General features: G+C 40.3%; 1 protein-coding gene across 2 annotated transcripts; it reads right to left on the bottom strand.

The window, feature by feature from the left end:
* Positions 1–11,419: 11,419 nt before the first annotated feature.
* Positions 11,420–57,317, bottom strand: ACMSD (aminocarboxymuconate semialdehyde decarboxylase; the record flags this gene model as incomplete). Of its 2 annotated transcripts, XM_081262202.1 has the most annotated exons (10): positions 11,420–11,482; positions 15,822–15,920; positions 22,725–22,897; positions 24,598–24,693; positions 27,354–27,447; positions 33,027–33,263; positions 34,541–34,590; positions 37,371–37,467; positions 48,006–48,050; positions 57,261–57,317. In XM_081262202.1, the coding sequence occupies 10 exons, from the start codon at positions 57,315–57,317 to the stop codon at positions 11,420–11,422; spliced, it is 1,011 nt and encodes a 336-aa protein (XP_081118328.1). The 2 variants fall into 2 exon arrangements, with proteins under 2 accessions (XP_081118328.1, XP_081118329.1); XM_081262203.1 differs by lacking the exons at positions 34,541–34,590; positions 48,006–48,050; positions 57,261–57,317 and having other exon boundaries at positions 37,371–37,445.
* Between the last annotated feature and the right edge of the window lie 64,579 nt (positions 57,318–121,896).

Below are 121,896 nucleotides of genomic sequence, written 5' to 3'. Positions count from 1 at the left end.
TTTCTGAGGACCCCACCCGGCTTATAGGTTTAGTTGAGTCGCTGATGTTCTTACACCAGCCCACTTGGGATGACTGCCAACAGCTTCTGGGGACTCTCTTCACAACAGAGGAACGGGAGAGAATCCTCTTGGAAGCCAGAAAGAATATTCTTGGACCAGATGGGAGACCAACCCAACTTCCTAACATCATCGAAGCTGGCTTCCCTTTAAACCGACCCAACTGGGACCCTAACACCTTTGAAGGTAGGGAGCATCTGTCCACCTATCGCCGGGCTCTTGTAGTGGGTTTCTGAGCGGCTGCTAGGCGGCCAACTAATTTGGCCAAGGTAAGAGAGATTATTCAGGGACCCAATGAATCTCCCTCCATGTTTCTGGAGAGAATTATGGAAGCATATAGGAGATACACTCCCTTTGATCCTCAGGCAGAGGACCAAAAGGCATCTGTTGCAATGGCTTTTATTGGGCAGGCTGCCCTAGATATTAAGAGAAAGTTACAACGTTTAGATGGACTACAAGATATGACTCTACCACGTGGCCTGCGCAGTGGTCTCATTAATGAGGTTCTAGGCATAAAGTTAGTTAGAAGAGATCGAAATAAAACACACAAACCAGTTACCTTATTTATATTGCTAGGTCCGAGATGGCTCACCTCCCTGGTTCCCACCTCCAGCCGCCCAGCAGGGCAGTGAGGATTACTCTGGGCTAGCAGGAGAGAGAGTGAACACGACTGGGAGTAGCCTTTTATTTGGGGAACAAGAGATTCAGGGGAGAATTCCATCCAATGAAGGTTGAGGGGGGGCTGCAGTCCAAGGTCAGGGTCAGTGATTGGGTCTCCAGGGTCAGTGGTCACGCACACCCCCACACAGATGGGCTCTCTCATCAGGAAAGGGTCGGGAAAGCTCTGACACAGCCAGAGCGCCTCAGGCCCTTAACGGGAGTCACCCAATCACGTGTCAGAATGGCTCCCCACATATGACCTTAAGAGATTTAGTCAGAGAGGCTGAGAACGCATATTATAAGAGAGAAACTGAGGAAGAGGAGGAACAGAGGAGGGAGAAGGAAAGGGAACACAGGGAAGATGATAGAAACATAAGGCAGACTAAAGCATTGGCTAAGGTCCTGGTCACAGCCACAGATAGGCCAGAAGTTAGAAAGCAGGGAGACAGGAAGGGATACCTGGGCCTACGCCAAAGGCTGTCCCTGGCCTCAGATCAATGTGCCTACTGTAAAGAAAAAGGACACTGGGCCAAAGAGTGCCCCAAAAAGAAGCAGTCACGCCAGCCGGCCATGCTGACTCTAGAAGATGAATAGGAAAGTCGGGGCTCGGATCCCCTCCCTGAGCTCAGGGTAACTTTTGAAGTGGAGGGAACCCCAGTGAACTTTGAAGTAGATACAGGAGCAGTATATTCAGCCCTCAAGGCCCCACTGGGCCCTCTATCTAATAAAAGATCCTTAGTTCAAGGGGCAAATGGCAGTAAATATCAGGCTTGGACAACAAAGAGGACAATGGACCTAGGAAGGGGAAAAGTCCACCACTCTTTCCTAGAAATCCCAGAATGCCCGGCCCCATTAATGGGTAGGGACCTACTCACCAAGCTCCGGGCTAAAATAACCTTTAACCCTGATGGTCCCCAAGTGGAGTTTCTAAACCCTTCAGTAAAGACCCCCATAGTCACGGCTCTGACTATGTCAGTAGAAGATGAACATCAACTCTTCATGGCCCCTGGGTCCGATCAAACAGGTAGACTACCCCAGAGATGGATAAAAAATTATCCTGATGCCTGGGCAGAAACTGCTGGGTTAGGTCTGGCCATAAAACAACCTCCAATAGTAGTAGAATTAAAAGCCTCTGCCTCTCCAATCAGTGTTAAACAATATCCTCTAAGTAAAGAAGCTAGGGATGGGATAAGACCCCATATTCAGAAATACCTGGCTCTTGGGGTCCTAAAGCCCTGTCAATTGGCCTGGAATATCCCCCTGTTACCAGTAAGAAAGCCAGGAACTGGGGACTACCGTCCTGTTCAAGACCTGAGAGAGATCAACGACAGAGTGCAGGACATTCACCCCACGGTGCCTAATCCATATAATTTGCTTAGCACTCTGAATCTGGAGCAGATATGGTACACTGTGCTGGACTTAAATGATGCTTTCTTCTGCTTGCCCCTGCATAAGGACAGTCAGTTGTTTTTTGCTTTCGAGTGGATAGACCCAGAAATAGGAACATCTGGCCAACTAACCTGGACTAGACTCCCACAGGGGTTCAAAAACTCCCCCACTCTCTTTGATGAAGGTCTCCACAGGGACCTCAACGACTTCAGAACTACACACCCCGAAGTCACCCTACTCCAATATGTGGATGATCTGCTGCTGGCAGCCAACACCAAGGAGAACTGTGAGTCTGGGACCCAAGCACTATTATCCGAGCTTGCTCAGCTCAGATATAGGGCTTCTGCCAAAAAGGCCCAAATTTGTCAACAAGAAGTAATCTTCCTGGGTTATTCTCTTAGGGGCAGCAAACGATGGCTTACTGAGCCTAGAAAACGAACTGTTGTGCAGATACCGCCCCCATCTGATAAGAGACAGCTCAGAGAGTTTCTTGGGACTGTCGGCTTTTGTAGGTTATGGATTCCTGGGTTTGCGTCTTTGGCTGCCCCTTTATACCCATTGATAAAGGGGGATGTCCAATTCCAATGGACCCCTGAACACCAACAGGCTTTTGATAATATCAAAAAGGTGCTGCTATCTGCCCCGGCCTTGGCACTCCCAGATGTAGAAAAACCCTTCACTCTCTACATTGAAGAAAAGAAAGGAATAGCACGGGGAGTGCTCACTCAGACTTTGGGACCTTGGAAAAGGCCGGTAGCATACTTATCAAAGAAACTGGACCCAGTGGCTAGCGGGTGGCCCCATTGCCTAAGGGCTATAGCCGTGGCAGCCCTTCTAATAAAGGATGCTGATAAATTAACATTGGGGCAGAAGCTGACTATCATAGCCCCCCATGCCCTGGAGAGCATCATCCGTCAGCCTCCAGACAGGTGGCTATCAAACTCCAGAATAACCCATTACCAGAGCCTCTTACTTGACAAGCACAGAATAACGCTGGGACCCCCTGCCCCACTCAACCCGGCTACACTACTGCCAGAAGAATCATCAGGACCTGTCGCTCATGACTGTCAACACATACTGGCAGAGGAGACCAGTGTACAACGAGACTTAAAGGATCAGCCACTGCCCCGCCCTGAGGTCGTATGGTTTACGGATGGGAGCAGCTTCCTCCAAAACGGTAAGCGTCGGGCTGGAGCAGCAGTAGTTAGCAAAACTAATGTTATCTGGTCCTCTGGCCTTCCAGAAGGAACATCAGCTCAAAAAGCAGAGCTAATTGCCCTTACAAAAGCACTGGAGCTAGCATCAGGCAAAAGAGCCACCATATACACTGATAGCTGCTATGCATTCGCCACTGCTCATGTGCACGGGGCCATTTACCAGCAAAGGGGGCTATTAACCTCCGCCGGGAAGGATATAAAGAACAAAGATGAGATCCTCCACCTTCTCTCGGCAGTAAAAGGCCCTAAAGAACTAGCTATAGTGCACTGCCAGGGGCACCAGAAGGGGAATGACCCCGTGGCAGTTGGAAACAGACGGGCAGATGAGGAAGCTAAGTTGGCAGCCCTAAACGGAGTGACCCTGTTAACTGTTTCCACACCGGGGGAACAACAACCGGGAAACTTGGCTGCACAGGAACATTCAGGCAACTTATGGCCTGGGGACACAGACACCGAACTCCGGGATCCCACAGAGCCAAGTTTACAATTCCAAAAAGCCCAACTCTACGTCAAAGATGTACACCAGCTCACCCATTTAGGCTCAAAGAAGTTACAGGCACTCTTGAAGGACAAAAGAAAGGACTTATTGTTGACTGACTCTCAGAGGAAAGAAATAGCTGAGCAGGTGACTAGAGCTTGTCAAGTCTGCCAGTTAGTTAACGCATACCCATCCAAGCTTCCTGCAGGAAAGCGTTTGCGAGGGACCAGACCCGGACAGTTCTGGGAAGTGGGCTTTACTGAAATCAAGCCAGCAATGTATGGACTTAAGTATATCCTAGTCTTTGTAGATACTTTTTCAGGATGGGTCGAAACCTTCCCCACGAAGAAAGAAACGGCTCAGATGGTAGTCAAAAAGATTCTGGAAGACATCTTTCCAAGATTTGGACTGCCTAAGGTAATGGGGTCCAATAACGGACCGGCGTTTGTGGCCCAGGTAAGTCAGGGATTGGCCAGGACCCTGGGGATTAATTGGAAGTTACATTGTGCCTATAGACCCCAGAGTTCAGGACAGGTAGAAAGGATGAATAGAACAATCAAAGAGACCTTAACGAAATTAAGCTTGGAGACCGGCATAAAAGATTGGACTATGCTCCTACCTTATGCACTGTTTTGTGCAAGAAATACCCCCTCCGTCTCTTTGTGCAACCTCACCCCCTATGAAATTCTCTATGGTGCCCCTCCTCCAATCAGGGACCTGACCTCAACCCTGAGACTTAACGATTCCTTTCACACCCCCTTGCTTAACAGACTTAAAGCCCTTGAACACACCCAGTGATACCTGTGGAAACAGTTGGCCACTGCCTATCAGCCTGGAGACAGGGGAACCCCACATCGATATCAAGTGGGAGACTTCGTCTACGTGAGACGACATCAGGTGTCATCCCTGGAACCCCGCTGGAAAGGACCATACCAGGTGCTGCTTATAATGCCTACAGCGGTAAAAGTGGATGGGATCGGGCTGGGGATGTGGCTCAAGCGGTAGCGTGCTCGTCTGGCATGCGTGCGGCCTGGGTTCAATCCTCAGCACCACATACAAAGAAAGATGTTGTGTCTGCCGAGAACTAAAAAATAAATATTAAAAAAAAATTCTCTCTCTCTCTCTCTCTCTCTCTCTCTCTCTCTCTCTCTCTCTCTCCTCTCTCCTCTCTCTCTTTAAAAAAAAAAAGTGGATGGGATCGCTCCCTGGATCCATGCCTCCCATCTCAAGCCTGCGCCCTGTCCAGACTCCGGCTGGAAACTGGAACAGACCGGTAACCCTCTCAAGTTGCGTCTGTTGTGTGGGTAGGGCTATGGATTCTTCCCCTGACCACCAGCAGTCCTAATCCCCATCAGCCTGTCCAGCAACACTGGCAAGTTATAAATCCCACTGGACAAGTAGTATGGTCTATTTCACATACAGCCCCCTTATGGACTTGGTGGCCATCTCTCCATCCGGACATTTGTCAACTGGCCATAAGCCTCTCTGACTGCGACCCCCCTGACATAGAGGACCCCACACAGATCCAGTTCAACCCCAAACCAGGGCAACATTATAGGAGAAATCAATGTCATGCAGGGCTTTCTAGTCCCTGAGAAAGGAACATGGTGGGCGTGTGACTCAGGATTAACTCCTTGCATTTCAGTTCAGGTGTTTGACAGCTCTGCAAACTATTGTGTAATGGTACAAATACTCCCCAGGGTGCTTTTTCATGATGCAGAATCATTTGAAGGTTTAGTAGGGGGACAAATAACCCCTTTCTGCCGGGAACCAGTGTCCCTCACTCTAGCCATACTATTGGGGATAGGAGCTGCTGCAGGAGTGGGTACAGGAGCAGCTGCTATGATCTGGGGGACGCAACAAATGGCCCAATTAGAAACAGCAATAGATCAGGACTTGAAGACATTAGAGACCTCCTCTTCATGAGGAAGGGGGGCCTCTGTGCTGCACTGAGAGAAGCTGCACTGAGAGAAGAATGTTGTTTTTATGCTGACCATACTGGAGTTGTAAAAGAATTCATGAGTAAACTAAGAAAACGCCTTGAAGAGCGCCAGAGAGAAAGGGAAACTCAACAAGGGTGGTTTGAGTCTTGGTTCGCCCAGTCCCCCTGGTTAACTATCCTACTATCAGCCCTAGCTGGACCCTTGATCATTCTTTTTTTTTTTTTTTTTTAATATCTATCTATTTATTTATTTATTTAGTTAGTTAGTTTTCGGCGGACACAACATCTTTGTTGGTATGTGGTGCTGAGGATCGAACCCGGGCCGCACGCATGCCAGGCGAGCGCGCTACCGCTTGAGCCATATCCCCAGCCCCTTGATCATTCTTATGCTATTACTAACTGTGGGACCCTGTATACTTAACCGTATAGTTTCTTTCCTCCAGGCTCAGATTGGACAGGTGAAACTCATGGTTATCAGACAGCAGTATGCTTCACTGGCAGAAACGGAAAGTGAGACCCCTCAATAATTATGATCTATTACTTTTAAGATTAAAAGTAGTCAGAAAAAGGAGTGGGGAATGAAAGGGTAAAGTTTCTAAGCTGCAAAGCCTGAATTAAAATGTAAAAGACTGGGCATCCTAAAGTTCCTCTGCTACACCCAGAACCTGAAATTCCTGAGGTAGTTAAGACAACGCCCTACTGGCCATTTAGCCCAGGGCCCTGTGCAGTTTGTCACGTAAGCATACAGGGCCCGAACCAATCAGTTTGAATGTGTACCCCGGTTAGGAGTGACCAATCACCCCCGCCTGACCTGTTCCCACCAATGAATGTGCTAATCATGTTTGAGAGTTGTTATTCAATTTTCCTGCGCCTCATGCTGATTTGTTCTGATGTATTCAAAGCCCCCGCCCTCCCCAAAAAGTGTACTTAAGCACTGCTTAGCCTCTGCTCTGGGCTCTGGGCTGCTCTCACTTCTTGAGTGAGCCTAGAGCCTCAGCGCGCTGAATTGGATCTTCAAGAATCCCCTTCTGCATTTGCATAAGTCAGTCTCTTGGTGGTCTCTTTCTCTGACTTTTCGCCGGACCCTTACAGTGCCTCTCTACATCGTGTACAGCTAGAGACTTGAAATATTGGGCTCCACTTATGTACAATGAATTGAAATGCATTCTGCTGTCATGTACAACTAAGACAAGAAAAAAAAAAAAGACTGGGGGAAGTCCAGAGTATTAGTGCACACCTGTAATCCCAGAAACTCTGGAGGAGGATAGAGAATTCAAAGCCAGCCTCAGCAATTTAGCCAGTCCCTGTCTCTGAATAAAATATAAAAAGGGCTGAGGATGTGGCTCAGTGGTTAAGTGCCCCTGGGTTCAATCCTTAGTAAGTTAAAAAAAAAAAGTCTGGGGGAGGTTTTGACATACCAAGCCCCCATCTTCCAGGTGCTTATTTGTTAGGTTGTTTTTGGTTTTCAGTTGTCCCCCCCACCATTGTCTTTCCCCTGCTCACTCATTTCATTATATACTTATCACCTCTTCTTCACACTCAGTCCACCACTAAGTGCTGTTTGTTCTACCTCCAAACACAGCTCACCATCCCTATTCTATTATTCTTGCCTGAGTCACCATCAATTCTTGCCTAGTTTCCCTACCTTAATTCTTGACCTCCTTTAAATAATTTTCTATGTAGTTAATACATTTTTATTAAACATAAGTCAGAACATGTCACAGACCTATTAAAAAATTTCCAACAGCTTTCTGTGAAACAATGTAAACATGTAAACTCTTGACATCATCTGCTAAACTGGCCAAATTTTTGGCTTCATCTCCTACCTCTCTCTCCCTTGCTCACAAACTCCAACCAGAAGTTCTTCCCTGCCTCAGTGCCTTGGTACTTTTTGCCTAGAAGGAAGGCTTCTCCCCTTCTAGCACTGGAGTCTCAGTTCAAAGTCCTCTTTATTATTATTATATTTAAATTTTTATTTTAATCAAACCCTTGTGTGGAAGGCTCACTTCAATAGATTGCAGCCAGGGAGCTGCTCTGCTACATACAATCCCCCTTAAACCCAGAAGCATGTTCCCTTTAGGGCCACCACAAACATGGGTTGCATGATGGCAAGAGGGCAACCCCCCTTTCCAGCTACACCCTAATCAAAGTCCTCTATAAAGAGGTTTTCCCTGGCCCTCCAATTTATTATTTTATCTCTGATTTATTTCCCAGTCCCTATCACATTTCCCTGTTTTAATTTTTTTAGTGTTTACCAATAAGTGAAAATTTCCTTCTTCCTTCATTCTGTTCATTCACTGTTTTTCCTCCCTCCTACATTTATTTATGTTTCTCACCCTCAAGACTGTAACCTTCGTTAGAGAAAGAATTTTATCCTTTCTGTTTGAATTTTATCCTTTCTGTTTAATTCCATATCCCCAGTGAAGGATATAAAAAATAACCCCCCCCAAAAAGGGGAATAACCTCCAAGGAGAAAAAAGGACAATGTGTGTGTAGAGGGGAGGCAAACAATGGACTTTGGGCTCTGGACTTTCAAACTTTCCCAGGAAAAATGGGTTTAGAACTTTTGCAACTGTTTCCCCTGATTTGAGCTTTGAACTTGCACAACTGTTTTCCACTGACTACCCAACAGATACATTTTGCCATTATTTAAGTCTCACTTGTTATGATTCCAATCTCACTTAAACCCTATAAAAATCAGACCCTAGTTGTAATCAATCGTCATTTTCTCCCCTGAAAATGTGCCATTCTGCTACTTAATATAAGAAGCTTGCTGATCTATAGAGGTCTGTTCCCGGTTTTGGTTATTTCTTCTACCCAGTGCCTGTAGCATTCCTACAGTCCTGACACATTAGAAAATACTCTTGTGAATATGAATGGACCCATTCACTATATCATATGTGATACCGAATAAAGTTACTGAGTCCCTTTTTTTAAAAATTTATTTTATTTTATTTTTTTATTAGCTACACATGACATTACAATGATCTTGGCAATTCATACATTTGAATCATTGGGGTATAATTTCTCATTTTTCGGTTTGTACAGATTGCAGAATCACACTGGCCATAGAGTCATCTTACTGAGTCCCTTTTTATAAAACAGTCACTAAGTACTATATTCAAGTGGTTGAAATATGAAATCTTTGAAAAGGAATAGACATTTCTCTCAAAGATTTGGGGATGAAAAAAACAATAACATGCTTCATGCTGTTACTATTACACAGCATGGGCCTTCTGGGAAATTGAGGCAGCACGAACCTCCCCCCCACCCATACTTTTGGGGAGGCCAGAAAGATTTCAGATATGTTGCTCAGGAAAGGGGAAAGGGACACTCTGAAGGTAGGAAAAGGGTTCTCTCAGAGAAGAAAGGGATATCAAGCCTCTTCAGCCCTCCTGTTTTACTGGAAGTCCTAGGGGCAGTTTCCAGAGTTCTGTCTAAGTCCACCTTCTGACTTTTGACTGACAGCACAGGAACTTCATGGACCACCTTCAAGAAAGGTATGGTATTCAGAGTTGAAGTGTTTTAGGAAATTCCCCTAGGAATTGTTTTTGTCCCAATTACTTGTCCCCTTCGTGGGTTTGTTATTGATCCAGTTTTTGCCTCAATTTCCTGCCTTCTTAATCAGTTTATTAGCACTTGAATAGCCCCCGTCAAGCTTTCTTTTTTTTTTTTTTTTTTTTTTTTTGAGGGTCTTCTTAAATGTTTTAGTTGTGGTAGAAGGCAATGGGGTTGTGATAGGGTCCAGATACCTGGGAGGGAGTGACTTGGACATGAAACAAGTTTTACTTAAAGGAATGTAACTTTGGCAGGGGGAGTTTTAACACACCAAGTCCATCTTCCAGGTGCTTATCTGTCAGATAAAGGTCCCTGTGGCTTTTAGTCATCCTTCATTGTCTTTTCCCCTGCTTATCCATATGACTGACTAGCTGTCTAACATTACCTTGTTTAACCTTATTTTTCTTTTTAGGCAGATTGAAGTAATAAGCAGAGTGGTTGCTGGGCAAAATCCTAGAAAGCTACAGGAGGTTGGAGGAGAGAGAGGGAGAGGGAGATGGATGAACTATATAAAGTAAAAATAATGGAATGGGAAGTTTAGTAAGAATTAGATCTCTTCTTCACCCTTAAGATTGGTCAACACAAATTATATGGCAATACTTTTGATTTTCTGTACTAAGGAAAGGGAAAGGAAGTATGAATGAACCCAAAGCAAAAAGATCATTTGGAAAAATTTCATTGATTTGATTTTGAAATTCAGCCAGATTTATATGAACCACAGTTGTTCATCACCCTTACCAGGATCTTTGCAACAGCCCAGGTGGGACAATAAATAGAATGAGTAGAACAAGGATACCCTGGTATTGGCCAGCTCACTCTTCATGGCTATCTTTATACATTTTGATCAGTATTTTAAGTTAAAAATTAGCCAAGTATGGTGGATTCCAGCTACATGGGAGGCTGGGGCAGGAGAATTTCAACTTCAAGGTGAACCTGGCAATTTAGCAAGACCCTGTATCAAAATGAAATAAAAATGTAGAAGTGTAGCTCCATGATAGAGTGAGTGCTTGCCTAGCATGTGTGGGGTCCTGACTTCAATTCCCAGTCCTTGGGACAGGGGTATTAAAAGAACTTCTGGTAAATTTATAGACTGGAACTTTTCTCCAGAACAGATAAGTTTCATCTGGTCTGGAACCACATCTATGTTCCTGCAGTTTGCTTTTCTACCTGTTTCCTATCCTGTAACCCTAAAATAAGCCTTATCCATCCTGCTACATTCAATCTAAATTCCAACTTCTATGAAGATTTACCTAACCATTTAAGACCAAAATGAATTATTTTTACTGACATCTTTTTGACCTTCATGTTTCATTGCTCAATAATTATTCCATGAACATATACTTTGCTTCTTTAATTGGGCTGTAAACTCTTTGATGGCTTGAATATCCTGTATGAACATCAGTTATTTTGTGGGGGCTAAAGCATTCCCAGCCAAATTATGGGCTAGTGAAAAGTGTTAAAAAGTGAATAAAACAGGTTATTTGGGCCCAATTTACATATCCTTGATCAAAATGAAGACCCCACCTGAGCCCTCTAAAATAAATCTGGTGTTAGTCTTTCTCTGTATAAATAATTAATGACGTTTATTTTTGATCTCTTCCAAATTAATTAAAAAGGCATTGGAGGGCTGGGGATATAACTTAGTTGGCAGAGTGCTTGCCTTGCTTGCACAAGGCCCCGAGTTCAATCCCCAGCATCACAAAAAAGAAAAAAAAAGGCATTGGAAAAATAACTTCTGATTTTCATGTGAGATAATGTACTGCTTTTCAGAATGAAAGCACTTGTGAATCATTTTTGTTATGAATAATTTAGAGTATTTGGGATATTCTATTTCTAGGTTAAATAATTCAAAATAGGATTTTAGTAATGCATATGTGATACATATTTGTGGGGCTGGGGATGTGGCTCAAGCGGTAGCGCGCTCGCCTGGTATGCGTGCAGCCCGGGTTCAATCCTCAGCACCACATACAGACAAAGATGCTGTGTCTGCCAAATACTGAAAAATAAATATTAAAGTTCTCTCTCTCTCTCCCTCTTTCTCACTCTCACTCTTTCTTTAAAAAAAAAAAAACAAATGTGAAATATCTTCTTGAAAGTTTGTTTTTGTAGTGAATTCAGTCATTCAAATTGTTTTCTCTCAAGATCCAAAAATGCCAGGGCATTACCAGCTTTGAGTTTATCCTAAAAAAAGAAGAGAATATATTAAAGCATTATTGGTTGTTTTAAAAGTATTTTATTAAATGTCCTCATTGGGTTTTTAAATTATCAGCTCTCTCATGAGAAGAAGATCACCATTAAACAGGGACGAGAGTAGGGAGGGAAAGGGAGAGAGAAGGGAAACTGCAAGGTAAAGGAAGGAGACCTTCATTGTTATACAAAATTACATATAAGAGGAAGTGAGGGGAAAAGGGGAAAAAAAACAAGAGAGAGAAATGAATTACAGTAGATGGGGTAGAAAGAGAAGATGGGAGGGGAGGGGAGGGGAGGGGGGGATAGTAGAGGATAGGAAAGGCAGCAGAATACAACATACACTAGTATGGCAGTATGTAAAAAAGTGGATGTGTAATCCATGTGAATCTGCAATATGTATACGGGGTAAAAATGGGAGTTCATAATCCGCGTGAATCAAATGTATGAAATATGATATGTCAAGAGCTTTGTAATGTTTTGAACAACTAATAATAAAAAAAAATTTAAAAAATTATCAGCTCTCCAGTAGGATAGAAAATTATTTGCAGGTTATATAGTGAGTCTCTTACCAAAATCCTTTGACCCATGTTTTGCCCCACTATGTGAAATCTGAATCTGAAACTTAATGGATAAAGAAAATGTGAAATACACACACACATACACAAATGGAATATTACTCAGCCAAAAAGAAGAATGAAATTATTGCATTTGGAGGGAGGATGCGAATAGGAAAGGCAGTAGAATGAATTGGATATACCTTTCCTATGTTTATATATAAATACACGACCAATGTAACTCCACATCATGTACAACCTCAAGAATGAGAAGTTATACTTCATGTATGTATAATATGTCAAAATACACTCTACTGTCATGTATATCTAAAAAGAACAAATTAAAATTAAAAATAAATCTGAAACTTGACTGTAGGAGTAGAGGAAAAGAATTATAAGGGGGAAAGCCTTTTTAGGGGAGTGCCCCTCTTTGGAAATCCTTATTGGATCTCCAATAGGTTTGAAGGATTATTTTGAGGCAAATGCAGAGAAAATGTACAATTTAGGTCTATGGGACAAGAGGGCTCGAAAAATAGTGTTGAGAAGTAAACTAGCCATTCCCTGGCTTCTATATATTGTCCTTTTATATTGCCCTAAATAAAAGGTAGGGTCTAGCCAGGTGAGGTGGTGCAGTCCTGTAATCCCAGTGGCTCAGGAGGCTAAGGCAGGAGGGTCACGAGTTCAAAGCCAGCCTCAGCAAAAGTGAGGTGCTAAGCAACTCAGTGAGGTCCTGTCTCTAAATAAAATACAAAATAGGGCTGGAGATGTGGCTTAGTGGTCAAGTGCCCCTGAGTTCAATCCCCAGTAACCCCCCCCTTCCCCCCCCCGCCCCCGAAAAAAGTGAGGTCTTTCAGAACAAGAGAAGTTATTTTTTTTTTCAAAATTTTTTTTTTTTTTTTTAGTTTTAGGTGGACACAATATCTTTTTTATGTGATGCTGAGGATCGAGCTCAGTGCCTCATATGTGCTAGGTGAGCCTTCTACCACTTGAGCCACAACCCCAGCCTGCAACAAGGTAAGTTATATAGATGAAGGATCTCAGATTGAAGTACAAATCTGTACATTTTATAAATTTCCTATGAAGAAAAGATTCTATCATTTTTTCCTCCACCTCCTTCCTGGCCACAGACTATCAACTCTGTAGAAAGAAATGATTGAAGGACAGCTTACTTTGTGATACCCTAATTGATTTGTATCTAGTTTGCAAAGAACAGGCATGTAGCTGAGGGTAGAGAGGGTAGAAGGAAACATGTATGACAGTTGTGTAACATCCATACCACTAATATATGGATGTCACACAGCTTTCCATATCATGATTACCTTGGGGCTCTTGAATAGCATTAATTAGTGGGTGATTTAGTATAAGGACCTCTTACTCAGAGTTCTTCATTGATGCACACTTGGACTATCTTCCTTAAAGCTACATTTTAGAAGTGACTTGCTACTTAGAGAAACCATCTCTTTATCTTTTAAAATATGCTAGTTCAAAGTATGCTTCAAAAGTGTTACCCTTTTGTGTATTCTTTTTTTTTAAATTTTTAAATATTTATTCTTTTTAGTTTTTTCGGCAGACACAACATCTTTGTTTGTATGTGGTGCTGAGGATCGAACCCGGGCCGCACACATGCCAGGCGAGCTCGCTACCGCTTGAGCCACATCCCCAGCCCCCTTTTGTGTATTCTTGAGTCAAAGGATTTGGGGTTACCTCTATATGCTATATTCCAAGTTATATCACTTTTGGCAAATCACTGAACAACTAAATTTTGTTTTCCTCTTCCATATCTTCTTGGTGGTACACATCTGCCTGTATACCTCTTAGTGTTGTTGAACTCATCAAATGAATTTATTTATTACACTTTAAATTTGCCTTAAACTTAAGAGTATTTACCTGCTTGTGGTTAAAAAAATCAAAAGATATAAAGTGAAAACATTTTTCCACTACTGTCACTTTACTACCACTTTTTCTTCCAAGAATTATCAGTTTCTTATTTATTCTATCAGAATATTTTATGCATATTCAAGCAAATACTTTTACTTAGGTATATAGGTATTCTTTTTCATTAAATGGACAGTATAGTATCTACAAGTGGAAATATATAAATCATTTTGCATCTTGCTTTTTAAAATAATATGTTCAATATTGATTTCTAATATTTTTATGGCTGTATAGATTTTATTGTATATATTACTTATTTAACCATTCCCCTAAAGTTTATTTTCAGTATTTTTATTACAGTGTTGCAATGAGTACCCTTAAAAAAATGTCATTGTGAATTTGTGATAGTATAAAATTTTTATGGAAGTTATTTTAAAACTTCAAAGCAATAAACACCAAATAATAAACTAAAAGAGGCATAAAATAATAATTATAATTCCATTAAAGTCTTAATCAGGATACTTGTAGTAATATGATTTCTGTATAATTTTGGTTAACATTATAAAAAGTTTTTCATTTTTAAACTGTTGTTAAAAAACCCAAAAGCTAAAAGAAAGAAAGAAAAAAAAATCTTAGCTTTCTACTAATTAGTAGTTTTGTTTTTTTTTTTTTTTTTGGTGCTGGGGATTGAACCCAGGGCCCTGTGCATGTGAGGCAAGCACTCTACCAACTGAGCTATATCCCCAACCCCTCAAGAATTTAAAAAAAATATTTTGGTTGTAGATGGACACAGTACTTTTATTTTGTTTATTTTTATGTGATGCTGAGGATCAAACCCAGTACCTCACACATGCTAAGCAAGTGCTCCACCACTGAGCCACAATTGCAGCCCCAACAATTCAAGGTTTTACTACCTCAAGGTAAATGCCAAAGGGGATAATACATCTTTGTTAAACAGTCTAAGGTTTCCCAGTTAATAACTGGCAACTAGCATACATCAGAATGAATTATCCACATCTGTTAATGTGCTTCAAGTCCATTCAGAAGATTTGATAAGTTATGTAAGGTAGAGAAACCTTGAGGAAACTTTTGGATTTTACATTAGAAGTCAATAAATATGCAAAAGGATTATGATTGAGACCTTTGTAAGTTTTTTAAGAGTTTATTCATCCCCTAATTTCAAATTTTGGCCATCCCTGACCCCTGGTAGTGACAGGTGGTGAAGCCCTTGGGAAGAACTTTAATTTTTAGAAGATGGAGTGGCAAGGAGATAGCAAAGAAGAGGAAATATGAGGACACTGTGTCTCATTTTAAACTCATCTTGATTCAGGAGTCTAAGGGATAGATTAGGTAGATATATTTTAGTATTATATACCCACCTTTAAACACTGAGGAGAAAAAAATCCAGTTACTTTAGGACTCTTCTTTCTCCTTGAAACCTTGACTTTAGCTGAATAACTAGAATCATTACAACTTTTGAGATTGGTAGATTTGTAACAGAAATATTAAAGAAAAATATTATTTCCCTTCTAATCCACTTAACATGCAAGTTTTATTATTATTATATGCTTATTTACAGTTTTCTTTCATGGCTTTATGAATTCAGTTGTAGTAGGCTGACTTTCAGCTTTTTTAATGTTCTTTTGCCCTTTAATATTTTAGCTAGGAGGGTGTCTCAGTGGTACAGCTCTTGCCTTACATGCATGAAGCCCTGGGTTTGACTCCCAGAACCACCAAAAGAAAAAAAATAGTTTAGCTATTTCTGAAAATAAGTAGTAGTTCTAGGAACATTAAGTTCAGTGGTTCCTCTGTTCTTTGTTATCGTGTGCCAAAGTGCTCTGAAATCAAACCCAATTGAACAGGAAAGCTCAGGACAAGGCTATGAAATGAAAGATATATACCTTTGTTTCTTCATCAAATTCTTCAATGGACTCTATTAATTTCCCAGGTTCTAGTTCACCTAGTGGAAAGGGGTAGTCAGTTCCCAAAATAACTTTATCCTGAAAAGAGAAGATGTATTTTCATTTGTAAATTTGTAAAACTTGATCAAAGATCCTCCTATAAAATATTTTGCATTTGCTTATTATAAACTCTCTTATGGTAAATTAATAAGTATCTTTCTGATCAATAGAACATGAAACTGATCTAAAATTTTAGATTTTTGTTGTTCAAATTTTCTTTTAACATTTTTCCAGCAGGTGTCGCTGTTAGATCTCTTAAAGTTGCAAATCAACCTCATCCTCCTTTTTTTAAATTAATTGAAATGCAGAGCACTGAAATTTAAGACATTTATATAATAAAATTTATATAATAAAATAGACACATATTTGGATAAAATTAAGGATTATATCTTTCTTTGAATGATACATTGCAATCTATCCCACAATTACTGAAAGCATACTAGAGTTGAAAAGCAAAAATGAAAAATAACTATATAAAAAGATTCTAAAAGTATGTGATCCCACTTGTCTAATAGCACTTGTTAGACAAGTGGGATCACATACAACTTAAAAAATTCTGCTCATCAAGGAAAAAATAATCAACAGAATGAAGAGGGAACCTATAGAACCGGAGAAAATACTTGCAAATTATACATCTGACAAAAAGTTAATATCCAGAATATACATAAAACTCTATAACTCAGTTGCAAAAAAGTATAATTGTACATTTTTATATTTTTATGTATCAATTAAAAATGAATTTAAATTTTAAATATTTTAATGTGTCTACCATAGTAATGTCTATTTCCAATTCTAGATGTTAAGTAGCAACTCTGATTGGATTTGAATAACATTTTGCCACTGTTAATTGGAAATTGTATCTTGAATTAAATAGGTAGTTCCACAAATTCTAATTTCTGAGGCACAGAAGTTCTGGTATTCTATTGCATAGTAGGATGACTGAAGAACATGGTAAAGGACTATATATTTCAATAAGCTTAGGGAAAGAATTTTGAATGTTTTCACCACAAAGAAATGTTAAATGTTTGAGAAGATACATTAACCTAAACCTGTTTTTTCTTTTGCTCCAGCACAACCCTGGAATTATGTTGGACTCATCCTGCTTCTTCGCTCCTGGCGTCTGATGAGTTACTAAGCTCTTGGGATCCTACTATGATATCATTTCTTGCTTCCATCACCTTCTCTCCACTTCCCCAATTCCTCTATTAACTCAGAGTCAGACCCTTACCATCTCTTAGCTTAGCCAAGTGTGACCTCTGTAGTATTGAAACACCCTACATACATTGTATTCAGAGCACTTATTATATTGCTATGAGACAATGTCTAAAAATAATAACAATATCTATCATTTATTTTATTTTTTTAAAGAGAGAGTGAGAGAATTTTAATATTTATTTTTTAGTATTTGGCGGACACAACATCTTTGTTTGAATGTGGTGCTGAGGATTGAACCCAGGCCACACACATGCCAGGTGAGCACGCTACCGCTTGAGCCACATCCCCAGCCCTATCTATCATTTATTGATTGCTTGGTATATACAAGGTGCTATTCTAAGCCCTTAGCATTTATTAACTCAATGAATCTTCACAACCTTCTTATGAGATGATTTTCATTATTTTCCTCATTCAATAGCTAGGGTAACAAAGATGATAATGAACTTTTCTAGAGTTGTGCAGTTAGGATGCAGTGCAGCCAGGTTTGTGCCTTCATCTCCACACTCAGCTAAGAACTGGGACAGAAACCATGTCCCTGGTTGTAAGCATGAAGCCTGGCATAGATTAGGTGTTTATTGAATTAAACTGGGATGCTACTATCATTTTCTAATTGATCTTATGATTTCAAACTCATTTACTTTAAGAAATATTAATCACTGGAGAGAATTGTGTTTTTGTTTGTTTGCAGTACTAGAGATTGAACGAAGGGTGCTTTACTACTGAGTGAAGAATGTAACTCTGACTCATGATTGTGATCAATTTGAGAGTTGCTTTAACGTGTGTGTACTGAAGGAATAAATGCTTGAATGTACAAAGAAGGGAAGTATAATTGTAAATAGGCCTGGAATATTAACAATATTTAAAATAATCTAAATATGAGCTTTTGTGAGGGCAAATAACACTTTGATTTCTACAAAAAAAGATTTTCCTAGGTTTTATGAATACATTCATGTGAAATAATATGGAACAACATATAATAAAGTTCAAAAGAAAGACATTATGGACTAACAAATCTATATTTAGATTTCTGTAATTATTACTATGTGAAACCAAGCAAATACACCTGCTGACAGAAGCCCTAAAAACCCTAAGTTATGCCTACTTGCATCTGTGCCAAGAGCTGATCTCGTTCTGAATTGTCTACTTGGCATTCATTGGAAGTTCATTTGTCCTCATTTCTACCTCCTCTCACTAAAGCTGTTTACAATTCCAAAACACAACATAATTTTTGAAGGTTCCATGCTTATAGTACCTTTGTCAGGTACATTGACAGGAAAGTGAAATCTACAAATTAATTTTGCTTTCCGTTCAGGAATTCCTTCCCTCCCAATATTATGGCCTTCTCAGTAATAAATACATTCTAAAAGGGGGTCTGATCTGTTTTAATGTGAAGAGAGCAAATGATTCTAAAACAGGAATGAAAATCACTCCTTTGCAATTCATCCTCCTGATTAAGATATGTCTCTGCCCCCCCTCCCCAACTTGATTTTGGATGCTTACTGCAGAACATCAAATTCATAGTTTGGAAACACTTAATTATTATTTAGCAGTTATTACAATTCCTCTAAATAGGAGTTTAATTATCCACTTGTGATTATCTGATCAATGAATTTTTTAAATTGATGATTTCTGGCAAACATTTGACCATTTCAAGCTTGCTAGTAATTTCATTTTCTAGTTTGTTAGTAACTTCATAGGGGAGAGGGAAGAAGGTATAAAAGGACTGGAAATGAAATTCTTGTTAATAGTGTTTCTTGTTCTGTGGGAGAAGATAGCAGCAAAGAGGAGATTGCTCAAGAGTTGTATGGTCCTGTAGAATGAAGGTCACACACTTCTGTGCTTAATATCAGTTTCTACTTAATATATTCTTAATAAATAATTGAGTTAAAAATACTCTTTCTAGTGCTGTATCTATCATCTATTATCTCATGCAAATTGATTTTGTTTTAGATGAATTACTTGAAGGAATCTGGGTTAAGAAAACATACAATATGGCCTTAGATGACTGTTGCTCCAGTTTTCATGGGCCTGGGCTCCCTGGGATACTCAAGATTCTCATGAAATCTCAGGTTCTCGAGTCACAGACCTGATCCTAGTCTCTCCAAAGCTGAACTTTCTTATCTTCTTGACTGTGATCCAATATTCTATTCCTTTGGGATCCTCCATGACATGAACCAATTTTTAAAATGTACTTGTTCTAATGTGCTAATCTATCACTTCACAATATCTACATTTTGGTAGGCCCTTTGAAAGATTCTACTAAAAACAAAGGAATAATTCTAATGGTGGGCATTTTAGGTACCAAGCTGCCTCTTCTGGGATCCTCAAATTATACTTCTAGACAGGTGCTGGGTCTAGCCAAAATTATGACATAATCATCATGAGTACATGAGTGACCTCTAAAAATCTGTCATTCATACACACACACACACACAATCATAAAAAAATATACTTTAGGGGCTGGGGTTGTGGCTCAGTGATAGAGTGCTTGCCTAGCATTTGTGAGGCACTGGGTTCGCTCCTTAGCAGTACATATAAGTAAATAAATAAAATAAAGATAAGAAAATATACTTTGGGGATGAGATTGTAGCTCAGTGGAAGAGCACTTGCCTAGCATGTGCGAGGTCCTGGGTTTGATCCTCAGCACCACATAAAAAATAAATAGATAAATAAAATAAAGTTATTGTATCCAACTACAACTAAAAAATAAATATTAAAAAAGAAAATATACTTTATATATATGTCCGTTTATAGATATTAAAATGATTGTTTTTACAATATATAATATATATTTAGTTTTATAATATAGTTTAACATTGTGATTTATCAAAATAACACCTGTACATAGTTAAGCAAATATTACTAAAATATATTATCAAAAACAGTCCAGTGCCACTTTCTTAACTCTTATCCTTTAAAGTAGCCACTTTCACCTTTTTAATTTACATCTTCCAATAACTACATTCATATTCCCTGATAATATGCTTATCATTTCTTGATTCATTAGCTTTGAAGAATATTTACTGATTTCCCATTATGGTCATTGGGAATCTCTTCCTTATACTCAACTTCTCTATTTTCTTGATTGAATTACAATTTTAAATAAAGCCAATATTTAGTACTTATACATGTATGATGATAAGTACAGTGCTGATTGTTTAATGCTGAGTTGAATAATGTACAATGATTATCTGCCCCCATACAGATTTTTGTTTACTTGGAGTAACTTCCTTTTCTTTCATTGGTTTAATTTTCTATGTATATACTGTTTTTTTTGTTCCTAACACACCAACAGATCTATTTAATATTTGGAAATAATCATTTCTACCTCTCAAATGCATTAAATAATCCATCAGTTTCATTTTTTTTTCCTTCCCGGGGACCTCATTCCTCAGGAACCTGTTTTCTTGTTGCAATCTGGATAGGTTACTCTCTTGCCCATATATACTGCTAGGAATTTTCTTAGGTATTCTTGATTTGGAGTTTGTTTTTGGAGCTTACACACACACACACACACACACACACACACAAACACACACACATACACACACACGTGGGTGTATATATATATATATATATATATATATATATATATATATATATATATATATATCGTCTATGTCCTGAATTGACCAGCCTGTGATGTCACATAAAATGAGGCTACATTTACTTTTTAAAAAAATATTTTTTTTGTTGTAGATGGATACAATATTTCTTGATTTTTTATGTGGTGCTGAGGATTGAACCCACTGCTTCGCATGTGCTAGGCAAGCACTTTAACACTGAGCGACGTCAGTCCCAAGGATATGTTTACTTTTGTCCAAATTTTAGTAGTTCAAGCATTCAAAATTTGAATGCCAAAATCTCAGTATAATTATATTTGCAAAATGCCTTATGAGTTTTACTAGGAGTACTACTAGAGATGTACTCCCATATGGCTCCCTGGCTAACGTGTATTGCACTCAGTACTGTTTGAGATGCTAGTGGTATTCCTCACTTCTGATGGTATTTCTCAGAAGACGGGCTTTGTATGTGCTAAGGGTGTTTTCTTCTAATGTTTTCATTTCCAAGAATGCTAGGCTTGAAGGGATATCATGAGAATGGAACTTTCCCCAATTTCCCACCACTTTCCCTATTCCCCTCCTTCATTGCTGAAAGTCTAGGGCCCAGAAAGTCTCTTTCAGCTTCTCTTCCGTGTGGTTTCCTGTTTACATACTTCCCTGTCAACCTCCATCCAAACCAAAAAAGAATCAATAATCACCATCAACTGCTGGGTCCAGGGACAACACAGAAGCTAGATAACTCAGAGGCACAGTTCAACTATGTACAGTAGTAACCCTTACCTGGTATTTTGCTTTCCATGGTTCAGTTACCCTGGTTATTTACACTAAAGTAATATTAAATGGAAAATTCCAGAAATAAACAGTTCATACGTTTGAAATTATATGTCATTATGAGTTGGATTATAAAATCTTGCACTGTCCCACTTTGTTCAGTCCAAATGAATTATCCCTTTGTCCAGAGTATCCAGGCTGTTTAGACTACTCGTAATAGTCACTTGGTAACCATCCTGTTATCAGACTGACTGCTGTAATATCTCAGTACTTATATATAGGATTTGGTACTATCTTGGTTTCAGACATTCATTGTAGGTATTGGAATGTATCCCCCTTGGATAAGGAGGGATTAATATAATTTATTCCCAAACTAGAATTTTTAACATTCATATTTTAGTGATTTTCTTAAACCAAAGAAAGAGCATTAAAGTAGATGAAGTATCTATTCCAGAGATAGAACACTACTTGCAACTTTCTCTTTTTTCTAGAGAGCAAGATTTTTTTAAAAATAATTTTTTAGTTATATGTGGACACAATACCTTAGTTTTATTTACTTATTTTTATGTGGTGCTAAGGATTAAACCCAGGGCCTCACATGTGCTAGGCAAGTGTTCTACCACTGATCTACAACCCTAACCCCAAGAGCAAGATTTTTAAAGATTTAGATTTCAATTCAAGTATCATATTACAAATCTTTCAGTATGTCCATGTACTTTTAAGAAAGTCCCCCAATTTTTTTCCATGGAAATATTTGAAAACCTTCTATAGATAGCTGTAAGTAATAAAATGGAACTGAAATAATGGCTAGTTGGTCCTATGTATCCTTGGGTCCTATATTCTTGGATTCAACCAAGCATAGATTGAAAGTACTTTGGAAAAAAAATTGCTTCTGCCCTGAACATGTACAGACTTTCCCCATTGTCACTATTCCTTCAACAGTACAGTGTAACAACTATTTACTATACTAGTAAAGTATAACTATGCTGTTTACTTAGTATTTTCATTGTATTAGATATTATAAGTCCGCTAGAGATGAGTTAAAAATATATAGGAAGATGTGTGTAGTAAATATGCAAACACTAAGCCATTTTACATAAGAGACTTGAACATCTGAGAATTTTGGTAACTCTGGTGATCCTGGAACCAATTCCTTTTGGATATCAAGGGACAACTATACTAAATAGTTAATTTTTTAAAAAATGAATTCACATTGGCCTTTACTTAACTTGCCAAGTAACTGGTTACAGATTTGTGCTCTGCATATACCATCCAAATAGCAAACCTAGCTTACCTTTCCCATGACATCTACTAACAGCTTGAGGGACCGAGGATCATGAACCAAGGAATCTGTGTAAAAGGAGCCTAGGTATTTCCTCGGGTCAGTTGGATTGTCCAGGGCACACAGATCTGGACGCATGTTGAATCCGTGGGAAATTCTTCCCACTGTGAAAGGGAAAGCACCACCTGCAAGTAAAATTCATTACTGAGCAGCTAGCGTTGATTAAAAAGGATTCCTTTTGCTGGGTGCAGTGGCGCACACCCGTAAATCCCAGTGACTTCAGAGGCTAAAGCAGGAGGATCGCAAATTCAACGCCAGCCTCAGGAACTTGGTGAGGCCTTAAGCAACTTAGTAAGACTCTGTCTCAAAATAAATAAATAAACAAACAAACAAAGGAATGGGCATGTAGTGCAGTGGTAAAGCACCTTTGGGTTCAATCCCCAGTATTTTTTTTTTTTAAGAGAGAGGAGAGAGAGAGAGAGAGAGAGAGAACTTTTAATATTTATTTTTTAGTTCTCGGTGGACACAACATCTTTGTTGGTATGTGGTGCTGAGGATCGAACCCGGGCCGCACGCATGCCAGGCGAGCGCGCTACCGCTTGAGCCACATCCCCAGCCCAATCCCCAGTATTTTTGAAAAGAATTCCTTTAAATCCTGATGTTCTAAGGAGAAGTTTCCATAGCCCAGCTGATCAGGTATTTATAAAGGACCTGCTGGGTTCCAAATGCTGGAAGATGACTTGGGAAAAATGGCATGAATATATCCAGAAATCCAAATTTCTGAGGAATTTGTGCCAAAGAGAGTAGACAAGTATGTAAAGATATAAGCTTTTCAAATTTAATGTGGTTATCATAGCAAAATATTGAGATGACCTAGCAGTTGAGTGATATCAAAATCATGGTGGCATATTAGGGACTGGAGAGCTCATAGTCTGAGTAGAGGGATTTATTTACTTTTAAGAATATTTTATTAGTGCATTATATTTATACATAATAGTGGGGTTCATTTTGACATAATCATACATGCATGGAATATAATTTGCTCCATTTCAGTCTCCAGTGCTTCTTCTTTCCCTCGGCTCCTCCTTCTCCATTCCCCTTCCTCCACTCTATTGGTTTCCCTTCTATTTATTATTTTTTAAATTGGTGCTTTATAGATATACATAAAGGTGGAACTCACTGTGGCATATTCATATATGTACACAATATACTTTTGTCAAATTCATTCCACTTTTCCTATTCCTCCTCTCTCCTACTCAATCTCCTTCCTCTACTCCACTGATCTTCCCTCTGTTTTCATGGGCTCTGCCCCTGCTTTTCCCCTTACTTTGCTTGACTAGAGGGATTTAAATAAAAAACAAAATAAAATGAAAACCGTGCCAACCAAACTAAATTTGCTTACAGAAATGGAATTTGGTCCCCATACATCATATGACTAGAAAAGTGACTGAAAGGATGTTATGAATGGAAGTGTAACCCTCCAGGATTCCTGTGTTGAGGTTCTAACCTCCAATGTGAGTATATTTGGAGGAGACAGGACTTTAAGGAGGTAATTAAGGTTACATGAGATCAGAGGGTGGGGCCCTTAATCCAGTAGGACTGATGTCCTTGTAGGAAAAGGAAGAAATATTAGAACTCTCCAATCACCCCACTCTAATCCCTGACCCATGCATGCACAGGAAAAGGGTCATGTGAGAACACTATGGAAAGGTAGCTATCTGTAACCAGGAAAAAAACTCTCACTAGACACCAACCCTGTTGACTCCTTGATCTTGGACTTTCAGTTTTTAGAACTGTGAGAAAATAAATGTCTGTTGATTAAGCCACCCCATATATGGCATTTCATTATGACAACCTGAGCTGAGTAATGCAAACATGGTCTTACCTCCATGTGCAAAGCACACTTTCAGTTTCGGAAACTTCTCAAACACCCCACCCATGATCATGGAGCAAACAGCCATGGTGGTCTCTGTTGGCATTCCTGAAAGAGGAAATAGTCACAAAGTTTATGCTTGTCACCTTGAGCAGGAAGAAGCTTGGTAATATTAATGGCTGAGGAATAGTAGCTAATAGCCAGGGAATTGTCAGTCCCAAGAAAGTTAGGGTCCTTGAGCTCCAGCATGATTTAGCTGCATACATGCCATTGCTTTGGCAAGAAGAATCATCTGAAGCTTCCTATTTACCCATTACAGAGAGAGTTGTCTAGTGGCTAGCGCTGTTGAGGACCTAGGTCTTGTCCTGATTCTCCTGACTTCACTTTTGGATGGAGTAGGGCAAGCAGAGTGAGTGTAAGGAGTCTGGGCTGAATGCTAGCTCCTGCAATTTTCTGCCTCCTGGTCTGTGATAAGCTATTTAATATTACTGGATCTGTGCTTCTTACCTGTAAAAATGAAGACCTTGCTGCCTATCTTGCAAGGCTTTTATGGAATTTTGCAAGTATGATGTCAGCAAAGTTCCTGGATAGAATGTCACATTCTATCATTGTGCTCAGCAAAAATTAGTTACCTCTCTGTGTCTTAATTTCCTCATCTGTAAAATGAGGATCATAATGGCTAGTTCCTGCCATAGGCTGTTTTGAGGATTCAGCAGATAGCTCCTGGCATTCAGTTATTGCTCAATATTAACTATTATTGCTATTTCTGCCAAATCTTTGCTGCCTTTTGGAGCTAAGGTTGAAAATCACAGGATTAACATAAGTTGTTTCAAGTGCTTTGTGCTCCTAGAAGAAACAGCTGATCCATGTCTTATGCCTTCATCCCCAAGGAGCCAGTTTAGGCTACATTGCCAGATGACTGCTTTTCCAACTGTGATTCAAAGATATCTGAATGCTGTACAGCTGTGCCCTGCACCTTCTGAGGAAGCCTGACTTTGGGCTGCCGACTGAGGCTTCCCTGAATGCTCATTCTGCCCATTGATACACCACAGGCAGAGATACTTCTAGCTCCCTGGCCTCCTGGGAATTTTGGAAAAATGATGGATTCATATCCATCTTGAATTAAGCTAAAGGCAGAGCTTACTGAAAGCTGGGGAATGGACAGCATTATTTCTTTCTGGTCCTGTGATTCTGCTTTCCATTAATTACTTCAACCACAGCCTCATAAGACATCCTTCATTGAGGAGCTAAAGTTACATTTACAATGTGAATTGGATTGTAATCCTTCCCTGCTGGAAATTGTACAATGCACTAACATCATTTTTGTATTCACAATAACTTTCTTGAAATTGACTTGTTTGCATGTTTATGATTGGTGTAGTTGTTTAAAATATTTTTTTCCTCAAGCCAGAATATAAGCTCCATGAGGGCAGAGGTTTTGTTCAGATGTATATCCCAAGTGCCTAATACAAAGCTTGATATTTTTGAGGAGATCTATACACACACACACACACACACACACACACACATATATACACACACATGTGTTACATAAATGAATGATGAAATGACTATATGCAAATAATGTTTTTCATGTGGAAAGTTGCAATATAAGTAAGTTTGTTGGACTTGTCAAAAGTTTGTGAATCAGGATGAGATTATCTTGGAAGCTGGCAGAACTGACTGAGCCTCTTAGGTTATCTCTTCTTCTTGTTATTCAATAACTTGGTAGGGGTGGGTAGGAAGCTATCTTATTTAAATACTTTAGTTTCCACCAGCAATCACAGGAGCATATAAAGTGTAAGAGCAGAAAGATAACTTTAAAGGAATCCAGATCAGTTTTGTTATTTTACAGATGAGGAAATGGGGCCCAAGGTGATGAAGTGATTTGCCTCATATTATACAGTGAAATAGAAATTAAGCTGCAACAGAAATTCTGGTTTTGACTTCCAATATATTGTTTTTCATTGAACTCTTCATGATGGTTGCCATTTGATTACTTCATAATTAATAATTATACTAATTAGACTGGCGAGACTGGAGAGAGAGAATGGATAATCCCCCTCTAATAAAGTCCAACACTTTTCACTGGGTTTTTGATTAGCTGCACTTTTCACTTGTAGCTCCAGAATTTTACATCTATTCTCCATCTTTCCTTCCTATTGGGACCAATACTAAGAGATTGGATAGGACAAAGGGAGGCTTCTTCTTTTTCTGTTTCCCTCACTTTCATGTGGAACCTTGAATAACTGGTACAGGGGGAATAAAAAAGAGCAGAAGAGAGAGCAAATAACAGGGTCATCATCGGGAATACAGGTCTTCTATAATCTAAGGTTTCAGATCCTTGTGTGGAAGAAGTTAACTTTCTACTTATAATTCCAGGCCCTCATTTATAACAGCTGATGCTGTTAATTGTGCAATCAAACAGATATGTGCAAATTCCATTTTCTCTCATTAACTATGTGATGTAGACAAATTACCTAACCACCCCAAGACTTAGTTTCTCCATCTGTAAAGTGGTCATTATAATATCAACCTTGTAGAGTAAATATGTTATTTATTTAGGATGTGACTTATTTATGATCATACTAGATATGATTAAAATCAAACAGTAATATATACAGCACTTATTTGCTCAATAAATGGCAGTTGCTATTATTTTCAATCATGTTAATTATTCATATTTTCTCTCTTGACAAGAGGGTTTCAGAGATGACTGGAAAAACCCAAGGTTTGGTGTCTGTTCCAGACCCCAAGCTGACACAAACCTACGAGCCAAGGAAGCCAATATTTAGCCATCCGCCCATCCATCTGCATGTCCCAAGGGTGCACAAACAGGGAGCAGTTCAGCCGTTCAGCTGCCTTCAAAGAAGCAATGAGAAAGAGAGAGGTTATTTGAAGGAGCCAGCAAATACAAGGTACTGTTTTAGGGAAACTGCTTATCTGAATAAATAAACTAAAATATTGTTGAAATTGTTTCTTGATCTATATAATCGAATCATTGATAAACTCTGCTCCTGTTTGGGAAATAAAAAGGACTTTTAGAATTGAAAAAGGGAATTGGTGGATTTACCATTGAGGTTGATGCATTTAATATGTTGTTTGGCAGAACAAGTCACAGGAAATAGCCATCACTCACAAATGTTCTCTGGGGGCAAAATGTCTAGGAACTAATAATCCCACACCTCCAATGTGGGGGCACATTTCCCTGCTGGCTCCTACATGGTCCTCTCTTTGGGAAAGACAGTAGAGATGTGATATTCTTGAAGTCAGGGCAGGAATGCTCCTTTCTTTTTTTCCACTTGGAAACCTGAGGCTATAGAAAATGAGACAAGGATGGTTGGAGACCAGTGTTTCAGGGCTGGGCTGACCTATGAACTACTGAGCCATTCAGAACCCACAGTGGGTGGTAACTTCTGGGGTCCATAGGCACTCACACAGTCCCCAGAGCCCAGATGAATCCCTGAACAGTCTGCTGTGAATGAGATCACCTCGCCTGAGCTTGGCAGGTTTTAAGATAAATGTCATGGACAAACCTGCTCCAGGGACTTCTGAGAAATGGAAACACAATCTGGATAGAATGACCTTTATTCAACAGAATGTTTAATTAAGATAAGTTCCCTCAACAAGCATTGAATATTAGTGCTTACTAAGGTTCAAAACACATTTTCCTTAGAACATTTTCTTTTAGAATGTATTGGGGTGCTGGAGTGACTCATCCTATCTTCATACATAAATATTTGTGCTAACTGGGCTGATGCAATGTGACTTGTGTACATAAGCATTTTAAAAATGGAAAAACAGTTTTGGACAAAAGGGAATCCTGGAAATGGCTGACAAAGGATAAATTGAAGAAGATTTCTAACTCAACAGATTCTGGGGAGCAGAGAAATCAAACCTTTTGAAGGGAGAGGAGCTAATTGATTTCTGATAATGAATGCAGTTTGGAAAGAGAATAACATCTTCTTGGGGACAGTTTGGGTTTGGCAAAGGCACATCTCAGTAGTATTTGAGTCCTCATTAGATGACACTTTAATCTATGTGCCTATGATGATTTACTTCAATTCAATTTAAATCAATATTTAAAAGATCTCCTTATGTACATAAGGCATTGTATCTCTACATAAAGTCACTTATACTCTCAAAATCACAGCTAACATTCACTGAGAACTTACCATGTGCTGAAGTTGTTATAAGAATTTGACAATTATGGACTAATTTAATCCTTTATGAGATAAACACTCTTATTCCCCCTCATTTTACAAAGAAGAAAATTGAGGTAGATAGAGTCTAAGTAACTTACGCAGTATTCCTGGCAGAAAAATGGTAGAGCCAGGCAATCTAGTACTACCATTTCATCTGCCTTGTAGCAGTAACAATGTCATTTTTGTACCTAAAAACTGACTTGAGCATGTGTAATTTGGTTTACTCACTAGCAACAGAGATCTTGGAGATTAAGGGGATAGTTAGATGCTCTGGAGCACCAGGCTTACTTTAAAATGACCAAGCCAATTTGGCTCTCAGAAATTCCTCATTTGTTTGAGCAGGTTACTGACGCAAACTAGAGAGCAGTGAGGCAGGCAAGCCTTGCTAACCAAACAAATGTGCTGTCAACCCCAGGACATTACAAGTCCACTGGGGTCAGGATGTGCTCCTGAATCCTTCAGAGACTGGCAGCCCCTAATATAGTTAGAATGATTGATGAGATAGTCACACAAATGAAAATATCTATGTGGACTCCAATTGGCTGATGTTACTTTCTAAGCCCCTTATTAATTCATATATTTGATTCTAATGAATAATAAAATGACTTGCAACTGAAGTTTCACTCACACTGTGCTGAAACAACTTGGATGCACAAGTAAATAAATCATTTTTCAAAGCTCATTAAGGTTTCCAGGAAACATCACTGTATCAACTATGCCACTGCAGCCAATAATCTTCCTGGAGTTCAATATTTAGAGGAACCTGAAATGTTTCAGGTAATCAGGAGGCAATTTAACAGGTAATCCCCCAACTGGTGAGCAGTTACCACAGATATTTTTGCATGTAATTAGAGCTCAATAAATATTAAATGAATAAAAAATGAATAAATGATAGTGAGTAGGGTGCCTGGTGAGTCCATAAATGTCTATTTAATACATTATTAAAGATTTTGCACTTACAATGAAAAGATTACAAAGTGAATCAGTCATTGTAATTCTAGGAGGGAAGTAAGGAATCTAGAAATGCAATTGAGTAAGGAATCATGCATCTTGAATTCTGATATTGAGTATAGCAGGTTTAGTTACAGAAGAAACAGAAAGAAGAAGAGGAGGGCTAGTAATAGAATTCTGAAGTGATACATGTTTGAAGTTGGGTTCTTCAAAAATGATGGCACTGAATATTTGAAAATTATTTTATTTTGAAGTATTTTAAATGTAGAAAGCGGGGCTGGGGATGTGGCTCAAGCGATAGCACGCTCGCCTGGCATGCGTGCGCGGCCTGGGTTCGATCCTCAGCACCACATACAAACAAAGATGTTGTGTCCGCCGAGAACTAAAAAATAAATATTAAAAAAATTCTCTCTCTCTCCCTCTCTCCCTCTCTCACTCTCTCTTAAAAAAATATAGAAAGCGTAAACAATAGTTCAACAAACATTGATATTCTCACCATCTAATTTCATCAAATGTTAACAATTTCATGGCATAATTTTTCACTATAGATTTTTACTATACATTTTCAAAATATGTGATTTTATAAGTTTCTTAATAGATTAGACACAGAAAAAGCATTTGACAAAATATAGCACCCCTTCATGTTCAAAACACTAGAAAAATTAGGGATTACAGGAACATATTTCAACATCATAAAAGATATCTATGCTAAGCCCCATGATGGCCAACATCATTCTAAATGGAGAAAAATTGAAAGCATTCCCTCTAAAAACTGGAACAAGACAAAGGATGCCCTCTTTCATCACTTCTATTTAATATAGTTCTTGAAACACTGGCCAGAGCAATTAGACAGATGAAAGAAATGAAAGGGATACACATAGGAAAAGAAGAACTCAAATTGGCACTATTTGGTGATGATATGATTCTATAACTAGAAGACCCTAAAAGTTCCACCAGAAAAATTCTAGAACTATTAAATTAATTCAGCAAAGTAGCAGGATATAAAATCAACACCTATAAATCAAAGGCATTTCTGTATATCAGTGACAAATCCTGTGAAAGGGAAATGAGGAAAACTACCCCATTTACAATAGACTCCCCCCCCCCCGCAAATACTTGGGATTTAACTTAGTGAAAGAGGTGAAAAAGATCTATATAATGAAAATTACAGAACCTTAAAGAAAGAAGTCAAAATATTATCAAAATGACCATACTACCAAAATCACTGTACAGATTTAATGCAATTCCGATCAAAATCCCTATGCTATTCCTCATAGAAATAGAAAAAGCAGTCATGAAATTCATCTGGAAAAATAAGAGACCCAGAATAGCTAAAGCAATCTTTAGCAGGAAGAGTGAAGCGGGTGGCATCACTATACTAGACCTTAAATATACTATACAGCAATTGTAACAAAAACAGCATGGGATTGGTACCAAAACAGACTGGTAGACCAATGGTACCAAATAGAGGACGCAGAGTCTAACCTACAAAATTTCAATTATCTAATATTAGACAAAGTTGTCAAAAACATGCATTGGAGAAAAGGTAGCCTCTTCAACAAATGGTGGTGGGAAAACTGGAAATCCATATGCAACAAAATGAAATTTAACTCCTATCTCTTACCATGCACAAAACTTAACTCAAAATGGATCAAGGACCTAGGAATAAAACCAGAGACCCTACATCTAATAGAAGAAAAAGTAGGCCCTAATGTCCATCATGTGGGATGGAGATTAACTTCCTTAATAAGACTTCTTTGGCACAAGAATTAAAATCAAGAATCAATAAATAGTATGCAGCCAATATGGAAAGCAGTATGGGGATTTCTTGGAAAACTGGGAATGGAGCCACCATTTGACCAAGGTATCCCTCTCCTCAGTCTATTCCCAAAGGACTTAAAAACAGCATACTGTAGGGACACAGCCACATCAATGTTTATAGCAGCACAATCACAATAGCTAAACTATGGAACCAACCTAGATTCCCTTCAATAGATGAATGGATTTAAAAATGTGGTATATATACACAATGGAATATTACTCAGCAATTAAAGAGAATAAAATCATGGCATTTGCAGGTAAATGGATGGAGTTGGAGAAGATAATGCTAAGTAAAATTAGCCAATCCCAAAAAACCAAATGCTTAATGTTTTCTCTGATATAAGGAGGCTGATTCATAGTGGGTAGGGAGGGGGAGCGTGGGAGGAATAAACGAACTCTAGATAGGGCAGAGGGATGGGAAGAGAAGGGAGGGGCCATTGGGTTAGAAATGATGGTGGAATGTAATGGACATTATTATCCAAAGTACAATGTATGAAAACATGAATTGGTGTGAATATACTTTGTATACAACTAGATATATGAAAAATTGTGCTCTATATGTGTAATAAGAATTGTAATGCATTTTGCTATCATAAATAAATAAAAAATAATTTAAAAAGTTTCTTAATTGAGGTCAGGTTAAATAAATAAAAATAAATCCATATATTAAAATATTCTGCAGTTAAAAATCACACATTAAGATAAATTTCATTTAGTTTGGAAGTTCTCAATTAGCATTTGAAAACACAAGTGTAAAAAAATGTCAGTTTTGTTAAAGTATGGATATATGAAGTTTTTTTCTTTTTGTACCAGGGATTCAACTCAGGGGCACTTAACCACTAAGCCATACCCCAGCCCTTTTTTGCATTTTATTTAAAGAAAGGGTCTCACTTAGTTGCTTAGGGTCTTGCTAAGTTGCTGAGGTTGGCTTAGGATATATGCAGTTTTAAAAAAACAAAATGTACTACAACGGTTGTTACTTTGAGTTGTAGGATTAAGGGTGACTTTTTATTTATTTATATTTTTCTGTATTTTCCATAGTTTCTTCAAATTTATTTCATATTTTTGAAATACATTAAGTATTTTTCCCAAAGAAAACCCAAATTTTTTTGGCATTGACATGGTTCTATACACAATGCTTGTAATGAGGGTGATATTTAGGCTTCCAAATAAAAGATTAAAAAGAGAACAAGAATGATAGGAAGAAGAGATATGTCATCACTGAGTTAACTCAGAACTGGCCTAGGAAGTATTTACACTGCCCTTCTTCTGTAAAATGACCCATTCCTTTTCGGGAGGAGTTTTGGTAGAGGATTTCCACATCTCCTGTCTACATATAAGTTATTTCTGTCTTCCACCCCAGTGGGAGGTGCCTGTATCTTCCTACTAGCACCCAGCAAGGTGCCTGTCCCCAGCTACGTGTTCTGGGGCTACGCCTTGGTTGAGTGACAGCTGTGTACTCACTGCATAGACCGGGAAGAGTTCCTGCTCATTCAGGTTCCACTTATTGATGTGGGAGCCAATTTGGACCCCTGGAAATCCCAGCTCCTGCACACAGCGCTCCATCTCCTTGATGGCCAGCTCTGGAGCCTGCATGGGTAATGTCCCCAGACCCACAAACCTCCTGGGGTGGCTGGCAACAGTGGCAGCTATGTTGTTGTTTAAAAGTTGGCATAGATCCAAAGTGTCTTGAGGTTTGGCCTGGTGGAAACAGGAGAGGGAAAACTATGTTGTTCAAAACCTACTTCTTTAGTCATTTACTCTAAACAATGCCTTCTCTTGGCTAAGCTATTTGTCCTTCTCAATGGCTTTACCCATCATAAAGCTGAGGTACAGAATGAGAAAGGCACTCCCCACAGAAGACCCAATCTTTGTAAATATCAAAGAAAACTGCCAGTGTATACTGGTCACTTAGAAAAATTGAAGCTAGAATAGATTACTGGGACTGGCATCCTAATTACTGGGCCATTTCATACTAGAGACGAAATGAAAATGGGCTACCACCAATTGCAGACAGATTTTGATAGCTTCCTCAGTTAGAAGGCTGTATCTGGCCCAATGCCTGAAGCTACCATCAGTTCACATTTTTATCACTCTTCTTTTAGGGATGCTAGCCTTGCTCACAGACCTCTACCATCCTTGTCTGTCCTCTTATATATCCTTCCTATTGGCTATGACACTTGGAGCTAGACTCAGCAAAAGGCTAAGACAGATAAATTTTGCTTTTGGTTTCTCTCTTCTGCACTGTCTTCTTTCTTTCAACATCACCCTGCTGCCAGAAATTCGGTACTCTACTTGCAATTCCAGTGATGCTTAGTTTGATAAGTTCAGGCATACTGAGGTTTTAAGGCATTTTATTTTAAGTAGTGAATCTAAACACAGGAGCAGAGAAGGACTAACCCTCTAATACTGGATTTATGAACACAGGTTGGGGAAGTATATGGAATGGGTGGTATTTCCATTACTTCTTAAATCACAAGAGGAGTGAATATCTGCTTGGCTGGGCAGGTATTTAGTACAACTTCAACTCTACACAGAAGTTTCCCTCAGCAGGCTCCAAATCATGCCTGAAATTTTCAGTGCTTGAGATTTATTAACTTGAGGAAAGGGATCCAAGTCCAGGACTTTCACTTTGAATTATATATTTCCTTGGGAGAAGCAACACATTAGGCTGTGATCATCTTTTTTCAAAATCATTCTCACCTCAGAATAAACTGGTTTGTCAGTTCCCCAGCAAGGCATTGCAGGAATGAGTCACCAGACAGGTACATTCTGGTGGAGATGAAGGTTGAGTTCTAGTGGAACTTTAATGTGAGTCACATCCTACTGGCTACTATTCTGGAGCAAGGACATGGCTAAGAAGACAGGCCTGGGAGAGGATGCTGCTGTTGTTGGGGGAGGGGGAGCCTTGGTCACTTGTTGGGGAGCTAGACATGAACATTCCCCACTAGGGTGATGGTCTGAAGTTTCATACTCACCCAGTAGCTAAACATGACAGGAACGGTGGAAAGAGCTTGCACTGATACTCCTAGACACAGACACAAAGAAAAGCAAAGCTGGTGAGAAGAATAACCCAGGCACTACTGCCTTTCCCAGAGCGAAGAGGCCAGCAAGCCTCTGCCCCAACCTCCTCCTGTCACCTCTCCCTGGGTGCTCCTCCCTGTGCCCCTTCTCTCAGGCCATTTCCCAGGCCTACCTCATCCATCAGCCTAAGATCTTGGGAGAGAGGTAAAGGCTGGACCAAAATTAGGTCATTCAAGAAAAATAAGTTGACTCATTGACCAGGAGTTTCTCCCACCCTCCTTCCTGTAAAGTGTTATTTAAGCAAGACATTTTCCACTGTTCCCTGCCCCTCCATCCCTGCCAGGATTTTTCAACTTAGGTCACACATGACAATGCATCTCTTAGCACTCTTCCCTACCCTCTTAATTCAGCTCCTAAATCAGCCTAGTTGGAGCCTCATTGTCTGAAATATCCAGAATGGGATCCTGAGTTTGGCTCCAGAATCTAGGATGCCAAGAATCACTTGTCTTCAAGAGAGCCCACCTCCTGGAGCTGTTGTAGGAATTAAATGAATCAATACCTGTTGGGTGTTCAGAACAGTGTATGACACAAAGTAAATGTTCAGTGAGGATTAGTCATGACTATTTTCTCAATGATAGCAATGGACTGAAACAACAACAGCCAAAGAGACGTGTACTTCCATCTATACTATAGCCATAAATGATTTCTGACACTAATCAGCCAAGTCTCATTCCCGCTAGTTTTCTCCTTGAAAGCATGGGCCATTTTTATCCATTCACATCTATAGCAAAGCCTTGCTCTTTGTTGTAGATCTAGGAAGCATGTTCTTCTCCAGCTCTGCTTCTATCCTAATGTACTCTTAGAACAGGGAAGTGCTTCAGATTCTGAAAAGTTCCATTTGAATGCCACCTAGGGATATGTGTGTGTGTGTGTGTGTGTGTGTGTGTGTGTGTGTGTGTAATTTATATATAAAATTTATATAGAGACATATATATACCAGGAATTGGTACCCAAGATTATACCCAGGGGCATTTAACTGCTGAGCCACATCCCCAGCCCATTTTATTTTGAGACTTTTTTTATATTATTTTATATTTAAAATATATTTAAAATATTTATCTTTAAAATATATATGAAGTATTTATATTTAAAATATTTATATAAATATTTTATTTTGTTTTGCATTGCCAGGATTAGAAGTATGTGCTGCTATGCCAGGCCATAAAGGTATATTTTAAATTGTTAAAAAAATATAGAAAGCAGCTGGGCGTGGTGGCACACTCCTGCAATCCCAGCAGCTTAGGAGGCTGAGGCAGAGGATTGCAATTTCAAAACCAGTCTCAGCAATTTAACGAGGCCCTAAGCAACTTACCCATGTCTCAAAATAAAAAATAAAAAGGGCCGGGGATGTGGCTAAGTCAGTCCCCCTGGGTTCAATCCCTGGTGCCAATAAATAAACAAAAAACAAACAATAAATAAAAAATGGAAAGCCACACCTAGACAAAAGTTTCCTATAGATTCTAACACACCAGAGACCACCTAGTCATTTTGGGCTGCCAGGTTGATTCCTTGGAATAAAATCAAAGTCTTCTACTCTCTCTCTCTCTCTCTTTCTGTATAAATACATATAAACTTCTAAATTTTTCTTTCTTTGATTAGGAAAATGGTAGTTCTAAACTGGTGTGTGTGTGTGTGTGTGTGCACGTGTGTGTGTGTGTGTGTGTGTGTGTGTGTGTGTATGAGTGTGTTGTTTGTTTTCTGGTTCAAATTTAGATCATCAATGTCACAATTGAGGACTGGTAGTGCCAGAAGGGGTGAATTCCCCAGAATGGGCTTGGCTCGTGTAAGTCTGAAAGGTTTGATGCATTTTCTTGGAGCATGCTCTCCTCAGGGAGCATAGTCAGCCAGGAAGTAATAAATGAAAGCATTATGTGGCCATCATATATTTTAGTCTTTGAAATTCTTAATCGTGAGGACTTGTTTTCTTTTTAGATATAAGGAATGCAAGCAGTTCCTAGAAATTGTTAGCAATTCAGCTTTGAAACAAAAATTTCCTAATCCTCTTCTTTCAGATTCTCAGATTGCTTTCATCATAGAGTACTCTGAGATTGCACAATTACCTTTTTTTTTAACCTTATACCCCTTTTGTGTCAGTAGATCTGTCTGTGTATCTATCTATCTATCTATCTATCTATCTATCTATCTATCTATCTACCTACCTACCTACCTACCTACCTACCTATCTAGTGCACTGAGACAAAAAGAAATTGGGTCTGAGCTGTGGCTGTGGCTCAGTGGTAGAGTATTTGCCTAGCATGTGTGAGGTATTGGATTTGATCCACAGCACCACATAAAAGTGAATAAATAAAATAAAGGTATAAAAAAATGTTGTATCTGTTAAAAAAAAAAGAAAAAAAAAAGAAATTGGATCCCAAGTTTGACTAAGCAGACAATTGACATCCTTAATCTGTCATTTCTAATTTTAATTGATTCTACAATAATTTGAGCTAAAAGTTATAAATAATAAAATGCTACTATTATCTTTTTGATGATACAGTATTCCACTTTAAACAGAATGCAACTAATTGCAAAGCATTTTAAATCCATACTTTAAAAGCATTATAGTGGAAGCCTCTCTCTTCCCCACAGAAGCTGGAACAGCATGTCCTGGCAAAGAAAAAGATCAGAAGTTGTTCCTGGGTAGGTCATGCCAGTTAACAAAGTTTAAAGGCAGACGTTTTTATATCAGACACATACATTGGTAGCATTTCTTATTTTAAGTACCTTTTTGATCCATTTCTCTAATACGAACTTCTGGATCCCAACAGTTCTCTTGGACCACTCTGAAGACTTTCCCATCTTTCATCATCTTTGCTTCTCCCTGGGGCAGAAAATTCACATCAGTAAATGGGACCTAAGCCCATTTGGATTAATCTTTCCTTTTTAGGTTTTGGAATATGTTTCTCTTCTAACATTTTTAGAGATTTTTTACTTAATTCATTAGAAGTAGAAATTATTTATTTAATAAGATTCAGTTTTTCTTCCTCATGCTTTTCTTTGGCCTGCAGTTGAAGGGGTGTGTTCTGTGGGTATCAGCGATGGGACACAGAGAGAGCAAGGTCATGGTTATGGCCTTTCTGGCCTGCAAGACTGAGTAGAGATGATTACCTTGCTGATCTGAGCTACTGACTACAAGACCCAAGAGGATGGCCCAGTATCTGGAAAATGTTCAATTTAGAACATTTCAGAATTGGAAAGGACTTTTGAGATAGACCATCTAGTTCAACACTTTGGCTTTATTGAGAGCAACGTATGGATAGTGAAAGTAAGTGGTTTATTCAACACAACAGGTCATACTGATGTCAACACCTGTAGAAGTATGAAGCAGTGAAATGAATCCACCTAGAAACAGGTGCAAAATTTCATGTTGAACTGCTCACTTCTACTACACATCATGACTGCTTGTGTATACTACCTTTTAAAATACTATTTTAGCCAGGCATTGTGGCATACACCTGTAATTTCAGCTGCTTGGGAGGCTATGGCAGGAGGATTACGAGTTCAAAGCCAGTCTCAGCAAATTAGTGAGGACCTAAGCAACTTAGTGAGACCCTGTCTCAAAATAAAAAATAAAAAGGGCTGGGAATGTGGCTCAATGGTTAAGCACCCCTCAGTTCAATACTGGTACAAAAAATTGTGTATGTATACACACACACACACACACACATACACATACACTAAAAATCATAAATAATAAAATAATAAAAAGTTATAAATAATAAAATATATGTATATATATTCTATATGTGTGTGTTTATATATGTATATATCCTATGGTTATCCTATGTGTGTGTGTGTGTGTGTGTGTGTGTGTGTATACACACACACACACATTTGTATATATATACACACATTATGTATATATATACATATATACACACACACACATATATATATAAACCTACATACACACATATATATGTATGTATATAATTGGTAGATAAATTTTTTAAAAATATTTTATTTACATTTTAGTTATTGGCAGACACAACATCTTTGTTTGTATGTGGTGCTGAGGATTGAACCCGGGCCGCACCCATGCCAGGGGAGCGCGCTACCGCTTAAGCCACATCCCCAGCCGGGTGTATAAATATTTAATATATTTATGGCATATAATATGATGTTGTAATATAAGTATACATTATAAAATTATTAAATCAAATTAATTAATTTATCAACTTCTTCACATATTTAATTTTTTTTTTTTTTTTTTAGAAAGAGTGAGAGGAGGGAGGGAGAGAGAGAGAGAGAGAGAGAGAGAGAGAGAGAGAGAGAGAATTTTTTAATATTTATTTTTTAGTTCTCGGTGGACACAACATCTTTGTTGGTATGTGGTGCTGAGGATCGAACCCGGGTCGCACGCATGCCAGGCGAGCGCGCTACCGCTTGAGCCATATCCCCAGCCCCCATATTTAATTTTTGTAATGAGAACATTTAAAATCTATTCTCTTTGCAATTTTCAAGTATATAACATTATTATTAACTGAAGATACCATAAACTAAAATGAGTCTTCTGAATTATAACTGAAATTTAGCATCTTTTGATGATTCCTGTTCCTTCCTGTCCCCCACCCCCACCCCCAAGTAACCACCATTTTGCTATCTGTATCTATGAGTTTGACTTTTTTAGATCCATGTGTAAGTGAGATCATGCAATATTAATCTTTTTGTGCCTGGATTATTTCACTTAACATAACAACCTCCATGTTCATTCAGGTTGTTGCCAATGATGGGATTTTCTTTATTTTTTCCTCTTAAAGAATGAATAGCTGGGCATGGTGGCATGGGCCTATAATCCCAGCAACCCAGGAGGCAGGATGACCTCAACTTCAAGGCCAGTCTTAGAAATTTAGTAAGGCCCTAAGCAGCTTAGCAAGACCCTGTCTCAAAATAAAAAAATAAAAAGACTGGGAATGTTTCTCAGTGGCTAAGAACCCCTGAGTTCAATGCCCAATACCAAAAATAAACAAATAAAACAAGAATGAATCGTATGGCAATATCTCTTCAACATACTGGTTTCATTTCATTTGGAGATAATATATATATATATATATATATATATATATATATATATATATATATATATATATATCCAGAAGTGAAATTGCTGGATCATATGGTGGTTCTATTTTTTTTTTTTTAGGAAACCACATGACCATATCAATAGATGCAGAAAAAGCATTTGACAAATGTAAACATTTTACATGATAAAACTCTAAAAAGTTAGGTATAGAAAGTATGTACCTCAATATAATAAAGTTCATGTATGACAATCCCATAGCTATAGTCATATTTACTAATGAAAAGCTGAAAGCTTTTCTTCTAAGATCAGGAATAAAACAAGATGATACTCTTTCTGCTTGTATTCAACATAGCACTAGAGGCTTTAGGCAAAGCAATTTAGAAATAGAAATAAAAGGTATCTATATCATAAAAGAGGAAGCTAAATTGTATTTATTTGTAGATATCATGATATATAATATATATAGATTCCACTAAAAAATTCTAGAATTAAAAATTATTTCAGTAAAATTTCAAGGTACAAAACCAACTCAAAGAAGAGTAGCATTTTTATGCAATAATTATGGACTATATAAAAACTAAATCAAGGAAATAATCCTATTTATAATAGCATTTAAAAGGACAGAATACCTAGCAATAAAATTAACTTAAGGGGTAAAAGAGCTATATACTGAAAACTATTAAGAACTGATGAAAGAAACTAAAGAAGACATAAATGGATAGAATGATATCCTATGGTTATGGCTTAGAAGTTAATATACAGTATGTACCACTCAAGCAACCTACATATTCGATGAAATACCTATCAAAATTATTTTTCACAGAAGTAGAAAATCCTGAAATTCATATGGACCGTGAAGACTCTGAACAGCCAAAGCAATCTTGAGCAAAAAGAAAAAAGCCAGAGGTACTAAAAACTTATGTGTAGAAAAAAAAATCAACAGGAAGTGACAGTCTATGAAATGAGGTAAAATATCTGAACCATACCTCTGCTAAAGATAAAAATCAGGCAAGTGAATTTATTCTGTCTAGTGGTCATGTTCATTGGCAGTAGTGGCAGTGTCCAGTGTCCAGTTGGGGGCAGCAGTTCCTGTGATGTGGCCTTAGCTGTGGCTTCAATTGTGTGACTTTCCTTAGTTTCTGCACATTTTATGAGCTTGGTTATCCAGATATTTTGTAATTTTTGACAGGCTTAAAATACTTTCAACAAACTCCTTTTCTTCTTAAACTTAACCATGTTGATTTCATTTGCTTGCAGCCAAGAGTCCTGACTGATATGGATTACACAAATGCGATGAAGGAACACATGTCTCTGAATTTGGCAAAGAAGGGAGTAGAGATGGGTAATGGTCAAAGAGAAAAAATTGGGAAACAAACTTTCATCTGGAAAATTAGAGATTTTATTGTTCTCTTGATCCTTATGAGGAAAGCTTAATCACCATAAAGTACCCATATAGCAGAGTGTCAAAAAGTGTCTTTGCAATCAAGAAAATCTAGGTATAAATTTTATTAAATTACTTAGGAGCAGTATAACTAGTTAATCTATGGGTACTTTGAGTTTCAGCTGTACTTTTACTATCTCTAAAATATGAACCAAAAATTTGATTTTCTGATTCTTCCTTTCTGAGGTAGAATCCAAAAATTTGTTTCCCAGTTTCCTTTTGTAGCTGCTGATCAGAAGCATCTGTCTTGGACTGGTTTGAAAGTGAGCAGTGTGAGGTGGCAGGGATGTGCAGTCTATCTGTAGGCAATGGTGTTGTTTGAAGTATCACATGTGACTGATCCAGCAAGGGCAAAGCGTCTGGTCTCTAGTCTCAGCAGCAACAATGTGAATGTCCTGTCTGACTAGGACTGGTGACTCTCTGCAGGACCAGCTCATCAGGTGTGATGTGGGCATTGTTCAGGTAAGAACAGTCTCTGAGCTTGATCTCTGGCTTTCCCAAGAAGTCTCTGCACTGTTTTTCTAAACTAGCTCTATTGTCTGCAAGTCAGAACAATGAGTGATACAGAAGATTCATTAATACATGTTTGTAAAGAATTTAGCACTATGCCAGATAGCATGCTCAATAAATGACAGCCAGATTTTACCATTATTTTCAATTTCAAGGGAAGAAATTGGTTTTCTCTGGGAGATGCCAAAGAATTGATATAAGACAAAGTTCAATTTTTGATTTTATTAATGATTCCATACATGTCCGGTGACTTGTTCAAGGCTATATACTTAGTTGGTATAGAGCTGAGACAAGAACCCAAGTATATGAAGCCATTTTCCACCCTGTCAGGCTGATATTTGGCAATTGATATCTATCTAGTAGGCAAAAGTTAATTACCATAATTTTCTGAAGAGTTTGATATTTTTCAGAGAAAGGATGCCCTCTTTACATGATAAAAATTTACACGGTAGAAAGATCTGATTCACTAAATTTCCTTTTCTACATTTCTAAATTTCTCTTTCCATGCTGAATCCATGGTAAGAAATGAAGGGTGTGGTTAAGTCTTTTTTTTTTAACACTGATCTCTATATCAATTAAGATCTTAAATTAAACTAATAAACAAGCCATTCTAATTAATATAACCAGAATCCAATCTCATTTTTTTCTAAACTCTCAAAAGGAAACCAAGTTTATTTAAAGAATTTTCCCAAGCCACCATTACTATCCAGATAAACATTTAAAAATTACTTCTAATATTTTTTTTAAAGCCAGAGTAGCATGGTATAATGCAAAGTGGGATACTATGGTCTTCAGGAGTCCTGTATCCTATGTGTGAGCCACTTATCCTTCTGGGACATCAGGTTCTAACGCTTTAAAATAAGAGCTTAGGGTAAGCAATATTTAAGGTCCTTCTCAAGGCAGATGGTATGTTGTGCCACTCACATACCTCTTCAGAAAAAAGGACTTAATTTTCCCAGATGCTGGGAGTATTGGCAGCAGACAACTCCTGACCCGCATGGGGACTGCCTTGGTTTAAGAGAACTGCTACTCTTACGTTCCTGCTCCATGTCCAGGGCAGCTCAATTCCAATGACTGATTTCTGTGGAGGTATAAAGCACCCCCTCTTTAAAAAAACTATATATTTTTTAGTTGTAGATGGACACAATACCTTTCTTTTATTTATTCGTTTATTTATTTATTTATTTATTTATGTGATGGTGAGGATCAAACCCAGGGCCTCACACATGCCAGACAAGCACTCTACCATTGAGCCATAACCCAGCCTTAAAGGCCCCTCTCTTTTGCTCTCTCCCCCTGCCAACTTGGAACGACTCTGAATGTTAGCTTTAGTGCTCCAAGTAGGTTCAGCTGAGGCCTCTATTGGGATTACATAACAGCTCAATGTTGCCCTCTAGTTGATCCTTTCTCCTTCTCTTCCCTTCTACTGATGTTTATACTTCCTGATATACTTCCTGATATACTTCCTGATATACTTCCTGATATACTTAAGGCATGCTAATTTCAGTCCCAAAGTCTGATTCCTAGAGAGTGTAACCTGTGGAGCTACTGATTCTTAAGTTCAACTCCTATTATTATTCACAAATAAATACAAATAATGCTCTTTCAATATCTGGTACTGCAAATGTTATCAGAATTGCATCCTCAAACTCAGTATTTCACCATCATGTTTCCATTTTCCTCCCCTATCCCCAAAGTCCATTCAGGCTACCCCTCTAGACTATGTGGGGCTTGAGATGTAGAGCTAGCAGGAATGACCCAGACCCCAAACAGTAAGCAATCTCTAATCATTTCACCTCCCAGATACTACCATTCTGTAGGACAGCTTCACAGAAAGGCCCCACTGCAACTACCTCAAACTTGATGTGTTCAACCTGTTCATCTCTCTCTGTGATTTGCTTGTCTTCCTGGTATTGTCACTTCTATCTTTGATGCCTGCATTATTTTTCTCAGCATTGACACAATTTAAATTCTCTTTGCCTGATATGCCACCACCCAGTCCACTTCCCAATATCATTGATTCTGTCTCGAAAATATAGCCTGCAGTGGTCCACATTTCTCTACTTCCACTGCTCAGCCATGGTCTAAGCTCACATTATCTATGCTTGAACAACTGCTCAATTGGATCTTCCTGCTCCCTCTTTTGACCCCTTTAACCAGTGTTCACAAAACAGAGTAAGATTTTAAATCCCCAGCTTGCCACTATCCCATCTTGAATAGATTCCCATTGCCCTGAAGATAAAGTCTAAACTCATTCACCCAGCTGGTAAGACCCTGCATGAACTAACCTCTGCCTACCTCTGTAATTTCCTCACATGCCTACACCTTTACAAATAGTCTCTTAACTACTTTCAAAGTATTCTAATTTAATTGTCCCATCTGTTTTCTGTTTGGAACCTGATTGAGATAGGTTTTAAAAGAATCTAAACATATTAAAAAATACTATGTCATTTCTACAGGTGCACATATATGTAAATAAAATCATAGGAAAAGATCTAGAAAGATAACCACCAAATTGTTAATGAGGATTACTTTTGAGAATGCAGAGTATTGGTCCAAAGGAATTGTAGGTTTACCTCTAAATGCTCAAGTTTAAAAAAGGAGAATTTACACAAATACTCATTATAAAATAAATTAATTTTAACAGTAAATATATGAGATGAGAGCATTGGGCTAGATCAATAGCTTCCAGTCAGTGTTGGCTGTGAGCTCACATTAAGAGATCTTTCATTGCGACCCAGAGTACTCATCCAAATCTATTTATACAGATACAAATTGAGACAAAAATTTCATGAAACAATGTTTACTCTTACCATGAGCAACGCATTTTGCTATTTTGTTTTATGATCTATTTTCCTTTTTTTAATCTTGCCTAACTCACTCCATTGGTATTATGATTTATTGTTGTATTGTAACCCATGTTTTCAAACACTAGACTGGATCATTAGCACTATAGTTATATGATACTTCATCTTCCTGAAAATTGCTCCCTGCCTTGGGCTCTCCACCTTCTCTGAGCTCTCTTACTATTTATTATTTCTTTTTCTCATTTAGCACAAAATTGCTGCTGACTGTATATTCTTTATTCATGTAGGTGAAAAGGAAAATCCTGGGTAGTTACCCTGTGAATGGGTATCTTAGCTTGGGCTGCTATAACAAAATATCTAGACTGAGTGGTTTAAATGACATTTATTTCTCATAGTTCTGGAGGCTGTGGAGTTCAAGATCAAGGTGCTCATTGACTCAGTTCCTGGTGGACCCTCTTCCTGCTTGTAGATGGCTATCTTCATGCTGTGTCCCATATAAGTTCTCTGGTATGTCCTATAAGTCACTAATCTCATCATGAGGGCAGCCCTTAAGACCTTATCTAACCAAATTACTTTTCACCCAAATACCATCTGTTGTGGGTTAGGGCTTCAACATGTGAATTTGGGGGGTGGGACACAAATATTTAGTCCACAACAGTGGGGAATCAGGCAGAAGTATGTGTTTAAAAATGCTAAGTATAATGTATATTTTTATGTGTTGGGGGTGGGGTGTTTGCACATGTATATTTGTGGCCTCAGGTTTCTGAGAAACACTCAGTGGATTTTTAAGATGTTACTGACCTACAGATTTGAAATGGGCCTTATGTTTACCTTTCTGAGTAATAGCCTTCAAAATAATTTCAGGTGTTCTTGCCACAGTTTCACCTTCATCCTGTGTAGCTTCTGGAAGGTTATCATACGAATCACTGACTTGTTACTTGTCTTTTTGTAAATGTTTAACCAAAAGGCAAGTTATATTTTACAATTCTGAGCAAGGCTTTACCCCCCCGACTTTATTCTAGGAGCACTATAAAAACTAAAGGTTAAAAACAGAAATAGGGCAAACCAGAGAAATGTTTTGGAATGATCTTCCAGAGAACAGTAATCTCTAAGGTAAATCAATCATGAGGGCAGAATATATTTGTTCACCAAAGGAATGTAGCAGAATCAAAAGAGTTTTAAAATCCTAAATACTGGATTGTCTCATTGCTCTTGGTTAATTTACATAATGGTATACATTTTCATGTGACTGTCATCCCTCACTTCTGTTATTATAAAAAAATATAGATTTGGCTATGTTTTGCTTTGCTTTTTCCCTGAGAGAAAAGAAAAGAGTTTCCTCTTTGGTTCTGTTGGACAACCATTGTACTCAGTTTTGCCAGAGGTAAGTAGGTCAGTAGATATGACAGGAAGATATTTTCCTTCTTGTTTTCTTTTGGAGATCTGCTGCTAAGTTTATGAAATCTCTTGACATTAAAACAAAATGAAATTAAAGTCATTCATATCTAATATTGAGGACAAACTGCAACCTGGGACATGGAGTAAGGAAAAACATATCTACAGGCTGCCTGTTCCTCCAGTGAGGGTTTCCTTGTACTCAGCTCTACTCATATCATACCTTCCCTTGGAGATACTTAAGACCAGCAGAGAGAACCAGCTCTCCAGCTAGCAACTAGTATTGGGAATGGGAGAGTGTGGCAGTGTTGAAAACTCTTTCATGATTTCCCACTGCCTTCAGGGTCAAGTACAAAGGCTTAAACAATTTTAGGACCTAAACCCTTAAGTCCTTCAAGGCCCCGTCTGATGATGCTTCAACCTGCCCTTCTCCAGCTCCTTCCCACCACTTTGTTCCTCAAACTTTTGCCTGCCTCTGTCTATGCTCCATAGAGCAAAGTTTTAAAGTCATTAAGAATTTAAAGTCATTAAGAAATTTCAAAGAATTTGCATTGTTTTGAGAATGAATTCCAGATTTAAGTCTTAAGTCCTTAAGTCCCTATATAATGGATCCATTTCCTACCATCTCTTCCTCACACAGCATTCCAGCCACATTGCCCTTCTTTTTCGTTCCTTGAACACATTGACTGTTCCCCACTTGAAGACCTTTGGTGTTCCTTCAGCCAGGAACATTTTTCAGGTTTTGCTTTCCTTTCTTCCAAGTCTTTTTTTTATTTATTTATTTATTTTAGTTGTTGATGGACCTTTATGTTTTATTTATATGTGGTGCTGAGAATTGAACCCAGTGCCTCACACATTCAAAGCAAGAGCTCTACCACTGAGCCACAACCCCAACCCTCTTCCAAGTCTTTAACAGGTCACTGACCAGCCAGCCAGCCTGTCACTCTTTATTTAAGCATCATTTTTTATTCCATTATCTAAATTTCTCATGTCCCCTTAGAATTTTCGCACCATGAGGGTAGGAACCATCTCTGTCTTGTTCATCAGCATATTCCTATTTCCTTGGTGAATGGGTCTGGCATAAAACATGCTTCAATAAAAATTATTAAGTGAATATATGAGCCAGGGGTACTCAAACTTGAGTGTGCAGCAGAATCACTAGGAGGCTTGTTAAAATGGACAGCCCCTTTCCCATATCCCCCCACAAAGTTCCTGATTTGGAAGGTTGGTGGTGTGGCCCCCTGATTTGTATTTCTCCTGGCTTCCCAGGTGATGCTGAACCTGCTAGTCCAGGGACTAGCAGGTTGTGCCAGCTATAGCTTAGTGCTTAAGTTCTGGGCTTACAAGTTTAATATTTCCATGACTTTGGTCCCTGACTTCTTTTTTTAATGGAAAATTGTTTCCTTTACTCATTGAGCAACCCTGCCTGTACCCCTGCTTCAAGAGTCAGGATGGGTATCACTTTCTCCAGGAGGCCTTTCCCAGTCTTTGGTGTTCAAATCTGTGCCCTTTAGCAAAGGCAGTCTTATCCTTACCACATTGCTTTGGGTTGACCCTATGCATACTCTTTCCAGACCATGACTGCACCAGGGCATGTTAGTCATGTCCATATTCTAGCTAGAAGCTCAAGAATGTTTCCTTTGAACTCATAGAGGGCATCTGAAAATGAGGTCAGACCTGAACTCTGTGTAGGTCTGGATTCCCAGATCACTCTCAGGCCTCATTATTTGCAGAATGCTTTGCCCTGTATCTTCCCTTTTTTGTATCAATCTCAGCCCTTAATAACAGTGGCTTCTTCCTTTTGTCTCCAATGTTTAATTTCTCAAGCTTGTGCTCAAACTTAATTGTTCCATTTATTTGGTCAGCCTTAATATACTGTGATAACCCTTGAGGCATAGCAATAAATGCCAAAATTGGTTCTAGGCCAAAAGAGAGAGGGGCGGGGAAGTCATTTCTCAATGTGTTCTCGAATTCCAATTTTATCTTCCTAAATACCACTATTTGAAGTCACCCCCATTTCTCCTAATAATTCTGAAAAATAGTGGTACTCTTTCCTTCCCTACTACAAGCTAATGTGAAGGCAGGAGAGCTGAGTTCCCTGAAGCCCCAGCCTGCAATAAAGTATCTTAATGCTCAGGACATCCCTGGGTCCTGCTCATACTCATGCTTTGGGAAAAACTTACCTTGCCATGGTGTTGGAGCTGCACCCAGCCTCCATAGCCGAATCTCTGTAGTGGAGAGAAGTACAATTAGGCTTGAAAAGCAAAGAAGAGAGGATTGCAATAAAGGACACATCCTCAGGGCAAAGGAGCGTAAACTCCATCCTTTTAGACATTATCTTTCCATTTGTCTCTCCATCCCCATGTATCACTATTCAATATTTATATTTCAAGCTGGGTGAGGTAGTACACGTCTATAATCCCAGCGGCTCAAAATCTTGAGTTCAAAGCCAGCCTCAGCAATTTAGCAAGGCCCTAAACAACTAGTGAGACTTTGTCTATAAATAAAATACAAAAAGGACTGGGGATGTGACTCAGTGGTTAAGTGCCCCTGGGTTCAATCCCTGGTACCAAAAAAAGTATATTTCAATATACATTTTCCTTTAAATATATTTATACAGAAAGAAAATTCTACATCTCATTGGTTTTATCTTTTTTTCCTAATATAGCTTGAAGTTTTAAAGCAAAGATTAACACAAAATATTTGGATATGTACTATCAGATCATTTAATCCAGTACTGGGAGTACATGGACCATAAGGACTACTCTTTAGAACATATACTGCTTTTCAGACTGTGAGTTGCAATCCATGAATAGATCATAAAAACAATTCAGTGACTAGGGGCCTAGACATTTTAAAATCATGAGATAGTATGTGTTGCAGATACTAACGGCATCCCACTCATATTCCTTCCCCTTAATACTCTGGGGTACAACAGCCCACCTCCAAATGCTAGTGTCTATACTTCTTTAAGAATCTCTCTTCTTCCCCTGAAAGCTTCTTTGATCCACCCCTTCTAACAGGTAGGAAATACCAGGAAATTAGTCTACCCTTGCCATCTGCCCAGCAGCTCTGAACCAATGACTGAGAAAAGTTGAATGTAAAAATATTGAATATACTAGTACTCCAGTCCTGGGCAGGATAACTCTGAGGCAAGGTACACATTCTATAATGGATAACAAATCTTTTATTGGCTTCATGGCTTTTCCTATCTTACTTCCCCACTTGTATTTTCCTGAGATCATCTCCAAAGTAAAGTACTTGCCTTTGAATCCTTGATTCAAAGTGTGCTTCTTTAAAAACACAAGATAAGATAGTAAAGAAATGGAATAGAATGAAAAAGAATAGAATAATATCTCCCATGTAGTATTAGTTTCATAAAAATTTCCTGTTACATATGTAAATGTTTGCATGATTTATAATATACAAAATATAGCTCTTCCTGGGAGTCATAAATTTAAAAAATTGAAAGCCTAATAATGTATCACTTATTCAATATTTATTGAATTCCTAAGGATGTAGGTATATATGACTCATATAATATTTTATTTGTTCACTCATTCATTGTTCAAGCTCTCATGGAATCTCATGACCAGTCTTACTGGGGCAAAGAAAATAAAAGTGGAGGACAATTTCTGTCTATGTGGAGCAGAGTGTTGAGAGGGTAGGGTCAAGTGGAAAAGTGATGGAAGAGCTGTACAAGTGTATGAGATGCACTGTGATAGTGCTGCCCATGTTCTCTGGGAGGCTGGAGGAGGATGCTGATCCACACCTTGGGTCAGGTGGTATTGGGGGAGCGAGGTTGGAAAGGTAGACTGGTATCAGATTGGAGAGAAACTTCTTATTCAGGATTTCTATGCTCCAAAGAATGACTCATAATGCATGATATAAGTAGGGAATGTGTAGAAGCAGAGACAGCTAGATGAAAGAGCTCATCACCAGCTCCTTAGACTATCAGAAATAATAAGTAGATGAATAAAGCAAGCTGAATTTCATTTCCAGTTTTCTCTTGTAGTTGGGTAAGGTCAGGTAACAGTGGTTAGCTCTCATGTCATGGCACTGGAATGTTACCTGAAGAGAGTGAGGTCTTGATGGATCCCTCTTCCTAGCTTCCTTCTAACCTCCAGTTTGACTGGGAAGGTCTGGGTCTGGACCACAGTATAGCATAGAGGTGTTCATCTATGACAAGGATCTACCTCAACAGGCTTCTGTTCTTGAGGTTAGTTCCAAATAATCATGTTATCTTTGGAGATCTGTATGCCTCCTCCCTAGTGACCTGCTGTTTATCAGGTTGAACATGCAAGGGAAACTGCACCAGTTTGCTCCTCTGCCTATGCCCCCAACCCCTTACTTTCCTCTCTTTGTGCATTCGATACCTTTATACCCTTCTCTTCCCTTGGAAAAAGCTGCCAAGAGACATATGCTGGAGGAGGGAGTAGAATATGACTTCTATCAGTTACACTTTAGAGTAAATTTGAGACTAACAATGTGCTCTTGAACTGAACATTTGTCATTGAAATTTTATCTTCGGTGTAGAAGAAAAGGTTGTATTTCCTTATTTCCTCTCTCTCTCTTTACTTCCTTTATTCTTCCCTCACTGTTACTGATTCTTAATTCTCTAGAGAACCTGAATCCATATGTGACCAGGTTAGAGGTGTATTGCATTTGGAGAAGAACAGGGAGGCAGAGCAGAGGGATGAATCTGGCCACATCCAAAAAATCATGTCCAAGGTACTTGACTTTGTTGAAGTAATATAACATCTCCAAGTTTCTGTTTCCTTGCATGTAAAATGGAGACTAACAAGCATAGCTGAGATATAGGGTGTTATGGGAATTAACTGAGATAATGCATATAAATCTATTGACATCAGGTTTGGCCTTTATCAAAGCTAATTATATGGGTGGTGATCATGGAGGTGGTGGAGGGGAAGTGGTGGTTGCTAATAGTGTTGCTAGAGTTGGCAGTGGTTGCAATGGCAGGGGTAGAGGGAGTGAGATGGTAATGGTAGTGGCTCTGGTCATCAGTATGGTGGCAGTGGTGGTGCCAGTGTGGTGATGGTGGTGGTCATAGCAACAATAATGGCAGCAGGAGTGGTAGTAGAGGAGGAGGTGATGTGTGGCAGTTGGTAATGCTGATGGGGATGGCAGTTATGATGACAGCCTTAGGTAGAATACACTGAGGTCAGACACTAAGGAAGGTTATGAAAGAAGGAGACTTTGTCACTCTGTGTTTCTCCCTCATTTTCCTAAAAAGCTTAAAGTATTGAAGTTATTCTACCAACCAATAACCTATTTAGGGTAACTCTATTCTGCCCAAGATCTGGGCTCCACACAGTCTTCCATCTCTCATTCTGGATTGTGTCAAATTTGGGGTCTCAAGTATGACTCTGGAAGTGGTTTAGTCAGAGCATATACCAGGAGACATTTACAATCTGAAAGGGTTTGATTGACACTGACCAGTGTCCCATAGGTATTTATAGCATGACAAATGAAAAAGCAAGTTTTAAAAAACTAAGGGAATTTAGTTTTATGTGCAGGACACACACACACACACACACACACACACACACACACACATCAGAGTGGATGGACTGAATGACTTTTTTTTTGAGACAGGGTCTCACTGTATTGCTGAGACTCTTGGGCTCAAGCAGTCCTCTTGCCTCAGTCTCCTGAGTAGCTGGGATTATAGTTGTGTACCACTGAGCCTGGCTCCTGAATGACATTTTCAATGTTCTTAAGACCTCACATCTTCACATGGTGAATAATGAACCTCCTGGGTAGTCAGTTACCTATTTCCTGAGAGCAGTTGTTTAAAAGTCAAGTTATGCCTGGGATTTTTGTCTCTGAAAATTTTACCTTGAACAAGTGTAGTTAAATCATTGCCAATGAAAGGAGATACACATATATGCTTTTAAATTAAAGGCCAGATTTTTTTTTACCCCATTTAAAATTAGAAAAATCTTTGCAAGTCCTACTATTGCACATAGAGTAGGGGGTGAACAAATCCCAGCTGAAGAAAAGGCCAAAACCTTACCATAATCATTGTTGGTATGAATAATCTCATTGTAGATCAACCTGAAACATCTTTCACTATGGCTTCTTGGATCAGGATCCTCCTTTTGTGACAGCAGAAAATGTGGGTCCTGATTCATCAGAAACCATTTAATTAAGTTCCCCCTGAATCTGTTGACTTCCCACCTCAAATTTTAAAAAAGGATCCTGACTTGTAACTCTGACTAAAATCATTGTTAGCAAGTGAAAATGAAAGATATCTTAAATCCTGGTTCTTTGTAACCATTAGTTAATCATCAGCATGAGTGTGTTTATTCGCTTTTTAGCTTCTTCATTCCATGAGGTCAAAGTTGTGGAGGTGTGTCTATTAATATTTAAAAAGGGGAGGTAGGTTTGAAAGGAGACATTACTTTTTCTAAAGGGACTTCATCATCTCAAATAAAAATAGTTTTGGCTTTTTCTTTTCATTTTTTTAATTGAAAACTTAGTGAGAAAAGATCAGAGATTGATTTTTAAAATAATATTTTCCCCACTAAAAAACAATTTGAAGATGAAACTCTGCTATAGTTAATATCTCATTACTACACATTCTTCTCTGATCATATAGACTTAAAACGAGGGGTCAGGGAGAAAAATCCTAGTCCCATTTAGATGTGTCTCTCTTTATTTCACTGACCTTGGTTGGTCAATGTGGTTGTTTGGGGCTAGTAGTTTCATCACTAGCTTTAAACCTCTAACACATAACAGATTTAATTGCTTGACCTGGGGATGGAAGCCAGGTTCCAATGACCCTGTGACAAAGCTGCCCTCAGTTGGTTTATGTGAAAGTGACGAGTTGCGGGGGCAGGCTGGTTGTCAAGGGGAGAAGTGGGGGAACATAGGGAAGAGTGGACATCCCTTAAAATAGTAATATGCTCCCTTTTCAGCTTTTTCAAGTTGGATGGAATGGTGATGCTCTGGAAGAACTACTGTGTTCCCATGCAGCTCTGGGTTCATTTCTGAATATCAAGTCCTTCATCTCTATCAAAAAGGGTTAATGACATGGACATCCATATGCAACAAAACAAATCAAACCTCTATCTCTCACCATGCATAAAACTCAACTCAAAGTGGATCAAGGACCTAGGAATTAAACCAGAGACACTGCGTCTATTAGAAGAAAAAGTAGGCCCAAATCTCCATCATGTCGGATTAGGCCCCAACTTCCTTAATAACACGCCTATAACACAAGAATTAATATCAAGAATCAATAAGTGGGATGGATTCAAACTAAAAAGCTGGTTCTCAGCAAAAGAAACAATCAGTGAGGTGAATAGAGAGCCTGCTAATTGGGGACAAATTCTTACCACACACATGTCAGATAGAGCACTAATCTCTAGAATATATAAAGAACACAAAAATCGTAACACCAAAAAAACAAATAATCCAATAAATAAATGGGCTAAGGAACCGAACAGACAATTCTCAGAAGAAGATATACAATCAAATCAATAAATACATGAAAAAATGTTTAACATCCCTAGCAATTAGAGAAATGCAAATCAAAACTACTCTAAGATTTCATCTCACTCCAGTCAGAATGGCAGCTATTAAGAATACAAACAACAATAAGTGTTGACGAGGACGTGGGGCAAAAGGCACACTCATACACTGCTGGTGGTACTTTAGATTGGTGCAGCCAATATAGAAAGCAATATGGAGAATCCTTGGTAAACTGGGAACGGAACTACCTTTTGATCCAGCTATCCCACTCCTTCATCTGTACCCAAAGGACATAAAAACAGACTACTACCGGGACACAGCCACATGAATGTTTATAGCAGCACAACTCAATAGCTGAACTGTGGAACCAACCTAGATGCCCTTCAGTAGATGAATGAACAAAGAAAATGTGGTATATATACACAATGGAATATTATTCAGCATTAAAAGAGAGTAAAATCATGCCATTTGCAGGTAAATGGATGGAGTTGGAGAATATAATGCTAAGATAAATTAGCCAATCCCCCCAAACAAAATGCCAAATGATTTCTCTGATTAAGGGTGCTGATTTATAATATGCTGTGGTGGGGGTGGCGGTGGGAGAATTAAATGAACTCTAGATATGGCAAAGGGGAAAAGGGGAGAGAGGGGAAAGGAGGGGGCATGGGTGAAGGAAAGACGGTGGAATGCGATGGTCAACATTACCCTAAGTATGTGTATGAAGATATGAAAGATGTGATTCTACTTTGTGTACAACCAGAGATATTAAAAATTGTGCTCTATATGTGTAATGTGAATTGTAATGCATTCTATTGTCATATATAATAAATGAAAATTAAGAACAATATAAAAAGGGCATTAACCCTTTTAACATAAATGTTATATACATGTTACAAGGTTTTATATGAATTGAATATTCATCTCTGGTCTCTGTCCCTGGAAACACAAAGTGTTATGACCATTATTATTGTTATTGTTATTTTGATGAAGCATGTCATCTATGTGTTTGAGCATGTGAGACTGATGGATAAGAGGAAGCCTGCATATTGGGCAAAACACCTCTCCCTGTTTCAAGAAAACACTGAGAATAGAAGGGGAGGCAAGTGTCAAGAGTCAGCAGGACAACTGCTTGGGAAATTTTTAGGGCACAATCTATGTACCACGTGGTCTTCATCCCATTGCTTAAAGTACTTTAAACAAGGCTTTTAGGGCATTGCATAAGGCAGGATACCTAGAAATTGTCAGACCTAGGTGCTCAGGTCTTGCTTAAATGGAACAGGTTTGGGAGTAGGAGGCAGATTATGGGAAGTGAGCTTGTGGCCCAGAGTACAGATAGAAAACTTTCTCTACTCTGCAAAGAGGAGGCACCATTCTAGGCCCCTGTGAGTCTTCTAGCTGGGGAAGAAGGCCTTTATACATGTGGCTTATTTAGGAACAGCTTCCAGTGTTCAGAGGGAATGTCTCATTGGGGCCTAGTTTAGTAAGAAGACAACCATTTTTCCCAAGAAGGCTGGAGCTTATGTTCCCCAGAAAAAAATGAGCAATGATTTAAAACAGTTCAGGGGTTTCTGAAGCTTGGTTTTAAGTCCACATTCCACACTAAGAATGTGACAAGTACAGACAGAACAGACTGGTTCCTCTTTTTACGACTACCACACACTTGTCTCTGAAAGAAACTGAAAATTTTTCCTTAGTGATAAAAACATTTTAACTGTGATGAGCTAGCTCCCTATTGTCCATTTGAGCTGCTATAACAAAATGCCATCAAGTGATGGCTTATAAACCACAGATATTTATTTCTCACATTTCAGGAAGCTGAAAGCCCAAGATACATCTCTGGAAGATTTGGTGTCTGGCTGGTGAGGGTTCATTCCTGGTTCCTAGATGGTACCTTCTTGCTGAGTCCTCATGGTAGAAACAATAAACAAGCTTCCTTGGGCCTAGTTTGTAAGAGCACTGTTCCATTCACAAGGGCTCTGCTCACATGATATAATCACTTCCCAAAGGCCTCATTTCCTAGTACTATTGCCTTTGGAGCTAGGATTTCAACATATGAACTTGGAAGAGACACAAATATCCAGCCCATCTCACTTTCTAAGCCTCAAAATCCTTGTCAGGACAAGGAGGTGGATGCCATAGAGCTTGGGATCCCTGTTGCTGTGACTTCTCTAGGTGGATGGGTTATGCTGGTTAGCTCTCTCAGGTACAGGTGGGCAATGTCCTCTGGAGACCGCCAAGGTTAACTCCCAAAGCATTTCATGTAGGTGTTCTTTGATATTAATAAAGAGAATAGCTGGAATGTTGGAGTTAACACTCTTTGGTGGGAATAGATCAAGAGCTATTTATAAAATATCACATGCTAAATACCTAGAAATTTTGAAAACTGTCAGATTAAGAAGTATCATATATTCCTTTCATTATCTGTATCATAAATTAATTTATTGATTGTGCCATTCCTGGTAACTACTCATAAGTGAGGGGTAGAAAATGGCAAACACCATAGGAAATAAGAAACTGCATCACAGCTTCCAAACAAGCCAGTGCTCCTATGAAGTAGCTGAGGGTTTGCTTCATAAAAAGATTAGCATCATGAGGTGGTATTTGTACTTTAATAAGATAGGAAGATGACAATGGCGTGGAGAACAGCATGTTCCCATGAAAGCATTTAGACTCCTTTTGTAGGGGGAAGATTCGTAGGGTTTGCTTTTACCACTAGCTGTAGTAGTTCAGCATCATTTGTATTTTTTGGTCTATGTTTCTGCTACACATTTTACCTAAGATACCAATGAACAAAGAAACACTTAAGATCAACAATCATGTAGTAGACAACTATGGAAAAATTGCTTGTACAACAGACCACATTTTTTTTGGGTGCGGGGATACTAGAGATTGAACCCAGGGGCACTCAACCACTGAGCCACATCCCCAGCCCTATTTTGTATTTTATTTAGAGACAGGGTCTCACTGAGTTGCTTACAGCCTCGCTTTTGCTGAGGCTGGCCTTGAACTTCTGGTCCTCCTGCCTCAGCCTCCTGAGCCACTGGGATTACAGGCATATGCCACCATGCCTGGCCAACAGGCCACATTTTAATTAGAATTTGGGTTAATTCATTTTTCCTCATTTGGGATAAAAAAAGATGAAATGTTATCAGGGATATAAAAGTACTAGCAGAATGCTGAAGATTGGCTAACACCTGATAGAAAGCCTGAGTAAACTTCTAGCCAATTTAAAGTTTTCTTCATGTTCTCTGCTTTTCTCTTTTAGTACTTATTCAAAAGTCCTTAATCAAAAAAAAAATTTCCATGTATGGAGCAACCTAGAGAATACTCTTTAGAGATACTCTCGTGCAAAGATTTCATGTCATTTATTCTAGGGTTTTTGATATACCTACTTCCCAGTTCTTCATAACAAGGATTTACAGCTTAAAAATCAAAAAGGAAAGGTTTCAGACAGTGTCCTAAAATAGACTAAAAATTTTTCACAAAGCTATTTCCTGGTGCTTCTAAAGCTTATTTTAAACATTTTGGAAAAGAGAGAGAGATTTTGGAAGTCCTTGAAACTTATCACATTCCATTTTTAATAGTAATTGTAACATTAGATTCTGTAATCAGCATGTATCTTTCCAGCAGCTGAATATGTGATTTAAAAGGAAGTAAATCTGCCTGGTTTAAATTGTCCAGAATGTTAAAAAATACTTTATTTGAGGGGAAAAAGAGATATTGAGAAGACAATTATTTCATTGATCTGATGCTTTTTCAAAATAGATATGAAAGTCATTTTTTAAAATGAGGAAAATAGAGCTCCCAAGACATTTAAAATCATCCCTAGAGCAAAGAAACACAACATCTAATTTCCCAAATAAGAGAAAGGTCTATAAATAGAGGCATTGAGAAACCTTGGAGAAGTTCCAGAAATAATTCAGCAAATTGGTTACAATTACCTTTTCTAGATCTGGCCATTCTTTTGGTAGAATATGACTATGGATGTCAATTTTCATCTTCACAGTATCAGAGGGGACTGTGTAAAAGAAGAAAATTTGGTATCAAGAGATCTCCACGAAAGCGATGGAGTTGATTGATTTACTCAGTCTCTTTATTGCTACCTTCAGGTACCAGTCAAGAGTCCTGGCCAGCCCTGTCTTAGTCTATTGGAACTGCCCTATTAAAGTTTAAAATTTTGTTTACCAACCTGGCTTTGGATCAACACTCTTTGGTAAGCAGAACTCAGCACAAAATTAAAAGAAAAGAAAAAAGAATCGTACTCAACCTCTGAGTTCAAAAATACTTCAGGCTACTCTGGGCTACAGTAAGTCAATAGCAAGACTAGTTTTATATTTAAATATTATGATTTTATTAAGGTATATGGGTAAAACTCAAATAGTACATGGTTAAAAATAACACAGAAGGCTTCTGATTCACATCTTCTTTAATTTGTTTTTAATCCCTAAAAGCAACCAATTTTACTGCTTTTGCTTTTTTGTTTAGTTACTTCCATGTCTTTAAATAATATTTTAACAAATGGTTTGTTCATGAAAATTTATCATGTTGAAAGGAAGTTTCATCTTTATTTTTAAATTATAGAAAGTATCCACTCTTCCTATAAGCTTTCCCTGTATTGTTTCTTCACTTACTTGTTCATTCATTCATTCTTGTATGCATTTAACAAACATATATTGAAAGCTAACATGCACTGAGGATATAAGGCTGAAAGAGAGATAAGCTAATACATATTCTATAGCAGATAATTGTACACAGCCAAAGCATAGGGGAAAGAAGACAGTAGCTATTTCTATTGGGGGTTATCTTGGCAGCTGGGGAGAGCTTTTCCTCTTCCTGGAAAACTTAACATGTTTAAGGGAACCCAGGGTTCCTGGCAAAGCCTTAAACCTGCTTGGAGATGTTCTCCCCAGCTCAGTCCCTATAGTACAGGACTAAGTAATCAAAAAGCCTTCCTGCTATAATTTAACTAGATTGTGGGTAAATTATAACTTATGTAATTGTAAATGATTCTCAGCTTGAAAGGAAATTCTCAAATTCCATTTTTAAAAAGTTTGGTGATTTAAAACCCAGTGAGTGAGCCCTTAGTTCAGAGGCACATGCCAAAACTCAGAGTAAGTGCCAGCACTTTTAGAGTATTTCCTATGGAACAGGCACTGTTTTAAGCATTTCAATCATATCAGTTCATTTAGTGCCCATAATATTGTTATGAACAATATCCATTTTATAGAAGAGAAAACTGAAGTACAGAGTAGTTGCATAACTCATTCATGGTCCCACAATAGTATATGGTAGAGACTAAATTTGAATCCAGTGTGGTTCCAAAATTTGTATCATTAAGAATTAATAAAGAGAAATTCATATTTAAAAACTTTGTAATGAAACTACAGAACACCAGTAATTAAGATAAGCTCCTAGAGAGAAAGAGCAATGATGGGAACCATAGAACAATAGGATATTTTGTTCAAAAGGCCAAGAGACATTAACTTTCAAGCTACATTGTACACCTTGTACAATTTTATATTAACAATGCGGGAAGAGTAAAGACATTTGTAGATTAGAACTACAAAAGACTCTCACATAAGGAATTTCTAAAACTATGTTCCAGAAATAAGGAAGATGACTCTAGAAAGATAGTCTGAAATGCAGGATTGAAGGGGTAACAAAAAAAAAACCCTGTGTAATCATATAAGACAATTTGGATAAGTTAAATACTAAAAATAATATTAATACTAATGTTTATCCTAGGCACTAGCAAAGTTTTGTGCAGCCATAGCCTTGCCTTTTATTTCCAGTTCATGCTCTATTTACAGTGGGTCTCCTAATATTATCTTTTACCAGTATTACTAATATTATCTTTTACCAACATATCTTTTACCAATCTGAATGATCTGAAAATTTCAATCATTAAGTCCTGGTTCCTTTGGGCAAACCAGTTTTTCAGTCAATCCTTTCCCTTTTGCATTTACAATAAGCAGCAAGAAAAACCAGAATGTACCTTTAATTATTTTGCTTGGAAATATTCTCAGGTAAACATCCAATTTCATCACTTACAAGTTCTGATTTCCACATAATTGTAGGGTACACAATTGAGCTAAGTTTTCTGCCACTGAATAACAAGGAGTCCCTCTCTTCCAGTTTCTTATGCATCTCTATTCCAATCTGAGCCCTTACCACTGTTGAGATACACACACACACACACACACACACACACACACACACATATATATATATATATATATATATTATACAAACATATGTATTTCTTAACCCATGATATGATTTGTGATGTTTGTGATGTAAGTATTCTCTGAGACAGTGCTTTCTCCTGTATCAAACTCCTCACTACCATTTGAGCCCTGACTGGAGGAACCTTTAACATCCACATTTAAATTTCTACTAACAGTCTGTTCAAGGCAATCTAGGATTTTAAATAAACTTATTTGCACTTATTTTATACTAAATCTATTCCCATGCCATAAGTTTTTGTTTCTTCAGTTTCTTCAGGGGATGTCTTCCCATCCCCCACCCCCATGCAATCTCCTCCTCTGGTTTGGGACAGTTTGTCCCTTTTCAGTGAGGATCATCTCAATTTGGCTTGGGAAATTCATGTATGGATTCATCTGACCCTGAACTCTGTAAGTTTGGCAGTCATCTTGGGCACTTTGTTCACCAGGATATGATCGATGACCAGAGAATCTGCGTCTAAACCCTTAAGTTCAACATTTCTCTGCATGTTTAAGAATGTGCAGGACAAATTCAGCACTCTTTTTGGGTCACTGACCCTGAGTTCAGCTACACTGTTTGACCTGGGTGTACTTCTCAACTGCCCTGTGGTAATGCTGAAATCACACACTGCTTCTTTAAGTGACAACTTTCAGACATTTGGTGTTTTTTCAGATATACATACCCTCAATGGTGTGGGCAGTTTCACTGGTGTTCTTAAAGTGAACGTGAAGATTTGAATCTCTCAATCTGCATGATTTTTCAGGGTTTTCTTGGTCAAGAGAGTAGCGAACCACAGATTACCTTAGGCCACTTATAGAAAAAGGTGCAATCTAGGATTTTTATATCAGGCACTCAGTATTCTTCCACTCTCTGCCCAACTCCAAAGCTGCTTGCACATATTTTAAAGATATTTTTAGTTGTAGATTAAATACAATCACTTTATTTATTCATTTTTTTAAATGTGGTGCTGAGTATCAAGCCCGGTTCCCTACACATGCAGGGCAAGCGCTCTACCACTGAGCTCCATCTGCAGCCCTACTTGCGCATTTTTGTGTATTTGTTATAGCAGCACCTCACTTTCAGGTACCAGAACCTGTATCTGTATCTGTGTAACAAGGATCCTCTCTCCTCCAGTTTCTAATTGTCCTTATTCCCTTTTGAGCCTTCACCACTGTTGCCCAGAACCTTTGACATCTACAGTTTTCTACTAGTAATCCATTCAAGGCATTTGTTGCTAGTAAATTGCCACAATTTTAGTGATTTAAAACAGTACATATTTATTCTTACATAGATCAGGAGGTCAGAGGTCTTAAATAAATGAGCAGGGCTGTGTTCCTACCGAAGTCTGTCTGTCTGTCTGTCTGTCTCTCTCTTTCAGTACTAGGAATTTAACTCAGGTGCTTAATCACTGAGCCACATCCCCAGCTCTTTCTATTTTTTATTTTGAGACAGTATCTCACTAAGTTACTTAGGGCCTTGCTAAATTGCTGAGGCTGACTTTGAACTTATAATTCTCCTGTCTCAGCCTCCTGAGTTGCTGGGATTACAAGCATGCTCCACCACACCTAGTACCTGCTGAAGTCTCTAGAAAAGAATTCATTGTCTTTCTAGCTTCTAGAGACTATCTGTATCCCTGGCTTGTATATCTGTGCTCATCATCAAAGCCAGAAATATAGCATCTTCTATTCCTTCTCTGCTTCTGTCAACACATTGCCTTAAAAAAATTATAACCCTCATGCCTCTCTCTTGTAAGGACCCATGTAATTACATTGGGCCCTCCTAGATAATCCATGATAATTTTCTCATCTCAAAATTCTTTCTTAATTACATTTTTAAAAGTCATTTTTACCATGCAAAGTAACATACTCACAAGTTCTGGGGATTATCACATGGACATTTTTGAGCATGGGGTGGGAGAGCATTATTCAGCTTACCACAATTAGGCATGATGAATTTCCAGAGTGGCTACTGAAAGAATTCAAATATGGTACCTAACTTGAAAGCCAGTTAGATAGAAAGTGGAATACGAAAAAAAAAAAATAATAATAATCCAAAAGAAGACAATAAAAGAAGAAAAAAGAAAGCTAATAAAAAGTAAGCCAAATAGAAAGCACAAAATAAAAATGCTGAAATAACAAAATCCAAAAATTCTGTGTGTTTATAAAGAACACATTTAAATTATAAGGATATAAGACCAGGCCTGGTGACATAGGCCTGTAGTCCCAGCTGCCCAGAAAGCTGAGGTAAAAAGACTACTTGAGCCAGGAGTTTGGGACCAGCCTGGGCAATATAAACAACAACAACAACAACAAAAAGGAAGGACACGGAAAGTCAGAAAGTTAAGAGAACTCAGAAGGAGAAAATACTGGGCTGGGGTTGTAGCTCAGTGATAGAGCACTTTTCTTGCAAGCATGAAGTACTGGGTTCAATCCTCAGCACTACATTAAAAAAATAAATAAGAATAAAGATATTGTGTCCATCTACAACTTAAAAAAAATTTTAAAAAGGAGAAAATATTAACCAACAGAAAGCCACGATATGTCATTTTGGGAATTGAATTCTTCAACAAGACTATTAAAGAACAAGATGTAAAATCAAGAATCAATAAATGGAATGGTATCAAACTAAAAACTTCTTCACAGCAAAGGAAACAATCAAGAATGTGAAAAGAGAACCTACATAATGGGAGAAAACCTTTGCCACCTGTACCTCAGAGCATTAATCTCCAGGATATATAAAGAACTCAAAAAACTTAACAACAAAACCAAAAACAAATAACCCAATCAGTAAATTGGCAAAGGAACTGAACAGACACTTCACAGAAGAAGAAATACAATCGGTCAACAAATACATGAAAAAAAATTTCAACATCTGTAGCAATTAGAGAAATACAAATTAAAACTACACTGACAGGGGTGGCCATCCTCATATCGAATAAAATCGACTTCAAGACTAAGTTAATCAAAAGGGATAAAGAAGGTCATTATATACTGTTAAAAGGAACCATTCACCAACAAGACATAACAATTATCAATATTTACACACCAAATAATGGTGCTGTGACATTCATAAAACAAATTCTCCTCAAATTCAAGAATCAAATAGACCACAACACAATAATTATGGGAGACTTCAACACACCTCTCTCACCATTGGATAGATCCTCCAAACAAAAGTTGAATAAAGAAACTATAGAACTCAATATCACAATCAATAACCTAGACTTAACTGACTTATATAGAATACATCAACCATCATCAAATGGATATACTTTTTTCTCAGCAGCACATGGATCCTTCTCAAAAATAGACCATATATTATGCCATAGGGCAACCCTCAGTAAATATAAAGGGGTGGAGATAATACCTTGCATTTTATCTGATCATAATGGAATGAAACTGGAAATCAATGATAAAAGAAGGAAGGAAAAATCCTACATCACATGGAAAATGAACAATATATTACTGAATGATCAATGGGTTACAGAAGACATAAAGAAGGAAATAAAAAAATTCTTAGAGATAAACGAAAATACAGACACAACATATCGGAATCTATGGGACACAATGAAAGCAGTTTTAAGAGGAAAATTCATCGCCTGGTGGTCATTCCTCAAAAAAAGAAGAAACCAACAAATAAATGAGCTCACACTCCAACTCAAAGCCCTAGAAAAGGAAGAGCAAAACAACAGCAAATGTAGCAGAAGGCAAGAAATAATTAAAATCAGAACGGAAATCAATGAAATTGAAACAAAAGAAACTATTGAAAAAATTAACAAAACGAAAAGTTGGTTCTTCAAAAAAATAAATAAGATCAACAGACCTTTAGCCATGCTAACGAAGAGAAGAAGAGAGAGAACTCAAATTACTAACATACGGGATGAAAAAGGCAATATCACAACAGATGCTACAGAAATACAGAAGACAATTAGAAATTATTTTGAAAACTTATATTCCAATAAAATAGAGGATAGTGAAGACATCGATAAATTTCTTAAGTCATATGATTTGCCCAGACTGAGTCAGGAGGATACACACAATCTGAACAGACCAATATCAATGGATGAAATTGAAGAAGCCATCAAAAGACTACCAACCAAGAAAAGCCCAGGACCGGATGGGTATACAGCGGAGTTTTACAAAACCTTTAAAGAAGAATTAATACCAATACTTTTCAAGTTATTTCAGGAAATAGAAAAAGAGGGAGCCCTTCCAAATTCATTCTATGAGGCCAACATCACCCTGATCCCGAAACCAGACAAAGACACCTCAAAGAAAGAAAACTACGGACCAATATTTCTAATGAACCTAGATGCAAAAATCCTCAATAAAATTCTGGCGAATCGAATACAAAAACACATCAAAAAAATAGTGCACCATGATCAAGTAGGATTCATCCCTGGGATGCAAGGATGGTTCAACATACGGAAATCAATAAATGTTATTCACCACATCAATAGACTTAAAGATAAGAACTATATGATCATCTCGATAGATGCAGAGAAAGCATTCGACAAAGTACAGCATGCCTTTATGTTCAAAACATTAGAAAAACTAGGGATAACAGGAACTTACCTTGACATTGTAAAAGCTATCTATGCTAAGCCTCAGGCTAGCATCATTCTGAATGGACAAAAGTTGAAGGCATTCCCTCTAAAATCCGGAACAAGACAGGGATGCCCTCTATCTCCACTTCTATTCAATATAGTTCTCGAAACCCTGGCCAGAGCAATTAGACAGATGAAAGAAATTAAAGGCATAAAAATTGGAAAAGAAGAACTTAAATTATCACTATTTGCAGATGACATGATTCTATACCTAGAAGACCCAAAAGGGTCTACAAAGAAACTACTAGAACTAATAAATGAATTCAGCAAAGTGGCAGGATATAAAATCAACACGCATAAATCAAAGGCATTTCTGTATATCAGAGACAAAACTTCTGAAATGGAAATGAGGAAAAACACTCCATTCACAATATCCTCAAAAAAAATAAAATACTTGGGAATCAACCTAACAAAAGAGGTGAAAGATTTATACAATGAAAACTACAGAACCCTAAAGAGAGAAGTAGAAGAAGATCTTAGAAGATGGAAAAATATACCCTGTTCATGGATAGGCAGAACTAACATCATCAAAATGGCGATATTACCCAAAGTTCTCTATAGGTTTAATGCGATGCCAATCAAAATACCAACAGCATTTCTTGTAGAAATAGATAAAGCAATCATGAAATTCATATGGAAAAATAAAAGACCCAGAATAGCAAAAGCAATTCTAAGCAGAAAGTGTGAATCAGGCGGTATAGCGATACCAGATTTCAAACTGTATTACAGAGCAATAGTGACAAAAACAGCATGGTACTGGTACCAAAACAGGCAGGTGGACCAATGGTATAAAATAGAGGACACAGAGACTAATCCACAAAGTTACAACTATCTTATATTTGATAAGGGGGCTATAAGCATGCAATGGAGGAAGGATAGCATCTTCAACAAATGGTGTTGGGAAAACTGGAAATCCATATGCAACAAAATGAAACTGAATCCCTTTCTCTCGCCATGCACAAAAGTTAACTCAAAATGGATCAAGGAGCTTGATATCAAATCAGAAACTCTGCGTCTGATAGAAGAAAAAGTTGGCTCCGATCTACAGATTGTGGGGTCGGGCTCCAAATTCCTTAATAGGACACCCATAGCACAAGAGTTAACAACTAGAATCAACAAATGGGACTTAATTAAACTTAAAAGTTTTTTCTCAGCAAAAGAAACAATAAGAGAGGTAAATAGGGAGACTACATCCTGGGAACAAATTTTTACGCCTCACACTTCAGATAGAGCCCTAATATCCAGAGTATACAAAGAACTCAAAAAATTAGACAATAAGATAACAAATAACCCAATCAACAAATGGGCCAAGGACCTGAACAGACACTTCTCAGAGGAGGATATACAATCAATCAACAAGTACATGAAAAAATGCTCTCCATCTCTAGCAGTCAGAGAAATGCAAATCAAAACCACCCTAAGATACCATCTCACTCCAGTAAGATTGGCAGCCACTATGAAGTCAAACAACAACAAGTGCTGGTGAGGATGTGGAGAAAAGGGTACACTTGTACATTGCTGGTGGGACTGCAAATTGGTGCGGCCAATTTGGAAAGCAGTTTGGAGATTCCTGGGAAAGCTGGGAATGGAACCACCATTTGACCCTGCTATTGCCCTTCTCGGACTATTCCCTGAAGACCTTAAAAGAGCATGCTACAGGGATACTGCCACATCGATGTTCATAGCAGCACAATTCACAATAGCTAGACTGTGGAACCAACCCAGATGCCCTTCAATAGATGAATGGATAAAAAAAATGTGGCATCTATACACAATGGAGTACTATGCAGCAATAAAAAATGACAAAATCATAGAATTTTCAGGGAAATGGATGGCACTAGAGCAGATTATGCTTAGTGAAGCTAGCCAATCCCTAAAAAACAAATACTAAATGTCTTCTTTGATATAATGAGAGCAACTATGAACAGAGCAGGGAGGAAGAGTAGGAAGAAAAGATTAACATGAAACAGAGACATGAGATGGGAGGGAAAGGGAGAGAAAAGGGAAATTGCATGGAAATGAAGGGAGACCCTCATTGCTAAACAAAATTACATATAAGAGGTTGTGAGGGGAATGGGAAAATAAACAAAGAGAGAAATGAATTACAGTAGATGGGGTAGAGAGAGAAGTTGGGAGGGGAGGGGAGGGGGGATAGTAGGGGTTAGGAAAGGTAGCAGAATAGAACAATTACTAATAGCGCATTATGTAAAATTGTGGATGTGTAACCGACGTGATTCTGCAATCTGCATTTGGGGTAAAATTGGGGGTTCATAACCCACTTCAATCTAATGTATGAAATATGATATGTCAAGAGCTTTGTAATGTTGTGAACAACCAATAAAAAAAAAAAAAAAACAAACTACACTGAGATTTCATCTCACTCCAGTAGGAACGGCAATTATCAAGGATACAAGTACCAATAAATGTTGGTGAGGATGTGGGGAAAAAGGTACACTCATATCGCTTGTATATTGTTGGTGGGACTGAAAATTAGTGCAACCACTTTGGAAATCAGTATGGAGCTTCCTCAGGAAGCTTGGAAAGGAACAATCATTTGACCCAGTTATCCTACTCATTTTATACCCAAAGGAATTAAAATCAGCATACTACAGTGACACAGCCATATCAATGTTTATAGCAGCTCAATTCATTATAGCTAAGCTATGGAACCAACACAGGTGCCCTTCTAAAGATGACTGGATAAAGAAATGTGGTATATATGTACAATGGAATATTACTTAGCCATAAAGAAGAATAAAATTATGACATTTGCTGATAAATAGATGGAACTGGAGACTAACATGCTAAGCGAAATAAGCCAATTCCCCCAAACCAAATGTCAAATGTTCTGTCTCATATGTGGATGCTAACCCACAACAAAGGAAGGTGGAGAGGGGAAGGATCAAAGTCTATTGGACTGGACAAAGGGGAATGAAGGAAAGGAGGGGGATGGGAATAGGAAAGATGTTAGAATAAATCGGACATAACTTTCCTATGTTCATATATGAATAGGTGACCAGTGTAACTCCACATCATGTACAACCACAAGAATGGGAAATTATATTCCATGCATGTATGTGTCAAAATACATCTACTGTCATGTATGTCTAAAAAGAACAAATAAAAAAAGAAATTATAAAAAAGGAAAGCTATGATAGCTGTTTATCATTAACACTTCAGGGAAGTAAGAACATATATTGGATAAATGAAACTAGCAAATGAAAAGCATTTTTAGGGTAAAAGCAGATCACTAAATAAAAAGCTATAGTAATTCTAAATTTGGTAGAACAAATTGCCTCAAAATATATAATGCAGAAATATATGTGTGTGTATAACAAATCTTCCAATACATGTCTCTTAATTACTGATAAATCAATGAAGTAAAAGTTATCTACAGGGAGCTGAAGAGGAGGGTCTCAGTGCGGGGGAACCACCAAAGAACTTCAAAAGTATTCCACAAGCCAAAAGGGAGAGTTTTGTCAGTTCCAACCTGGTCCATGGAGCTCTGAGCCATCTTACCACAGGGTCAGTCAAGTGAAGACTTCCCTATAGTCCTTACAATTCCTCCCTCCCCTTGCTTTGACTTGGAAGGGAAAAAGAGATCAAGATCAGGGAGGGGAAATGCCAGTTGGGGAAGAAGCAGCAAGGATGAAGTGCCCACTTTTAGGAAGAAGAAGAAAAGCTTTACCTTCCAAAGATAATTAACGAGATTATTAACATTGTAGGGGACAGTTTTTACTTTCTGATCTGAGACTGGGTTTGCAGTTTAAAACAACCTTAGGAGTTTTTATTACATGAAAGTGAGTTGAGATGTCTTGGAAGCTGTGCAGGTTTTCATAAAGAGGGAGGAGAAAGAGTACATTTACTATAGAATTAAACTGAAAGTGGGGGTTTTTAAAAGTTGTGTATATGACTATACCCAATGTACCTATAACAGAGCAATGATTTTTAAAATTTTGAATACTTTTTTTTGTGTGTGTATGTGCTGGGGATTGAAACCAGGGGTGCTTTACTGAGCCACATCCAGAGCCTTTTTTATTTTTTATTTTGAGAAGGGGTCTCACTAAAGTTGCTCTGGGCCTCGTTGAGGTACTGAGGTTGGTCTCAAACTTGTATCCTCATGCTCCAGCATTCTGAGTCACTGGGATTACTGGAGTGCTACCATGCTGTATTCTTGCTCATAAAGACAGGCAAACTTTTTAGCTAAATAAACAGGAATTTAATTAAAGTGTAATTTAGAGCAAACAAGGACACTGTTTCAATTCCCACTGGGGGGAAAAAACCTAGAAAGATGAAAACAAAAAGGAAAATTGTATAAGATCTTATCTTCACATTTAAAAAGTGATTCATAAATCATATGGGTTTATACTGAGTATTCCTCTATGGAGAAAAGGCAAGAAGTCCTTAAATTGTTCAGTAGTTGGGTTGTATGAAAATAAAAAAAATGGTCTAAATCAAGCCTGAGTAAATACTTTCTCAAATGTAACCTTATCTAACAGCTACAAATCAGCTCAGATACCACGGTTTGACTTTTGTCCACACTGCTTATTAGTTGGGTGGCTTAGGGCAAGTTACTGTAATAGGCCTGATAGTACAAAAACTGACATCATAGAATTGTACTATTAATTTGAGTCCCATAAAATGATCAGCTGTGAATTGTAACATGACACACAATCCAATTATGGCGTAGTCTGCCATACACCAAGACAGGCATGGAGTCTAGTATCAGTCAATTTAAGGACCCTCCCTTTCTTGGATTATACAAGGACAGAAATTTATGTAATCCGGGAATGTTGAGTGGGGGCTGCCTTCTGTGATGGTCATCATACTGTGTATTCTTCTTGGTCAGTCTGTGTAGTGCAGTTGAAGGTGGGAAGCTCCACTGGTTGAAAGGATCATTTCTGGAAATGCCTATTCCAAATGGAATTCTTTGCTCTGACATCTGCTTCTTTTCTTGTATTTTCCCTCTCAATGGGTGACACCCCACCTAAGGTAAACTCTTCCTCTCTGCTTCTTGCCCCCCTCCATGATTAATAAATCACCCAGTCTTTTTGTTCTAACCCTATTGCATCTCAGAACCTTGCTTCCTCCTCTCTCACTTTCAGGACCTTATTATCTCTCTCCAGGATTCTTTAATTGTCTACTAATGGCCTGTAGCTCCAGGCATGGCTCACTGTACTAAGACTCTTGGCTGTGGCAATCTCTCCAAAACACAAAATGAGGTAATCTTCTTCTAATGCTCTTCCTCCCTACCCCATTTTGAGACACCCCCTTATATCGGAGAAGAAATTATTTAAAAAAATAAAAAATTATAAAAAATTACAACAGGAAAAACAAAACAAAACACAAAATGATCACATCTCCTTCCAGCTTAATACTTGTGTGGTTTTTCACTAAGTCCAACTACCCAAGAGAAACAAGACCCCAGATATGCTTGGCCTCTTGTGTCTATACTTTGTTACTGTGTCCCATGCCCCAGCCATGAGGAGCCCTTCATGTCTCCCCACATGTAATGCATTCCCTTCTGTCTTTATGTATGACTTCTTTGCTCTGTAATATCTGAAATGACCTTTCTCTTCCCTTTCTTTTTTGGCCACCAATATTCATAACAAGGACTCAACATTTAGCTTCATCTCCTCTGTAAAGTCTCTCTTGACGACTCCCATAGTCCAGTGTTAAGGGAACCACATTTTATTGGCGCACTCAGCTTGGGGAGTGAGTAACGACCCTGGAAATGACCCTAGAAAAGCCCTTTAATGGTACCAGAGTCCTTTTCTGCTACCTTTTCCCCACACCCTTGTTTTCAGCATCCAAGAACCCCCTTTTTTTGCCTTTTGTATTGTTTTTTTTTTTCTTTTTCAGGATGAGAATTGAACCTAGAAGTGCTTTACCTCTGGCTATATTTCCAGCCCTTTCAAAAATATATCATATATCATTTTAAGACATGATCTTGTTTTGTTGCTGAGACTGGCCTCAAACTCATTATCCTCCTGCCTCAGTCTCTACAATTGCTGGGACTACAGGCATGGTCCACCACATCCAGGTATCCAGAGACTTCTTGATCTTTCTCTTCCTTATCAAACTTTGTTATTTGAAGAGAAACTGGTTCCAGTGTTTTAGACTTGAATTTATCTACATTCAGGCACCGTTGATTTAATGAAGTTTTGAGTAAGCACCACAGGAACAGGGATTGTGTTTAACTTATTGTCTATTACATCATCAGTGAAAAGCTATTGAGTAGGTAATTGTGGTGGTTAAGTTTATATGTCAACTTGGGTGGGGCATAACAACTCAAATATTTCATCAAAAACTATTATGGATGTTTTTCTGTGAAGGTATTTTAAAAGTGGAATTAACATTTAAATCAGTAGACTTTGAGTAAAGTAGTTTATTGTCCATAATTTGGGCGAGGCTTATACAATCAGTTTAAGACTTCATTAAAATAGACTGACTTTCCTCAATTGGGAGAAATTATGCCAATAGACTACCTTCAGACTCAAATTGCACTGTTAACTCCTCCCTGGGTCTGCCTGCTCTGCAGGCTTTGGACTTTCCAGCTTCTAAAGTCATGAGAGCCAATTCCTTAAAACAAATCTCGCTGAGTGCTTCTGTCTATCAACCTATTTACCCATCTATCATGCTTAATGATAGGGAAATGTTCTGGGACATGTGTTGTTAGGTGATTTTGTCATTGTGTGAACATGATAGAGTATACTTACATAAGCCTGCAAGATATGGGTCAATCGAAACACTTGGTAAACACAAGATGTAAGAGGATGCTGCCTATGTAACATGGCATACTATTTTATGGTAAATGTTTTTTTTTTTTCCATAAGTAGGAGTACACTGTAAAATAATAATGAAAATATATAGTGTAATACATACATAGACCAGTAACACAGTAGTTTATTATATAGTCAAGTACTCTACATCACTGTATTTGCTGTACTTTTATACAATTGGCAGCATACAAGGTTCATTTCCCTCAGCATCACCACAAACATATAAGAAATGTGTTATGCTTTGACCTTAGGACAACTACCACATCAATAGGCAATAGGAATTTCTCATTGTAGTATTATGGGCCACCATTGCATATGTGGTCCCTCATTGAATTGAAGGTCCTTATGAAATGTGTGGTTGTACAGCCTATTGGTTGTGATTCTCTGAAAAATCCTGCCAAATACAGTGTTTATAAATGTTTCACGAATATTGGGTGAACTAGTTAAAAATAAAGTGAACATGAATAAGTGGACACAATAGCTTTTCCAGGAACATTTATCAAAGCCTCCCATGGAACCATTACATGAAAGCCTTTAGCTTTTAGTCAATGCAAAGGAGCAACAGGTACCATTCCTAATATTTATTGAATACTTTGGCCCCTAGAGGGGGGAGTGCCCTCTACTCTGGGTGACAAGGGAGGTCCCTCTCCATGACACCCAGGTTAGAGGGGCCTCTGCATAGAGGAGGGAGTGCCCTCTACCCTGGGTGCCCTGGAAGCTCCCCCCCACACCCAGAATAGGGGGGAGGCCCCTGTAATATGGGTGTCAGGGGGAGCTACCCACCGCACCCAGGGTAGAGGGGCACTCACCCATTCTAGGGGGGAGGCCCCTCCCACCTGTATGTCTGGGGGAGGGAGTTCCACACCACACCCAGGGTAGAGGGGCCCTCGGCCCTCTAGGGAGTGGGCCCATCTACCCTGGGCGTCGGGGTCAGCTCCCCACCGCACCCAGGGTAGAGGGGCCCTTGCCCTTCTAGGAGGGAGGGTCCCTCTAAGCTGGGCGTCCATGTCAGCTCCCCACTGCACCCAGGGTAGAGGGGCCCTCGCCCCTCAAGGGGGCAGGCCCCCCTTCCAACCTGGGTGTCAGGGGGAGCTCGCCACATCACCACCACACCCAGGGTAGAAGGGCCCTCTCCACTTTAGGGAAAAGTGCCCCTCGAACCTGGGCATCGGGGTCAGCTCCCCACCGCACCCAGGGTAGAAGGGCTTTCGCCCCTCAAGGGGGCAGGCCCCCCTCTAACCTGGGTGTCTGGGGGAGCTCCCCACACCCCCCCCAGGGCTGCGGGCCCTCGCCCAATGAGGGAGGAGGCCCCCCTCTAACCTGGGGGTCAGGGGGAGCTCCCCACACAACTACCCCAGGGTCGAGGGGCCCTCACCTCTTGAGGGGGGAAGCCCTCCTCTAACCTGGGTGTCGGGGTGAGCTCCCCACCTCTCTCAAGGTAGATGGGCACTCCCCCATTCTAGGGGGAAGGCCCCTCCCACCTGTGTTTCTGGGGGAGGGAGTTCCACACCGCACCCAGGGTAGAGGGACCCTCGCCCCTCTACTGGAAAGGTCCCCTCTAACCTCGGCGTTGGGGTCAGCTCCCCACCGCACCCAGGGTAGAGGGGCCCTTGCCCCCCTTAGGGGGATGGCCCCTCTAACATGGGTGCAGTGTTGGTGTGGGGAACATCCCACCGCACCCAGGGTAGAGGGGCCCTCGCCATTCTAGTGGGGCAAACCCCAATAACCTGGGCATCGGGGTCAGCTCCCCACTGCACCCAGGGTAGAGGGACCCTCGCCCCTTAGGGGGGAGGGCCCCTCTTAACTGGGTTCGGGGTCAGCTCCCCACAGCACCCAAGGTAGAAGGGCCCTTGCCCCTCTAGTGGGTAGGGCCCCTTTAACCTGGACGTCGGGGTCAGCTCCCCACCGCAAACAGGGTAGAGGGGCCCTCGCCACTCCAGGGAAAAGTGCCCCTCTAACCTGGGCCTCGGGTCAGCTCCCCACTGCACCTAGGGTAGAGGGGTCCCCCCCTCTCAAGGGGGCAGGCCCCCCCTCTAACCTGGGTGTCATGGGGAGCTCTCCACACCACCACCGCACCAGGGTAGAGGGGCCCTCGACCCACTAGGCGGGAGGCCCCCTTCTAACCTGGATGTTGGGGAAGCTCTCCACACCACCACCACACCCAGGGTAGAGGGGCTGTCGCCCTTATAAGGGGGAAAAGACCCTCTAACCTGGACTTCGGGGTCAGCTCCCAATGGCACCCAAGGTAGAGAGGCCCTCACCCTTCTACTGGGGAGGGCCCCTCCAACCTGGGCGTTGGGGTCTACTCCCCACCTCACCCAGGGTAGAGGGGTCCTCTATCCTGAGCTTGGGGATCAGCTCCCCACAAACCCAGGGTAGAGGTGAAGCCAGATTTAAAGTTAGGTAGTCAGTGTAGTTAGGTAAATGGGGTCTAATATCAGTGAAATTTAAAATGGAGGCCATGCTGATAATGATTCCGGGAAACACAGGACAACTCATGGAATGTTAATGAAGTCCCTGAAAAGTCCTAGGCCAAAGTCCACCCCAAAGAAATGTTAATGGAACCCAGGAAACAGCCCCCAACATATTTGGAGATAGCCCATCCCAAAGAAGTGATAATGAAGTCCTTCCTGCCCAGATTACTTGTATGGCCCACCTTTGTCCCAACCCTTCCCCCTACATTCCATCACCAAAACTATAAAAAGGTAAAACAACCACACTTCCATGGATTCCACCTTTTGGATTCCAACTCTTGGGTCCCCTTCTTCCTCCAGGAGAAGTCTTTTCTGCTGTCCTTTAATAAACTTCTAATTTCTACTCTGACCTTGCCTCAGTGTGCTTTTCTGGTGTTATTCTTCAACACTGGGGAAACAAGGACTCGTCACCTGCCAAAAGCGGTAACAGAGGGGCCCTCTCCCTTCTTGGGGGGAAGGCCCCTTTAACCTGGGAGATGGGGTCATCTCCCTACCACACCTGCCGTAGAGGGGCTCTCCATCCTCTAGGGGGGAGGGCCCCTCTAACCTGGGTGTGGGGGGAGCTCCCCACTGCACCCAAGGTAGAGTGGCCCTTGCCCCCCTTAGGGGGATGGCCCCTCTAACCTGGGTGCAGTGGTGGTATAGGGAGCTCCCCACCGCCCCCAGGTGCCACAGTCTGGCTGGGCACAAATCACCCAGTGGCCAGAAAGCACTTGTATGTTCAAACAGGAAACTTTATTGCCTGAACTCCACCAGCACTCCACGCACACTCCCGGGGCTCTGTGCCTACCCCACTCAGACCCTGGGAGAACTCAAGGGGAACTCCAAAGTAGTGGGCACCCAAGGCAGCAGGAACCACCCTATTCCTGGAGCCGCCCTATTGCCGGACAGCAGGGGGCCATATACAACTGAATACACAGCTTAACATAACCATCATCATCTCAATGGCTCTCAACCACTCCCTTCTGGCAGAATGCCATGTGTCATCCCGACTTGGCTGTGGCCCTCAACATCTCCCCCCTTCTGTTTAATTAAACAACAAGCATGTGGCTTAGGGACCATGCCTGTCTTAAGTTGTCCAATACTACATATGGTCCTTACCCGTCATAGGATGAGCTGACCTCAAAGCATCAGCCTCCTGTCTTAGGTTGGTACCATTGCATTTGGATCTTACCCTGTCATTGACTATGGGTCCAGCCTACAGCCCTACTTGTGGATAGGCCTTTGCACCAGTGGGAGGGTGAGGTTCTTTGCCTCACCTCTGTTGGCCCCAAAATTTGGCCTTGGTGCCAGTGTGGGGGGGTAAGGTTCTTTGCCTCACCTCTGTTGGCCCCCAAATTTTAGACCATCAGAAGCAGAAGGGAGGACGATGCAAAATGCCACAACACGAAGCCAAATGACGGTTCCTTTTGGAAAAATTGTACCACCGATGACACCATCAGCAAAGATACCCCAGCACTATCACAATTCGCCGCACCAACAGATAGTTCACAATGCATACAAGTGATACATAGTTCAGGCAAGTTCTGCAAGCAGTTCAAAGCAGAGGAATCCATTAATATGTCCATTTCCTCCCAAAGTAAATCGACTCCTTGATTGAGTATCACTTGTTGAGTTATTATTCATTGATGCATCAGTTTATTCAGTTTACTGTGATAGCTATTGAAGAAGCTGTAGTTTGGTTTTATCTTTGTCTTCACCGGCACTGGGATGAAGATAGGAATTCTGGCAATGATGTCTAAAAAAAAAATAAATTATGTAACATTCCACCAGGCACTAAGAAAACAATTTTCTGAATAATTTACATTATCCTGAACAGAATTATTAAATATAATGAAAATGAAAGGTGAAAGTAAACAAATAGATCTGTTAACCACCTTTAAAAAAATCCTCAACAGCTGTTTACCTAATTTAAATTAAACCATTTAAATCATGTGAATAAAAAAAATTCGGATCCATTTTTTCATGAGCACGCCTCATATATATGGACATACGCACATACAGACATAGAACACAAAACAGAATTGTGCACACATAATATACAACACATAAGACAATAGTAAAGGCCTTGTAGCTTTACATTCCATTGCAATGTTTAAAAACTCCACAGTCAAAAGATAGAACTGATCAGAAAAACATTAATCAAGGTCTGTATGAGCTCAAAAAATAAAATAGAACTTCATGATGTGGGAAAAGGCAATAATAAAATAGATATTGAAAAAGGCATCCTGGTTACCACCTGGGTTTGACTTTTCTTTGGATATCCCATTCTTTTTCCTGTAACTTGCATAATGGATCTGAAGGTATTCCCACAAGCAAGCCCCAAGGTCTTTTACATTTGAAATAGGCTTTAATGGTGTTCATTATTCATTAGCCTCCAGGTATGGGAGAACCACTGTTGCAGATGTAAGGATATCAGCTGTTATGAATTTGAGCCAAGTCATCTTCTTTTTGGTCTGTAGAAATCGCTTTAATTAATCTCTCTGGAATCCAAATTGGCTGCTGTTCTCCCTGTGGAAACACACAAACAGACCCCCGACTCCAGACAATCACTGGGTCAGGACCTTTCCATTGTCCTGTTAGAATACCCTTCCAAAGTACCTTGGGCTTATGTACATTTTTTGGACACATGTGCCTTTCCGCAGCACTAAGCCCTGATGAATCCAAATTTTAAAAGTTTAGAGTAAAAAGGGTTATTTTAAGTTTATCTTTGGGGAATATATACCCCTTCCCAATTCCCTCTTTTTGCTTTAATAAATACATTTTAATAGATTGATGAACTCTTTCAACTATGTCTTGTCTCTGTGGATTGTATGGGATTCCTGTTATATGAGTAATGCCAAATGATGAGCAAAATTGCATAAAAGAGGTAGAAGTATAGCCAGGACCATTATCTGTTTTTAACTGTTTTGAAACGCCCACAGTGGCAAAATTTTGTTAGCAATGAGCTATAATATCTTTAGGTTTTTTCTCCGGCATGAAGGGAGCCCATCAAAAATCCGGAAGAAGTATCAACTGTAACATGCAAATATTTTAATTTTCCAAATTCTGGCAAGTATGTGACGTCCATCTGCCAAATATGGTTAGGTATCAGTCCTTTAGGATTGACTCCAAGATTAACTTGTGGTAAAAATGTTACACAATTTTGACATTGTTTTATTATTTGTCTAGCTTGTTCCTTAGTTATTTTAAAATGCTTTTGTAAAGTATTAGCATTGACATGGAACCTTTTATGAAAATTTGTAGCTTCTTCTAGTGTGGAGAAAATATGTATGTCATGCGTAGTTTTATCTGCTAAATCATTGCCCAAGGGCTCCAGGCAATCCTGTATGTGCCCTGATATGTCCTATAAAGAATGAATATTTTCTGTTCCAGATTAGACTTTGTATAGTGGATAACAAAGAGAAAACAGTAGAGGAAGGGGAAATCCTACCAGCATTTTCAAGGGATACTATAGCATTAACTATATACTGACTATCAGAAAATAAATTAAATACAGAATCTTTGAACATCACAAAAGCTTGTAATACTGCATTAAGCTCTATCTTTTGAGCTGATTGTTTGGATACTAAAAATGTAAAAGTTTGATCAGGGGTAACTATTGCTGCTGTACCACTATTTGACCCATCAGTGAATATATTTGGAGCATTCATGATGGGTGTTTTTCTTGTCATTTTTGGAAAAATTACAGGATGCAATGACCAAAAAACCAATAAAGTATTAGATGGTAAGTGGTTATCAAATGAAACATTAGATTTGCACATGATTATTTCCCAAGTATTTAACTCATTAGCTAACTCATCAATTTGATCCATAGTATATGGAGTAATAATTTTATTGGGAGAAATTCCAAACACTCCCTTTGCTGCTTTTATTTCTTTGAGTATAAATTGTCCTACAGCCTCAGGATACCTAATAAGAATAGTGTTAGGAGAATAAGATAAATGTATCCACAATAATGGACCTTCCTGCCAAAATACTCCTGTAGGAATATTTTTTGTTGGTAGTACAATAAATAATAAATGCAAACTTCTATCAATTCTATCCAAATGCATATTTTCCATATATGTTTCAATGATTTCTACTGCCTTTCTTGCTTCAGGTGTTAACATGCGGGGTGAATTTTGATCTGATGGACCTTTTAGGATATCAAATAAAGGTCCCAACACTCCTGTTGGTATGCCTAGATAAGGCCTTATCCAATTTATGTCTCCTAATAACTTTTGAAAGTTATTAAGTGATTTGAGTTGATCTACTTGTATTTGAATTTTTGGTGGACGGACCATCGTCGAAGGTAATAGAACTCCTAAATAATTAATTGGAAAATTTAATTGTACTTTATCTATTGCTATCCCTAGATTATAATTTTTTTAATAAGTTTGTAAGTGTGGCATAGCATTCTAGCAATGTGTTTTTATCTTTATGTGCTAATAATACATCATCCATATAATATTTGTAGTTCAGGATTTTGATTTCTAAGTGGCTTGATTGCTTTGTTAACATAAATTTGACACATAGTTGGGCTGTTAGCCATCCCTTGAGAGAGTACTTTCCATTCATATCTCTGATCAGGACCTTCATGATTCAGTGCAGGGATAGTAAATGCAAAATGTGGACTATCCTCAGGATGAATTGGAACTGAAAAAAAAAATCTTTAATATCTATAGCTAAAACATACCAGGTTTTTGGCAAAGCAGACAATTGGGGAATTCCCGATTGAGCAGGTCCCATAATAACCATCTCATTATTAATGGCTCTTAAATCTTGCAATAATCTCCATTTACCAGATTTCTTTTTTTTTTTTTTAAAGAGAGAGCGAGGAGACAGAGAGAGAGAGAGAGAGAGAGAGAGAGAGAGAGAGAGAGAATTTTTTTTTTAATATTTATTTTTTAGTTCTCGGCGGATACAACATCTTTGTATGTGGTGCTGAGGATCGAACCCGGGCCGCACACATGCCAGTTGAGCACGCTACCGCTTGAGCCACATCCCCAGCCCCCCAGATTTCTTTTTAATGACAAAAATGGGAGTATTATGGGGAGATACGGAAAGTTGTATATGTCCCTCCGCTAATTGTTGTTTGACCAGGTCATGGGCTGCTTGTATCTTTTCTTTATTAAGGGGCCACTGAGGAACCCATACTGCTCTTTCTGATTTCCAAGTAATTTTTATTTTCTCAGTGACCCCTCCTGAAAACCCAATCCATGTCTGTCTGTTCCTTGATCTATTTGTATTGGTGCCATTATACTTTGTCCTTTTTCTCCTAATCTTCCTTTCCTAAAACCTTGTCTAGCCATAATAGTGGGCGCATTTGAATTGATGTTATTTGTCAATGTCAAACCTAATTGATCTAGGATATCTCGTCCCCATAAATTTATGGGAAGATGATCTAATACATATGGCTGTATAGTTCCTTCACATCCTTCAGGATCCTTCCAATCTAATATCATTGCACTTCTATGGGGATTAGTCGCCACTCCTAGGCCTCGAAGCATTTGAGTGGCTTGTTGTAATGGCCAATGTTTCGGCCATTCTTGACGAGACATGATGCTAAGGTCTGCACCTGTGTCCAGTAGCCCATTAAATTCATGTCCTTGAATATTTAGTTTTAGCATTGGGTGAGAATCTAAATTTAAAGACAGCATAGCCCAATCTACACCTGTGTAGCCTAATTCCCTGGAACATCTTTCTATAGTACTACTGGGGAATTTATCATGTAGGCTGGGTATTATTAATAACTGTGCTATTCTATCTCCTGGTGAAATTACTGATATACCTCTTGGAGAGCTATTTATAATTTTTATTTCACCTTCATAATTGGGATCAATTACCCCAGGACTTATCATAAGTCCTTTTAGAGTAGAAGAACTGCATCCCCTCTAATCTGTGTGTCGGGGGAGGTCCCCACACCACCACCACACCCAGGGTGGAGGGGCACTCCCCCCTCGAGGGGGGAGTGCCCCTCTACCCTAGGCGGGGTGGGAGCTCCCTAAACCTAACCCCAAATCTAAACCTAACACTAGCACCAGCCCTAAACCTAAACCTAAACCTAAGCCTTACACTAGCCCTATCCCTCACCCTAATTCAAAAACTAGCCCTAACCCTAGCCCTAGCACTAAAACAAACCTAGCCCTAGCCTCTACCATGTGGCCTGTGCAGTGGTTTCATTAATGAGGTTCTAGGCATTAAGTTAGTTAGAAGAGATCGAAATAAAACACACAAACCAGTTACCTTATTTATATTGCTAAGTCCGAGACGGCTCGCCTCCCTGGTTCCCACCTCTAGCCGCCCAGCAGGGCAGCGAGGATTACTCTGGGCTAGCAGGAGAGAGAGAGAGCGAACACGCCTGGAAGTAGCCTTTTATTTGGGGAACAAGAGATTCAGGGGAGAATTCCATCCAATGAAGGTTGAGGGGGGGCTGCACTCCAAGGTCAGGGTCAGTGATTGGGTCTCCAGGGTCAGTGGTCACGCACACCCCCACACGGATGGGCTCTTTCATCAGGAAAGGGTCGGGAAAGCTCCGACACAGCCAGAGCGCCTCAGGCCCTTAACGGGAGTCACCCAATCACGTGTCAGAATGGCTCTCCACACTAGCCCTAACTCTAACCCTTAATATAACCCAAACCCTAAGCCTACACCTAGCCCTAAACCTAGTTCAAATTCTCATGCTAACCATAACCCTAACCCTAACCCTGACCCTGACTCTGAACCTAACACTAACCCTAGCTCTAAACCTGATGCTAATCCTAAATATAATCCTAACACTAGACCTAGCCCAAATTCTAATGGTAAAACTAGTCATAACTGTAACCCTAGCCTTTACCTTAGCCCTAGACCTAACCCTAGCCCAAACCCTAACAGTAACCCTAGCCCTAACCCTAACCCTAAACCTAACACAAGCCCTAACCCTAACCCTAGCCTTAACACTAGATCTAATCCTAAATCTAACTCTAACCATAGCCCTAAGCCTAAACCTAACTCTAACACAGCGTAGCCCTAACTCTAGCCGTAACATTAACCCTAATCCTAATGCTGACCCTAACTCTAACACAAGCACTGGGCCTATCCCTAAACCCTAGACCTAAACCTACCCTTTACCTTAACACTAATTGTAGTCCTAACTCTAGCTCTGGACTTAGTCCTTACCCTAACCCAAACCCTCAAACTAATCCAAAATCTAACCCAAGCCCTATTCCTATCCCTAGCCATAAACATAACCCTAGCCATAGCCTTAACCCTAAGCCTCACTCTCACCCTAAACCTAGACCTAACCCTGGCCAAAACTAGAGCCAACCCTAAGCCTAAGCCTCACAAAAAATATAACCCTAGCCCTAGCACTAATCCTAGCCCTACACTTCACCCTAAGCCTAACCCTAATTTTAGCACTAGGCCTAGCCCTAACCCTAACCCTAACCCTAACCCTAGCCCTAGCTCTAGCCCTAGCCCTGAACTTCACCTTGACCCTGACTCTGACCCTAAATCTGAGCCTGAAACTGGCCCTAACCCTAACACTGACCCTAAACCTGATACTAACTCTGACCCTAACACTGAACCTCACCATTACCCTAACCCTGACTATGACCCTAACACTAACACTAACCCTAGCCCTAAACCTGACCCGAAACCTAAACCTAACCTAACACTAGCCCTTTCCCTGATCCTAAATCTAATCCTAACCCTAGCCCTATCCCTAAACCTAGCCCTAAATCTAGACCTAACTCTAGCCCTAACTTTAACCTTACACCTAACCCCACCCTAAACCTAACCATAACACTAGCCATAACCAAGCCCTAGACCTAACTCTAGCTCTAGACCTAGTCCTAGCCCTAACCTGAGCTCTAGTCCTAATTCTAACCCTAAACCTAGCCCAAACCCTATCCCTAACCCTAACCCTAAATTTTACCCTACACTTAACCTAACCTTTACCCTAACCATAATTCTAGCCTCAACTCTTGCCCTGGACTTAGTTGTAGACACAACCCTAACCCTAACCGTAACCCTAACTCTATCTCTAATTCTATCCTTTAGGTTAACCTTAAACCTAGCCCTAACCCTAGCCCTAACCTTAGCCCAAGCCCTAACCCTAGCTCTAACCCTAGCCCTAACCTTAGCCCAAGCCCTAACCCTAGCCCTAACCCTATTTCTACCCCTAACACTACATCTAATCCTAACTCTAATCCTTCCCCTTCCCCTAACCCTAAACCTAACCCTAACCCTAAACCTAACCCAAACTCTGGCCCTGACTCTGACCTTAACACTAACCCTAGCTCTAAACCTAACCTAACCCCAACACTAGACCTAGCCCTAAACCTAACCCTAACCCTAAAACTAGCCCTAACCATAACCCTAGACCTTACATTAGCCTTAGCCCTAACCCTAGCCCTAACCCTAACACTAAACCTAGTCCTAAACCTAGTTCTAACCCTGTCCCTTACCATAATCCTAACCATAGTCCTAATCCAAGCCCTTACCCTAGCCCTAATCCTAGATCTACTCCTAACTCTAAATATAACCCTAACCCTAAGCCTACACCTCACCTTAACCCTAACCATAGTCATAACCCTAGCCTTAACCCTACCCTATCCCTAATGCTGATCCTAAACCTAACCTTAACTCTAAATTTTACCCTGACCCTAAACCTAACCCTTACCCTAACCCTAATCCTAGCCATAACTCTAGCCCGGGACTTAGTTCTAGCCCTAAAACTAACCATAAACCTAACCCTAAACTTAACCCAAGCCTTATCCCTAGTCTTAGCCCTAAACTTAACCCTAGCCTAAGCCTTAACACTAAGCCTCGACCTGACCTTAATCCAAACCCTAAACCTAGCCCTAACACTAGCCCCAACCCTAAACTAAGCTTCACACAAAACCTAACCCTAGACCTAACACTAGCCCTAACAGTAACTTTAGCCCTAGCAGTAGCACTAACCCTAGCCCTAGCACTAACCCAAGTCCTACACTTCACCATAAGACTAACCCTAATTCGAGCATGAGGCCTATCCCTAACCCTAACCCTAACCCTAACCCTAGCCATAGCCATAGCCATAGCCCTGAACTTCACCTTGAACCTGACCCTGACTATATCCCTGAGCCTGAAACTGGCCCTACCCTAACACTAACCCTAACCCTGATGCTAACTCTGAACCTAACACTGAACTTGACTCTTTTTCTGACCCTGACTCTGACCCCAACACTAACCCTAGCCCTAAACCATACCCCAAATCAAAACCTAACCCTAACACTAGCCCTACCCCTAACCCTAACCAGAACACTAAACATAAACCTAACCCTAACCCTAACACTAGACCTGACCCTAACCCTAACCCTAGAACTAACCATAGCCCTAACTTTAACCCTACACCTAGTCCCAACCCTAAACCTAACTTTAACCCTAGCCCTAACTCTAGCCCTAAAACTAACTCTAGCCCTAGACCTAATCCTAGCCCTAACCTAAGCACTAGTTCTAATTCTAACCCTAATACTAGCTCTAACCCTAACAATAACCCTAATCCTAGCCCTAACCTAAGCACTAGTTCTAGTTCTAACCCTAATACTAGCTCTAACCCTAACAATAACCCTAACCCTAGCCCTAACCCTAACCCTAAACCTAAGCTTAAACTTAATCCTAGCCCTAGTCCTAAACTTTACCTTAGCCCTAGCCTTAACCCTAACCTTTGCCCTAATTCTAAATCTAGCAGTAACTGTAGCCCAAACATTAGCCTCAACTCTAAATCTAAGCCTCACACAAAATCTAACCCTAACCCTAATCCTAGCACTCGCATTAACTTTAGCCCTATCCCTAGCCCTAGCACTAACCCTAGCCCTAACACTAACCCTAGCCCTACACTTTACCGTAAGCCTAACCCTAATCCTAGCTCTAGGCCTACCCCTAACCTTAAACCTAACTCTAACTCTAACCCTAACCCTAACCCAGATCCTAAACCTAAACATAGAACTAGTCCTAACCTTGACTGTAAAACTAACACTAATCATAACCTTAGTCATTACATTAACCCTAACTCTAATCCTAGCCCTAACCCTAGCACTAAACCTAGCCCTAATCCTAGCCCTAACCCTAGTTCTAAGCCTAACCCTTAACCTAGCACTAGCCCTAACCCTAACCCTAACCCTAACACATACACTAGACCTGGCCCAAATCCTGGCCGTAAAACTAGCCCTAACCATAACCCTAGAACTTACATTAACCCTAACTCCAACTATAGCCCTAACTGTAAAAATAACTCTAACCCTAAATCTAACCCTAAACCTAGCCCTAACCCTAAACCTAACCCTACATCTAGCTCTAACACTAGCTCTAACCCTATCCCTTACCCTAACACTAACCCTAGCCCTAACCCTAGCCATAGCCCTAACCTTAGATCTAAACCTAACTCTAACTCTAACCCTAACGCTAAGCATAAACCTAACCCTAACCCTAACTATAGCCCTAACCCTAGCCATAACCCTAATCTTAACCCTAAAGCTGACCCTAACACTAATCCTCAATTTTACCCTAACACTAAACATAGCCCTTATCCTAGCCCTGACTCTATCCCTGGACTTAGTCCTAGCCCTAACCCTAACCCTAACCCTAAACCAAACCCTAGGCCTATCCTTAACCCTAGCCCTAAACTTAACCCTAGTCCTAGACTTAACCATAACCCTCACCTTAATTCTAAACCTATTCCTAACCCTAGCCCTAAAATTGGCCTCAACCCTAACCCTAAGCATCACACAAAACCTAACCCAAGACCTAAACCTAGCCCTAGCACTAACTTTAGCCCTATCCCTAGGCCTAGCACTAACCCTAGCCCTAACACTAACCTTAGCCCTACACTTCACCCTAAGCGTAACCCTAATCCTAGCACTAGGTCTAGCCCTAACCCTAACCTTAACCAAAACCCTAACTCTAACACTACACCTAGCCCTAACCCTGACAGTAAAACTAGCCCTAACCATACTCCTAGCCCTTACATTAACCCTAGTTCTAACTCTAGCCCTAACACTATCACTAACCCCTAGCCTAATCCTAGTCCTAACCAGAGCCCTAATCCCAACCCTAGCCCTAGCTGTATCCCTAGCTCAAACCCCATTTCTTACCCTAACCCTAGCCCTAACCATAGCCATACCCATAACCCTAGATCTAAACCTAACTCTAACTCTAATCCTAGTGCTAAGCCTAAACCTAACCCTAACACTAATTCTAACCTTAACCCTAGCCATAACAGTAACCTAAACCCTAATGCTGACCTTAATCCTAACTCTAACCCTAAATTATACCCCAACCCTAAACATAACCCTAAAGCTAACCCTTACCCTAATTCCAATCATAACCCTAACTCTAGGCCTGGACTTATCCTAACCCTAAGCCTAAGCCTAACCATAGCCCTATCCCTAGCCCTAGCCCTAAACTAAACTTTAGCCCTACCCTTAACTCTAACCCTACTCCTAATATTAAACTCAGCCTGAAACCTAGCCCTAACACTGACCCCAACCTTAACCATAAGCCTCACACAAAACATAACCCTAGCCCAAATCCTAACTCTAGCACTAACGTTACCCATATCCTTAGTCCTAGCCTTAACTCTAGCACTAACCCTAGACCTACACTTCACCCTAAGCCTAACCCTAACCCTAAACCTAACCCTAACCCTAACCCTAACATTAAACCCTAAACCTAACCCTAACTCTAACCCTTACATTAGCCATAGCCCTAACCCTAGCCCTAAACCTAACACTAACTCTAACCCTAATCCTAGCCCTAACCCTAGTCCCAGCCCTAACCCTAGCTCTAACCCTATTCCTTACCCTAACAATAAACTAGCCCAAACACTAGCCCTAACCCTAGTCCTAACCATAACCATAGCCCTAACCCTTATTGCAGCCCTAACCCTAGCCATAACCCTTACCTTAACCCTAATGCAACCCTAAACCTAACCTTAAACCTAACCCTAGCCCTGTCCTTAGCCTTAGCCCTAAAGTTAACCCTAGCCCTAGCCTTAACCCTTATCCTTGCCCTACTTCTAAACCTAGCCCTAACCCTAGCCCTACCATTAGCCTCAACCCTAAACCTAAGCCTCACACAAAACCTAACCCTAGCCCTAACTCTAGCCCTAGCACTAACTTTAGCCCTATCCCTATCCCTTACATTAACCCTACCTCTAACCCTAGCCCTAAAGTGAACACTAACTTTAGCCATAATCCTACTCCTAAATAGCCCTAACACTAACCCTAACCCTAGACCTAACCCTAAACCTAACCCTATCCCTAGCCCTAACCCTAGCTCTAACTCTAGTGATAGACCTAGTCCTAGATCTAAACCTAACTCTAACTCTAACCCTTACACTAAGCCTAAACCTAAACCTAACCCTAACTATAGCGCTAACCCTAGCCATAACCCTAAACCTCACTCTAAGGCTGAACCTAACCCCAACTCTAAATTTTACCCTAACCCTAAACATAACCTTAATCCTAGCCCTAACTCTAGCCCTGAACGTATTCCTATCCCTAACCCTAACCCTAAACCTAACCCTAGCCCTAGCCCTAAACTTAACCCTAGCCCTAGACTTAACCCTAACCCTCACCCTGATTGTAAACCTAGCCCTAACCCTACCCCTAACATTAGCCCCAACCCTAACCCTACACCTCACACAAAAACCTACTACCTTAGCCCTAACTTTAGCCCTATCACAAACTTTAGCTCTATCTGTAGCCCTAGCACTAACCCAAGCCCTAACAATAAACCTAGCCTTACACTTCACCATAAGCCTAACCCTAATCCTAGCACTAGGTCTAGACTTAACCATAACCTTAACCCTAACCCTAACCCTAACACATACACTAGACCTGGCCCAAATCCTGACCATAAAACTAGCCCTCACCATAACTCTAGCCCTTACATTAAACCTAACTCCAACCCTAGCCGTAACTCTAACAATAACTCAAGCCCTAAATCTAGCCCTAAACCTAGCCCTAAACCTAACCCTAAACCTAGCCGTAACCCTAAACCTAACCCTAGCACTAGCCTAACACTAGCTCTAATTCCTATCCCTTACCCTAAAACTAAACCTAGCCCTAACCCTAGCCCTAACCTTAGATCTAAACCTATCTCTAACTAACCCTAATGCTAAGCCTAAACCTAACCCTAACCCTAACTGTAGCCCTAACCCTAGGCATAACCCTAACCTTAACCCTAAAGCTGACCCTAACACTAATCCTCAATTTTACCCTAACACTAAACATAACCCTAATCCTAGCCCTGACTCTATCCCTGGACTTAGTCCTAGCCTTACCCCAAACCCCAAACCTAACCCTAGCCCTGTCCCTAGCCCTAGCTCTAAGCTTAACCCTAGCCTTAACCTTACCCCTAACCCTCGCCCTAATTCTAAACTTAACCCTAACCCTAGCCTTGACATTAACCTCAACACTATCCCTAAGCATCACACAAAACCTAACCCAAGCCCTAAACCTAGCCTTAGCACTAACTTTAGCCCTATCCCTAGGCCTAGCGCTAACCCTAGCCCTAACACTAACCCTAGCCCTATACTTCATCCTAAGCCTAACCCTAATCCTAGCACTAGCCCTGCCTTAATTCTAACCCAGACCCTAACCCTAGTCCTAGCCCTAACCCTGACCATAAAACTAGCCCTAATCATGACCCTAGCCTAGTCCTAACCATAATACTAACTCTAGCTCTAATCCTAGCTCTAACTCCAAATCTAACCCTATCCCTAACCTGAAACTTAAACAAACCCTAACTATAACCCTAGCTGGAACCCTAATTCTTATCCTAACAATAACCCTAGTCCTAACCCTAGCCTTAAACCTAGCCCTAGCCCTAACCCTAACTCTAACCCTATCCCTTATCCTAAGCATAACCCTAGCCCTAACCCTAGCCCCAAACCTAGTCCTAGCCCTAACCCTAAATCTAACCCTAATTCTAACTCTAAACCTTACGCTAAGCCTAAAACTAACCCTACCACTAACCCTAGCCCTAACCCTAGCCATAATTGTAACACTAACCCTAATGCTGACCTTAACCCAACCCTAACCCTAAAGTATACCCTAACCCTAAATCTAACCCTTACCCTAACCCTAATACTAGCCCTAACTCTAGTACTGGACTTAGTCCTAGCTCTAACCCTAACCTAAACCTAACCATAGCCTTATCCCTAGCCCTAGCCCTAAACTAAACTTTAGTCCTTGCCTTAACCCTAACCAACCTTTGAACATTAAACTCAGCCTGAAACCTAGCCCTAACATTAGCCCCAAAACTAACCCTAAGACTCACACAAAATCTAACCCTAGATCTAACCCTAGCCCTAGCACTAATATTAGCCCTATATCTAGCCCTAGTGCTAACCCTAGCAATAGCACTAACCCTGACCTACACTTCACCCTAAGCCTAACTTTAATCTTCAAACTAACACTAAACCTGAACACTAACCCTAACCATAACCATAACCCTTACATTATTAGCTATATCCCTAATCCTACCGTAAACCTATCACTAACTCTAACCCTAACCCTAGCCTTAAATCTAACCCTAACCCTAACACTAACACTAACCCTAACAATAACACTAACCTTAACCCTAATCCTAGCCCTAAACCTAGACCTAAACCTTAACCTAACTTTAATGCTAGCTCTAAACTTAACCCTAATCCTAGCCATAGCCCTTACACTAGCTCTAACCCTATCCCTTATCTTAACCCTAATACTAATCCTAGCACAAACCCTAGACCTAACCATAGCCCTAGCCCTAACCCTAGCTCTAACCCTATCTCTTACCCTAACACTAGCCCTAACCCTAGTCATATCCCTAAACACAGATCTAAAACTAACTCTAACATTAATGATAAACCTAAATGTAACCCTAACCCTTACTGTAGCCCTAACCCTAGTCTTAACCCTAACCCTAATGCTAACCCTGACACTAATCCTAAAGTTTACCCTAAGCCTAAACAGAACCCTAATTCTAGCTCTAACTTTAGACATAGACATATTCCTAGCCCTAGCCCTAACCCTAACTCCTAACCTTAACACTAATGCTAACCCTAACCCTAACATTAGACCTAGCCCTAAACCTGACCGTAAAACTAGCCCTAACCATAACCCTAGTCCTTACATTAAGTCTAACCCTATCCCTTATCCTAAAATTAAACCTAGCTCTAACCATAGCCCAAATCCTTGCCCTAACCCTAGCCCTACCCCTAATCCTAGATCTAACCCTAACTCTAACTCAAACCTAAATGCTAAGCCTAAGCATAACCCTATCCCTAACTGTAGCCCTAACCCTACCATAACCCTAACCCTAACTCAAACGCTGACCCTAATGTATCCCTAACCCTAAATTTTACCCTAGCCCTAAACCAAACTTTTACTCTAATCCTAATCCTAGCTCTATCTCTAGGCCTGGAGATAGTCCTAGCCCTAACCCTAACCCTAAACCTAAGCCTAAAACTATCTCTAGCCCTAGCCCTAGCCTTAAACTTAACCCTAGCCCTAGCCTTAACACTAACTCTTGCCCTAATCCTAAACCTAGCCCTAACACTAGTCCTTACATTAGACTCAACCCTAACCCTACAAAACATAACTTAACCCTAGCCCTAGCCTTAGCACTAACGTTAGCCCTATACCTAGCCCTAATGATAATCCTAGCCTAGCTAAACCTATGCTTACCCTAACCCTAACCCTAGCCCTAATCCTAGCTCAAACCCTAGCCATAACACTAGGACTAGCCCTAACCCTAGATCTACCATAACTCTAATTATAACCCTAATGCTAAGCCTAAACCTAACCTTATCCCTAACCTTCGCCCTAATCCTACAGTAATCCTAACCCTAAATCAAATGCTGACACTAACTATAACCCTAACCCCAAATTTTACCCTAAACCTAAACTGAACTTTTACCCTAACCCTAATACTACCCCTAAATCTATCCCTGGATTTATACTATCCCTAACCCTAACCCTAAACCTAAGCATAAACCTAACCCTAGCCCTAGCCCTAGACCTATCCCTAAACTTAACCTTAGCTCTAGACTTAACCATAACCCTCACCCTAATCCTAAACCTAACCCTGACACTAGCCCTAACATTAGCCCAATCCCTAATCCTAAACCTCACACAAAACCTAACCCTGGCCCTAACCCTAGCCCTAACACTAACATTAGCCCTACACCCTAATCCTAAACCTAATCCTAGCACTAGGCCTAGCACTAACCTTAACCCTAACCCTAACACTACACATAGCCCTAACCCTGACCTTAAAACTAGCCCTGAGTGTAACCATAGCCCTTACATTAATCCTAACTCTAACCCTAGCCCTAACCCTAACACTAACCCTAGCCCTAATACCAGGCCTCACCCTAGTCCTAACTCCCTTGCCCTAACCCTAAACCTAACTCTAGCCTTAGCCCTAACCTTAGATCTAACCCTACACCCTACCCTAACACTAACCCTAGCCCTAACCCTAGCCAAACCCTAACACTAATACTAGCCATAACCCTAACCCTAGATCTAAACCTACCTCTAACTCTAACCCTAACACTAAGCCTAAATGTAACCCTAACTCTAACTGTAGCCCTAACCTTAGAAATAACCCTAAACCTAACCCTAACGATGACCCTTACACTAACCATAAATTTTACCCTAACCCTAAACCTAACCCTACACCTAGCCCTAACTTGAGCCCTGGACTTAGTCCTAGCCCTAGCCCTAACCCTAAAACTAAGCCTATACCTGTCCCTAACCCTAGCCCTACACTTAACCCTAGCCCTAATTCTAATCTTGGCCCTAAAAATACCCCTAACATTAGCCTCAACTCTAGCCCTAAGCCTCACACAAAGCCTAACCCTAGCCCTAAACCTAACCCTACCACTAACTTTATCCCTATCTCTGGGCCTAGAGCTGATGCTAGCCCTAACATTAAGCCTAGACCTACACTTCAACCTAGGCCTAACCCTAATCCCAGCACTAGACTTAGCCCAAACACTAACACTAACCCTAAACCTAACCCTAACCCTAATCCTAATCCTAACACTAGACATAGCCCTAATTCTGACCATATAACTAGCTCTAACCGTAACCCTACCTCAAACATTAACCCTAATGCTAACCCTAGCCCTAACCCTAACACTAAACATAGCCCTAATCCTTGCCCTAACCCTAACCCTAACCTTAGTCCTAACTTCAAACCAAATTCTAGGACTAGCCCTAACCCTAGCTCTAACCCTATACCTTATCCTAAGCCTAACCCTAGCCATAACCCTAACCCTAAACTAGCCCTAGGCCTAACCCTAGATCTAACCCTAACTCTAACTTTAACCATAACGCTAAGCCTCAATCTAACTCTTTAACTAACCATAGCCCTAACCTTAGCAGTAATACTAACCCTAACCCTAATGCTGACCTTAACCCTAAACCTAACCCCAATTATACTCTATACATAACCCTTACCCTAACCCTAATCCTAGCCCTAACTATAGGACTGGACTTAGTTCTAGCTTTAAAACTAACCCTAAACCTAAGCCTAAACCTTACACTAGCCCTAGACCTCAACTTAACCCTAGTCCTAGCTTTACCCTAACCCTCACCCTATTTCAAAACATTGCACTAACCCTAGCCCTAACATTAGCTCCAACCCTAACTCTAAGCCTCACAAAAAACCTAACTCTAGCCCTAGCACTAACATTACCTCTATTCCTAGCCCTAGTACTAAACCTAACCCTAGCATTAACCCTAGCCCTACACTTCACCCTAAGCCTAACTTTAACCCCAATCCTACCCTAACCCTAACACTAAACCAGAACCCTAACCCTAACCCTAACCCTTACATTAGCCCTGGCCCTAATACTAGCCTAAAACCTAACACTAACCCTAACCCTAACCCTTTAGGGCTAGCCCTAACCCTAGTCCTAAACCTAATGTAACCCTAACCCTAGCCCTAAACTTAACCCTAACCCTAGACCTAGCCCGAACCCTAGCTCTAACCCTAACCCTAGCCTAAACCCTAGAACTAACCCTATCCCTAGCCCTAACCCTAGATCTAACCCTCACTCTAACTCTAACCCTAATGCTAAGCCTAACCCTAACCTTATCCCTAACCATACTCTAACCCTACCATAACCGTACCCTAACCCAAATGCTTACCCTAAATATAACCCTAACCCTAAACAGTTTCCTTACCCTAACCCTAATCTTAGCCCTAACTCTAGCCCTGGACTTAGTACTAGCCCTAACCCAAACCCGAAACCTAAGCCTAAACCTAACCCTAGTCCTAGCCCTAGCCTTAACCCTAACCCTCACCCTAATTCTAAACCTAGCTCTAACCCTAATACTAATATTAGCACCAACCCTAACCCTAAGCCTCACACAAAACCTAACCCTAGTCATAACCCTAGCCCTAGCACTAACATTAGCCCTATAACTAGCTCTAGTGCTAATTATAGCCCTAACACTAACCCTAACCCTACATTTCACCCTAAGCCTAGCCCTAATCTTAGCACTAGGCCTAGCCCTAATGCTAACACTCACCCTAATCCTAATACTAGACCTAGCCCTAACCCTGGCCCTAAAATTAGCCCTAACCTTAACCCTAGACTTTACAATAAACCTAACTCTAACACTACCCCTAACACTAACACTAACACTAGCGCTAACCCTAGGCTTAACACTAGCTCTAACCCTAGCCCAAACACTAGTCCTAACCCTAACCTTAACCCTAGCTGTAATCCTAAACCTAACACTAGCCCAAGCACTAATTCTAGCTCTAATCCTATTCTTTATCCTAAGCCTAACCCTAGCCCTATACCCCAGATCTAACCCTAAATCTAAATCTAACCCTAACGCAAAGCCTAAACCTAACCATAACACTACCTATAGCCCTAACCCTAGCCATAACCCCAACCATAACCATAATGCTGACCTTAACCCTAAACTTAACCCTAAATTATACCCTAACCCTGAATCTAACTTTACCCTAAACCTAATCCTAGGCCTAACTCTAGGCCTAGACTTAGTTATAGCCCTAACCCTAACCCTAAACCTAAGCCTAAACCTATCCCTAGCCCTATACCTAGACCTACACCTAAACTGAACCCTAACCCTGCCTTAACCTTAACCCTCCTCTTAACATTATACTCAGCACTAACCCTACCCCTAACACTATTCCCAAACCAAACCCTCAGCCTCACACAAAACTTAACCCTAGCCCAAACCCTAGCCCTAGCACTCACATTAGCCCTATCCCTAGCATTAGCACTAAACCCTAGCCCTACAATTCACCCTAAGCGTAAGCCTAAACATAACCCCAACTCTTATCCCTTATCCTAAACTTACCCCTAACCCTAGCCAAAACCCTAGCCCTACCATAGCCCCAGCCCTAACCATAGATCTAACCATAACTCTAAACCGAATGCTAAGCCTAAACCTAACCCTAACCCTAACCCTAACTCAATGCTGACCCTAACAGTAACTCTAACCCTAAATTTTACCCTAACTTTAAACTGAACCCTTACCCTAACCCTAATCCTAGTCCTAACTCTAGGCCTAGACTTGGTATTAGCCTTAACCCTAATCCTAAACCTAAGCCAAAACCTAACCCTAGCCCAATCCCTAGCACTAGCCCTAAACTTGACCATAACCCTAGCCTCAACATAACCCTTGCCATAATTCTAAACCTAGCTCTAAACCTACCCTAAAATTAGACCCAACCCTAACCCTAAGCCTAACATAAAACCTAACCCTAGCCCTAACCCTAGCCCTAGCACTAACATCAGCCCTATCCTTAGACCTAGTGCTAACCCTAGCCCTAGCACTAATGCTAGCCCTTCACTTCATCCTAAGCCTAACCTTAACCTAACCCTAACCCTAACCCTGACAGGAAACCAAAACCCTAACCATAATCCTTACATTAGCCCTACCCTAAATCTAGCCCTAAACCTAACACTAACCCTAACCCTATTTTTAGTCCTAACCCTAACCCAACCCTAACATTAATCCTAACCCTGATCCTAGCCCTAACTTCCTAAACCTAACCCTGTCCCTAACCATAGCCCTAATCCTACCTTAACCCTAACCCTAACCCAAACGCTGACCCTAACTGTAAACCTAACCCTAAATTTTACCCTAACCCTAAACCAAATTTTTATCCTAACCCTAATCCTAGCCCTAACTCTAGACCAGAATTTAGTCCTAGCCCTAACCCTAACCCTAAACCTAAGCCTAAACTTAACCCTACCCTCATCCCTATCCCTAGTCCTAAACTTAACCCTAGCCCTAGGCTTTACCCTGACCCTTGCACTAATTCTAAACTTAGCCCTAACATTAACCAGAACCCTAAACCTAAGCCTCATACAAAACATAACCCTAGCCATAACCCTACCCTAGCATTAACTTTAGCCCTATCCCTAGCCCTAGCCCTAACACTAAACCTAGCCCTACACTTTACCCTAAGCCTAAATCTAACCCTAGCCCTAGCCCTAGCCCTAGCCCTAAATTTGACCAAACCCTAGCCTTAACATTAACCCTTGCCCTAATTCTAAACCTAGCCTTAAACCTACCCTAAAATTAGACCCAAACCTAACCCTAAGCCTAACATAAACCTAACGTTATTAAACCTAACCCTAATCCTAACACTAAATACGAACCATAATGATGACCTTAACTCTAAACTTAACCCTAGCCCTAGCACTAATGTTAGCCCTATCCCTAGCCCTAGTGCTAAAATTAGACCCAACCCTAACCCTAACCCTAACACAAAACCTAACCCTAGCCCTAGCCCTAGCCCTAATATTATTCCTATACTTAGCCCTAGTGCTAACACTAGCCCTAGCACTAACACTAGCCCTAAACTTCACCCTAAGCCCAAACCTAACATTAACCCTAACCCTAACACTAACCGTAACATGAAACCCAAACCCTAACCCTAACCAATACATTAGCCCTACCATAAACCTAACCCTAAACCTAACCCTAACGCTATTTTTAGCCCTAACCCTAACCCCAACCCTAAACCCAACCCTAACCTTGATCCTAGCCCTAACTCTAGCACTAAACCAAACCCTAACCCTAACCCTAGCCCTAAACTTAACCCTAACCTGAGCCCTAACCCTAACCCTAGCCCTAACATTAGCCCCAACCCTAACCCTAAGCCTCACACAAAAACAAACCCTAGCCCTAACCTTAACCCTAGCCCTAACATTAGCCCCAACCCTAACCCTAAGCCTCACACAAAAACAAACCCTAGCCCTAACCTTAACCCTAGCCCTAACATTAGCCCCAACCCTAACCCTAAGCCTCACACAAAAATAAACCCTAGCCCTAGCCCTAGCACTAGCACTGATGTTAGCTCTATCCCTAGGCCTAGTGCTTACTCTAGCCCTAGCACTAAACCTAACATTAAACTTAACCCTAATCCTAGCCCTAATCATAATCCCAATCTTAACACTACCCTAACACTAATCCTAGCCCTAACCCTAGACCTAAACCTAACTCTACTCTAAACCTAGTCCTACCTTAAACCTAGCCCTAGCATAAGCCTTAACCCTAGTTTTACCCTATCCCTTACCCTAACCCTAACCCTAGCTCTAATGCTAGCACTAAACCTAGCCTTAGCCCTAACCCTAGATCTAAACCTAAATCTAACCCTAACGTTAAGCCTAAACCTAAACCTAACAAAAACCTTAGCCCTAACACTAGCCGTAACTGTAACCCTAACCCTAATGCTGACCTTAACCCTAACCCTAACCCTAACCCTAAAGTATACCCTCACCCTAAACCTAACCCTTACCCTAACCCTAATCCGTTCCCTAACTCTAGGCCTGGACTTAGTCCTAGCAATTACCCTAACCGTAATCCTAAACCTAAACCTAACCGTAGCCCTATGCTGAGCCCTAGCCCTAAACTGAACTTTAGCCCTAGCTGTAAGCCTAACCCTCCACCTAACATTAAACTCAGCCCCAAACCTAGCCCTAACACTAGCCCCAAACCTAATCCTAAGCCTCACAAAAAACCTAACCCTAGGCCTAACCCTAGCCCTAGCACTAATGTTAGCCCTATCCCTATCCCTAGTGCTAGCCCTAGCCCTGGCCCTAGCACTAATCATAGCCCTACACTTCACCCTAAGCCTAACCCAAAACCTAACCCTAACCCTAACACTAAACCTGAACCCTAAACCTAACCTGAACCCTACCTCTTTCATTTGCCCTAACCCTAACCATAGCCCTAGCCCTAACACTAGATCTAACCCTAACTCTAACTCTAACCCTAATGCTAAGTCTAAACCTAACCCTATCCCTAACAGTAACCCTAACACTACCATAACCCTAACCCCAACCCAAATGCTGACCCTAACAGTAACCCTAACCCTAAATTTTACCCTAACCCTAAACCAAATCCTTACCTTAACCTTAAACCTAGCCCTAACTCTAGCCCTAAAATTAGTCCTAGCTCTAACCCTAACCCTAAACCTAAGCCTAAACCTAACCCTAGCCCTAGCCCTAGCTCTAAACTTAATACTAGCCCTACCCTTAACCCTAACCCTTGCCTTAATTCTAAACCACCTCTAACCCTAGCCCTACCATTAGATTTAAACATAACCCAAAGCCTCACACAAAACCTAACTCTATCCCTCCCCTTAGCTCTAGCACTAACATTAGCCCTAGCCTAGTTCTAGTGCTAACCTTAACCCTAACACTAACCCTAGCCCTACAGTTCACCCTAAGCCTAACCCTAATCCTAGCACTAGGCCTAGCCCTAACCCGAACCCTAATACTAATCCTAACCCTAATCCTAATACTAGACCTAGCCCTAACCCTGATCATAAATCTAGCCCTAACTGTAACCATAGACCTTAAATTAACCCTAACTCTAAACATAGCACTAACCCTAACAGTAACCCTAGACCTAACATTAACCCTAAACCTATTTCTAACCCTAACCCTAGCTCTAACCCTATTCCTTACCCTCACCCTAACCCTAGCACTACCCTAGCCCTGACTGAAGCCCTAACCCTAGCAATAGCCCTAACCCTAGATCTAAACCTAAATCTAACTCTTACCCTAATGCTAAGCCTAAACCTAAACCTAACCCTAACTATGGCCCTAACACTAGCCCCAACCCTAACCCTAACCGTAATACTGAACCTAACCCTAACCCTCAATTTTACCCTAACCCTAAAGAAAACTCTAATCCTAGCCCTAACACTAGCCTTGGACTTATTGCTAGTCCTAACCCAAACCATAAATCTAACCCTAGCCCTATCCCTAGCCCTAGTCCTAAACTTAACTCTAGCCCTAGACTTATCCCTAACTCTCGACCTAATTCTAAACCTAGCCCTAACCCTAGCTCTAATGTTAGCCCCAATTCTAACCCTAAGCCTCACACAAAACCTAACACTAGCCCTAACCCTAGCCCTAGCATTAACTTTAGCTTTATTCCTAGTCCAAGCACTAACCCTAGCCTTAATACTAACCCTAGCCCTAACATAACCCTAAGCCTAACCTTAATGTTAGCATTAAGCCAAGCCATAACCCTAACCCTAACACTAACACTAACCCTAATCTTGACACTAACCCAAACGGTGAACCTAACCCTAACCCTAACCCTAAATTTTACCCTAAAACTAAACCTATGCTTACCCTAACCCTAATCCTAGCCCTAACTCTAGCCCTGAACTTAGTCCTAGCCCTAACCCTAACACTAACATTAGCCCCACCCTAAACCTAAGCCTCACACAAAATCTAACCATAGCCCTAATCCTAGTGCTAGCACTAAATTTAGTCTTATCCCTATCCCTAAGGCTAATCCTAGACCTAACACTAACCCTAACCCTATACTTCACCCCAATGCTAACCCTAATTCTAGTAATAGGTCTAGCCCTAACCCTAAAATTAACCCTAATACTAACCAAAACACTAGACCTAGCCCTAAATCTGACTATAAAAAATAGCCCTAACCATTACTTTAGCCATTATTTTAACCCTAACTCTAACACCAGCCCTAACCCAAACACTAACCTTAGTCTAATCCCTGCCCTAACCATAGCCCTAACCCTAATCCTAAACCTAGCCCTAACCTTAAACCTAACCCTAGCCCTAGAACTAACCCAAGATCCAAACCTATCCCTTACCCTAACACTAACCCTAGCAATAACCTTAGCACTAACCCTAGCCCTAACCCTAGCCATAGCCCTACCTCTAGATCTAAACCTAACTCTAACACTAACCCTAACACTAAGCCTAAACCTAACCCTAACCCTAAATTTTACCCTAACTCTAAACATAACCCTTACCTTACACTAATCCTAGACCTGACACTAGTCCTTGATTTATTCTAAGCCCTAACCTCAGCTTTAAACTTAAACCTAGCCCTAAAATTAACTCTAGCCCTAGACTTAACCTAAACCCTTGCCCTAACCCTAAACCTAGCCGTAGCCCTAACCCTAGTTCTAACCCTATAGCTTACCCTAACACTGACCCTAGCCCTAACCCTAGCCCAAACCCTAGCCCTAACCCTAGCCATAGTCCTAACCCTAGCTCTAACCCTATCCCTTACCCTAACACTGATCCTAGCCCTAATCCTAGACCTAACCTTAGCCATGGCCCCAACTGTAGATCTAAACTTAACTCTAACACTAACCCTAATGCTAAGCCTAAACCTAACCCTAACCCTAACTGTAGCCCTAACCCTAGCCATAACCCTAACCTTAACCCTAATGCTGACCCTAACACTAATGGTAAATTTTACCCTAACCCTAAACATAAACCTAATCCTAGCCCTAACTCTAGCCCTGAACATAGTACTAGCCCTAACCCTAACCCTAAGCCTAACCATAGTCCTGTCTCTAGCCCTAGCTCTAAACTTGACCCTAGTCCTAGCCTTAACCTTAACCCTCACCCTAATTCTAAACCTAGCCCTAACCCCAGGCATACCATTAGTCTCAACCCAAACCCTAAGCCTCACACAAAACCTAACCATAGCCCTAACCCTAGCCCTAACACTAACTTTAGCTCTATCACTAGCCCTTACATTAACCCTAACTCTAACCCTAGCCCTAAAATGAACACTAACCCTAGACTTAATTCTTCTCCTAAACATAGCCCTAACGCTAACCCTAACCCTAGCCGTAACTCTAAACCTAGCCCTATAACTAACCCTAACCCTAGCTCTAACCCTATCCCTTATCCTAACCCTAACTTTAGCCCTAACCCTAGCCCCAACTCTAGTCATAGCCCTAACCCAACATCTAAACCTAACTCTAACCTTAATGCTAAACCTAAACCTAAACCTAACCCTAACTGTAGCCCTAAACCTAGCCATAATGCTAACCCTGAACCTAACCATAACCCTAAATTTAAACCCTAACACTAAACATACCCCTAATCCTAGCCCTAACTCTATCTCTGAACATATTCCTAGCCCTAACCCTAACCCTAAACCTAACTCTAGCCCTGGACCTAGCACTAGCTCTAAACTTAACCCTAGCCCTAGTCTTAACCATAACCGTCACCCTAATTCTAAATTTAGCCCTATTTTCTAGCCCTAACATTAGCCCCAACCCTAACCCAAAACCTCACACAAAATCTAACCCTAGCCCTAACCCTAGCCGTAGCACAAACTTTAGCCCTATCCTAGCCCTAGCGCTAACCCAAGCCATAACAAAAAACCTACCCCTACACCTCACCCTAAGCCTAACCCTAATCCTAGCACTAGGCCTAGCCCAAACCCTAACCCTAAACCTAACCCTAACACCAGAACTGGCCCTAACCATGACCATAAAACTAGCCTTAACTTTAACCCCTAGTCCTTACATTAACCCTAACTCTAACCCTAACCCTAACACTAACCCTAGCCCTAACACTAGCCCTAACCCTAGCCATAGCCATAACCCTAGATCTAAATATAACTCTAACTCTAACCCTAATGCTAAGCCTAAACCTAACCCTAACCCTAACTGTAGTCATAACCCTAGCCTTAATCCTAACCCTAACTCTAACCCTAATCTTAACCATAGCCCTAACCCTAAACCTGCCACAGTCTGGCTGGGCACAAAATCACGAGCCACTCACAGCTTTGTAGATTCAAACAGCAATTCTTTATTCCTGAACTCACACCGGCCCTCTACAAACACGTTCTGGGGAAAATCACGTTCTGGGCAAAATCCATGTACTCCACCAGGCTCTAATCAGCAGGATACACCCTATTCCCGGCAGGGTACACCTTAAACCTGGAACCGCCCTAAACCCAAGGAGCGGGATACTCCCTAAAACCTGATCCGCCCTAAACCCGGATCCACCCTGGTCCTTGAGCAAGGTCACCTTACTCAAGCATACATGCAATGTCACTGCAAATGACCTGAGTCTAAGACAAGCCCATTTCCACAATGGAGAGTCCTTCCTCTAAGCAACATGGGGTACGCTGGCAAGGAAATTTCGATGCATCATTCCTACTTGGCAATGGCTCTCAGCATAAACCTAACCCTAACCCTCATCCTAATTCGAAACATAGCCCTAACCATTACCCTAACATTAGACCTAACCCTAACCCTAAGCCTCACCCAAAACCTAACCCTAGCTCTAACTCCATCCCTAGCAATAACTTTAGCCCTATACCTAGCCTTATAGCTAAGCCTAGCCCTAACACTAACCCTAGTTCTACACTTCACCCTAAGACTAACCCTAATCTTAGCACTAGGCCTAGCCCTAACTCTAACCCTAACCCTAACCCTAACTGTAACCCTTACTTATCCCTAGCCCAAACCCTAACACTAAACCTAACCCTAATCTTAGCCCTAACCCTCACTCTAACCATAACACTAACCCTAACCCTAATCCTAGCTTTAAACCTAACTCTAAACCTAATCCTAGCCCTAAACTTAACCCTAAACCTAGCACTAGCCCTAACCCTAATTCTAACCCTATCCCTTATCCTAAACCTAAAACTAGCCCTAACCCTATCCCTTATCCTAACCCTAACCCTGGTTCTAACTCTAGCCCCAAACCTAGGCCTAACCCTAGATCTAACTGAAATACTAAGCCCCAACCTAACCCTATCCCTAACCATAGTCCTAATCCTAATGTAACCCTAACCTTAACCCCAATGCTGACCCCAACTGAAACCATAACCCTAAATTTTACCCTAACCCTAAACAAAATCCTTACCCTAACCCTAATCCTAGCCCTAACTCTAGCCCTGGACTTAGTCCTAGCACTAACCCTAACACTAAGCCTAAGCCTAAATCTAACTCTAGCCCTATCCCTAGCCCTAGTTCTAACCCTAACCTTAATACTAACCCTAGCACTACATGTCACCCTAAGCCTAACTCTAATCCTAGCACTAGGCCTAGCCCTAACCCTAAACCTATCGGTAACCCTAACCCTAACCCTAACACTAGACCTAGCCCTAAACCTGACCTTAAAACTAGTCCTAACCATAACCCTAGCCCTTACATTAACCCTAACTCTAACCCTAGCCCTAACCCTAAACCTCATCCTAGCAAGAGCCCTAACCCTACATCTAACCCTCTCCCTTACCCTAACCCTAACCCTAGCCCTAAACCTAGCCATAACCCTAACCCTAGGTCTAAATTTAACACTAATTTCTAACGCTAAGCCTAAAGCTAAACCTAACTCAAACTATAGCACTAACCCTAGCTGTAAATTAACCTTAACCCTAATGCTGACCCTAACCCTAACCCTAAATTTTAACCTAACCCCAAAATAACCCTTACCCTAACCCTATCCTAACCCTAACTCTTGCCCTGGACTTAGTCCTAGCCCTAACCCTAACCCTAAAGCTAACCCTAGCCCTATCCCTAGTCCTAGCCCTAAACTTAAACCTAGCCCTAGACTTAACCCTAACTCTTGCCTTAACCCCAAATCTAGCCCTACACTAGCCCCAACCCTAAACCTAAGCCTCACACAAAACCTAATTTTACCCCTAACCCTAGCCCTAACAATAATTTTAGTCCTATCTCTAGCCCTATCTAGTGCTAACCCTAGCACTAGCACTAACCCTAGCCCTACACGTCACCCAAATCCTAAACCTAATCCTAGCACTAGGCCTAGCTCTAACCCTAAACCTAACACTAGCCTTAGCCCTGGCTCTACACCTGAACTTCACCTTGACCCTGACCCTGACCCTGACCCTAACCCTGAACCTGAAACTGGCCCTAACCCTAACTCTAACCCTAACCTTAATACTAACTCTTACCCTAACACTGAACCTCATCCTTACCCTGACCCTGACTCTGAATTTAACACTAACCCTAGCCCTAAACCTGACCTGAAGCCTAAACCTAACCCTAACACTAGCCCTAGACATAAACCTAACCCTAACCCTAACCCTAACATTAGCCATAGCCTTAACACTAATCCTAAAACTAGCCCTAACCCTAGTCCTAGCCCAAAACCAAACCCTAGCCCTAGCCCTAGCCATAAACCTTAACCTAACATAAACCCTAACTCTACCCCTAGCCCTAAACATACTCCTAATTCTAGCACTAACCCTAACCCTGACCCTGACGCTCAACTTATCACTAACCCTAGCTCTAAACCTGACCTTAACCCTAAACCTAACCCTCACACTAGACCTAGCCCTAACCCTAACCCAAATCTAGCCATAACCATAACCCTATACCTTACATTATCCCTAGCCCTAACACTAACACTAACCTTAAGATTAACCCTAGCCCTAATACTACACCCTAAACCTGGACCTAAACCTAACCATAACCCTAACCCTAGCCCTTACCCTAACCCTAACCCTAACCTTAGTCCTAGCTCCAACCTTAGCTCTGTCCTTATCCCTTATCCTAACCCTGACCCTAACCCTTGCCCTAACCCTATCCCTACTTCTAACCCTAGATCTAACCCTAACTCTAACTCTAACCCAAATGCTAATCTTAAAGTTAACCCTAACCCTAACTGTAGTCTTAACCCTAGCCATAACCCTAACCCTAACTTTAACACTTAACCTAACCCTAAACCTAACCCTAAATTTTACCATAACCCTAAACCTAACCATTACCCTAACTCTAATTCTAGCCCTAATACTAGTCCTGGACTTAGTCCTAGACCTAACTCTAACCCTAAACCTCACCCTAACCCTATCCATAGCACTAGCCCTAAACTTAACCCTAGCCCTAGCCTTAACCCTAACCCTCACCCTAACACTAAACCTACCCCAAACCTTAGCCCTAACATTACCACAAGCCTAACCCTAGCCTTAAACCTAACTGTAAACCTAACACTAAAACTAGCCCTAGCCCTAAACCTAATCCCAAAACAAGCCCTAAGCCTAACCCTAGCCCTAAACCAAACCCTTGCCCTAGCCCTGACCCTAACCTATAACCTAACCCAAACCCTAACCCTACACCTAGCCCTAAACCTAGTCCTAATTCTAAAACTAACCCTAACCCTAACACTAACACTGACCCTGACTCTGACCCTAACACTAACCCAAGCTCTAAACTTGAACCTAACCCTAAATCTAACCCTAATACTAGAACTAGCCTAAACTCTAATTCTAAAAGAAGCCCTAACTCTAACACTAGCCCTTACATTAGTCCTAGCCATAGACCTATCCCTAACCCTAGTCCTAACCCTAACCCTAAACCTAACACAAGCCCTAACCCTAGCCCTAGCCCTAACCCTAGATCTAATCCTAACTCTAACTCTAACCCTAAGATTAAACTTAACCCTAACCTTAACTGAAGCCCTAAACCTATCCCTAAACCTAACCCTAACCCTAAACCTAACCCTAACCCTGACTCTGACCTTAACACTAATCATAGCTCTAAATCTGTCCCTAACCCAAAATCTAACCCTAACATTAGAAATAGTCCTAAACCTAACCCTAAAACTAGCCCTAAATGTAACCCTAGCCCTTACATTAGCCATAGCCCTAACCTAGCCCAAACTCTAACACTAACCCTAGCCCTAATCCTAGCCCTAACACTAGCCCTAAACCTAATGCTAAACCTAACCCTACTCCTACCCCTAACCCTAACCTTAGACCTAGCCCTAAACCTAGCTCTAACCCTATCTCTTATCCTAAGCCTAACCCTAGTCCTAAAGCTAGCTCTAACCATAGTCCTAGCCCTAACCCTAGATCTAACCCTAACTCTAACTCTAACCCTTATGCTAAACCTAAACCTAACACTAACCTAACCATAGCCCTAATCCTAGCCATAACCCCAACCCTAACCCTAAATTTTACCTTAATCCTAAACCTAACCCTTCCCCTAACCCTACTCCTAGCCCTAACTCTAGCCCTAGACTTAGTCTTAGCCCTAACCCTAACCCTAAACCTAAGCCTAAACCTAACTCTATCCCTAAACTTAGATCTACCCCTAACTTTAGCCCTAACCCTAACCCTAACACTAGTCCTAGCCCTAACCCTAATCCTGAAATAAGACCTAACCCTAGCCCTAGTCCTAAACCAAATCCTTCTTCTAGCCCTAACTTTAACCCTTAACCTAACCCAAATGCTAATCTTACCCCTACCCTAACCCTAGTTCTAATTCTAACCCTAACCCTAAGCCTAACCCTAACCCTGACCCTGAGTCTGACCCTAACACTAACCCTATCTCTAAACCTGACTCTAACCCTAAAACTAACCTTAACACTAGACCTAGCCATAACCCTAACCCTAATACTAGCCGTAACTGTAACCCTAGCCCTTACACTAGCCCTAGCTCTAACCCTAGTACTAATCCTAACACTAACCCTAGCCCTAATCCCAGCCCTAAACATAGCGCAAGCCCCAAAACTAACTCTAGCCCTAAACCTTGGCCTAGCCCTAATGCTAACCCTAGTCCTAAACTTAACCTTTAAACTAACTCTAAACCTAACCTTAACACTGACTCTAACCCTTACCCTAACCCTTACCCTAACCCTGACCCTAGCCCTGACCCTGACCATAATGTGATCCCAACTGTAACCCTAACCCTGACCCTGACCCTAACCCTAAACCTTACCCTAACCCTAATGCTGACCCTTACACTAACCTAACCCTAAATTTTACCCTAACCCTAACCCTAAACCTTACACTAACCCTATTCCTAGCACTATCTCTAGCCCTAGACCTAGTCCTAGCACTAACCCTAGCCCTAATTCTAATCCTAGCCCTAAACCTAGCCCTAGCTCTAGCCCTAATCATAACCCTAACCCTAACCCTTGCCCTGACCCTAGCCCTAACCCTAACCCTAACCCTAGCACTAAACCTAACCCTAACTCTAGCCCTAGCTCTAACACTAACCATAAACCTAACCCAAATATTACCCTAAGCCAAACCTTAGCTTTAACACTAGCCCTAGACCAAGACTCAACTCTAAATCTAGCCCTAACACTAACTCTTAACCTAGCCCCCAAACCTAATTCTAACCCTAAACCAACTCTAACCCTATCCCTAGCCCGGACCCTCTCTCTGAACCTGACCCTGACCCTAACCCTAATCCAAACCCTAGACCTCATCCTAGCCCTAGCCCTAAACCTAACTCTAGCCCTAGCTCTAACACTAACCCTCACCCTAAGACTAAACCTACCCTAAGCTTAGCCCTAACACTAGCACCAACCCTAATCCTAAGCCTCACAGTAAACCAAAACCTAGCCCTAACACTAACACTAACCCTAAACCTAACACTAACCCTGGCCATAACCCTAGATCTAAGCTGAAATGAAGCCCTAGCCCTAATCAAAACCCTAGATCTAACCCAAGCCCTAACCCTAGCCCTAGCCCTAAACCTAACCCTAGCCCTAGTCCTAACCCTAACCCTTAACTGAACAGAAACACTAACCATAAACCTAGCCCTAACCCAATACCCTTGCCCTAGCCATAACCCTAAACCTAACCTTTCCCAAAAGCTTCCAAAGGAAGTTGTTCCCTTCCTTTGAAACCCTAGGCCTAACGGTATCCCTAACCCAACACTAACCCTAACCCTAGCCATAACCCTATCCAGAGGTGTAATCCTAGCCCTAATCCTAGCCTTAGCCCTAACCCTAACCCTAACCCTAGCCCTAGCCCTAACACTAACAACTAACCTACCTCAAACCTTAACCCTAGCCCTAGCCATAATCCTAACCCTAAACCTATACCTAATACTAGCCCTAACCATAACACCTAGACCCAACCCTAAACCTAAACCTACCCATAGCCCTAAAGCTACCTTTAGACCTAACTAGGCTTAGACCTAGTCCTAGCCCTAACCCAAGCCCTAGTCCTAATTCTAAACCTAACCCTAGCTCAATCCCTAGCCCTAAACCTAACCCTAACCCTAATCCTAACACTGGCCCTAGCCCTAACCCTAACCCTAGCCCTAGCCCTAACCTTAACCCTAGCCCTAGCCCTAACCCTAACTCTTAACCTAACCCAAACCCCTAAACCTAACCCTAGCCCTAACCCTATGGGAAAACAAAATGAAACCTAAAAATTAAAAGTGTTCCTGCAAGAGAACATTTCAATGTAGAACAACAAAAATTGGAGGGCAAAGTGGGACTGGTATAAGGAACATTCCTGCCCAGTATCAACAAAATCCAGTGAAAAAATATTTTCAGAGTTTTCAGTACACTGGAGTTTGTGCAAGCTTCCCAAATGCTTTCAAATGAAGGTGTTCCTTCCTTGGCTTAGAAGTGCCTCTGCTTAGGGCTACTTCATTGGGGAACAAAGCATAGAGTGCCCACAGAGAACAAATTGAATGGGTGAAGTTTGAAGCAGCTAGCACAAACTGTGCTTGATTTCCAGTTCCAACTGCATTCATCCCTATAGGGGAAAACAAAGTGAAACCTAAAAATTAAAAGTTTTCCTACAAGTGAACACTTAAACTTGGAGAAAGAAATTCGGGGGTGGGGGGGGCAAGTGAGACGGGTGTAAGAATCATTCCTGTCAAGTATCAACAAAATTCGTTGAAAAAATATTTGCAGAGTTCAGTAAACTGGGAGTTTTGTGCAAGCTTCCCAAAGGCTTTCAAATGAGGGTGTTCCTTTGTTGGCTGAGAAGTGTCTCTGCTTAGGGCAACTTCAACAGGGAACAAAGCATAGAGTGCCCACTGAGAACTAATTGACTGGGTGAAGTTTCAAGCAGCTACAATAAACCATGTTTGATTTCAAGTTCCAACTGCATTCATCCCTATAGGTCAAAACGTAGTGAAACCTAAAGTTTAAAAGTGTTCCTGCAAGTGAAAACTTCAACCTAGAAGAACCAAATTTGGGAGGCCAAAGGGGACTGTTGTAAGGATCATTCCTGCCAATTATCAACAAGATCTGGTGAAAATATATTTGCAAAGTTTTCAGTAAACTCGGAGTTTTGGCAAGCTTGTGTAATGCTGTCAAATGAAAGTGTTCCTGCCTTGGCTGTGAAATGCCTCTTCTTAGGGCTACTTCAACAGGGAACAAAACATAGAGACTCACTGAGAATTAATTGTGTGAAATTTCAAGCAGGTTGAAATAACCAATCCCCACAGAGCAAAGTTAAGTGAAACCTAAAAATTAAAAAGTTTTCTTCAAGTGAACAGTTTCAACATAGGAGAACCAAATTTGGGAGGCAAAGTGGGACTCGAGCAAGGATCATTCCTGACAAGGATCAACAAAATCCAGTCAAAAAATATTTGCAGAGTTTTCAGTAAACTTGGAATTTTCCACAAGTTTCTCAAATGCTTTCAAATAAAGGTGTTCCTGCCTTTGCTGAGAAATTCCTTTGCTTAGAGCTACTTCAAGAGGGAGCTAAACAGAGGGTGCCCACTGAGAAATAATTGTATGTGTGAAGTTTCTAGCAGCTACAATAAACTGTGTTTGATTTCCAGTTCCAACAGCATTCATCCTTATAGGGCAAAACAAAGTGAAATCCTAAAAATTTTAAAGTGTTACTGCAAGCAAAAGCTTGAAACTAGGAAAACCAAATTTGGGGGGCAAAGTTGGACTGGTGTGAGGATCATTCCTCCCCAGTTCCAAAAAGGTACCGTGAAAAAATTTTTTCCAGAGATTCCAGTAAATTAGGACTTGCCTGCAAACTGCTGAAATGCTCCCAAGTGAAGGTTTCCTGCCTTGGCTGAGAAATGCCTCTGCTTAGGGATACTTCAATGGAGAAGTTAACTGAGAGAGCTCAGTGAGAAGTAATTGAGTGTGTGACGTTTCAAGCATTTGAGGCCAACTGTGTTTGATTTCCAGTTCCAACTGCATTAATCCCTATAGGGAAAAACGAAGTGAAAGTGTTCCTACAAGCAAATACTTCAACCTAGGAGAACCAAATTTGGGGGGAAAAGTTGAACTAGTGTGGGGATCATTCCTTCCCATTACCAATAAAATCCTGTAAAAAGATTTTTATCAAGTTCAACTTGCAGGCAGTAGGACTTGCCTGCAAACTGCTGAAATGCTCCTAAATGAAGGTGTTTCTCCTTTGGCTAAGAAATGCCTCTGCTTAGGGCTACTTCAACAAGGAACAAAACAAAGAGTGTCCACTGAGAAGTAATGAGTGTGTGAAGTTTCAAGCAGCTAAAATAAACCACGTCCCTATAGTGCAAAACTAGTGAAACATTTAAAGTGTTTCTGCAAGTGAATGCTTGAACCTAGGAGAACCAAATTTGGGGTACAAAGTGGGGATGGTGTAAGGACGATTCTTGCCCAGTTTTAACAAAATCCAGTGAATTTTTTTTTCACAGATTCCAGCAAATTCGGACTTGCCTGCCAACTGCTGAAATGCTTTCACATGAAGGTGTTCCTTCCTGGGGTGAAAATGCCTCTGTTTAGGGCTACTTTAACAGGGAACTAAACAGAGAGGGCCCACTGAGAAGTAATTGAGTGTGTAAAGTTTGAAGAAGGTAGTGAAACCTGTGTTTGATTTTCAATTCCAACTGCTTTCATACCTATAGGGCAAAACAAAGTGAATTCTAAAAATTAAAAGTTTTCCTGAAATTGAAACCTTGAACCTTGGAGAACCAAATTTGGGCCACAAAATTGGACTGTTGTAAGGATCACTCAATCAGTTCTCAGTTCACACTGTCTGGTTTCTTTCTGATGTAGCCCTAAGCAGAAGCAAGCAGTAAGAGGTTTCTCTGGCCATGCTTTAGAAGCTAGTAGGATAATACCTATGTATTGAAATAGCTCCAAAACTTTTTTGTCATATTTGTTTGATACTGGGAAGGATTCATCCTTTCACTAGCTCAACTTGGTTCCCCAGGTTTGGGTCTCCTAGATTAAGTGGTTCACTCACAGGAGGAGTTTGAATTTTCACATTTCACTTCATTTTGCCCTATATAGATGATTTGAAATGTAGCTGGAAATCAAACACGGTTTGTGCTAGGTACTTGAAACTTCACACACTCAATCAGTTCTCAGTGTGAACACTCTCTTGTTTGTTTTTTGTTGAAGTAGTCCTAAGCAGAATCAGGAAGGGACAGGTTTCTCTGGGAGTGCTTTAGAAGCTATTAGAGAATACCCATGTGTTCAAACAGCTCCAAAAAATTTTTCATCAGATTTGTTTGATACTAGGCAGGATTTATCATTTCATTAGCTAAACTTGATTCCCCAAGTTTGGGTCTTCTAAGTTCAGTGGTTCACTCACAGGAAGAGTTTGAAAATCAGGTTTCAGTTGGTTTTTCCCTACAAGAATGAATGCAGTTGGATCTGTAAATCAAACACTGTTTGTGCTAGCTGCTTGAAATTTCACACACTCAATTAGTTCTCAGTTGGGGTATAGTGGTTTGATCATAGTTTAAGTAGCCCTAAGTATAAGTATGCAGGAACAAGTTTTTCTGTGAGTGCTTCAGGAGCGAGCAGGAGAAGACCCGTTTTCTGAAAAATCTCTAAAACCTTTTCATTGGATTCACTTGATTTTTGGAATCTTAATTCTTTCACCAGCCCCACTTGTCTCCCTAAGTTTGGTGTTCTTAGCTTCAAGGGTTCCCTGGCAAGAACAGTTTAAAATTTCAGGTTTCACTTCATTTTGCCTTATAGAGCTGAATGGAATTGGATCTGGAAATCAAACACAGTTTGTACTAGCTGTTTGAAATTTCACACAATTAGTTCTCAGTGTGGGCTCAGTGGTCTGTTCCTAGTTGAAATAGCCCTATGTACAAGGACACAGGAAAAGTTTTTTGTTTGTTTGTTTGTTTGTTTGTTTTTTAGTGCTTCGGGAGCTAGCAGAAAAACCCTTTTGCTGAAATTGCTCCCAAAAATATTTTAGTTGGATTCATTTGATACTGGGCAGAATTGATCATTCACCATCCCCACTTGTCTTCTCAAGTTTTGTTCTCCTAGCTTCAATGGTTCTCTGGAAGAAACAATTTGAATTTTCATGTTTCACTTTGTTTTGACCTATAGGGTTGAATGGAATTGAACCTGAAAATTAAATATGCTTTGTTCTATCTGCTTGAGCATCACTAATTATATCTGTTCTTAGTGAGTACATTCTCTTTTTTTCTCATTGATGTACCCCTAAGCAGAAACTTCACAGCCCATATGTTGGAACACCTTCTTTTTGGAGTGTCTTAGATGCTGGCAGGTTATTCCAAATATACTGGAATTTCTCTTGAAGATTGTCTAATGGACTTCATTGAACTTTGGAAGAATTGGTCATTTTGCAAGTCTCACATTACTCAAGTAATTTGGTTCTTCTAGGATCAAGGGTTCACTTGCAAAGAAACTTTTCATTTTGAGGTCACTGCATTTTTACCAGTATGAATGAATTAATGGAATTGGACCAGAAAATCAAAAATATTTTGTGTGAGCTGCTTGAAATCTCACAAACTTAACTAGTTCTTAGCTCTCTCTGCTTTCTTTCTCATTAAAGTTCCCCTAAGTAGAAACAGTTCTCAGCCCACATGCAGGAATACCATCTTTTGGGAGTACTTTGGCTGCTAGCAGAATATTACAAATTTACTGGAATTTCTCCATATTTTTAGACAAATTTTATTGAAACTTGGCATAATTTATTCTCTTATCAGTCCCATATGTCTCCCCAAATTTGTTTCCCTTAGGTTCAAACGTTTGCTTGTAAGGCTCTTTTAATTTGGGGGTTTCATTGCATTTTGCCCCTTATGGAAGAATGAATAAAATTGGAACATAACTCAAAAATGTTTTGGGTAGCTACTTGAAAATATTCAATTTGATTTTAGTGAGCACTCATTACCTTGATTCTGGTTGAAGTACCTCTAAGCAGAATCAGTTCTCAGTCCAAATGCCAGAACACCATATTTTGGGAGTGCTTTAGCTGCTAGCAAGATATTAAAAATTTACTGGAATTTCTCCCCATTTTTCAGACAGATACCATTGAAACTTGACAGAATTAATTCTTTATCCAGTCCCATATGGCTCCCCAAATTTGATTCTACAAGGTTCAAAGGTGTGTTTGCAAGGAATTTTTAATTTGGGGGTTACATTGTATTTTGCCTCATAGGGATGAATAAATGGAATTGGAACTGTAAATCAAAAAAAGTTTGGGTAGCTAATTGAAATCTCATAAACTCAATTAGTTTTTAGTGAGCACACTGTGTCTTGATTCTGGTTGAAGTATCCCTAAGCAGAATCATTTCTTAGCCCAAATGCCATAACACCTTATTTGGGGAGAGCTTTAGCTGCTATCAGGACATTACCAATTTACTGGTGTTTGTCCCCAAGATTTTCATATGAATTTTATTGAAACTTGGAAAATTAATCAATTCGCTAGTCCCACATGGATACCCAAATTTGGTTCTCCTAGATTAAAGGGTTCACTTGGAATAATACTTTTTTATTTTTAGGTTTCACAGCATTTTGCATATAGGGATGAATAAATGGCATTTGAAATGGGAATAAAGAACAGTTTATGCTAGCTCCATGAAATCTCACAAACTCCATTAGTTCTTAGTAATCACACTCTCCTTTGTTTCAGGTTTAATGAACCTTAAGTAGATGCAGTTCTCATCCCACATTCATGAACACCATCTTTTAGGAGAATTTAGCTGCTACTAGGACATTACCATTTACAAGAATTTATCCCCAAGTGTTTCAGATGGATTTCATTGAATCTTGACAGAATGAATCCCTTCACCAGTAGCACATGGCTCCCCAAATTTGATTATCTTAGGTTTAGGGGCTCTCTTGCAATAACACTATTCATTTCTAGGTTTTACTATGGTTTTTTGCCCTAAAAGGTTGAGTGAATGGAATAAGACCTGTAAGCCAAAAACAGTTTGTGCATGCTGCTTGAAATCTCACAAACTCAATTAGTTCTTACTGAGCACACACTGCTTTGTTTCTGGCTGAATTAATCTTAAGCAGTTGCAGTTTTCATCCTACGTGCATGACCATCACCTTACTTTGTGAGTGCTTTAGGGGCTATCAGAATATTACCAATTACTCGAAATTCTCCACAAATTTTCAGATGGGTTAAATTGAAAATTAGCTGAATTGATCCATTAACCCATCCCAAATGGCTCCCCTCATGTGGTTCTCCTAAGTACAAGGGTTTGCTTGCAAGGACACTACTTATTTCTAGGTTTCACAGCATTTTACCTTGTGTGGATGAATGAATGGAATTGGACAAAAACAAAAACAGTTTGTGCTAGCTTCTTGAAATCTTACAAACTCATTTAGTTCTTACTGAGCACTCTCTGCTTTGTTTCTGGTTGAAGTAACCCTAAGTAGAAGCAGTTCTCAGCACACATGCCAGAACACCTTGTTTCATTAGTGCTTTAGCTGCTAGCAGGACATTACCAATTTACTGAAATTTGTCCCCAATATTTCAGATGTATTTCATGAAACATGGCAGAATTGATCCTTTCATCAGTCCCACCTGGCTATAGAAATGAATGAATGGTATTGGAAATGGAATTCAAAAACAGTTTGTGCTAGCTACATGAAATCTCACAAATTCCATTAATTCTTAGTGAGCACACTCTCCTTTGTTTCTGGTTGAATGAACCTTAAACAGATGCAGTTCTCATCCCACATGCATGAACACCATCTTTAAGGAGTGCTTTAGCTGCTAGAAGGACATTACCAATTTATTTGACTTTATCCTTAAGATTTTCAGAAGGATTTTATTGAAATTTGGCAGAATTGATTCCTTAAACAGTCCCATATGCTTCACCAAATTTGGTTCTTCTTGGTTAAAGGGTTCACTTACAAAAATCTTTCAATTTCCAAATTTCACTGTGTTTTACCCTGTATAAATGAATGAATGATTTGGACCTGGAAATCAAAAAAGTTTGTGCTAAGTGCATGAAATCTCACAAACTCAATTAGTTCTTAGTGAGCACACTCTTCTTTGGTTCTGGTTGAAGTTGTTCTAAGTAGGAACTGTTCTCAGCCCACATCAGGAACATCTTCTTTATGAGCCCTTTAGCTTGCTAACAGGACATTACCAAATTACTGGAATTTATCTTTAAATTTTTATATGGAACTCATTGAAATGTGGCAGAATTGATCCTTTTACAATACCCACATGGCTTCCAAAATTTGATTCTCTTGCAAGGACACTTTTCATTTTTAGATTTCACTGAGTATTGTCCTATAGGGTTGAGTGAAAGGAATAGGAAGTGTACATAAAAAATAGTGTGTCCAAGCTGCTTGAAATCTCACAAACTAAATTATTTCTTAGTGAGCACACTCTGCTTTGTTTCTGGTTGAATAAACATTAAGCAGCTGCAATTCTCATCCCACATGCCAGAGCACCTTCAGTTGGGAGTGCTTTAGGTGCTATCAGGATATTACCAATTTACTGAAAGTTCTTCTTAAGATTTTCACACAGATTTCATTGAAACTTGGTGAATTGATTCTTTCTTCAGTCCCACATGGCTCCTCAAATTTGGTTCTGCTAAGTAAAAGGGCTAGCTTGCAAGAACACACCATTTTTAGGTTTCTCTGCATTTTGCTCTATAGGGATGAATGCAGGGATTTGGACCTGGAAATCAAAAACTATTTTGCTAGCTGCTTCAAATCTCACAAACCAAATTATTTTCTACTGAGCACACTCTACTGTGCTTCTGGATGAAGTATCCCTAATCAGAAAGAGTTCTCATCACATATAGTACCTCCTTATTTTGGAAGTTCTTTAGATGCTACCATAAAATTACCAATATTTACTGATATTTATTTTTAAATTTTTAGATGGAGTTCATTGAAACTTGGCAGAATTGATTCTTTCACTAGTCTCACATAGCTCTCCAAATTTGGTTCTCCTAGGTACAAGGGTTCACTTGCAAGGACACTATTCATTTCTAGGTTTCGCTGTGTTTTGTCCTGTATGGATGAATGAATAGAAATGAACCTGAAAATCAAAAACAGTTTGTGTTGCCTGCTTGAAATCTCACAGACTCAATTAGTTCTTAGTGAGCACTGTCTACTTTCTTTCTGATTGAAGTAGCCCTAAGTATAAACAGTTCTCAGCCCACATACAGGAACATCTTTTATTGGGAGCACTTTAGCATCTAGCAGGACATTAACAATTTACTGAAATTTCTACCCAAGGTTTTCAGATGCATTTCAGATGAAATCTTGGCAGAATTTATCCTGTCACAAGTCCCACATGGCTTTTTAAATTTGGTTCTCTTAGGTTAAACGTTCTCTTGCAAGGACACTATTTATTTTTAGGTTTCACTGTGTTTTGCCCTACAGGATTGAATAAATGAAATGGGATATGTAAGTGAAAAAACAGATTGTTCAAGCTGCTTGAAATCTTACAAACTCAATTAGTTCTTAGTGAGCACACTCTGCTTTGTTTTGAGTTGAATAAAACTTAAGTTATATGTAGTTCTCATAGCACATGCAGGGACACCTTCTTTGGGGAGCACTTTAGCTTCTAGCAAGATATCATAACTTTAGGGGAATTAGAGTGATTTTATGAAAATTTGCAGAATTCATCCATCCACAAGTCCCACATGGCTCCTCAAACTTAGCTCTCTTAGGTTCAAGTGTTTGTTTGCAAGGACACTTCATATTTTTAGGTTTCAGTACATTTTGTCTATAGGGATGAAAGAATGGAATAGCTCCTGGAAATCAAAAATGATTAATGCTATCTACTTGAAATCTCACAAACTCAGTTAGGTCTTAGTGAGAACTCTCTGCTTTGTTTCTGGTTGAAGTGACCCTAAGAAGAAGTCAGCTCACGTGCAGGAGCACCTTCTTTTGGGAGCCCTTTAGCTGCTAGCAAGACATTACTAATTTACTGGAATTTCTCCCAAAGTTTTTCAGATGAATTTTATTGAAACTTGGCAGAATTGATTCATTCACTAGTTCTATATGTCTCCCCAAATTTGGTTCTGCTAGGTTCAAGGATTCTCTTGCAAGGACACTTTTCATTTTTAGATTTCTCTGTGTTTTGCTCTATAGAAATGAATGAATGGAACTGGATCTGGAAATCAAAAACTATTTGTGCTAGATGCTTTAAATCTCACAAACTCAATTATTTCTTAGTGAGCTAAGTACTGCTTCTGGTTGAAGTAGCCCTAATTAGAAGCAATTCTCATCCCACATGCAGGAACACCTTCTTTTGGGTGCACTTTAGATGCTATCAGGATATTACCAATACACTGAAATTTCTCCCCAAGATTTTCATATAAATTTCTTTGAAACTTGACAGGAATTAGCTTTTTACAAACTCCCACATGACTCTGCAAATTTGTTTCTCCTAGGTTCAAGGGTTTGCTTACAAGGGAACTTTTCATTTTTAGATTTCACTGTGTTTTGCTCTGTAAGGATGAGTGAATGGAATTTAAAAGCAAAAAAGTTTTGTTATAGGGATGAGTGAATGAAACTGAAAATCAAAAAAGTTTTGTACTAGCTGCTTGAAATTTTACAAACCTAATTAGTTCATATTGAGCACACTCTGCTTTGAACAGAATCAGTGTGTTTTAGCAGATTCTACTTGGATGAATTCACTCTGTTCTAAAGGAGAACCCTCTGCTTTGTTTATGATCGAAGTAGCATTCAACAGAATTCTTTCCTGCATAGGAAGATTCAGTTTCAGTTCACAGGAAGCACAAAAAAATGCAATTTAAGTGAGTATTGTGAAAAAATTGGACCATAGAATTTCAAGGATATATTGTTGAACAAATCCTCTTAACATTCCCTCTTCCTCCCTCCAAGGTTTTCCTGTATTACTATCTCAAAAACAGGTTTCTATTTCTAAAAAAAAAAATGATTGTCCTCACTTATTTTTATCTCTATAATGCAGTTGTTGACACATCATGATAGCTTTATTAAAATAAGCAGGCACAATAGGTAGACATGAGCAGATCGAGGGAAAAAATAGTGATCACTTCAGCTTGAGAAATGTAAAATAACTCCACCTTGGGTGACAGAAACCCCACTCACAAACTGGCCCCCTTCATGCTCAGAAATGACTTTTTTAAACTATATAAAATGGGTTTAACCAGCTTAAGGTACAATTCCATTTTCAAAACATGCACAGAGCACTAAAGCATCCTCATTTGAGGGGCCTCAGCTCATTGTAATTCACAACATGACTTAAAGTTGTATAGATTTTACTTAGATATAAATGTAAAGTCTCCAACATGATAAGACCTGTGTAAAGAACCTACTGATGCAGATTTTCCAATGTGGCCAAACCAGTGAAGATTCACTCCATCATGGCCCCCAAATCATAGTAGCCACTCCAATACATAATACATGAGGAGAGAGACTCCCAGACCAAATATAAAATCTTGCCATTTGGAAAGACAGAGACCCAGTAGTCTCTGGATGAGTCCCAATTTTATAAAAAAGACACATTTTTTATTCCTATTTTGCAAACTTGGTTTCTCTGTAGGCATGCAATTGATAAAGCCTCAGTTTCTCAAACTGCATGCTCTTCTCTTTCTGTGCCTGGCTGTGTCATCCCTTTAAAGGATCTGCCACTGCCTGTAGGCATTCCAGACACTCCCAGATACAGGGCTCCCCTAGGGGATTTACTGCTTTTGTCTTTAAGTGTGCCTCTAGCAACAGCCCTACTCTCAGCTAATCCAAGTTAATTAGTACTAAATACATCCCAGTGAGGCCTTCTAGGGGCTGGAGCCATAGCTCAGTTGGTAGAGTGTTTGCTTTGTGTGCACAAGGGTCTGGTTTCAATCACCAGCAACAACCTTTAAATGAAAGGGGAAAAGGTTAGATTCTACTGTTACTGGAACATGCTTGTCAGTTACTGAAAGTAGACCTAAATTAATTTTGTTTTATTTAATAAGCAGTTAATTACAGGATTACTGGACACAAATATTAATGTCATGGTAATAAATACTTTTATGGTATGTCATTATGTGTGGCCTCAAGAGACAATTCTGATTTTTGGAAAAGAAAATAAAAATAAATAAGTATCCATTCATTCATGGCCTCAAGGGGTCACCCAGTTTGGGGAAAAGGAAACAAAAATAACCAAATATCCAAAACCTCCCTGTGGCTACCATGCTCTGCCCCTTCCAATTCAAAACAAATCATTGCTTATGTCGAACATAAGTGGAAACCATATGTGGAAACAGTTACAAGATTTTCAAGGTTTAATATAAAAAGAAAAAAACAACAACTCTCCAAAAAGAATATAAACTTCAACACCATGCTTTAAAGAAATAATCTTATAAAAGAAAGAATGGTACAATAGTTTTCCTTACCTTTTAACTTCTGCTGGATTTCTAACTTTCCTAACCTTATATTAAAAATGTGAATTACAGCTCCTATGCGATTTACTAGGGTTGAAAAAACCAGTTTAGACAAAAAATAAAAAATAAGGGAAAAAGTGTCTCCTTTAAATCCAAGCCGCTTGGCTGGCTATCTTATCTATTTTTCAGCCAGCTTTCTTAGACAGCTCCTCCCCCTCCCTAATGCTGCAGCACAAATAGAAAGAAAAAAGTAGGAAGATTTAAAATGTGCAAGTTTTCTTTTTTTCAAAAAAGTATTTTTTTAATTTCACAGGCTTCCAACTGATTCTTATCTGAGTTAAAGATATATTCTGACCTGACAAAAAGGTTGATATTACTACAATGTAAGTTTTTAAATACTCTATATAAGTTTATGTGTTTTTCTGGTTAGTCTTGTCTTATCTAACTATAAAGGTTTATACATTCTGTCTGTTATAGTTAAAGTAACATCCCAGAGTTTCATAAATTGGCTTCCAGACCACTCATGTATAATTGAATCAAGCCTTTATTGAAGCACACTGGTGATGACTCACCAGGAACATAAAGTCTGTTCCCTGATCAGCCCTGAATTGCAAGGGCACTCCTTTTAAGCCTGAAAACCACAAAAGGGATGTTTGGGGGTTTAGCAATGCAAGCAAGCCAAGTTACAGAAGCAGGAGATTGCAGTCAGGTGGTGGGAAGCTTAACAATTACAATTAGCCCAGTCACACCAATTACAGAAACACAGCTCCATTACCCTAGTTTCAGAAACAATGCCCTATTAGATAGTTCCATGTTGTTAAGGGTTTCTAGCAAAAGTTAAAAAAAAAAAAAAAAAACAACCTTGCCCCAGTCATGACCATTCTATTTGGCATGGTTGTTTTACAGAATGGAGTTACTAAACAAAATGGAGTCACTTTGGCTTGATTATCACACTGTCTTTATGTAAAGGCTGATTTCTCCAGAATTAACTCTTAAATACATTCAAAAGATTTTTTAAATAAATCCTAGGAAGATACAAATATGGTTATGTTGGAAATGAATCTGATAAGTATCAAGGACAACATAGCTGGCAAACTGAAAATTTTTATTTCAGTGTGCATGATATCTGTTGAATTTTTACCTGATTTATCCAGTTACACAATCCTGTTATGTCTATATGTTATAAACATAATATTAAATTGACATTTCACTCACATATTAAAATTTTAAAAATTAAATGAATCCAAATAACTTAATTCAAGTCAAATAATTACATAAATATATAGATGTCTTTAAGGTTATGGCTCATGAGTTTTTCTAGGTGGCCAAACAATAAAGTCTTAATTTCTAAAAAAAAAATCTGAAATATAATATATTTATTACTTTTAAAATTTTTCTTCTTGGGGCTGGGGATGTGGCTCAAGTGGTAGCGCACTCGCCTGGCGTGTGTGCAGCCTGGGTTTGATCCTCAGCACCACATACAAACAAAGATGTTGTGTCCACCGAAAACCAAAAAATAAATATTAAAAAATATTCTCTCTCTCTCTCTTAAATTTTTTTTTTCTCCAACAGAAAAAAGATAATTAATAGCATTAATTTTTGGAAATCGCCCTGGCTCCAAAGACTAACTTCCCCATCCCCTAAGAAGAGCCATCCAATGGTGAGCCCTGCTGGCTCACATGATCCTTACCCACCAATGAGAGCCCTGCTGGCTCACCTGATCCTACCCACCAATCAGACTAGCCCTGCTGGCTCTCCTGATCCTTACCCTTCAATCAAAAAGCACCCCATGCCAACTGTCAAACCACCCCTGGCTCTATAAATATGCAGAGCTGTTCCTCAATAAAAGAGCATTTGCTACGATGACAAGCCTTGTTCGTTCTTTCTGAAAGAATTCCCCACGCAAAGACACTTCGCCGGGAGAATTCCAATTTTATTGCAAAAAGCTGTGTGCTTATATAGAACAAAAGGGGAGATGGTAGGGCTTAGATAAATGGCAGGCCACCCATTTATTGGCAAGTTCTTCCAGATATCAGCTCCCGCGCCCAGGGGCTAAGGTTCCCCGCCAGCGAGGTTTGAAATTGGCGCCGGCGGGAGAGTTCACAAGGGTGGGAAATTTTCGCGCCACTGCAGAGAAGAAGAAGGTAGGAAGAAGAAGTCCTTAGGCGCCATGTTGGGGTTTTTTCTCTGGGGTACGGCTGCCATTTATACTTTTCCCAACATTCCTCCCTTTTTGTTTTCTTAGGAATTGGGGTGTCGTTAGTCAGATCCGGCTGCTTCCTGCTGTGTGGGGGCGCCATAGGGCCTAGAAAGGGAAGTGGAGGAATGTTCGGGGGGCAGGTCTGGGGATATCATGGCAGCCAGAAATAAAACCCAGTGGCTATAGACAGCTACTTCCGTAGGGGCGAAGTCTATGAAAGTTCCCCGAAGCCACAAGTCGTCGATGGCATCGAACCAGTCCTGGATGGAGGAGATTGTTGGTATCAGCCACTGGTCCTGTAACAGAGACTCTAGGAAATACTGGAAGCGTTGCCTGGACATGGCGTCACCAGCACCTGAAGAAGATCAGAGCGAATAAAAACAGAATGAAGATAAAAATTAAAGCAAAGGTCAATTTTTGGCAGAAGTTCCATGTTGGGGGACTGACAGAGAAAAGGCCAAGGGCCATGAGGAGGCTTAAAAGGACATAAAGACTTATGGATCCAGGATGGCAGATTAAGAGGTTCTTTGGGCTCATTGTCTCCCGCTGTCTGATGTCCGTTGCATTCCATCGTGCCTGGTAGGGAGCTTCAGCATTGAGTGAACTGTTCTCTTGGAGATGTCGGGGGTTCATCGGTCATCAGAGGCTGGTAGTGCCTAAGCAGAAGCTGGTTGAAAGTTTGATTAGAAATTTTCTGCAATTGGGTTTGAAGGAACTTCATTATGCAGGGCAAGAGAGCACAAAAAAGGAGCATCCCAATAAGGGGCCCCAAGATAGGTAGTAAGTACGTGGCAAGAGAGGATTGGAAGAACCCCGTTATGGGATTAGAGGAGGTGGGTTTGAGCAATTGGGTCGATAATTCCTGCAATTTAACAACATTTTTTTCTATTAGCCCAGACTCATTAACATAGTAGCAACATTCCTCTCTGAGGAACAGGCATGTACCCCCTTTTTCTGCAGTGAGAAGATCAATCGCTCTTCGGTTCTGTAAAGCCACTTGTGCCAATGAAGTAACCTGCCGCTGCAAGGAGCCCAGAGACTCAGCAGTGGTATCGAGTGCTTCCTGCAGTTTTTGTTGCAGGTCATTGGATGCCCATAGAGCATGACCTATAGCTCCACCGGAGAGTCTGAGACTCGCCACTGAGGTTGTTAAAGTGAGGCCTACCAGAACCGGCAGAAAGACTGCCCTACGGGTGCGGGAAGGTAGGGCCAACTGTCGGAATTCGGTGGGAGTATACAAAGACAGCTGAGGAACTACAGTGACCAAGAAACAGGTGCCAGAGACATTGATTGTTGAGGTACTTAAAGACCCATTACACCAGAGGAAATGTCCAGGTTGCATAAACGCAGGGCTCGATGGGGTGCTATAGCTCAAGGAACAAATGGGTAAAGGATTCATTGTTGGCAGGTGGAAACAGATGAAAGGAAATGAAGTATTGGTGGAATAACTTTCCCATAGTGGGATACGTGTCACGTGTAGGGGTTGTCCTTTCTTAGAGAAATTGTAGGTTTTTGCTGAAATATTTCCTGCTGCTAATGGGACCGCTGCTAGAAGTGGACGACTAAGTGAAGCACAGAGAAAGCACTGAGAAGTAGGCACAGAAAGAGGGGTGGAGATTAATAATTGAAGAGTTTGGTGTAGCAAATTGAGCCATGTAGGAGGGAGGCCTGAGGGGGTTGAAGGCTCTGAATCCTCTTTGGATGGACTATGGATAAGATCTTGAAGCTTTGATTCTGACTCCTTGATGTGTTTGACTACCTGGATGGTTGCCTTAGGTGGCGTAATCAGGGTGCGGCCAACAGTCATCCACCCTGTGGGTCTGGCTGAGGTTGTCCAAGCATAGACAGCAAACTCAACATAGTCCCAACGTTTGGCCTTGGGGTCAGGTATATCTAAAGTATATCATCCATGGTTATCAGATGAAGAGCCTTTATGCCATTTTAGGTAACTAGAAGTCCATCCTACAGGGTAACCAAGTGAGTGGTAAGAATAGCTACCACGTTCATCGTGGAACCTGCATGACCAATAGGGGCACCCATTATATATCTCAGGCCACCAATGGCAATAGCCTTTGGTTTGATCAAAAAGGAAGCAAATGAAAGGCCAGTTCCAGCTACCAGGGATGAAGGTCCTGGAAGGTGACAATTTTAGGGAAATAGAGGTGCAGTTGTGGATGAAGCAAGTAGTTGCATCCACTTTGTGGACCTTCAGCATGCCATGTTCTGAGTATCGTTCCCGAAGAGTGAATAGATACATGGTAGGAGAGGAGGGTAAAGACGGGTCCCAACAGAGCACAGAAAAGAAGCAGAGCACAAAAAGCAAGCAGAGAGAGAAGACTGAGGTGTTGGGAAAGCTCATTGTGCCTTCTTTAAGAGGAATTGGGCTGTGGGGAACACCGTGTGAGCCGCAACTTAAAGGGGTGAGATGGGTGTGGAGAGCAGAAGTGAAGGGGAGGTTCAGGAGGTGATTCTTGGAGTTCCTCTGGGGTGGTCCTGTCGTCAGCAGGTGGGGCCTCCTGGTGATATGGCTTCAACCTAGAAATGTGAATCCAGGGAGTGAGACGGTTGTCTGGTAAGGAGAGTTTGGCAGCGGTGGGGGTACAGAGAATGACAGGATAGGGGCCTTCCCATTTTGGGGTAAGAGGCCCTTTCTCCTCTGGGGTATTATAGTAGACTAGACTTCCAGGTGTTAAGGGAGGAGTGTTTGGAGAGGAGACTGGGTCTGGA

Source organism: Spermophilus citellus (genome assembly GCF_964194105.1).
Source record: "Spermophilus citellus genome assembly, chromosome: 11".
Classification (NCBI taxonomy): domain Eukaryota; kingdom Metazoa; phylum Chordata; class Mammalia; order Rodentia; family Sciuridae; genus Spermophilus; species Spermophilus citellus.
Note: the sequence above shows the minus strand (reverse complement) of the source record. Positions and strands in the feature narration are given on the sequence as shown.